The 144,179-nt window shown below is 42.0% G+C and overlaps 3 protein-coding genes and 2 pseudogenes across 4 annotated transcripts; 4 read left to right on the forward strand and 1 right to left on the reverse strand.

Annotated features, from left to right (window-relative positions):
• The first annotated feature begins 26,336 nt into the window (after positions 1–26,336).
• Positions 26,337–50,968, forward strand: LOC138995128 (UDP-glucuronosyltransferase 2B31-like). The gene is made up of 6 exons (XM_070395536.1): positions 26,337–27,079; positions 28,795–28,943; positions 36,558–36,689; positions 42,445–42,532; positions 43,489–43,708; positions 50,455–50,968. The coding sequence occupies exons 1-6, from the start codon at positions 26,359–26,361 to the stop codon at positions 50,732–50,734; spliced, it is 1,590 nt and encodes a 529-aa protein (XP_070251637.1). The 5' UTR covers positions 26,337–26,358; the 3' UTR covers positions 50,735–50,968.
• A 4,754-nt stretch (positions 50,969–55,722) lies between these two features.
• On the reverse strand, positions 55,723–56,748 carry LOC138995143 (5-azacytidine-induced protein 2 pseudogene; annotated as a pseudogene).
• A 21-nt stretch (positions 56,749–56,769) lies between these two features.
• Positions 56,770–82,146, forward strand: LOC138995135 (UDP-glucuronosyltransferase 2B31-like). Of its 2 annotated transcripts, XM_070395549.1 has the most exons (6): positions 56,800–57,755; positions 63,074–63,222; positions 73,952–74,083; positions 78,351–78,438; positions 79,294–79,513; positions 80,917–82,146. In XM_070395549.1, exons 1-6 carry the CDS (start codon positions 57,038–57,040, stop codon positions 81,194–81,196), a joined length of 1,587 nt encoding a protein of 528 aa, XP_070251650.1. In that variant the 5' UTR covers positions 56,800–57,037; the 3' UTR covers positions 81,197–82,146. The 2 variants fall into 2 exon arrangements, with proteins under 2 accessions (XP_070251660.1, XP_070251650.1); XM_070395559.1 differs by lacking the exons at positions 78,351–78,438; positions 80,917–82,146 and having other exon boundaries at positions 56,770–57,755; positions 79,294–79,409.
• A 1,924-nt stretch (positions 82,147–84,070) lies between these two features.
• On the forward strand, positions 84,071–92,272 carry LOC138994296 (UDP-glucuronosyltransferase 2B31-like; annotated as a pseudogene).
• A 1,702-nt stretch (positions 92,273–93,974) lies between these two features.
• UGT2A3 (UDP glucuronosyltransferase family 2 member A3) lies at positions 93,975–109,865 on the forward strand. Its single transcript, XM_070395582.1, has 6 exons — positions 93,975–94,698; positions 100,215–100,363; positions 105,189–105,320; positions 106,534–106,621; positions 107,029–107,248; positions 107,684–109,865. Exons 1-6 carry the CDS (start codon positions 93,975–93,977, stop codon positions 107,961–107,963), a joined length of 1,593 nt encoding a protein of 530 aa, XP_070251683.1. The 3' UTR covers positions 107,964–109,865.
• The last annotated feature ends 34,314 nt before the right edge of the window (positions 109,866–144,179 follow it).

Genomic DNA, 144,179 nt, shown 5'->3' on the forward strand with positions numbered 1-144,179 from the left:
GTCATGACCTAAATGACCATATGGATGACTGGTCACCAGGAAGTGCATGGAGCACCTCTCAGTACCTCCCCCGCAGCCCACAAGGCTGGCAGTAGGTGGGCGGGGTGAGTTGGAGGCCTAACAACCTTGCTGCTGCCACAGCAGCTGTAAATCAGGCCCAGAGAGAGGCTCAGAGAGAGAGACAGGTCCTGATCAGCAGCCACCGTGGCCGTTGGCGAGGCCTGGAGAAAGAGAGAGGTGAGGCCTAATCAGCAGCTGCCTCAGCTGCTGGTGAGGCCCAAAGAAAGAGAGAGGCAGCGCCTGATCCACAGATAGGCCCGGAGAGAGAGACAGCTGAAAGCAGAGCCATTCTGAATTTCCCAGAAGAGCCAATGGCTGCCTAGGAGGCGGAGCTTTTGATGCTGACTGGCATAGAAACTTACCAATTAGAACCAAATCTATGTGAACTGCCAAGGCAGAACCTAAGGTGGGGGCTGAGGCGGGGTTTTAAAGGCAACAGCTGTTTGGTGTAAGGTGTAAGAAAGCAGTTCAATTTTTTAATAACCAGTTTGGCAGTATAGTGCATATGGCTGTCAGTCCAGATATAGGGATTATGTATTTTTGTCTTAAAGAGCATCTCCTCCTGCTAAAAAAGGCTTTTTCCCCCCGCCCCCCCCATTTAAGCAATCCTATCCTATATAATCTATCTATACTAATAAAAGGATAATATACTAATTAGACCAGGTCAACCAGCCATCTTCTGGATGTCTGACTTTCTTCCGGACAAAGCCATGGTGGTGGGAGCCAAGGAAGAGGCAGTTAGGGGCAATCAGACCAGCAGGGGAGGGAAGTTGGGGGTGAACAGACTGTCAGGGGAGGGCAGTTGGGGGCAAGATCAGGCTGGCAGGGGAGGGCCATTGGGGCCAACCAGGCTGGCAGGGGAGGACCATTTAGGGCGACCAGGCCAGCAGGGAAGCAGTTAGGGGTGATCAGGCAGGCAGGCAGATGCAGTTAGGGGTGATCAGGCTGTCAGGCAGAGAGGTTAGGGGTGATCAGGCAGGCAGGCAGGTGAGCAGTTAGGAGCCAGCAGTCCCAGATTGCTAGAGGGATGTGCGACTGCCAGTTTAGGCACGATCCCATAGGGGTCCGCAATTGGAGAGGGTGCAGGCTGGGCTGAGGGCACCCCTCAGTGTATGAATTTCATGCACCGGGCCTCTAGTATATTATAAAATCAAGTGAAGGGCAGTCATGAGGAAATATAATATTCAAACCTGATTCTAGTAAAAAAAATATCTACTTTATATATAAGAAAGCATTATGCTTTATGGAATCTTTATGTTTACTTGCCTTTAAAATTAAACAATTCTATGAGATCACAGCTAAGGTTTCATTTGACTTTCTGAATAAAGTCTCTGAACTCTCTCTTCTAGTTTCAATTATTCTACTATTCTAATATCTCTATTATGTAATATCTCTGTTAAGAAGGAAATTGCTTATCTGTGAATGAGTTTTCTCTGGGAATTATTACTCCTTCCTTCTCAATGGATTAAAAGTCATTCATTAAATAAATCTAAAATTTTGGGTATTAACACGTTAAGCACCATGTCAGTCACCAGTGACTGACACTATACTCTCTGTTTGGACCTCGACAGTCTCTGGCCACCAGCATATCAGTGAAATCAGATATTGTGGGCTAAATGGGAAGGGAGAAAAAAACAGGCTTGAGTCTTAACATGTTCACATTAGAATTATCAATGTCTGTTTTCTGAAACATGAAGCAAAATGTGAAAGTCTAGTATGCTTTTCTGTTGGGGTCCAGCCCCAGCAGGTCCAGGGGTTCCCCAAGGTGTGGACGGAGTCTGCGAAGAAGGAATGACATGGAGGCCGAGTTCAGGTGATCATCATGGCGAGGTTCCTCTTAGCCAGGTTCCTCTCTTTATTGTCCTCTTACATTTGTATTTATACTATTTGATCTTAACCCTATCCATTCTATTCCAAAGGTCAGGGCGTTTCTTATCTCCATTCCAAGGTTACTCTATTGTTCTATTAAGCTACAAGGAAGTAACTGAAGGAGGTTATTCTAAGTAAAGATTATGTAGCTTAAGCGTGATTGTTCATAGTTAAAGTGATTAACTACCTGCCTGGCACTTAGTTAAGGGGTTTTACTGATAAAAATCCTCACCTGGGGAAACAACCTTTCTTGGGGAGGTTGTCCTGTTTAAAACACATAGAGTTAAGAGTGGAGCAAACATATTAAGAACAGTATGCCATATACGCCAGGTCCCTTGAAACATCCCTGTGTCAAGCAGCAAGGGTGGATCAGCTTCCAGCACTTTTCATATCTGAATGATTTCTAATCTTGATTTTGTAACCACCTCCTGTTTGCAGAAGGCAAAAGGAAATTAGTGAACATTTAGTGAAAATTTACTCTCTTTTAGAAAAGCTTCTAAGGCCTTTATATGTGTTAACTCACAGAAGACACACAGAAATCCTTTTTATAGTCATTATTATTATTATTTCTTCTTTAGAACTATGGAAACTGAAGTACAGGATGTTCAGGTCCTCTACCCAAGTGTTCATGGGGAGGAAGTAACGAAGGTGGGACTAAAACAGAGTAGTCTGGCACCTGGACCTAACTACTTTGCATATTGCATTAATTAAAAGAGAAGAGAAAGACACTGACTCCAAAACTCCACATATTACTTGAAGAGACACTGTGCTAACTACCAAGTGTACAACAATATAGAAGACCAAGAAAGTTAGTTTTTCTTGATCTGAGTGGTCTTTTCAACAGACACTTTCCATAGTCAGAATATATTGCTCAACTAGCCAAACTTATTTTAGCCAAGAGAGATGTTTACCATCTCTCTCAAATACATAAATATTTTTATGTCACTATTGTAAAAAAATTTTAAAACCTAAGAAAAACATCCCTTTCAAATGGAACCTAATCATCTTTAGTAGAAATGTCATCATTACTTTTAATAACTAATAGGGCTTATAATGTTAATTTAAGATTATAGGGGAGGACAGAGAAATGGCAGCTGAATAGGCAGCAGTGTCATACATCTCCTCCTAGGGCAGTGATGGAGAACCTTTTGAGCTCAGCGTGTCAGCATTTTGAAAAACCTTAACTTAACTCTGGTGCCGTGTCACATATAGACATTTTTTGATATTTGCAACCATAGTAAAACAAAGATTTATATTTTTGATATTTATTTTATATATTTAAATGCCACTTAACAAAGAAAAATCAACCAAAAAAATGAGTTAGTGTGTCACCTCTGACACGCGTGTCATAGTGTTACAGGAAAACTGGACAAGAACCAAACAGCGCTCTGAGAGTTTGGAGTTACACTTTATTCACTGCGGCAGGCTCAGGGAAATGAATCCAAATATAAGCAAAGCTACAAGCAGAACTTTCCTTTTTATAGAAGAGCCAGCCCTTTGTGTGCTTGCTGGTGGCGGCCTTGAAAACTATACAGTTCTATCCAATTAAAAAATGCACCTGGCATGGCATTGGGTGTATCTAGTCTCTGGCCTACAAGGTCAGACAGCTAAGTTTATCTCCCCCACTATTCAAGCAGGCTAGAAAGCAAAGTTACTTTTTCAGAATAAGAGGCCGTCCAAAGAATAGCAGAGAATTCCAAACAGTAGTTTTACAGAATAGGGGTTTTCCTTCACAATAGGTTCACCATCACTGTCCTAGGGACAGGCCAGAAAAGCAACTAAATCGGAGAACATCATCCTAAATGAACAAATTAGAAACAGCTGAGGAGACAATATTCAATAAGGAAGGGCAGAGGACACCTTGAGAACACCACTTGCCAGCCATAATTAGCATAGAACCACCATGATGACCTATAAGTGAATGGTGCAGTACCTCCCAACAGGCTCCCAGACATCTGCAGAGAGCGTGCACACCACCAGCATGAGCTCCCGCACCAGGCCTCCTGACCAGCCTGCTGGGATCCAGTGTTCTAGGATCTGGCTCCAAGATCCTGCAGAGAGTGCAAGCCAAGGGAAACCCAGTGCCCCACCCCCACCCAGAACCCAGAACCATGCTGCTAGCCTAACTCAAAGCCACCCAGCACCCACTCCACCCCAGAACTAGGACCTGGTGCCAGGGAAAGCGGGAGCAACCCATAGCATGCCACAGGGAAACTCTGACTGTGCAACCCAGAGAAACCCACACCCACTTCACTCTGGCCACCAGGAGAGTCCTGCCAGGGCCATCCAGAGAAACCCAACACACACCTCACTCCAGAAGACAGGAGAGTGCAGACTGAGTGACCCAGGGCAACATGCCCCCACTCCACACTGAGGAGGGGTGAACTGGAGTAACACAGCAAGCATCTCACTCCAGGCTACAAGAAAGGAGGGACTGTGTGACTCAGAGCAACCTGCACCTGCTTCTCCTCATCTGCTGGGACAGTCCTGCAGAGGCTACCTGGAGCAATGCAACACACCACTCACTCTGGGCCATATGAAAGCACTGCCAGGGTGACCCTGAGCAAGCCAGGGGCCACAGGACCACTCTGAAAATATGCTGCCAGAGAGACCTAGGGTGCCACCCTGCCATAGGTGCTGGGATGCACAGTGAACTGCATGCCAGAGGGCTCTGGGTCCTCACAGGGAGTCTCACATCAGAGAAACTGTACATGTGCACCCACCACCCTGAAGCAGACAACTGATAGTCCAGATCAGTGGGAGAAGGGGATACAACTCACAGCAGAGACAATAAAGGCAAAACAGACCTATCCTCTGGGCTAACAATTTCCAAAGTATTGCCCTGATAGGGTCTTCAACCTCTCAAATCCTAAGCAGGATGCCCAGGGCCAGAAAGAGACAGCAAAAATGGGGAAACAAAGCAACACCCATCCCCCCCCACCCCCCTCCAGTAAAGAAAAGGAGGTATCACCAGAAAATGAGCTAAATGAAGTGGAGGCATGCAATATCTCAGAAAAAGAATCCAGAGTAAGGGTCATACAGTTCATAAACTGAATGGATGAGAAAATCAACAACTTATGTAAAAATCAAGAGGGAAAAAAAATTATATAGCTACAATAAAAAACATGATGAAAGGTTTCAATAATAGTCTAGAAGAAGTGGAGGACCAAATTAGTGAGTTAGAAGATAAGGCACAGAAACACACCCAATCTGAACAGCTAAAGGAGAAAAAAATTAGAAAGCAGGAGGAGATCCTAAGGGAGACTTGGGACAATATGAAATGAAGTAACATACATATAATAGGATGTCAGAAGGACAAGAAGAAGAGCAAGGATTAGAAAACATATTTGAAGAAATAATGACAAAAAACTTCTCTAATTTGGGGAAGAAAAAACTCACACAAGCACAGAGTCCCAAACAAGATGAACCCAAAAAGGCCCACATTAAGACACGTCATAATTACAATGGCAATGTTAACAACAATGAGAAAATCTTAAAGACTGCAAGAGAGAGACAGAGAGTTAACTAAAATGGAGCTCCCATTAGGTTATCAAATGATTTCTCAACAGAAACACATCAGGCCAGAAGGGAATGGAATGAAGTATAGAAAGTGATGCAAAGCAAGGGACTGAATCCAAGAATACTCTATTCAGCAAGACTCTCATTAAAAATTTAAGGGGAAATCAGGAGCTTCATAGACCAAAAAAAAAAAAAAAAAAGGCTAAGGGAGTTTATGACTACCAAGCCAATGCAAGAAATGCTGCTGAAGGGACAGTTGTAAAAAGAAGAAATAGATAGGAAAGAAGGAACATATGCATAAAGAATAGAAATGGCTACAAACAAGTACCAATCAATAATAACCTTAAATGTAAATGGACTAAATACTCCAATAAAAAGACATTGAGTGGCTGAATGAATAAGAAAACATGACCCATACATATGCTGTCTACAAGGGACCCACCTAAGAACAAGGGACTCACACAGACTAAATGTGAACGAATAAAAAAATATCTTCCAGGAAAATGGAAATGAAAGAAAAGCGGGTGTAGCAATACCGATATCTGACAAAATAGACCTCAAAGTGAAGGCTATAACAGGAGATAAGGAAGACCATTTCATAACACTAAAGGGATCGATACAAGAAGAGATTATTACCCTGGTAAACATATATGCACCCAACACAGGAACACCCAAATACACAAAAAAATTTCTGGAAGATATCAAGGAAGAGATCTACAGCAAAGCACTCATATATGGGACTTTAATACCCCCATTCACATCACTGGATAAATCATCTATACAAAAAGTCAGCAAAGAAATAGCAATCCTAAATGACTCACTAGATCAGATGGACTTAATCAGCATCTTGAGAACATTTCATCACAAAGCTACAGAATATACATTCTTCTCAAGTGCACATGGGACATTTTTAAAGATAGACCACATATTCGGACACAGGCAAAGTCTCTTAAAATTCAAGAAGACTGAAATCATATCAAGCATCATGAAAAATCACAATGGTATAATAGAAATCAACTACAATAAAAACAATAAAAAAATTCAACCATTCGAAGGCTAAATAACAAGTTATTAAACAATGATTGGGTTACCAAAGAGATCAAAGAATATATAAACATCCTGGAAACAAATGACAATGAAAACACAACAATCCAAACTATGGGACACAGTGAAAGCAGTCCTGAAAGGGAAGTTCATAGCATTACAGGCCTACCTCAAAAAACAAGAAAAACTGGTAATAAATTATCTAACTCTACAACTTAAAGAATTAGAAAGACAGCAACAAGAAAAGCCCAGAGTGAGTACAAGGAATGAAATAACAAAAATCAGAGCAGAAAAAAATTACATAGAGACAAAAAAAATAATACAAAAGATGAATGAAACCAACAGCTGATTCTTTGAAAGGATTAACAAGATTGATGTACCTCTAGCCAGGCATACCCAGAAGCAAAGAGAGAGAACCCAAATAAACAACATCAGAAATGAAAGAGGTGCCAAAACCGGTTTGGCTCAGTGGATAGAGCGTCAGCCTGCGGACTGAGAGGTCCCAGGTTCAATTCCGGTCAAGGGCATGTACCTGGGTTGCGGGCACATCCCCGGTGGGGATGTGCAAGAGGCAGCTGATCGATGTTTCTCTTGCATCGATGTTTCTAACTCTCTCTATCTCTCTCCCTTCCTCTCTGTGAAAAATCAATAAAAATATATTAAAAAAAAAAAAAGGAAATGAAAGAGGTGAAATAACAACAGACCCCACAGAAATGCAAAGGATTGTAAAAAGATACTATGAACAACTCAATTCCAACAAAGTGGTCAACCTAGAAGAAATGAACACATTCCTAGAAAACTACCACCTTCTAAAACTCAATCAGGAAGAATAAAAAAATCTGAATAGGCTGATTACTATGCAGGAAATTGAAGCAGTGATCAAAAATCTTCCAGCAAACAAAAGCCCTGGCTTCACAGGGGAGTTCTACCAAACATTCAAAAAAGAAATAAAACCTATCCTCCTCAGACTATTCCAAATAATTCAAGAGGAAGGAACATTCCCAAGCTCCTTCTATGAAGCCAGCATTACCCTAATCCCCAAACCAGATAAAGACATTAAAAGAAAGAGAATTACAGGCCAATATCACTGAAGAACATTGATGCTAAAATCCTCAACAAAATACTAGCAAATCGGATCCAGCATTACATTAGAAAGATTATACACCATGACCAAGTGGGATTTAATCCAGGGATACAAGGATGGTACAATATCCACAAAGCAATAAACATAATATATCACATAAACAAATTGAGAGACAAAAATCACTTAATCATATCAATAGATTCAAATAAAGAATTTGACAAAATCAAACACCCTTTCTTGATAAAAACTCTCAGCAAAGTGGGAATATATCAACATAATAAAAGCCTTATATGACAAACCTACTGCCAACATCATACTCAATAGGTAAAAACTAAAACCATTTCCCCTAAGAACAGGAACAAGACAGGGGTGCCCACTCTCACCACTTCTGTTCGACATTTACTGGAAGTGCTAGCCATAGTGATCAAACAAGAAGAAGAAATAAAAGGCACCCAAATTGGAAAACAAGAAATAAAACTGTCATTATTTGCAGGCGACATGATATTGTACATAGAAAACCCTAAAGACTCCATCAAAAATGTACTAGATTTAATAAATGAATTTGGCAATGTAGCAATATACAAAATTAACACCCAGAAGTCTATGGCTTTTTTATACACCAATAATGACCTCACAGAAAGAGAAACAAAAACAAAACAAAACAATCCCATTTACCATTGCAACAAAAAAACATTAAGTTACCTAGAAATAAACTTAACTAAGGAAGTAAAAAACCTGTACTCAGAAAACTACAGCACATTGAAAAAAGAGAGAGGAAGATGTTATGCCCAGATTTCAAGATTCCCAAGAAGCCACCAGGGAGCCATCCAATCCGATGCAAAAGCAAAGAGTCTTTTATTTTAAGCCCGGGCTTAGCTCTTCTACCTTCCTTACTGACGCAGCAGCAGGTGGCAAAGAGAGAGCAGTCTGCTCGAACCAGGGGTTTCATAGAGGGTTGGAGTAGGGGCGGGAGAGGGGGCTGCGCCCCCCGCCGATTGGCCAGGTGCGAGCCGGTGACCCATTACACAGGATGTGGTCATAGCGATGGCGTGCACTTCCCTTGATTACCATTGGTTAGTCCAGAGAAATGGTGGGTGTGGCTAGCAGAGGCTCCTTCCGAGGGGGAAGGAGCCTTCACTGAGCACATGGTTCCATACAAAATGGAGGTCCCTTAATGGATGGGAAGCCAGCCACTCGGCTCCCATGCAAGGCCTGCCGCCGTGGGCGTCACCCGGGAGGCGGGCCGCCCACCACCCCACCTGGCCCTTGGGTCGCCCGCTGCTTGGCCCGAAAGTGACTCGGAGGCCGAGGAGGGCGGCCCGGGTCCTTCTGGGCGTCCGCGGGCCTGCGCCTATCTGGTCAGGCGCTGCCTCGGCCATGGCTGCCCGCCATCCTCCCTGTCGGATGCCTGCGGGGCCACGTGCCCCGCCGGCCCTTTCAGAAGACATAAACAAATGGAAGAATATACCATGTTCATGGATTGGTAGAATCAACATCATTAAAATGTCCAAAGCAATCTATAGATTTAATGCAATCCCTATTAAAATACCAAGTTTTTTTCACACACCTAGAAAAAAACTCTCCAAAAATTTATATGGAACAACAAAAAAGACTCTGAATAGCCACAGCAATCCTTAGAAAGAAGAACAAATTTGGAGGGATCACAACCAGACATCAAGCTATATTACAAAGCCACTGTTCTCAAAACTGCCTGTTACTGGCACAAAAACAGATATATAGACCAATGGAACAGAACAGAGAACCCATAAGTAGACCCAAGTCATTATACTCAATTAGTATTCCTGACAAAGGAAGCAAGAGCATACAATACAGGGTGTTGGGAAAACTGGACAAATACATGCAAAAAAAATGAAACTAGACCAGCAACTTATACCATACACAAAAATACACTCACAATGGATTAAGGACTTAAAAGTAAACCATAAAAACCTTATAAGCATCCATAGGCAGCAAAATAGCAGAAATTGGTCCTAGCAATATCTTTACTGATACAGCTCCTAGAGCAATGGAAACTAAAGAGAAAATAAACAAATGGGACTACATCAAAATAGAAAGCTTCTGCATAGCAAGAGAAACCATCAACAAAACAACAAGAAAGCCCACTGAATGGGAGAACATATTTGCCAATGTTATATCCGATAAGGGCCTAATCTCCAAAATTTATAGGGAACTCATACAACTTAACAAATGGAAGATAAACAATCAAAAAATGGGCAAAGAACTTAAATAGGAACCTTGTGAAAGTGGACATACAGAAAGCCAAGAGACATATGAAAACATGCTCAAAGTCACTAATTATCTGAGAGATGCAAATCAAAACAACAATGAGATCCTATCTCACACCTGTCAGAATGGCTATCATCAACAAATGGACAAAGGACAAATGCTGGCAAGGATGTGGAGAGAAAGGAACCCTCGTACACTGCTGGTAGTAATGCAGACTGATGCAGCCACTGTGGAGAACAGTATGGAGTTTCCTCAGAAAACTAAAAATGGAACTCCCATTTGACCTAGTAATCCCACTTCTAGGAATATATCCCAAGAAAACAGAAACACCAATCAGAAAGGACATATGCACCCTATGCTCATAGCAGCACAATTTACCATAGCTAAGATTTGGAAACAGCCTAAGTGCTCATCAGCAGATGAGTGGATTAAAAAACTGTGGTACATCTACAGAATGGAATACTATGCTGCAGTAAAAAGAAGGATTTTTACCATTTGCAACATCATGGATGGAACTGGAGAGCACTATGCTAAGCGAAATAAGCCAGTCGTAGAAAAATAAATATCACATGATCTCACTCATTTGTGGAATATAATAAACAACATAAACTGATGAACAAAAATAGATCCAGACACAGGGAAGCACCAAACAGACCATCAAACTACAGAGGGAAGGCAATGGGGAGGGGTCTAAGAGATCATCCAAAGGATTTATATGCATGCATATAAGCATAACCAATGCACACAAACACTAGAGAGATGAGGGCTTGTGGGGGGTGTTGGGGGGAGTGGCCGGGGAGAGGTCAATGGGGGGAAAAAAAGACATATGTAACATTTTAAACAATAAAGAACTTAAAAAAACAAGATTATAGGGGAAATAAATATTGGAGTTATGAAAGCATTAATCTTTATACATAGTTATATATAAATATCATTAATAATAAAAGTATGATATGCTAATAAGACTGAATAGCCAAAGAGCGGAACAACTGTCCAGACGACCTTCCAGGACCATGCTTTGACACCCACTCATGCCAGGCCAGCCAAGGCAGGTGGGATGCGATTGGTTGGGGGCTCAGCCATTGCCTAATGATCACCCGCAGAGGGAGGCCCTGGCCACCGGCTGGCAGGCTGTGGCAGGTGGGTGGGGCCTCCCTCTGCAAGGGAAGCCCAGGTCCTGGGTGCCAGCAGCCAGAGGGAAACCCAGGTCCCAGGTGCCAGAAGGAAGCCGGTGCCGGCAGCCGGGGTAAGGAAGGCCTACTCTTGCACAAATTTTGTGCATTGGGCCTCTAGTTATTATATAAAGATTATTATATAGAGACTAGAGGCCCAGTGCATGAAAATTCATGCACTGGACAGGGGGTCACTCAGCCTGGCCTGCCCCCTCTCACAGTCCAGGAGCCCTCAAGGGTAGGAGGTAACCCAGCGATCAGGGGAAGGCAATGCCCCATTACACCTCTGCTGCTCCCACTGCCAGCAGCGCAAGCCTCAGCCAACCCTGGTTACCTGAGCCTCAGGTGGCCCTGGGCGCTTGGGCAGCTGCCATCCAAGGCTTGCCTGCACCTTGGGATGGCCTTGGGCAGCTGGAGTGCTGAGGGAACTAGGGGTCTCTGGAAGCAGGCACACGGATCAGCTGGGCCCATCTGGGGCCTTGCTGCATGCCTGCCACCCGAGTCGGGCTGAGGGAACTGGGTGCCACCATCCTGTGGCTGTGGGTGCTGTCATCTTTGAGGGCATGGCAGTCAATTAGTATATTCCCTTCTTATTGGCTGTGGGCACAGCCATCTTTGAGGGCGGGGCAGTCAATTAGCATATTCCATCCTTATTGGCTGTGGACATTGCCATCTTTGATGGCAGGGCAGTCAATTAGCATATGTACTCCTTATTGGCTGTGGGTGCTGCCATCTTTGCAACAGCGTGAGGGTCAATTAGCATATTCCCTCTTTATTAGCTAGTATTTTATAGACAAATATATATAAAAACCCTGGGTAGTAACGACCAGTCACAACCAAGGCTCAACCAACTGGAAATCAGTCCGGCAGTCAGCGCTGGTTGCCGTGTCAACCCAGCGCTGACTGCTTCCACTGCAGACGTGGTGCCCCAGCACTGACTGCTGAGGGGGCTGCGAATCAGGGCCAGAGAGAGGCCTGAAGAGAGAAGCAGGGACTGATCTATTGCCTCTGTGGCAGCTTTTGATTATCACTTGCCTCTCTCTTTCTCACCCACTCTGGCCAGCAGCCACGCCTCCATTTCTCTCCAGGCCTCCACCAGGGCTGCTGATCAGCCCCACCTTTCTGATCAGGCCCTATTGATAGGGCTGATAACTATGAAATGAAAGAACCAACCAATCAGAACAGAATCTGGGTGCTATGAGGAGCGAAGGCTGCCTAGGAGGCAGAGCTTTTGATGTTGATTGACATAGGAACTGACCATTCAGAACAGATGTGGCTGCTGTGAAGAACCAATGGCTGTCTAGGAGGTGGAGCTTTTGACACTGACTGGCATAGGAAGCAACCAATCAGAACCAAATCTGGGTGCTGTGAGGAGCCAATGACTGCCTAGGAGGTGGAGCTTTTGAGTCTGACTGGAATAGAAACTGACCAATCAGAACCAAATTGGACAGCAGAGGAGGGCAGTTTGGGGCGAGATCAGGTTTGCAGGGGAGGGCAGTTGGGGCAACCAGGCCTGCAGGGGAGGGCAGTTGGGGGTGAGATCAGGCCAGCAGGGGAGGGCCATTGGGGGTGAGATCAGGCTGGCAGGGGAGGGCAGTTGGGGGCGAGATTAGGCCAGCAGGAGAGGGCAGTTAGGGGCAATCAGGCAGGCAGACAGGTGAGCAGTTAGGAGCCAGCAGTCCCAGATTGCAAGAGGGATGTCCGACTGCTGGTTTAGGCACAATCCCTGTAGGGATCGGACATCCCCCAAGGGGTCTCCAATTGGAGAGGGAGCATTGTGGGCTGAGGGAACCTTCCTCCTCCATGAACGAATTTCGTGCACCAGGCCACTAGTATCTACACTAATAAAAGAGAAACATGGTAATTAGCGTACGACCGCTACCCTTTCCTTTGGCTAATCAGTGAGTATATGCAAATTAACTGTCAGCCAAGATGGCGGCCGGCAGCCAGGCAGCTCGAAGCGAACATGAGGCTTGCTTGCTCCAGTGACTGCAGACTCCAACGTTGCCCGCCTGACTTGCTGGCCTCTGAGCTGGCAGTTTGAAACATTCTAACAAATATATAGAAGCTAAACAAAACCCCAGAAGATCTCAGAGCTAAAGTTATACATTGTTTCGATTATAGAACGCAAACAAACCAGCGGAAGCCTCAGAGGTAGAGCCAGAGTTAAAGCTGGCCCAGAATAAAAAAAAGAAAGAGAAAAAAAAGGAGAGGTTGGGAGCTTCAGTCAACAACCGTCAGCCTGAAAGCAGCCCTCAGCCCCTCACCCACACTGGCCAGGCACCCCAGTGGGGACCCCCACCCTGAAGGGTGTGTGACCAGCTGCAAACAGCCATCATCCCTCATCCAGGCTGGCCAGGCACCCCAGTGGGGACCCCACCCTGATCCAGGACACCCTTCAGGGCAAACCAGCCAGTCCCCAGGCCTCTATTCTATATAGTAAAAGTGTAATATGCCTCCCAGCACTGGGATTAGCGGAGCCACGAGGCCTCCTGGCACCGGATCAGCGTGACAGGGGGCAGCGCCCAAACCCCCTGATCACCCTGCGGCTCTGTGTGTGACAGGGTGTGGCACCCCAACACCCCCCCCCCCCCACAGGCCCTGCTCTGTGTGTGACAGGGAAGAGCCATAACCTCCCCATTGGCCCTGCCCTGAGTGTGACAGTGGCGGCGCCCCAACCCCCTGATCGGCCCTGCTCTGTGGGTGATAGAGGGCAGCGCCCCAACCCCCTGATCCGCCCTGCTGTGTGTGTGACAAGGGGCGGTGCCCTAACTCCCCTATCGGCCCTACTCTGTGCGTGACAGGGGGGAGCTCCCCACCCCTCTGATGGGCCCTGCTCTGTGCATGACAGGGGGCAGTGCCCAACCCCCTGGTTGGCCCTGCTCTGTGCGTGACAGGGGGTGGCGCCGCAACCTCCTCATCGACCCTGCTTTGAGTGTGACAGGGGGCGGTGCCCCAACCCCCCCAATCAGCCCCACCCTGAGCGTGACTGAGGGTGGCATCACAACCTCCCAATCCCCCCTGCTCTGTGCATGACAGGGGGCGGCGCCCCAACTCCCCAATCGGCCCTGCTCTGAGCCTGACCAGGGGCTGCACCTAGGAATTGGGCCTGCCCTCTGCCTCCCAGGAGCAGGCCTAAGCCAGCAGGTCGTTATCTCCCGAGGGGGTCCCAGACTGTGAGAGGGCACGGGCCCGGATGAGGGACCCCCCCCCCCCCCCCGCCCCCGCCGAGTGCACAAATTTTTGTGCACTGGGCCTCTAGTATATATATAAAGAGCCAGAGTCAGTAACATCCAAAATGACCGAAGGCTCAACCGGCCTGCCCCAAGCCCATAGCAGTCTGGTGAGCTATGGTGGGCCACAAGCAGCAGACGGCTATACTGGGCCAGCCCCTCCCCACCCCGCTCCATCAGCCCACAGTGCCCGTGCCAGGCAGTGGCAGGAGAGACGCATCCCGCACCCCACCAGGTTCTGAGACCCCCGCGCCAGCATCGAGGCCATGGATGCAAGTGCTTTGTAATCCGCCACAACTCTGTGGCTCTGGCGCTGCCAGGGCAGAAGTTTTGCACACATAACCTATCCGGCCCAGGGCCAGTTTCTCTGTCTACTCTTGCCACCTGCTGCCCACCTGCCACTCAGACACCCAAGTCAGGGACTTGTTGTGGGGCAGGCCCAGATGTTCCTTCCCACCCCCAAGGGTCCAGCGGCCTTGGCGGCGCATGAGCCCTGGGAGGGTGGCTCTGGGCTAGGGATCCACAGCCCTTCCTCTGCAACCTCCCACCCAGCAGTGGGGGAGGGGGCAGCCTCTCTCCTCTCCAGCTCCAACCCAGCGCAGAGGCTGGGGCACGTCTCCACCCCCAACACCCTCCAAAACCCTGGGAAGAAGTGCCCGCTGCCTAGCCGGGACTGGCACCTCAGGCTCCCCACCCTTGGGAGCCTGCACCCAGCCTCGCCAGAGGCTGCCGCTCCCCTCAGCCAACAGCCCTCCAGCATGCGAGGGAAGCTGTGGGTGCAACTCTGTCGGGTTCAGCTGGCCTGCCTGAAAGCTCTCCCCGTGTGCCTCCCTGCTCCTCCTCTGCCAAGGGGACCCCACTCCTGACGTGCATTTGTCCGGGTTGCCGCCATCTTGGGAAGGTCTACCCAAGGCCTCAGGCAGTAGATGCCCCACAGGTGCCATGACAAAGAGGTCATGGAGGGTCAAGACACTGCCTCTGGTTGAAGCAGGTGCTGTAGGAGCAAAGGGACCCAAAAAATGGTTATGTCCAACAGCCATCTAACGCCACACCTGGTGTGCAAATTAGTTATTGTTAGAGCTGAATTTAGTACTGGTTTGCTCCATTTTAAGCAGACCCCCAAATAGACTTACCATGTTGGTAATTCACTTTACTACAGAAAGAATGCATAAAGATTCTTGAAATATGAAAAATATTTTGCACCTCATAGTATGAAATATTAAACATCATTAAAAATAATCTCTATGAGTAAAGGGAGTTGATATTAGAAAAATCTAATATACCCAATTCAAAATGTCATTCAGAAATGCATCTACTACGTAAAATCAAAGTATGGGATCTAGGGTTTGGAAAAAGCAACTTTACTCTGCTCTACCTGCTCATCCCCTCAGTCTTATGCTTTGCACAAAAGTCTCAATAAAGAGATGGAGCAGAAGGAAAAGTAATGCCTCATGGCACTGAAATTTATCAGTTTCTTCAACAAATATTTATAAAAGTTGTATTAACTTTGTGCCCGTATTATAGAAACACAATACAGCCCTGTCCCTATCTTCAAAGGGCTTAATGTCTCTGTGAGTTCCCGGTAAGGTAAACCAGTAAACAGCCAAAGAAGGAGTAGGTTCCAATACAATTCTTACTATAAAAATTACTGAGTAAAAAAACTGTCCTCACTCTTCCTCTAGAACAAGAATTTAAAGGAGCAAATAAATACAATGAATGAATCTGAACTGCTTTGGGGACCCCAACCCTCAGAGACTAACACAGGTTTTGTGAGGCCTAACATTTACTGAAACTGAAGGACTAATTTTAAGGGGTAAATGAGGTTCAAAAATGACTTTATTTAGAATAAGAAAATAAATTACAAATAACTGTAGGCTTGGGAAATCTGTCCCTTTCTCTTTTAAATCATTTCAGGCAGGTTATCCAAAATGCTGCTGATTGCAACTTGCTTGCTCTCTCCCCCAGAAAAAATCCAGCCCTCACAGGGGCTCTGAAGCTTCCTTAGCTTTACCAAAACAACAACAAAAAAAACATTTCAACAACACTCCTTTCTGGACAAAATTCTTTCTTTTTAAATTTTTTAATTTTATCAAAGCAGTAAATACCTAGTTCATAATGTATCTTTTTTTTCCCTAATAGGTGTGTAGTGTAGTGGTATATCATTGTTGTTTTTATTCTATTGTTGACACTATTATAGATGTCTCCCATTTCCCCCCCCCCCCCCCTTTAACTTCCTCTACCCAGCGCCCCCACCTCTGGCCATCACCACAATATTATCTATGACCATCCCCCATCCCTCTGATCTTTGTCAGTCACTCCCATCCTATATAATAAAAGGCTAATATGCAAATAGACCAAATGGTGTAACAACCAGTTGCTATGACACACACTGATCACCAGGGGGCAGACTCTCAATGCAGGAGCTGCCCCCTGGTGATCAGTGTGCTTCCACAGGGGGAGTGCCGCTCAGAAGCCCTGAGCTGGGCTCACCGCTGGCAAGCGGAGCCTCTCTTGCCTCTCATCGCTGGCGGGAGCCTCTCCTGCCTCCATTGCAGAGCTATGGATATCTGACTGCTGGGTTAGGCTTGCATCCCCCCAAGGACTCCTAGACTGCAAGAGGGCACAGGCCAGGCTGAGGGACCCCAGCCACATGCATGTTGGGGGCAACCAGGCAGGCAGGCAGAGGTAGTTATGGGTTATCAGGCAGGCAGGAGAGCAGTTAGGGGCATTAGGCAGGCAGGCAGATGAGTGGGTAGGAGGAGCCAATGGTCCTGGATTGCGAGAGGGAAGTCCAACTGCTGAATTAGGCCCGATCCCACAGGGAGAGGGTGCAGGCTGGGCTGAGCGACCTCCACCCCATGCACGACTTTCATGCACTAGGCCTCTAATATATATATATATATATAAAGTATACAGGAGAAGTGGCTTGAATCAAGACCAAAGTCTCAAAAACAAATTTGCTAAAAATTAACCAGGAATTACAGGTCATAGAAAATAAGCTCTTAATTGAGGCATTCAAAGTAATGGGAAGAAAAAACCAAGCATCAAATGGCAAACAGTCAAAGCTGGTTGGTGAGTGAAGTGGGAGGGTGAGTAGGTCTGTACAGAATAAGATTAAACAAGTGACCCAAAGACCAAAGTTTCTAAGATAATAATGCTAATAATTAATCAGAAGTGATAGCTCATAGAGAATAAGCTCTTAGAAGAGATGCCGCAAAGGGCATGCAAGGTAACATGAAGAAAACTAGGCATCAACTGCCAAACAATCAAAGTAGAAAGCTGCAGAGCAAGAGTTGGAGGGTGGGTAGATATGTGGCAAATGAACGTCTAAGCAAATAATCCAAGAACAAAGTTATTAGTGGATCCGCTAAAATTAATCAGTAAACATAGGTCATAGAAAACAAGGTCTTAGATGAAATATCATAGTAAGCACATGCACTGTAATGTGGGAAAAAGGGGGCATCAAATGGCAAAGGAGTAGGTGGTTGGGCTAGCAGGTCTGTGGAAATAAAAAACTAAACAAATAATCCAAAGTAACAAAGAAGCTTAGAAAAAAATTTAGGTAAGTAATGCTACAAATAGACTTTTTGAACAGTCAGTTTTCCATCCTGACTTTCCACAAGTTACCCATCACAGAATAGCTCATTTATTCTAAGGGCAAACTGACAAAGGAGATCCCTTGATCCAGTTGTATTTAAGAGACAATTTTCAGCTTTTTGCTGGTAAGCCTCCCTTACCCCCTTTCTCACATGTTTGGCAATATTTATATTTAATTTTTCAAATATTGATAATTTTTTTGGAGACCAGTTACACAAATTTAGGTATGGATAAACACTTAATGGACTGAATCATGAGATAGTTCCTCAGGCTCCCATTCTTTCCAGGAAGTTATCACGCTGACTTCTGTCCCTTTCTCTATGTCTAAAATCAACAAAAACATAGTTAAAAAATAAAAATTAAATAAATAGATAAATTAATAAATAAATATTGCCCCAGTGACCTAGTATTCCTTGGGATTTCATCCCAATCAGAGGCGAAAATTTTACCCTGGCCAGTTTAGCTCATTGTTTGGAGCATCAGGCTGTGGACTGAAGGGTCACGGGTTCGATTCCCAGTAAAGAGCACATACCTTGGTTGCAGGTTCAATCCCTGGCCCTGGTTAGTGTGCATACGGGAGGTAACCAGTTGATGTGTCTCTCTCACTTTGATGTTTCTCTCTGTTTTTTTTTTCTAAGATGATATGGAAAAACACCACTCCTTTGTTTTGAACTTTCAGTGACTCACATTGCCTACAAAATGAATACATGCAATCCTATATAATAAAAGGCTAATATGCAAATCAACCGATTGGCGGAAATACCAGTCACTATGACGCGCACTGACTACCAGGTGGCAGACGCTCAATGCAGGAGCTGCCCTCCTGGTAGTCAGTGCACTCCCACAGGGGGAGCGCTGCTTAGCCAGAAGCCAGGCTCACAGCTGGTGAGTACAGCGGTAGTGGCAGAATGCGTGCACTGGTTGGGTCTTTCTACCTGACTGGCGACTGGGGCTGATCGGGGCCATCTTGCCCAGTCTGGGGGGAAGGACCATGGGAGGTTGGTCGACCAGGGGGAGGGATGGAGGGAGGTTGGCCAGCCATGGGAGGTTGGCTTTGATAGCACACTGACCACGAGGGGGTAGCTCCTGCATTGAGCATCTGACCCTGGTGGTCAGTGCACATCATAGCAACCGGTCGACTGGCCATTCAGTTGACTGGTCGTAATGGTCACTTAGGCTTTTATATATATAACTAGAGGCCCGGTGCACAAAAATTTGTGCACTCAGGAGGGGAGGAGGGTCCCCCAGCCCGGCCTGTGCCCTCTCGTAGTCTGGGACCCCTTGGGAGATAACGACCTGCTGGCTTAGGCCTGCTCCTGGGTGGCAGAGGGCAGGCCCAATCCCTAGGTGCAGCCCCTGGTGGGGCTCAGAGCAGGGCCGATTGGGGAGTTGGGGTGCCGCCCTGTCATGCACAGAGCACGGCGGATCGGGAGGTTGTGATGCCACCCTCAGTCACGCTCAGGGTGGGGCCGATTGGGGGGTTGGGCACCGCCTCCTGTCACACTCAAGGCAGGGTCGATGGGGAGGTTGCAGCGCCACCCGGTCACACACAGAGCAGGGTGGATCAGGGGGTTGGGGCACTGCCCCCTGTCACGCACAGAGCAGGGCCCATCAGGGGGGTTGGGGCTCCGTACCCTGTCACACACAGAGCAGGATTGATCAGGGGGTTGGGGAGCTCCCCCCTGTCATGCACAGAGCAGGGCCGATCAGGGGGTTGAGGAGCTCCCCCCTGTCACTCACAGAGTAGGGCCGATAAGAGAGTTGGGGCACTGCCCCCTGTCACACACAGAGCAGGGCGGATCAGGGGGTTGGGGCGCTGCACCCTGTCACACTCAGGGCAGGACCAATGGGAAGGTTATGGCTCTACCCTGTCACACACAGAGCAGGGCCCGTGGGGGGCGGGAAGGGGGATTGGGGCGCCACACCCTGTCACACACAGAGCAGGGCCGATCAGGGGGTTAGGGCGCCTTCCCCTGTCACGAACAGAGCAGGACATATAGGGAGGTTGTGGCCCCGCCCCATGTCACTCACAGAGCCTCAGGGCGATCAGGGGGTTGGGGAGCTCCCCCCTGTCACGCTGATCCTGGTGCCGGGAGCCTCGCTGCTCCGCTGATCCCGGTGCCGGAAAGCATATTACCCTTTTACTATATAGGATAGAGGCCTGGTGCATGGGTAGGGGCTGGCTGGATTGCCCTGAAGGGTGTCGTGGATCAGGGTGGGGGTCCCCACTGGGGTGCCTGGCCAGTCTGGCTGAGGGGCTGAGGGCTGTTTTCCGGCTGGCGAGTGACTGAAGCCCCCAACCGCTCCTTGTTTTCTTTTTTCTTTTTTATTCTGGGCCAGCTTTAGCTCTGAGGCCTCGCTGCTGAAAACATCGATACAACGTTGTGGTCCGGCTGGCTGAAGCCCGACTGACTGAAAGCCGGTTTCTGGGGTTTTGTTTAGCTTCTATATTTGCAACATAGTACATAGCTGCTTAGAGTTGCAGCTGAGAGGTCGGCAAGTCAGCCGGGGAACGTTGGAGTTCGCCGTCACTGGAACAATCAAGCCTCCCTGCTCGCTTCAGTGCATGGCTGCCAGCCGCCATCTTGGTTGACAGTTAATTTGCATAAGGATATGCTGATTAGCCAATGGGAAGGGTAGCGGTCGTACGTTAATTACCATGTTTCTCTTTTATTAGTGTAAATTAGGTGCAGAAGCCTTGGCTTGTGTGGCTACGTGGTTAGAATGTCAGCCAGCCCAAAGGTCCTGGATCAACTTCTGGTCAAGGGCACGTACCTCAGTTGTAGGATTAAACCCCACCAGTGGGGTCACATGTGGGAGGCAACCAATCGATGTGTCTCTCTCACATCAATGTTTCTCTCTCTGTTTCTTCCTCTTTCCCTCTCCCTCCATCCCTCCATCCCTCTCTCTCTCTCTCTCTCTCACTCTTTCTAAAAAGCAACAGAAAAAATTTCCTTGGGTAAGGATTAACAAAAAATAAAAATAAGGTGCAAAACTGACATTCTGTGGCATATCTTCTCAGTCCATTCAGATTTTGCACAACTAACAACATATACTCAAAGGTGAAATTTTGAAAGCCTTTCCTCTTGACAGGAACAAGACAAGAATGTCCACTTTGCCATTTCTTTTTCTTTAATTGTTCATTTATATTACCATATAATTGGTTTATTATTGTTATTTTTAAAGATGAAATATAGAAAATAGTTATCTATGGTTCCATCACTCATAATTAACTAATGCTTACATTTTAATGTATTCTTTCTTATCTCTTTTCTTTGTATCTTGAGTATGTAATTTTCTCTTCCCCTACATGTAAAATAATATTCTATAAACTCTTCTTAAACATAATGTTTAAATGGCTGCGTAATATAGCATCATATAGATACCATACTTTATAATTTAACAAATTTCTACTCTTATAAATAATACTCAGATGATTATTTTTGACATAAATCTGTGAGTACCACATATTTTCTTGATTTTACTTCTTAGACAGAATCATTAACTCAAATGGCATAAACATAATTAAGTTTTATAATACAAGGTGGGCAAAAGTAGGTTTACATTTGTATGCAAAAGAGTTTATTCTTATATTATTATTAATTATTGTATTATTTTCCATATGAACAACAGTACACCTACTTTTGCCCCACCCTGTATATACCACTTATTTCCCACAAAAAATATATGAAAAATGAGCAAGACTAATGAAAACCAAAGAAATAAAAATAATGAGATAACATTTAAAACTATAATATTGGCAAAGATTTAAAAGACTGACAATGCCCAAAGTTAATGAAGATGAGGGGATATGTGTTCTTTTATAGATATGTTAATATTTTATTCTCATCCCTGACTTCCACTTTAGAAACCATCAGTTGGTTCTCTATATCTATGGATCTGTTTCTGTTTTGTCTGTTCATTTGTTTTGTTTTTTTAGATTATATATATATAAGTGAAATCATACAGAATTTGTCTTTTAAACCCAACTTATTTCACTAAGGAATAATATCTTCTAGGTCCATTCATTTTGTCACAAATAGCAATCTTCCATTGTTTTGTTAGCAATATATTTTTTTAATTTGTCTTTATTGTTGAGAGTATTACAGATGTCCTCCTTTTTTCCCCATTGGCCCACTCCACTCTGCCCCTCCAATAGGCCTGACTGCGCTATTTTCTGTTCATGGGTTATTCATATCCTATATAATAAAAGCCCAATAAACAAAATGGTGGAACTACCAGAATGACCAGAGACCAGAACGACCACAGCCCCTTGCCCCGGCCAGCCCCGGCCCCCAACAAGAACCCCCACCCTCATCGGGGGTATGGCCAGCCAGCAAACCATCCACAGCCCCTCTCCCATGCTGGCCCTGCTTGCCAGCAGGGACTCCCCACCCCCATTGGGGAAGTGGCCGTCCTACAAACCGCTCATGGCCCCTCACCCCGGCCAGCCCCACCCCCTAGCAGGGACCCCCACCCTGATCAGGGTCATGGTTTGCCTGCAAACCTTCCACGGCCTCTCACCCCAGCTGGCTTCGCCCCCAAGCAGGGACCCCCACCCCCATCGGGGAAGTGGCAGGCCTGAAAACCACTCATTGCCCCTCGCCCTTGACAGCCCCACCACCCAGCGGGCACCCCCACCCTGATCCGGGGCCCCCATCAGGGCAGGCAGGACAGCTCCCACTGGTGCACTGGGCCTCTATCCTATATAATAAAAGGGTAATATGCAAATTGACCCTAACGGCGGAATGACCAGAAAGACTGCTTGAACAGTCACTATGAGGCACACTGACCACCTCTTAGTTCCTTTCCCTGGCCGGCAGGCTCTGATCGCCCGATGGCAAACGGAGAACTGAGGGTGGGTGGTGGGGAAAGCAGGTGACACCAGGCGAAGCCTCCCGCCCCACCAGTCACCCCACACACAGAGGGCTACCCACAGCAGGGGCAGGGCCGGCAAGTGGGTGGGAATGGCTGACCTTTCAGTTCCTCCCCCCAGCCAGCAGGCTCCAATTACCCAATGGTGAATGGGAACTAGGGGTGGGTGGCAGTGGGGGGCAGGGCTGGCTGCAGGCAGCCAGGGAAGATGGCCCTGATCACAGGCCAGGCCTAGGGACTGTACCCACTCACGAATTTCATGCACTGGGCCTCTAGTCTATGTATATAAAACCCTAATATGCAAATAGACCAAAAAGCAGAACAAAAGAACCAAACAATCAGTCACTATGACGTGCGCTGACCACCAGGGGGCGCATGCGAAACATGGTGAGCATCGGCAGCAGGTGGCAGAGCGTGGAACATGGCAGGTGTCGGCCACAGCAGGATGGTGGAGCAGGTGAGTGGGAGCACCAGACCAAGGTCGGCACTGGTCACTGTCATCAGGGTGAGTCTCTGGTGGTTACTGACAATTCCTTGCTCCCACACACCATGGTCCCACCCTGGGCTTGCACCTGCTGCCGGTGCTGGCCCCGCTCGCACCCACTGCCAGCACCGGAGCTGCCGCTTGCACCCACTGCTGGCACCCAGCGCTGGCACTGTTCGCTTGGCACTGTAAGCGGGTGAGAGTGGTGGCTGCCAGCCCCAATCACCCCTCAGGGCTTCTCGACCTACACCTACTCCTGAGGGGTGATCAGGGCCGGCAGCCACCTCTCACACCCGCAGCCAGCACCAGAGCTGCCACTCGCACCCACTGCCCGGCACCCGGCACCCGGCACCAGTCTCGATCTCTCGGCACCATCAGCGGGTGTGAGCGGCAGCTGCCGGCCCCAATCACCCCTGGGGGCTTCTCCACCTCTCCCTCTCCTGAAGGGCAATCAGAGCAGCAGCCACCACTCACACCTGCTGCTGGCACCGGCCCCATTGCTTCTCGCCACCAGCAGGTGTGAGTGGGCCAGCGCTGTCAGTGTGTGGGAGCCGCAGCAGCAGGAGCGGGGCTGCCGACAGAGAGGGAACCAGTGGCTGTGGTGGGTGGTGCTGGGCAGGGACTCTGAAGTTGGGCCAAGACCCACCCCTGTGCCCACTACAGCCTCGCAGCCCACAGTTCCTTTCAAGGTGCACGAACTCATGCACTGAGCGCCTAGTATGCAAATAAGTTCCTTTAAGAGAAACTTCCTGGATCTCCAGCAGCCTCCATGTCACTCAGCCACAATCCCTGCTGCTTTTTATAGCCTGAAGTTATGAGGACTTCTCTTCCCAGCTCAGGAACCCTGGGCTGGGGGTCCTGCATGGGTCTGGGATCTCTGCAGCTGAGATCCCTACTGCAGGAAAAAACACCACACCTGGATGTTGAACTAACCTGTTATGTGCCTCCACCCCTCCTACCAGTCTCAGTGTACTCTCATCTTTACTTCTCTAGCTGTAGGACTTCCATTCAGCCAGCTTTCAGGTGGTTCTGAATGATGGTTGCTCTATATTTTAGTTGTAATTTTGATGAGGTTGTGGGAGGCGGTGATACAGGTGTTTACTTATGCCACCATCTTGATACTTTCTGCTGTTTTAAGGCACTTTTCATTTCTTGTGTTATTTGCTCTTGATCCATTAGTTGTTTAGTAGCATGTTGTTTAGTCTCCACATACTTGTTTTCATTCCAGTTTTCTTCCTGTAGTTGATGTCTAGTTTTGCACCATTGTGACTGGAAAAGTTGCTTGATATAATCTTTATCTTCTGAAGTGTTTTGAGGCTGTCTTGTGGCCTAATAAGTGATCTATCCTAGAGAATGTTCTAGGCGCACTTGAAAAAAAATGTGTATTATGCAGTTTGGGGATGAAATGTTCCATAAATATCTATTAAGCCAATATCTTATGTGACATTTTAAGCCATTCATTCCTTTCAATTTTCTGTCTGGATGATCTATCCATTGATGTGAGTGTGGTATTAAAATCCCCTACTATTATTGTATTACTTTGGATTTCCCACTTTATGTCCATTAATAATTGCTTTATATATTCAGGTGCTCCTATGTTAGGTGTGCAGATATTTACACATGTTACTTTCTGTTCTTAGATTGATCTCTTTATCATTATGTAATGTCCTTGCCTTTCTTTACATTTTTTTTGTTTTAAAGCCTACTTTGTCTGATATAAGCATCACTATCTCAGCTTCCTTTTCATTTCTATTTGCATGGAATATCTTTTTTCATCCCTTCATTTTCTCTCTATATGTGTCTTTGAAGTGCCTCTTATAAGCAGAATATAGATAGAAAATAATTTGTAATCTTTTCAGCCACCCTATGTCTTTTTTTAAAATCTTCACATGAGGATGTTTATTGATTTTAGAGATAGAGGGAGGAGGAGAGGGAGGGGGAGGGAGAGAAAGAGAGGGAGAGGGAGAAGGAAAGACATATATGTGTGAGAGAACATAGATCATCTGTTGCCTCCCATATGGGCCCTAGTTAGGGATCAAACCTGCAACCTTTTCATGCACAGGACAACACTCTAACAAACTGAGCCACCTGGCCAAGGCCACCTTATGTCTTTCTATTGGAGCATTAAATCCATTTTCATTAAAGTAATTATGATAACTAGTTACCTATTACCATTTTGTTAATAGTTTTTTTGGTGTTCTTATACTTCTCCTCTGTTCCTTTCTTCTTCTCTTGATCTCTTCCCTAGTGGTTTGCTGTTTTTCTTTAGTGTTTGGTGTGTATTCCTTCCTCTTAGTTCTTTATATATCTTTTCTACGGTTTTAGTTTCTGGTCATCATAAGGTTTACGTATATCATTCTATATCTGTAGCAGTGTATTTTAAACTAATATGCATTTAAATTCAAGTATATTATATAAGAATTAAATTTTCACTCCCTCCTCCATGTTTTATATTATTGATGCCATGTTTTAGATATTTTTGTGTTGTGTATCCCCTAATTACTTATTGTATTTTGAGTTGAGTTACATACCTTTTTTCCTTTTTACCTTTGTAGTAGCTTTTTAAATGTCTAATGCAGTGATGGCAAACATTTTGAGCTCAGTGTGTCAGCATTTTGAAAAACCTTAACTCTGGTGCTGTGTCACATATAGAAATTTTTTTGATATTTGCAACCATAGTAAAACAAAGGCTTATATTTTTTATATTTATTTTATATATTTAAATGCCATTTAACAAAAAAATGAGTTCGCGTGTCACCTCTGACACGCGTGTCATAGGTTCGCCATCACTGGTCTAATGCAATGTCTTTTAATATTTGGCTTTACCTGTGGAGTTTTTATTCCTTTCTCATATTTTCTTATTTCTGGTTATGGCCTTTTCTTTTCTACTTAAAGGAGACCCTTTAAGTGGAAATAAAACAGAAGACTTGCAAAAACAAGGTCATTGAAAGTGCTTATAATCATAAAACAGATATTAAAGCCATTTGTTTACAAATAAGATCATCTATATTTACTTTTTCCACTTCCATCCAAATGGTCTGAATGTTAATCAAATGTATTTACTTTGGGAGTGTGGATTATATTTTAACTTTCTAATTGATTTCCCTTTGCACATAAGCATGAGCCAAGGTAAAAGGGATCAGCGATTTGAAAAGAAGCCTGTGTGCCACCAGGATGCCTATGAAATGGATTTCAGTTCTGCTGCTGCTACAGCTGAGTGGTCACTTCAGCCCTGGGAGTTGTGGAAAGGTGCTGGTGTGGCCCACAGAATACAGCCACTGGATCAACATGAAGACCATCCTGGATGCACTTGTCCAGAGAGGTCATGAAGTGACCGTTCTGACATCTTCAGCTTCAATTCTTGTTGATCCCAATAAACCATCTGCTATTCAATTTGAGGTTTTTCCTACATCTTTAACAAAAGATGATTTTGAGAATCTTTTTATGAGGCTGATCTCTAAGTGGTCATATATGCCTAAGGATACATTTTGGACTTATTTTTCACTAATGCAAGATATCTTTTGGGAATATTATGACTGTATTCAAACACTCTGTAAAGATGCTGTTTTGAACAAGAAACTTATGACAAAGCTACAGGAATCAAGGTTTGATGTCGTTCTTGCAGATGCCATTGGACCCTGTGGTGAGCTGCTGGCTGAGCTACTTAAAATACCTTTTGTGTACAGTCTCCGCTTCTCTCCTGGCTATAACATTGAAAAGTACAGTGGAGGACTTCCATTCCCTCCATCCTACGTACCTGTTGTCTTATCTGAATTAAGTGATCAAATGACATTCATGGAGCGAGTAAAAAATATGATGTATGTGCTTTATTTTGACTTCTGGTTCCAAACATATAATCGGAAGAAGTGGGATCAGTTTTATAGTGATGCACTAGGTAAGTCATGTTTTAATTGATAGCTTGAAACCCAAACTTTGCTAGTGCCATAGAAGGAGAGTTTGTACAAATATAAAGTCAGAGGAAATATCTTTTATAAGTAAAATGACTAAATAATAATATATAATGATATTTCAATCTCACGAATATTGTAGAAATGTTTAAATTATTAGGCCATTTTTAACCCTGTGAACCACTGTTAATACAGGAGATTTCAGGAAGTCAAAAACCACAAATTGAAGCACTGAGGAATTCTAGAAGCCATTATACCAATTCTTTGTCTGTTTGTAATATAATTTATTTTTTATTCTTTTTTTTCTGAGTAAAGTGTTTTATTCTTTGTTTTTTCTTAAATATAATGTCAAAATATTGCCCATCCTACACTTATTGTTAGAGAATTTTTAAGTTCATAGCAATATTGAATAAGATTTCCCATATAACCTCTGCCCCCACACATGTATAGACTCGCTCATTTTCAACATATCACACCTGAGGGATACATTTGCTACAATTGTTGAGCCTAGAGTGGCACATCGCTATGCTCCAAAGACCACAGTTCATGTTGGAGTTCACTCATGGTGTTACATATTCCATGGGTTTTAACAAATTTATAATGACATGTATTATATAGAGTGGTTTCACTATCCTAAAAATTCTCTGTGCTGTACTTATTTCCAAAATACCCATTACACTATAATTTTTCAACCTAAAAATAGGCATTAGAAATTTCACTAAATATCTTGATCAAAGCAGAAAAGTAGATTGAGATGTTACTTTACTTCTAGCACAGCTGTCTATTGAGCTTTGACATCATTGTTTCCACTTGTTCCTCCTCAGCTTCTTTATTTTAAAATTAACCTGATTTGCCATGTTACCTAAAAAACTCTTTCATGATAGAGAGATATAATAACTCCAACCTGACTCAAGAACCTACAAATCAAAGTTTCTAATTACATATTCATTCACTCAGTGCTTACACTGTTTTAAAGGTCAAAAATTGTGTTGAAGTGTGGACAATCAAGTTATTGCTCTGTATTTGTAAAAACTGTATCTTTTCATTACAGACAAATGATCCAAAACTAAAGGGAGCACATCTATTTTCCATATCTTATAAAAACTTTCCAGCTGTTATTTGCAAATATTATTATTAAATATATATAAATATTATTAAACTCCAAAAATAAACAAAAATGGTATTATAGGTGTTAGGAACTAAGATACACTTCAAAAACCTCATAGTTCTTAGAAAATCTAGTATTCAGGGAATAGCTTGCTAAATTGTAGAAACTAAGCTTAGTATTTATAAGGCAATGTGTTTCCATTGGTAAATTGATTAGGGAGCTCAAATAATTGTGTACATTTGCATCTGTTACTTTTGTAGTTTTAGAAAGAAAACAAATATGTTTAATTCTATAATGGCTTACATTTAATGGTTTATCATTGTGAATGTACTGATGTCACATCAGAGATATAAACAGTCTCTAGCACTTTGTCTTTGAACATAAACATAAAACCTACAAATTTTACTTATTTTATCACATATATGAGTATATATACATATATACCATATACGTAAATACTTATATTATCACAACACTGACACTTTAAAGCATTTTGGCTACCTTATCCCAAGCCCCTTTCAGAAAATGTCCTAGTATAGTGCTTACATTAAAATACCCTCATTTCCTCTACCTTCTGTTTGCTTTTCCCTCCAGGAAGACCCACTACATTATATGAGACAATGGAGAAAGCTGAAGTGTGGCTCATTCGAACCTATTGGGATTTTGAATTTCCTCGCCCAGTCTTACCACATTTCGATTTTGTTGGAGGACTCCACTGCAAGCCTGCCAAACCCCTGCCTAAGGTAAACCTATTCCTCTTTGTTTTCTGTTGAGGTTAATAACTAGTATTCTACCTTAGAAGGAAGACAATGCCTCAACAATATGAATTGTGTTCCACCAATATTGGCAGCAAAACCCAACATTTACTTGCTGTCACTCCAGCATTCAAAAAATTCCCCATTTTAGATCTGGTTTATCATCCTAGCATAAAAAGGGATCGCACAGCCTATTAAAGCAGGTGTTTTCTGACATTCACCAATTCTGCACAAAATCTCAGTAAAGATCTCTGGGGGAACATGGTTAGCGACATCACAGCTGACTGACAAAGTGAGCACAAATAAAATGTACACTGCACATATAATAAGAACCAAAAATCCTGCATATTTAATATACCAATTTCATCTGAAAATCACCCATAGTACAAAATTCCAAAATAACTGTCAGCATGTAGGATATTCCTTATGAAGGAAAGCAATAATCTAATATGCTTTAAATTGATATAATATCTTTAAGACATAATTACAAAACAACCATCCTTTACTGAATTATTTTATTATCTACTAAGACATCCTGTTTGTCTACCATTTGATTGGCAGCAACATAAAACATTTCTCTTATTCAAGAGTTAACCCAATTTCTATTTAGACTTAAAAATGTTTAGCTACATGCCAATAACTTTCACAAGGTCTAAAGCCTGAGGTAAAATTGGTAGAAGTTCTATTCAATTCAACCCTATTGTTTTTTTAGCTTTATTGAGGTGTAATTAACATATATTTTTATGAGGTATTTATAGGGTACACTAGAGGCCTGATGCACGAAATTCATGCAAGAGTAGGCCTTGCTTCCCCCGGCTGCCAGCACCGGCTTCTCTCCGGCACCCGGGACCCAGGCTTCCCTCCAGCTGCAGGCAGCACCTGGGTCGCAGCTCCAGCTTCGTCCTGAATGACATCTGCTCTAATTAGCATATTATGCTTTTATTATTATAGTGATTTGATATACATATACATTGTGAAGGTATTCTGCTCATGTAATTAACACATCCATCACCTCACGTATTTATCTTCTTCTGTTTGTGTGAGAACAAGTCCTGCTCTCAGCATATTTCAATTATACAATACTGTGTTATCAATTCTAGTCAACAGGTTATACATTAGGTCCTCAGACCTTTCATCTCATAGCTAGAAGTTTACAATCGCATATCAACATCTCCCTATTTCCTCCACCCTCAACCTCTGGCAACCACTTTCCTACTATTTTTCTATATTTACCTTTTTTTTAGACTCCCTATATAAGTAATAATATGCACTATTTGTCTTTATCTGTCTGGCTTATTTAGCTTAGCATACTGCCCTCATGGTCCATTTATAATGTAAGCAACAAACAATTTCCTTCTTTTTCATAGCTGAATAATATTCCTGTGTGTGTGTGTGTGTGTGTGTGTGTGTATCTTACTAATCTTTTGAGGGACACCAAGATGGTTTCCATATCTTGTTATTGTGAATAATGTGCAACAAACATGGAAGTACAGATATCTTTTCAATATCCTGTTTTAATTTCCTTTGGATATAGTATACCCAGAACTGGGATTGCTGGATCATGTGATAGTTCTATTTTTAATTTTTTTGAGGAAACTCCACACTTTCTTCCATAATGGCTGTAACAATTTAATTCTTACCAAAACTGTACATGTCTCCGTTTCCCCACATCCTTGCCAAATTTGTTATCTCTTGTCTTTTTGATGATAGGCATTCCACCGGATGTTAGGTGGTATCGCACTGTGGTTTCGATTTGCTTTTCCCTGATGATTAGTGATGCTGAACCCCTTTCCATGGACCTGTAGTCCTTTTGTATGTCTTTGGAAAATGTCTCTTCAGAGCTCTTCCCATTTTTAAAAAATATTTTATTGATTTTTACAGAGAGGAAGGGAGAGGGATAGAGAGTTAGAAACATCGATGAAAGAGAAACATCGATCAGCTGCCTCTTGCACACCCCCTTCTGGGGATGTGCCCACAACCAAGGTACATGCCCTTGACAGGAATTGAACCTGGGACCCTTCAGTCCGCAGGCTGACGCTCTATCCACTGAGCCAAACCGGTCAAGGCACTATTCCCATTTTTTATCTGAGATGTGTGATTTCTCTACATATTTTGGATATTAGCCCCTTATCAGATATATGATTTCCAAATATTTTATCCCATTCTGTACGCTGCATTTTAATTTTGCTGATGCTTTTCTTTATTGTGCAGAAGCTTTTAGTTTGAGGTACTCCCACCTGTTATTTTCAATTCTGCTTTTGGTGTGTACCCCCCAAAAATTATGGTCAAAACAAATATCAAGGATGTTTTCCTTTTTGGTAGCTTATTGTGAGTGTATAAACATACAATTGAGTTTTGAACATTGATTTTGAATCCTGGGACTTTACTTAATTTTTTTTATTAATTCTAAAAGCTTTTAATGGAGTCTTTAGTGTTTTCTATACATATATTATCATGACATTCGTAAATAGGGTCCATTTTACTTCTTTCTTTCCAATTTGGATAACTTTTATTTCGTTTTGTTGTCTAACTGCTCTGACTAGAGCTCCAGGTAATATTTTGAATAAAAGTATCAAGAGTGGGCATCCTTGTCTTTTTTACCGCTCTTAGTGGAAAAGCTTTCTGTTTTTCATCATAGAGTATTTTAGCTTTGGGCTTGTCATAGATGGCCTTTACTTGGTTGTAGTCTTTCCCTATATATACATGCTGTTGAAAGTTTCCATAATGATTGGATGTTGAATTTTTGTCAAATGCTATTTATCTCTCTTCAGGTCTGTTCATATTTGCTGTTCATTTAGGTGATCCTATGTTAGGTGTATAAGTATTTACAAATGCAATGTAATCTTGTTGGATTGACCTTTTAATCATTATATTTCACTTTGTCTGTTGTGATCATTAGCTTAAAGAGTATTTTACTGGTATAAGTATAGCTACCCCTGCTTTTGTTATTACCATTTTCATGAAATACCTTCGCCATCCCTTCACTTTCAATCTATGTGTGTCCTTAAATCAGAAGTGAGTCTCTTCTAGGTGGCATACATTTGGGTCATATTTTCTTTAATTGTTGTAGACTCAATCACCTATGTATTTGGATTGTAGAATCTAGCCATTTACATTTAAAGTAAAATCAATAGATAAGTATGGACTTACTTTCATTATTTTTAACCTTTTTCTTGCTGTTTTGTACTTTTTTGTTCCTTTCTTCTCTTACTCTTATCCTTTGTGATTTGATAATTTTTACGGTGGTACGCTTAAATTCTTATTCTCTTTCTTTCTGTGTATCTACTATAGGTTATTACTTTGTAGTTCCCATAAGGCTTACATAAAACTTCTTGTATTTATGAAAGTCTATTTTAAGCTAATAACAACTTAACTCTAAAGGCATGATAGAACTCTATATTTCTAATCTCTTCCACATATATTTTGGGGTTTTGTCACACTTTATATCCTTTCACCATTGTATCCATTAAAAATTTATTTTTAATACTTTTTTAAACCTAATAGTAGAATTATAAATAATTTATCCACCACCATTATATTAGAGTATTCCTAATTTAACTATGTATTTACCATTACCAGTAGAGTTGTATTTTCCTATGTTTTCCTGTTACTTATTAGCACCCTTTCATCTCAACTTGAAGAATTCTTTTAACACTTCCTTTGAGGCTGGTCATAGTGGTCCTTTAGCTTTTGCTTGTCTGGAAGTTTTTTCTCTCTCATTGAATTCCGAAGGACAAGTTTATTGGGTAGAATATTATTTGTTGGCAATCTTTTCTTTCAGTACTCTGAATATATCATGTCATTCATTCCCTTGCCCTCCAATGTTTCTGCTAAAAAAAAATCTGCTGATAGGCTTAGGTTGTTCCCTTGTTTATGACCAGTTGTTTTTCTTTTGCTGCTTTTAAGATTCTCTCCCTGTCTTTAACTTTTGACAATTATGGTGTGCCTTGGTGTAGCTTTCTTTGTATGCCTCTTATTTGGAACTCTCTGGGTTGTCTAGAAATGAATATCTGTTTCTTTCCTCAGGTTAGGTTTTCAGCCATCATTTCCTTAAATAACTCTTCTACCCCCTTTCTTTTCTCCTTCTAGGAACTCTATAATGCATATAGTGTTGCAACTGATAATAGTCCATATGTCCCTTAAGTGACCTTCACTTTCTAACATTCTTTTTTCTTCTTTTTTTTCATCTGAGTGGATGAATTCCACTGTCCTTTCTTTAAGTTTTATGATCCTTTTCCACTTGATCTATTCTATTTTGAACCCTTCTATTAAATGTTTTGGTGCATTTAATACATTCTTCAGCTCTGATTTCTGTCTGATACTTTCTAACTCTGTGAAATTCTCACTTTGTTCATACATTATTTTCCTGACTTTGGTTAGCATCTTTATGACCATTATTTTGAACTCTTTATCAGGTAAGTCACTTATCTCCATTTCATTAAGGTATGTTACTGAAGTTTTTTCTAGTTCTTGGGTTTGGAACATAAGATATCCCTGTTTCTTCATTTTCCTTGACTCTGCGGGTTGATTCCTGCACATTAGATGAAACAAGCACCTCTCCCAGTCTTGACAGAATGATCTCATGTGGGAGATGAACCTTATCCATCAGCCCAGCCAGACTCTTGGTTGTGTCTCAAAATCTTTGTGACTGTCCAATCTATCTTCTTTGTTCTTATGTAATGGAAGGAGTGCCAAAACCTGTCAGTGTCCCAAAGAAAATAACTGCAGTCATCACCTAGATCAGTGATGGTGAACCTCTGACACACGTGTCAGAGGTGACACGCGAACTCATTTTTTTGGTTGATTTTTCTTTGTTAAATGGCATTTAAATATATAAAATAAATATCAAAAATATAAGTCTTTGTTTTACTATGGTTGCAAATATCAAAAAATTTCTATATGTGACACGGCACCAGAGTTAAGTTAGGGTTTTTCAAAATCCTGACACGCCGAGCTCAAAAGGTTCGCCATCGCTGATCCTAGATCAAGCATTTCAAACTCACGGCCAGCAGGCCGAATCCCTAAAGGAGGCATGCAGCCTGCCAGCTGCAAGTTTGACATGCTTGACCTACATGTACGCTGATTAGAAGCTGGACCCTCAGGCAGCAACCAGGATAGGATGTAGTTAGGGTCCTTCCAGGAAGAAATGGGGAGATGTTTTGCCTGCTCCTCTGTACTGCTGTAGCCTCTGAGGGGCTCCTGCACCATTAATAAATTAGGTTGCTATGGTCTGTGGGACTCATGAATACAAGTCTCATTGGCTATCAAAGCCAGTAGATCTAGATATTCATTGGGTGACAGAGGCAAAAGTGGGCTGCCAGATGTCTATACAAGCTCCTTGAATGGAGACATTTGTAATTACGGGGTGAACTCAAGTGAGAAGCCTCATGAGGTGCCTGCTGGCCTCTCCTGACTCCAGGGAGATGTGATAAGTACCCGTGATGTACTTTCATGTTTGCACAATATGTAGGTGTCACTCTGCTAGTTCCTAGAATTCTCTCAGAGGAAACTGCTCTCTGTGTAGCTGCAGAGACTTTAAATGTTGCTACAGGTCAAAGGAACCCCACAGCTTAGCTAGATGCACCATGTGAATGATAGGAATGTTCAATGACCTTCATATTGAAACTAAACAGCATCATAGTAAAGTTATAATTTTAAAGAATGGTCTAAATATTGTATAGTCTGCATGGACAAAGTCTGAAAAGTTATATCCTATTTTCTTTTACCTGTAAAAGCACCATTTCAATAAAACCCTTTATGACAATGCCTTTTTTTGGAAAGTACTGTACAGTTTGATTTTGGAAAGTTTTAGTTATTATTTTTAAAGAATGAAAAAACAAATAATAAATTTGAAACACAAGGGACAAAAAAAGGTATGAGTATGCAGTTTTAGCAAAATATCCAGGAAACATTTGATCATCTACATTTCATTTTTTTTGAGAAGAGTACACTGAACAATGAGGAATTACACCAGTATTGAAAATAATGAAATTATAAATATTGGCAAGGATTAGAGTGTGGGGCGTGGCTATAGGATTAAGCCTCGGACTGACCTGTTGACAAAGCCACAAACAAGTCCCAGCCTAGAGGGCACAGTCCTCTTAGCATAATTAGGCTTGACCTTATGATGCTCCCTAGATCTTATCTGGGAAGCTAATGGGCTGAGGGAGATGTAGCAAGTGCTGCCAAAACAAGTAAAACTCACAAGAACACTGTAACTATGGTGACCACTACCTTGTTTACCTCTGGCTATAAAATAAAGGCTCAGCTTGCCTCTGGATCTCTCTCTGTGGCCTCAGCCAGGCACAGGAAGATCCACCTAGACCCAGCTTATTCTCTTTGTCATTTCTTTATCCTTCTCTGCCCTCCCTCAGGCTTGCAGAACCCTTGGCTGAGCTGGCTCAGCACATTAGGATCACATGTCAAAATTATTTTTAAACAAAAACTGACTTCAATAGAGACTTAAATAGGTGAAAATGAGCTATTCAAGAGGGTGTCAGCCCTGTTGTACCTTCTCACTGTAATTAATGTGCTCAGTGGAGAACTTGGTAAGGTGATAGTGGAGTCCCTCAGAGCAAATCACACATAGCACTTTCTAATGAGACATTAATTTTACAATATGATAAAGAATAAAAAGTGAATACGGAACTGCTATTTGGCTTCCTTCCAAGAATCCATATTAGTAATTAAAAACATTATAAATAGTCATATAAAATTGTCTAACTGCTGTGTACTGGCTCTATTTCATTTTTTGGTGATATATATATATATATATATCATATATTTCTCACAAAAATATACATGATAAAGGAAATCAATCTCATATAACATGCATCTTTCCATGGGAATTGAAATATTGAGTCTGTTAAAAAAAAAAAAAAAGCAAGTACTGAAAACAATGGAGATTTTCCCAAAAAAATAAGAGTAGGATTACCTTAAGGTCCAGCAACTCCAGTTTTTGGTACATATCCAAAAGAATTAAAATCATGATCTCAATAAAATATTTTCACATCCAAATTCATAGCAGCACTGTTCACAACTCAAAAGTGGAAGCAACCTAAGAGCCCACTGATGGAAGAATCAATAAACAAAATGCAGTATTTACATACAATGTAATTTTACTCAGCCTTAAATTGAAGGAAATTCTAACACATGCTATAACATGGATGGAGCCTGAGAATATTGTGTTAAATGAAGTGAGCCACTGACAAAATGCAAATACCATATGATTCCACTTATATTATGTATCCAGACTGGTTTAATAGAAACAGAAAATAAAATCATGGTTACCAGGGACCAGTGATGAGGGAATTATTACATAACAGGTACAGTTGCACTTTTGCAAGATGAAGAAGTTCTATAGCTTGGTTATACAATAATGTGAATATATGTATTACTGAATTGTGCACTTAGGAACTGTTAAGATGGTAAATATTATGTTATGTATATTTTAGCACAACTTGTAAAAAAAAAAGAAGTACTCATAACTCCAGATAATACTTGATTTCTCTCATTAGTTGTTTGAAAGCATTCCTTTCAATGGCATTTGCTATGCTATTACTCTTTTGTGATGGAGCAATTTTTTTTTTTTTTTTTTTACAGGAGATGGAAGAGTTTGTCCAGAGCTCTGGGAAACATGGTATTGTCGTGTTTACTTTGGGATCAATGGTCAGGAACATATCAGAAGAAAGAGCCAATGTGATTGCATCAGCCCTTGCCCAGATTCCGCAAAAGGTTAGAGTGACCCGTGGTTGGCAAACCGCGGCTCGTGAGCCACATGCAGCTCCTTAAGTGTGGCTCTTCCACAAAATACCATGTGCAGGCGCGCATGTACAGTGCAATTGAAACTTCGTGGCCCATGCGCAGAAGTTGGTATTTTGTGGAAGAGCCAGTATTTTGTGGAAGAGCCACACTCAAGGGGCCAAAGAGCCGCATGTGGCTCGTGAGCAGCGGTTTGCCGAGCCGCAGTTTGCTGACTACTGGAAGCACCTTAATAGTGCACAACTATCTAGGCGCTAATTACATAAATTTCCTGTGTGACACGTAAGCCATTATGATAGCTCCTATTTATCTCAGCTATGAATTCAAATCAAAATATACAAGGCAGGAGCTAAAATAGTAGTACAAATGTTGTGTTTAACAGTAACTTTGGCATTAACATTTAATCAGAATGAAATGTATTTAAGAGGTACAATGTAAAGTTTGGTATTATAGTGATACTAGTGACCCGTAGCATGAAATTGCGGGAGACCCGGGACCCCTCCTCACCCCCTCCCCCCCCCCCCCCCCCCCCCCCGCCCTCACCATGGGACCTTACCCAAACGCTCTGAGCACAAACCCCTGCACTTGCTACTGAGATCAGGTTCTTGCTGGTGGCCATCTTGGCTACGCCCCCCTTTACTCCCCCCTACGCCCCTCACACTGGTCACGTCATTTCGCTTATTCACATTCTGCTCACGACCACCCAGCAACGCCTTAAGCCATGCCCTGGCTGTGTCCCCTAAGGGCACGTCAGCTTTGCTCACAGCCTCTTTCACTGTCAAGCACCTGCCCTCCGCCTGGGTTCAAACAACCTTCTAGCAGGACTTTCCCTTGAGGGCAGCAAAGCTACGCCCTACGGACCAGGTGTGCCCTCACGTTCAGGGTACGTCATTGCATACACTACTCCGTGGCCCCTCCTCTCTATCAGTGTTCACCCTCATTCTGCTGACTCCACATCTGTCTCTTGTGCCCATGTCCCTGCTTTTAACTATAGTAATATCTGTGCCTGAGTTTACTCCTCCCGCAATCTCTGGGCTAGGCCAAGGCCACGCCCCTACCCACAGGGCCAGCGCCTGCACTCCTTCCCACTGTTCCAGGCTCTGGCCCTCCAGCCTGAGTCTCGGAGTCCCGCTCCACGTGACGGGCGTGCCGCAGGATGGCCCCGAGTCCTGGAGTGCCACCCCAATGCCCTGCCTCCGGGCACATGGGGCCACGAAAACCCCGGCAGAAGCAGTGCGAAGCAGATGCTGGCCCCACCTCCACTGCCCCACCTCCGCTGTGCGCGCTGCCATCTTGTGACAGCGTTACAGCATGAGGGTTAATTTGCATATTACCTCTTTATTATATAGAATTGCAGGAGGGTACCAAAATCACCAAACTCTGCCCTGTCATTTGCTCCATCTCATTGCAGAATTCCTGAAGACATGGTACAAACTACATGTCCTCGGAAATTCTAACAGTGATGTTAAGCAGGAATTGATGACAGTCTGAAAGAAGTCATGCCATTTTAGGTTTGCTAAGTAATCCAGGCCACTCTTACTTCCCAAATTTTCAAAATAGTCCTTTTCAGTGTGATTTCTGGGTGCTATTCAGAGAAAGAATAGCCAGGACTCACTAAGCTGGATCCAGGTACCCAAGCCAGCCACAGTGATCTAGAGAAAGAAAAGCTGTGATCATCTGGTTGATTGAGTCCTTTAAAAGTGGAGGAATAAATTAGAAAGGGGGGAGGTGGATCCACCCTTCAGGTGACGTGTGCTTTATAAAATACTAGAGGCCCAGTGCACCAATTCATGCACAGGTGGGGTCCGGCCTGCCTGGCCCCAATTGGGGCAGATCGGGCTGGGCCTGTCAGAGGAGGAAACAGCAGAAGGTTGACCGGCCCACCCGCCCTGATTGGGACCAATCAGGGCTAGGCCGGCTGGGGTGAGAAGCCATGGACAATTGCCTGGTGGGCTCTGACCCCAATTGGTGTGGGGGGTGGTGATCAGGGGCAGAGCTGGCTGGGGGTGGGGCCTTGGGCCAATCGAGTTGGGGCCGGGTGGAGGGACAGACTACAGAAGGTTGGCCAGTGGCCCCACCCTCTATTGGAGTACAGGGGGCAAGCAGGGGCAGGGAAGCTGGGGGGAGGGGCCGCGGGAGGTTGGCCAGCTGGCCCCACCACCAGATCAGGCCAGTTTGCTGGCTGCAGTGGGCATCATAGTGAATGGTCGTTTTGGTCATTACAGTGTTCCAGTTGCTGGCTTTTTATATATATAGACTAGAGGCCCGGTGCACAAAATTCATGCACTCGGTCGGGGGTGGTCCCTCAGCCCAGCCTGAGCCCTCTTGCAGTCCAGGAGCCCTTGGGGGGTGTTACATCTGACAGCTTAGCACTGCCACAGAGATGGGTGAGGCTCCCGCCACTGCCACTGCACTCGCCAGCTATAAGCTCGGTTTCTGGCTGAATGGCCCTCCCCTGTGGGAGCGCACTGACCACCAGGGGGCAGCTCCTGTATTGAGAGTATGCCCCCTGGTGGTCAGTGCACGTCATAGTGACCTGTCATTCTGCAGTTAATTTTATTTTTGCCTTTTATTATATAGGATGGCTGCCAAAAATCTCTGCTTCTAACCCATCAGAAAAAGAACTCCTCCTGGTTGAGGAAGGATTAGGGAATATAATGAGGAGTCCATTAGAAGTAAGCCCAGTATGGAAAAGTTCATATGCCCCCTTCTCAATAAAACAGAGTAGTAAGATATTTTCCAATATATTTATAGAATACACCTGCAGTCTTTCGGCATTTATGAACTACTTTTTAGTTTCCTAGCTGATGTAATTTCTGTTTATAGCCTGTGCTTATAATTGCTGAAAACCTGCTGCTACTTTAAAATTGGCATAACAGATAAATGTTAAGCACTAGTGAATTATAATCCAGCTTATGTGAACTGCTGATATTTATGAGAATTCCAAAATCAGAATCTATTTTGTTCCTGGCTATAAAAATAGCTTGGCTACAGGTCCCATAGTAATCAGTGCTGCCCATGTACATAGTGTGTCATTGAAGTGTCAACACTTAGTTGAAAAAACTTTAGCATCATCATAATTTTAGATTTTTTCAACAGCTATACTGTAATAAAGTGCTAACAGGCTCTTCTTCTTACATTTAAAAAATTTCCAACCCTAGACATAGTAATAAATCATTGGTTCATGGGGTTCAAAAAGCTGTGGTACATTTACACAGTGGAATACTACTCTGCCATAAAAAAGAAGAAAATCTTACCTTTGGGGACAGCAAGGATGGACCTAAAGAGTATTACGCTAAGTGCAGTAAGCCAGTAAGAAGAAGACAAATACCATATTATTTCACTCATATGTGGAATCTAAATACACAAACAAACAGAAAGGAGACAGACTCATAAATAGCAACTGACAGCTCTCAGGATAGGGGTAAGGAGGCTGGTGGGAAGAGGGGAGTGGCGGGATTAAGAAAAAAAGGGAAAATCTCATGGACACAGACAACAGTGTGATGATTTCAGAGGGTATGGGGATGAGGAGAGGTGGAGGAGGGTATAGCGTGGATAAATGGTGATGGGCAGAAACTTAATTTTGCTTGGTGAACACACAATACAGTGTACAGATGATGTGTTGTAGAATTACACACCTAAAACCTGTATAATTTTGTTAATCAGTGTCACCCAATAAATTCAATAAAAAAGAAAAAGTATAAAAGTAAAAAATAATTAGTGACTTTAAAAAGACAAATAAAGCAGAAAAAATGTGAAAATAAAGTTAAATCTTTGATTTAAAAAATAACCTATGAGACAAGTGGATAGAAGAAAACTCCCTTCTGTGACACTTAAAAATACAGGTTAATATTACATTGCAAAATGATAGAAATTATAAATAAACTAGAGGTTCGGTGCACGAAATTTGTGCACTAGAAGGGGGGGTCCCTCAGCCCGGCCTGCACACTCTTTCAGTCCCGGAGCCCTTGGAGGAACTGCCAGGTTAGGGCCACTCATCTCACAATCCAGGACCCCTCGCTCCTTACTGCCTGCCTGCGCACTGCTCCTTACTGCTCAGCTCGCTGCACCTTAGCATGGTCACATGGGTGAGAGTGGCTCTGCCACCACTGCTGCGCTCGCCAGCCATGATCCTGGCTTCTGGCTGAGCAGCGCTCCCCCTGTGGGAGCGCAGTGACCACCAAGTGGCAGTTCCTGCATTGAGTGTCGGCCCCATGGTGATCAGTGAGCATCATAGTGACCAGTCATTCCACCAGTTGTTCTGCCGTTCTGTCAATATGCATATTAGGGTTTTATTATCTAGTAGTAGAGGCCCGGTGCACAAAAATCTGTGCACTCGGGGAGATCACTCAGCCCTGCCTGTGCCCTCTCGCAGTCTGGGACCCCTCGGGGGATGTCCCCCTGCTGGCTTAGGCATGCTCCCCGGGGAATGGGCCTGAGCTGGCAGTCAGACATCCCTCTGGCAGCCCAGGAGCCCTCAGGGGATGTCCACTTGCTAGCAGGGACCAGGCCTAAGCTGCACTCGGACAACCTTAGTACTGCTGAGGAGGCAGGAGAAGCTCCTGCCATCACTGCTGTGCTGGCAGCCGTCAGCCTGGCTTGTGCTGAGCAGAGCTCCCCCTGTGGGAGCACACTGACCACCAGGGGGCAGCTGCTGCATTGAGCGTCTGCCCCCTGAGGGTCAGTGTGTGTCATAGTGACCAGTCATTCCCAGTGGTTCTGCTGTTAGGATCAATTTGCATATTACCCTTTTGTTATATGCCTGGTGCATGGGTGGGGGCTGGCTGGTTTTACCTGAAGGGTGTCCTGGATGAGGGTGGGGTCCCGCTGGAGTGCCTGGCCAGCCTGGGTGAGGGGCTGATGGCTGTTTGCAGACTGGCCACGGAACCCAGCCACCCAAGCTGCCAGTGGAGGCTGGCTGGAAGCAAGTATCTGGGATTTATTTATCTTCAATAATTGAAACTTTATTGCCTTTAGTGGAGGCCACAGCCTGCCAGAGCAGGTGGGAAGCTTGGCTTCCTCCATCGCCGGGGCAACCAAGCCTCCTGGTTGCTCCAGCTCCATGGCTGCCAGCCACCATCTTGGTTGGGTTAATTTGCATATAGTAGCTCTGATTGGCTTGTGGACAAGGCTTGTTGTGTAGTGAAGGTATGGTCAATTTGCATGTTTCTCTTTTGTTAGATTAGATATGTGCAGTAAATACCTAATTTTTTTGCACTAGAATTATGACTAGACCTAAATTTTATAAAATATATTTTTATTGATTTTAGAGAGGAAGGGAGAGGGAGAGAGAGATAGAAACATCAATGATGAGAGAAAATCATTGATCGGTTGCCTTCCACACACCCACAACCCCGACATATGCCCTGACTGGGAATTTAACCGTGACCTCCTAATTCATGAGTCGATGCTCAACCACTGTGCCATGCTGGCCAGGCCTAAAATTTTTAACTATTTTAATTTATCATTGATGATCTCATTTGTATATCTGCATGTGTTCCACATCATGATTGCATTCATACTTGATTGAATGTAAAAATTAAACACATAAAATGTGGGTATTTCTATCATACCAATGTTGTAATAGTTCTCATTTTTAATCTCTTGTCATTTTACTTATCTGTCTATGAAGGGCTTTAACTAGATTATCTCTTAATTTCTTTATAATCTGAACATGCTATACCTTTAGTTCCACTCGTGTAATAAAATATTTTCTTTATTTTAACAGGTTCTATGGAGATTTGACGGCAAGAAACCAGATACCTTAGGGCCAAATACTCGGCTCTATAAGTGGATCCCCCAGAATGACCTTCTTGGTGAGACTGAAAAACAAACACTAAAATAACAATAACTCCAAAGAGAGTGATAATACTTCAAAAAGAAACAAATTTATTGAGCCTTTATTTTACAAAAACTCAAAACAAACTTAATTTCCTTGTATTTGTTTGCCAGTCCTGGGGGAAAAGGATAACATATAAAAGCTAACATGTTATTATAGACCATCTCCTCCCTTATGTCTGAAATCAAGAATCTTTATTTCAGGTGTAATTACTTCTCATGAAGAATTTTTCAATAACTACCACTCTGCCTCCTACTTCTCCCTTCTTATTTCTATTTTTTCCCCTTCTGTATGGGTATTCATTCATTGCCATTAAAAAATAAGAGCACCTCATTTATTATCAGTGACTCCATTTTCAATAAAGAAATAGCCATAATCTTCTTCATGAAGTGATAAAGTGTAGTCTGTTCTTCCTCTGATTCCAGAGTCACCACACTCACATTTCCTGCTGCCTGGACACCCCACACATAATACCCCACATGTGGCGACACTATTTCTTTAAGAGAATATGTTCCAACACGCCACCTCCTTTTCTTTTTTCCTTTTTTTCTGCACATGCTATTTTTTAATCCATAATGTTCTCTTTCTTTTTTCCAAATTTATCTCTATTGTTGAAAGTATTACAGATGTCCCCCTTTTCCCCCATTGATCCGCTCCACCCAGCACCTGCCCCTCTCAGAACTTTCTCTTTCAACTTGTCTACCCAGCAATCTTGTATTCATTGTTCAAGTCACAATGCCATACCAGTATCTATTTACCTCTTCAGCAACTAAAGTTCTTCTTTCTCTGAGATCTAAAATACATTTCAGTGCAGTTTCATGTGTATAATAATCTGTCATCTAGAATACAGTGCCTGATTGCTTTTCTTGCCCAACTCTCATTTTATTTCTAAGACTTACAATTAATAATTTACTGAAATTCACCCAATCCTAGGTCATCCAAAAACCAAAGCCTTTATAACTCATGGTGGAACCAATGGCATCTATGAGGCGATCTACCATGGGATCCCTATGGTGGGCATCCCTATGTTTGCAGATCAACCTGATAACATTGCTCGCCTGAAGACCAAGGGAGCAGCTATCAGAATGGACTTCAACACCATGTCTAGTGCAGATTTGCTCAATGCATTGAAAATAGTCATTAATGACCCATCGTGAGTACGACAATTTTAATAGTATTTATAGATTCTTTTGTCAATGATGAGTACAAGTTTCACCCCATATTGAGAGATTAATTTTGAAATTATTAATATGATTTTACCAATCTTAAATTTACCAATTTTACCATTAATTTTAAAGTTTCATTTAACCTGATTGAACAGGGAACCAATTACTGCAACAATTTTCTACACAAGAATACACAAAGTTATACTAGTCAGTACAAGGACACGTTTTGAAAATATGGTAGAACCCATAGAATGACGCAATGAAGAATTCAAGAAGTTGCATAAAATATTTTAATTTGGTGCCAAACATTTCTGAAACTTTAAATCTTGTGGACAAAAAAGGGGTTTCCATGGAAAGTACCTCACAGGGTTATCTGATCATAAATTCTTAACTAGGCAGGTCATGATGAGTAGACATGCACCAGGCCTGTAACTTATTTACTGAAAGTTTTTACACCAGCCATGCCCATTGTTCTTGTGCATCTAGGTTAATACTACTTTAAAATACCTGAAATAATACCCCTCAAAAATGTCACTGCCCGGCTGGCATGGCTCTGTGGTTGAGCATTGAACTGTAAACCAGGAAGTCACAGTTTGATTCCCAGTCGGGGCATATGCCCGGGTTGCTGTTATGAGCTTGGTACCCAGTGGGGGTTGGGTGGGAGGGTGCGGGAGGCAGCTGATCAATGATTCTCTCTTGTCATTGATGCTTCTATCTCTCTCACTCGCCCTTCCTCTCTGAAATCAATAAAAAAATTTTTTAAAGGAGGGGGGACATTAACTCTCAAGAGAGCGCAAAATCTTAACTGTATCCTGTAATCCAATCCCTGCTTTGCTTTATCCAACTTCATGTAATGTTACTTTGTTTTCCACTTAATCTCAAATGCATAAAAGCAGCTACAAAACTGTTATTCTTAGGGGCATTTGATATCTTGCTCCCAGCATTAGTCATTAGTTTGGTTCAAATAAACTCATAAAAATTCTCTATAGGTTGGGATGTTCTTACATTGACAATAACTATCTACTTTAAAAAAATGATTTTTATTATCACTATTTTAACATATTTTACAATCTATATATATAAATGCCTAAGTGACCATTATGACCAGTCAACCAGTCGACTGGTCGTTATTATGCACACTGACCCCCAGGGGGCAGACACTCAATGCAGGAGCTGCCTCCGGGTGGTGAGTGCAATCCCACAGCCAACCTTCTGTGGCCAGCCAACCTCCTGCAGTCCGACCCCCAAGCTAGCCCTGCCCTGATCAGGACTGAGCGAGAGGGCCACCATTGGATCAACTCACCCATGCATGAATTCGTGCACTGGGCCTCTAGTAATATATATTTTACATATCATAAAATTCAATGTTTAATATAGAAACACCAAATATAAGTAGTATGTTATAGAGTTATGAAACTGTAAATATAATCTAAAATTAGGAAACTTTCACCAGACCAAAAAGAAATCTCAACAACCATTAATCTACTCTCTATTCTATAAATTACCATATTCTGGATATTTTCAGACAAATAGAATATGATATTTGCAAGTGGCTTCTTTCACTTAGCATATTTTTGAGTTTCATGCATGCGATAGCTTTCTATTGCTGAGTAATAGTGTCAACATAAGAAATGTTCAAACCCATAGAGAATTTTAAAGATTTATTTTTAAGAGAGAGAGGGAAAGAGGGAGAGACATCAATATGAGAGCAACATTGATCAGCTGCCTCCTGCTGATCCCTATGGGGATCAAGCCCACAACCTGGGCATGTGACCTGATGGGGAATTAAACCAGCAACACCCCCCCTCCCCAGTGCAGAGGATGATGGCCAACCAACTGAACCACAGCAACTAACCTCAATTTTTGTATGAGGTTATTTGAACAAAACAGTCAACATGCCAGGAAGCAAATGCTCCTGAGAATGGCTGTTTTGCAGTTTCTTTTATACATTTGGAATTAAGGAGGAAGCATAAGGAAGATTACACAATAGTTGATAAGATTATGTGCTCCCTTGAGGGTAGTTATGCCTCTGAGGAGTCTGAAAAAGAGGACTAATCTGACATTTTAAAGGTCTATTAACATAGATGCACAAAAACAACAGACAAAGATTGCTTAAGTCACAGGTAAACCTTTTTACAAGCATGAGGCATGACTACCCACCATGAACTTACCAGTTAAGAATTTTAGGATCAGATCATCCTGTGAGGTTATTTTTGGTTTGATTTATTACAGAGCCCCTTTGTTGTCCCCAACAGTCTATGTATGGATATACTTCATTTATTTGCTCATTGATCAGTTCATGAACATTTTGGTTGTTTCCACATTTTGCTATTATGAACATTGCCACACGTTTTGTGTGAACATGTTTTAATTTCTTTTCAAGCATAAGTCTAGAAATAGAATTGCTGAGTTATATGGTAACTCTATGAGGAACTGCAAACTGATATTCAGAGAAGTTGCACCATTTTACATCCCTATCAGCCATATATGAGAGATCCAAGTTCTCCACAACATTGCTAACACCTGTTATCATCTGTCGCTCTATTTATAATATTTTTTTATTGATTTCAGAGAGGATAGGAGAGGGAGAAATAAAAGCATCAATGCTGAGAGGGAATCATTGATCAGCTGCCTCCTGCATGCTCCCTACGGGGATCAAGCCCGCAACCCGGGCATGTGTCCTGACCAGGAATCAAACCATAACCTCCTGATTCACAGGTCAATGCTCATCCAGTGAGTCACACCTGCCAGGCTCATCTGTCTTTTTTATAGCCATCCTAGTAGGGATGACGGGGTCTCTCCTTGTCAACTTAATTTGCACTTCCCTTAGAGCCATAGCATATTTTTTATATTAGCCTATTTTCATATGCCATTAAGTATGCATATAGCTTGATTAGAGAAATGTGTATAGCAAAACTTTGACAACTTTGAAATTTGGTTATTTGTCTTATTATTGAACTAGAGGCCCAATGCACAAATTCGTGCATGGATGGGGTCTGGCCAGCCCAATCCCAATTGGGGTGGATCGGGGCTGGGCCTTTTGGGCAGAGGAGAATGCTGGAGGTTGGCTGGCCAGCCCGCCCTGATAGGGACCCAATCAGGGTCGGGCTGGGTGGGAGGAGGGGCCACAGGCGATTGGCTGGTGGGCCCCACTCCCAATTGGGGTGGGGAGCCGATTGGGGGTCAGTGGCCAGTGGAAGGACCATGCGAGTTTGGCCAGCCAGCCCCACCACTGATTGGTGTGGGGGTCCTTTCAGGGGCAGAGCTGGCTGGGGGGAGGGGCTGGGGGCTGATCGGGGTGCTGCGGGCTGATCAGGGGTGGGGCCAGTTGTGGGGAGGGGCTGTGGGTGGTGGGCCGGCCGATACCATCCCCGAAAAGGATGGGGAGACCCATCAGGGGCCAGCACCTTGGGTAGGGGCCATGGGTGGTTGGCCAGCCAGCCCTGCCCCTGATCAGAGATGGGGGGGCCGATGAGGGGCAGAGCTGGCTAGGGGGAGGAGCCGCAGACCAATCAGGTTGGTGGGAGCCCATCGGGGGCAGGGCTAGCCTGGGGTAGTTGCTGTAGGAAGATGTCTAGCTGGCCCTGCCCCTGATCGGTGTGTGGGGGCCAATCTGGTGTGGGGCCAGATGGAGGGAGGGGCTGCAGGAGGTTGGCTGGCCAGCCCTGACCCTATTGGGGTGGGGGGCAACCAGGGTTGGGGCAGGCCAGGGGGAGGGGCTGCGAGCCAATGGTGGTGGGGGGGGACCCATTGGGAGTGGGGTTGGCCCAGAGGAGTGGCTGCTGGAAGTTGGCCGGCCCTACCCCCTATTCAGGTGGGGGGGTGATCAGAGGTGGGGCTGGCTCAGGGGAGGGGCCACAGGCAGATGGCTGGGCGCCCCTGCCCCTGATCGGGGTGCAGGGACCGATCTGGGAAGGGGCCGGGCAGGGGGAAGGGGCTGCAGGAGGGTGGCTGGCCAGCCGGACCCTGTGATTGGGCCAGTTTGCTAGCCGCAGTGGGCATCCTAGCGACCAGTTGTTCCAGTCGTTACTGATTTCTGGTCGCTGGCTTTTTATATTTATAGATATAAAGAATTTTTAATGTATTATGGATACAAGTACATTATCAGATATATAATATGTTAATATTTTCTCCCATTCTGGATGGGTTGATTTTTCACCATCTTGACTATGTCCTTTGAAGCATAAAATTTTTCAAATATGATAAAAAAGATATTAAAATTTACCATATTAAAGAGGAAAATAGCCCTGACTTCTTTGGCTCAGTGGATAGAGCATTGGCCTGCAGACTGAAATGTCCCAAGTTCAATTCCAGTCAAGGGCATGTACCTTGTTTGCAGGCACATCCCCAGTAGGTGGTGTGCAGGAGGCAGCTGATCGATGTTTCTCTCCAATCAATGTTTCTAACCCTCTATCCCTCTCCTTTCCTCTCTGTAAAAAAATCAATAAAATATATTTAAAAAAATTAAAAATAAAGAGGAAAATAGTATAGTGCAATTTATAGTGCCTAGCATGGCAACCATCAATTCAGTATTTATTACTACTATTCTCATTATTATTATATTAATAGAGTATCACATAAAGGAATACTTCAAAAATGTATTATTAAGAATACAATGGTAGAACAATTGAGTGAGAAGAAAATACTTTAAAATATGACATAATAGGAAAAAAATATAAACAGGTTGGACAAATAGAAAAGAAAATCTATATATATAAAAGCCTAATATGCAAAGTGTCTCCTCGAGAGTTTGACTGACCAAAAGTTTGATCACTCACTATGATGTGCTACGACCAGCATGGGGCCGCATGGAATGAAGGAAGGCCCTGGACAGCAGCCGGCAGCAGCTAGGGACCCTACCCATGCATACATTTCATGCACTGGGCCTCTAGTATAGAATAAGATGGTAGATACAAATGTAAATATGCCAGTACTTACATCAAATCTAATCAAACTCAATGTTTAAAGACAAATATTGTTAGACTGCATTTTAAAAACTAACAGCCTTAACCCATTTGGCGCAGTGGATAGAGCATCGGCTTGCGGACTGAAGGGTCCCAGGTTTGGTTCTGGTCAAGGGCATGTACCTTGGTTGTGGGCACATCCCCAGTAGGGGGTGTGCAGGAGGCAGCTGATGGATGTTTCTCTCTCATTGATGTTTCTAACTCTCTATCCCTCTCCCTTCCTCTCTGTAACAAAAAATCAATAAAACATATAATAAAAAATAAAAAAGAAGTAAGCCGATGTTTCTATGAAAATTGAAGCGTTTGTTTAAAAACACAACAAAAAAACAGTAACCTAGAGAAATGTTTTACTTATGCTAATATCATACACAGTAGTCCAAAAGCCTGCTAAAAACAAATATCTCATAATCATTAATACATCAATTTTTGAAAACAATACCAATTATCAATTGGTAACACCTACTAATAAAAACTCAAAATAATCAAAGCAAAGTGGAGAAAGAAAAAATATATGCATATCTTGCTTGTGAGTTTGATCCCCAAAATAATGGATAAGTACTTAAAAGTTTTAAAGAACAAAATTTTAAATGTAACCTGTTTGATATTGTTTTGTGCTGGTCTCAGCCTCTCAATAACCAATGTGGTATCTGGATCAACCCTTGTGATTCCTATTATGATTGCAAGATGTCCTTCAGCAATAACCATAAAAAAACGTTTTAAAAATAAAAGTTTATTATTTTAAAAACCCGGAAATTACATATAACACCCGGGGCCAGAAAACAGTCACAGGTAAGAGAGAGAGAGAGAGAGAGAGAGAAAGAGAGAGAGAGAGCAAAGCACACACACACTGCTTTTATTGGAATGAAGGCCAAGAGTTTGGCAAACTCACTCTTTATTCATGAATTTAAAATATAAGAGCAGAACTTAAAACACAGGAATGAGAAGAAAAAAAAAATAGTCCAAATAGCCAGTGAACTAAATCTCTAAAACAAAGGAACCTCACTGGAGGGAGGCAGCCTAGCTCTTTATCTAGTCAAGTGGCTGACAAAGATAGTCCTCTTGAAAGTAAATGCCTCTTTGAAATGGATACCTCAGCAATGGAGGCTTAAGCAATGCACTTGCAATTAAAAACAAACAAACAAAAAACTGTCAGACAACTTCAAGGAACAGCTAGAAGGCCAGTGTGCCTACAACAAAGTGTGCATGAGACCAAGTGAAAGAAGAGGTTGCCAGGGGTATGAGGATGTGGAGTCCTTTAGTCCTAAAATCATTTGGACTTTATTCAAATGTGATGAGAAGCCAGATGGAAATTTTGAGCAGGGAAGTGTCATATCTGATATCTGTTTCAAAAACCATACTGGCTAACTGATGGCAATTAAAAAGTAGAGGGTCAAAGAGAAGAGTGGAGGTCCAGGGACTACTGGGGAGACATTTCACTCACAATGACACTACTCCCATTAAACACTTCATGAGCATCACTCTGCAAGTGAATTTCCACCATCTCATCTATAGCACTAACAATGGCTCCTACCATTTACTCTTCAAGAAAAGACTGAACTGTCCAACTTAACTTCCATCTTCACTTTTAAAACTACATGTCATCAGAAAATCCCAATTTGAAGGCCAAACTATCTATGAAGAAGTAAATTCAATGAATGATATTATTTTGAATCATATATTTATGACATTTTCAAAAACCTTTCATGGGCATGATATGCTTAGGTAAGTTAAATTTCATTCAATGTGTAATCTTTGTGTTTCTCCTTCAGATATAAAGAGAATGCAATGAGATTATCAAGAATTCATCATGACCAGCCTATGAAACCTCTAGATCGAGCGGTCTTCTGGATCGAGTTTGTCATGCGCCACAAAGGAGCCAAACACCTGCGGCCAGCCTCCCATGACCTCACCTGGGTCCAGTACCACTCTTTGGATGTGATTGGGTTCCTGCTGGCCTGTGTGGCAAGTGCTACATTTGTCATCACAAAATGTTGTCTGTTGTGTTACCATAAGTTTGCTAAACCAGGAAAGAAGAAGAAAAGGGAGTAGTTGTTTCAGAGGCCTAAAGCTGATATGCCTCCTTCGGTTTATTCAGCACAATGAAGTTGGAGCATAAGGATCCCTTCTTCCTGTGACAAAATGACTTTTTACAATTTAGCTTCTCAAATCAATATTTGTTTTCAAGTGATTTACTGTCTGTTTAAGAGTTAAAAATATTCATGCCAAAGAGAAAATAACTGGGCAAAAATAAAATAACAATAAAACAATGTGGGTATTTATTGAATTTTATTATATTAATTCCAAAGTTATACCAAAAAATGATTAAGCTTAATTATGTTTCCAACTCTGGACATAAGTACAAGAACATTAAATAGTTTATTCACAATATTAGTACTGCTGTGCAAATACTCAGAATATTTTAACTTTATTCTGGTGCAAAATTCTGTGGTTTTATCTTTTGCTAAAGAAACCATTCAATAGTTAGAATTGTGTGAAATGATTCATCCTTCCATTTCATTTTGGGAGACCACTAATGCTTCTTTTCGGGGGAAGGCTGTTTTATATATGTTTTATCTTTGTTGTTGAAAGTATTACAGATGTCCCCCCTTTTAACCCTCACTTACCTCCTTCTCCCCGCTCCTGCCCCAGCCTGCTCCTTGGTTTTACTGTATATCCAGCCTCAGCATCATTTCTTACCTAAAAATATGGCAAGTCATTTGCCCTCATCCAGGTTCAGTCATTGCTGATTAAAGTGTATGTGGAGCCATAGCCGGGGCTCAGTGGTTAGAGTGTCGCCCAGCAGACTGAAGGGTTGTGGGTTCGATTCAAGTCAAGGGCACGTACCTTGGTTGTAGGTTCTTTCCCCACCCCAGCTGGGGCTTGTGCTAAAGGCAACCAGTCTATGTGTCTCTGTCTCCCTCTCTCTCTCCCTCCCACTCTCTCCAAAAATATCAATGGAAAAAATATCCTTGGGTGAGGATTTACAACAAAAAATAAATGAAATGTATGTTAATTTAGGAATATAACAGCTAGTTGCTTCCTAATATAAAATTGAGCTGTTTATGATAGACTTTGGTTTCAGTAACTAATTCTCTTTACCTCACAGCCCCTTAAAAAGACTCACCTGGCTGCTTTCACTCTTCTTGCAGCCTTTGATAATGGGTATATGGTCTCAATTGTAGGTTGGATAATGTAGAACCCATACTCTAAAGGGACTATTGAATTTTCTTATAGCGTGTGTACATATATACACCCACTTCCTGCCAAACAAGGCACAGCATCACTTACCTATTTACAGACACATTTATGCCCAAGGAAAACTTGTTCACTCATAACTGGCACATGAAAATTAAAAAAACATTATTCATAGTGGCCAAAATTGGGGGCGGGGGATGTCTATCAACTAATGCATGAATAAAAAGAATGTGGTATGTCTGTATTATGAAATATTATCTGGCAGTAAAAAGGATGCATGCTGTAATATGAATGAATCTTTAAATTATTATGCTAAGTAAAAGAAGCCAATCACAAAAGGCCACATATCACATTGTTCTGTTTACAAGAAATCCTCTGCTTCCATAGAGACACAAACCAGATTGATGGTCAGATAGGGTTTAGGGAGGAAGACATAAAGGAGTTCCTTGTAAAGGATAAAGGTTTCACGGGGGCAGAAAATGCTCTTCATATGATCACCATGGTGGTAGCACAATTCTGTGAATACAGTATGAACTATTGAAATGTACATTTTAAATTAATCAATTGAATGATGGGTAAATTACATGTTCACAAAGTTTTATTTAAAAATTAAAATCTCAGAGGAGGAAGTGGCAGCCAAATAGCAGCCAAATAGACAACGTGTCCTGCACCTTATCCCAGGCCCAGACTGGAAATACAACTAAATTGGAGAACATTCACCTGGAATTACCAACTGAGGTCCAGCTAAGGAAGAGACTTACATCAAAGAAGAACAGAAAGCACCTGGAAACTGGTAGGAAGGGCCAGGTCAGGAGAGGAGCTGACCCAGCTCCCAGGGGCAGCAGGCCCAGAGAGGAGGGAGTTCTGGGCCACAGGAGGGACTGTTCCCTCTGAAGACAGAGGCCCAGAACCCAGGCTCGACACCGGAGCCGAGACCTGCAGCCCACGTAACATACATCTGTGAAAGGTGGCAGACGTACTGGCCACTGTGGAGTCTGGCAGACTGGAGCCGGTTGGAGAGAAACCCAGAGCATATGAGTTTTCATTTGCAACTACTCACCTGAGGCTTTGGTGCAGGGAGGGAGGCACAGACTGAGGTGCCTACAGAGAGGCTGGCGTGGGAAGCAGTGCAGGGAGACATGGGAAAGCAGTAGTCAGGAATCCTATATTTGGTCGTTCGGATGCATCCAAACTGAAACTGCCATTTTTCTAGAGAGGAGCTACCTGCTCCCAGCAGCCACAGGGCAACAAACAAGTGCTAGTGAGGATGCAGAGAAAAGTGGACCCTAGTACACCACTGGTGGGAATGTAGGCTGGTGCAGCCATTATGGAACACAGTATGGATTTTCCTCAAAAATATATGGAACTGCCATTTGACCCAGCGATTCCATTTTGAGGAATATATCCTAACAAACCCGAAACACCAATCAGAAAGAATGTATGCATGCCTATGTTCACAGCAGCACAATTTACAATACCTAAGATCTGGAAACAACCCAAGTACACATCAGCAGATGAGTGGATGTGATACATTTACACAATTGAATACTATGCAGCAGTAAAAAAAAAAAAAAGGAATCCTTTACCCTTTGAGACAGCATGGAGGGACCTGGAGAGTATCATGCAAAGTGAAATAAGTCAGTCAGAGAAAGACAAGTATCACATGATCTCACTCATATGTGGAATCTAAGTAACAAAATAAACTAATCAATGGAGTGGACCCAGAGACATGGAAACATGGAACAGAGAGTGGAATATCAGAGGGAAGGTGAGAGAGTGTGGGTGGGTGGAAGGTAATTAAACAAGGACCTTATATGCATACTAGAGGCCCGGTGCACGAATTCGTGCACGGGTGGGGTCCCTCTGGTTGGCCTGTAGGGATCAGGCTGAAACCCGCAGTCCAACACCACTTGTAGCTCCTACCTGCCACTCCAGCTCATCCCAGCCCCACTGTGTCTGCTGAAGGCTCCCACCCAATCAGTCCTGATTGGGAGAGGCTCGCCAGCCATGAGCCCTGCCTCTGGCTCCCTCCCAAGGGGAGAGGCCTGGGGGATCAGGCTGAAAACTGCTCTCTGACATCCCCTGAGGGATTCCAGATTGCGAGAGGGTGCAGGCCAAGCTGAAGGACCCCACTGGTGCAACAATCGGGCCAGGGAAGGACCACAGGAGGGCTACAGGGCGTGTCCAGCCTATCTCACTCATTTCCAATTGGCTGGACCGGTAGGCAAGCTAACCTACCGGTCAGAGCATCTACCCTCTGGTGGTCAGTGCACATCATAGTGACTGTTTTACCAGTTGTCTGTCTGCCCCCTGGTGGTCAGTGCATGTCATAGTGAGCAGTTGAGCATCTTTAGCATATCATTAGCATATTATGCTTTGATTGGTTGTTTGGTTCTGCATTTTGATCTATTTGCATATTACCCTTTTATTATATAGGATATGAATGGCCCCTGGACCTAGACAATGGGGTGGTGAGAGCCTTGGGCGAAAGCAGGGGGCGGGCTAGTGGGTGTTAAGGGGTGGGGGGGGAGGGGACATATGTAATACTTTCAACAATAACAAATTATTTAAATATATATATATTAGCATGTTAAAAAATGGGCAAAGGACCTAAATAGACACGTCTCCAAAGTGGACATACAGAAGGCCAAGAGATACATGAAAAAATGCTCAAAGTCACTAATCATCAGAGAGATGCAAATTGAAACAACAATTAGGTATCACCTCACACCTGTCAGAATGGCTGTCATCAACAAATCAATAAATGACGTGTTGGTGAGAATGTGGAGAAAAGGGAAACATAGTACACTGCTGGTGGGAATGCGACTGGTGGGTGCAGCCACTGTGTAAAACATTATGGAGATTCCTCAAAAAATTAAAAATGGAACTCCCGTTTGACCCAGTGATCCCACTTCTAGGAATATATCCTAAGAAATCAGAAACACCAATCAGAAAGGATATATATATGCACCCCTATATTCATAGCAGCACAATTTACAATAGTTAAGATTTGGAAACAGCCCAAGTGCCCATTAGCTGATGAGTGGATAACAAAAACTGTGGTACATTTAAACAATGGAATACTACACGGCAGTAAAAATGAAGGAACTCTTTCCATTTGCAACAGTATGGATGGAGCTGGAGAGTACTATGCTAAGCAAAATAAGCCAGTCAGAAAAAGATAAGTATCACATGACCTACTCATATGTAGAATCTAATGAACAAAATAAACTGACAAACAAAATAGATTCAGAGACAAAACCATGAACAGACTGATGAATTTCAGAGGAACGGTGGGGGTGAATAGTGTGTGGGGGGGAGACGGGTAGAGGTTAATCTGGGAATTTATATGCATATATGCATAGCCCATGTACACAGACACTAGCGTGGTAAAGACTTGGGAGGGGCGGATATGGGGAGGAGGTGGTCAATGGGGAAAAAATACACAAAGCAGACACCTGTAATACTTTCAGCAATAAAGATAAATTTTAAAAATAAATAAAAATTAAAATAAAATCTCAGGAACTGTCCTCCAGGTAATTCTTTGTCAGCTGTATAATAGCTTTATCTCCCATTCTTCATAAAAAGTCATTATAGACACAATTACCTCTAACTTCCTATAATTATCATTCATCTATAATAAATTACAAACCACAGGAAAACTGCAAAGTTGACTCAGCTGAATGATAGCACTTTTAGATATTACACAGATTTGTATTAAAAAAACAGCCATTACTTTATCATTTTTTGACTTGCCATAAAATGCTCTGACTATTCATCAAATGTATTTACTTTGGGTGTAGAGTTATATTTTATTTATTTATTTTTATTTTTTTGAAAGAATAGCTTTAATACATTAATAAATAATAAGCTTTATAAAAGTTAGTTTTTATACAACAAAATTATATAATTCTGGGTATATGCTAAAAGTATAAAGTATATCAGATTTTAGCACAAACGGGAGGATAAAGGTGAATTTTTCAGAGAATGTAACTTTGAGTAGTTAGAATTTAACTCTGTGATTCTATCCCTAGTTAAGTCATTCATACAATGCACACAGAATCTGAATTTCTCAATTTAACTCTGCAGTACCGTTTGTTTGGCTTTCTGTAGCTCTATTATGAGATTGTTACATTCTTTCTTCATCAGTTTTAGTTCTTGTTCCAAGCCATGGATCTTCAGGTCGCAACTCAACTTTTCCACCTCCCAGTTTGATGAAGGTGGATTTAAATTCCTTATCACCTGCTGAGTTTCCACCTCTGTTCTTAGCTGGAGGAGTTCTACTTCTTTAGACTGCAGCTGTTCATTCAATACTTTCAAAGATCCAGAGATGTCTTTATTCATTTTATCCAATTTGCTCTTTAAATTATCTCTATCAATGCAAACCTCTCGATATGCATGATAGGCCTTATTTACTCGTTCTCGTCCCACAGAACTTGTTTCTTCATCTAATAAAGATCCTGTAAGCTTTTCTTCCAAAAAATCTTATTCTTTTCTTTAGGAAAGAGTTCTCTTTCTCTGAATCCTTGAGTCGTTTTTTGATGTCTTCATATGCAGTGACAAGGGCAAAATGTGAAGCAACAGACTCATCTGAATATATTGAGACCGGAGTCACTGTATCTCTCCCGTGGGCTTTTTCATGATTTAGAATGCAGATATCATCTCCTACCAGTGGATCCATGACAGCCCCGAGTCAGGCTACTTAAGGCCACGGAGTTTCGATTCCCCAGCGTTCGGAAACGGGTCGCCAGGGGTCGCCATGGGCTTCCGGTTTCCTGGACGACACCCCCGCTACCCCGGCAAGGCCGCCGCTCCGGGTACACTGCGGAGGGATTCGCCTTGCTTTGGCCTCGGCTTCACCAGGACCGACCGGTGGGCTGGGGCTGGGAGGATGGGGGAGGAGTGGCAAGCCCCAGGACCGCTGGCGCCGGCGCCCTCAGCGCCCACTCAGGCCGCCCCGCGGCAGGGAAACGCGGGCGGGAGGGGCTGGTGGCGAGCAGCAACCTGCAGAAGGAGGCTGCCGCGGTCCGCGCGCTCAGCGCTGGGGCCACGCCCAGAAGTTATATTTTAACTTCCTGGTTGATTTCCCTTCGCACATAAGCATGAGCCACGATAAAAGGGATCGGCCATTTGAAAAGAAGCCTGTGTGCCACCAGGATGCCTATGAAGTGGATTTCAGTTCTGCTGCTGCTACAGCTGAGTGGTCACTTCAGCCCTGGGAGTTGTGGAAAGGTGCTGGTGTGGCCCACAGAATACAGCCACTGGATCAACATGAAGACCATCCTGGATGCACTTGTCCAGAGAGGTCATGAAGTGACCGTTCTGACATCTTCAGCTTCAATTCTTGTTGATCCCAATAAACCATCTGCTATTCAATTTGAGATTTTTCCTACATCTTTGACAAAAGATGATTTTGAGGATATTCTCATGCGGCTGACCTCTAAGTGGACCTATACGCCAAAATATACATTTTGGACTTATTTTTCACTAATTCAAGATGACATTTTGGAATATTTTGATTGTATTCAAAAGCTCTGTAAAGATGCTGTTTTGAACCAGAACCTTATGAGAAAACTACAGGAATCAAGGTTTGATGTCGTTCTTGCAGATCCCTCTGGACCCTGTGGTGAGCTGCTGGCTGAGCTACTTAAAATACCTTTTGCGTACAGTCTCCGCTTCTCTTTTGGCTATACAATTGAAAAGTACAGTGGAGGACTTCCATTCCCTCCATCCTATGTACCTGTTGTCTTATCAGAATTAAGTGATCAAATGACATTCATGGAGCGAGTAAAAAATATGATGTATGTGCTTTATTTTGATTTCTGGTTCCAAGCATTTAGTGAGAAGTGGGATCAGCTTTACAGCGAAGCACTAGGTAAGTCATGTCCTTACTTGGTAGCATGAAATCCTAACTTTGTTAGTGCTCTAAAAGGTGAATTTTTACAAATATTAATTGAGACAAATTTGTCTTTTATAGGTAAAATGATAAAATAACATTATAAAGTGATGTTTCATTCTCACAAATATTATGGAAATGCTTAACTTATAAGGTCCTTCAGGAACTGCTTCCTCTTGTGTAGTTTAGTTTGATTTAAAAACTGAACTACTTTGCCATATTACCTGAAGGATTCTTTCATACTGGAGTGCTCTGTCCCAGACTCAGGAACCTATAATTTGAGGTTTCTAATGACTTCACATTCCTTCATTAAGCACTTACAACTTATCTGCTTAAACACTAAACTTTTGTTGATGGGCGGACATGGAAGTTAGTAAACTATATTTTGTGAAAACTCTTTCTTCATTAAAGACAAATGAGTTAAAATGAAGAGTGAGCATATCTATTACCCAATGTTATGACAATATTCCAGCTGTTATTTGTAAATGTTTTTTATTGATGCACAAGTATTATTAGGCTCCTAAATTGAACCACATGTAATTATAGTACCAGGAAATGAGCCATACTCTCAAAACCTCCATTTTGGGGAAATCTAGGATAAAGTGAATAGCTTCCTAAATTGCAGAAACTAGACTAATAATCTAGGGAAAAGTGTTTCCATGGATATGGTATATTTAATTGATTGAGGAATTGAAATCATTGTTTACATTTGCATCTATTACATCTGCAGCTTTACAGAGCAGCAAATGCATGTTTAATTCTGTAGTGGCTTAGGTTTAACCATTTTCTATGATTGTGAATGTCCTGATGTGATGTTAGAGAAGAAAAACTGTTAAATTTTATATGTATTGTTAATATATATAAACATCATAATATAAAAAATGTATATTATATAAATCCTAGAGGCCTGGTGCACAAATTCGTGCATGGGTGGGGTCCCTCAGTCTGGCCAGAGATTGGACCTGATCTGGGCTAGCTGGCGGGGGGAGGGACCATGGGAGGTTGCTGTGGAAGCGGACTGACAACCCGGCCAGCTGAGGGGATGGACCATAGTAGGTTGGCCGATAATGGGAGGTTGACTGTGGGAGTGCACTGATCATTAGGCAGCAGCTCCTTTGGTGAGTGTCTGCCCCCTGGTGGTCAGTGTGCATCATAGCGACCGATCAACCATTTTTTCGGTCTACCAATAGGTCCTAATGGTCACTTACACTTTTATATATATACTAGTAGCCCAGTGCATGAAATTCGTGCACTGGGGTAGCGGGGGAAGAGGCCCCTCAGTCTGGCCTTCACCCTCTCCAATCTGAGACCCCTCAGGGAATGTCCAACTACCTGTTTGTGCCCACACTTTTAACAGATAACAGCTCCATTGTTGTTTCTTTCTTATGCTTAAAACCATTGGATTTAGTAGGTATTCAAAGTGTGTATACATTTTGGGGGGACACCCTGTATATCTCTAGTCAGTGATGAAAGAAACCCAACAGCAGATTTGGAACCCCCAGAGAGGGAACCTCGCTCACTCCCCACATGTCTCCCCACTTCACTTTCCACCTTCGTGGGCAGCAGAAGAATCAATGTTTTCTCTCATTAATTCGGAAAAGCACGTCCTGTCACCCGCTGCCCGGCAGGAGTGCACTAGGCCCCAAGCAAGCAAGGCTCAGTCAGGGCAGCCTTCACTCATGGGTGCTGGCACCCAAAGTGCACATTCCTCCTCTATAGTCGCCCCGACTATCCCACTGTTTCACTGAGAGGACGGAATTCCTCTCCGCCTCTGGGTTCTTGATCTTGAACGCTGACCGGAGGCACCTCAGCGAGGGCTGCCCGTGCCCACCAGGTGTGTCTATCTGCACCTGCTCCTGCCTCAGCACCTGCATTAACCCCCCAGAGGTGATCTCATAGCTGCACTGGCCTCCGTGGGAACAGGGCATCACCACTCCGCCCTCTCACTGTCATCTCACAGGCGCCCACCCTCAGCACCCAGAACACCCAGACACTCTCCAAAAGACGTGAGCGCATCAGAGGGGATGTGTGCACATCCTGTGGGGGTGTTAGGCATGCCGGGTTGATGGAAGTGCAGTGGAGAGGCAGGGGGAACTTGTGCATGCCTTTGTTTGCAACTGTTGCAGGCATGGGAGGGTGACAGTGTGCTGGGGGATGTTCACACATCGGGGGGATGTGCACACCAGAGGCCTCTGGCTTTGCAGATCCGCAAACCCCCGTGGTGCGGCCAGGAGGACGGCAGTCTGGCTCGCCATGGTGGCTGTCCCTGCGATTCTGCACCTTCTGGGCCAGGAGGCGGATCTTGCGCAGTCACTCCTGGGCACTGATGGCCTGCAGGCGCTACTTCAGCTCAGCCTGCAGGCTCCACTTGGCGCGCTCACAGCTGTCACCACCGCCATGTGGGGAGTACAGGCCGCCCTCCGCTGGCCTGCCTCCCCTGTCCAGAGGTTCTCTGCGCTGCTCACCTGCCCAGAGTGACTGGGGCTGGGCGGAAGCCAGGCATCCTGCTCTGCCCAACCCTGGCCGATCCACCCCTGTGCAAGCTGCCGCCCCACCGGGAAGGGTCACGGATCCAGGTCCTGGGACCACGGACAGCCTCAAGCACTGCCCCCCGCCCAGCAGGGTCACAGATCTGGGTCCCCGGACCGTGGACAGCCTCAAGCACTGCCCCCCCGCCCGGCAGGGTCACAAATCCGGGTCCCCGGACCTCGGACAGCCTCAAGCACTGCCCCCCGCCTGGCAGGGTCACAAAAATCCGGGTCCCGGGACCACGGAAAGTGTCAGGCGCTGCCCCCCACCTGCCAGATCACGGATCCGGGTCCCAGACCGCCGACAGCCTCAAGCACTGCCCCCTGCCTGGCAGAGTCACAGATCTGGTCCCAGACCACAGACAGCTTCAAGCACTGCCCCCCGCCTGGCAGGGTCACAGATCCTGGTCCCGGGACTGTGGACAGCCTTGCCCACTGCCGCCCGACTTCAGTATGCAAATTAGCCGCCATCTTGTTGCTTCAGGGTGAGTGTCCCCACTGGGGTGCTTGGCCAGTCTGGATGAGGGGATGATGGCTGTTTGCAGCTGGTCACACCCCCTTCACGGAGGGGGTCCCCACTGGGGGTGCCTGGCCAGTCTGGGTGAGGGGCTGAGGGCCGTTTTCAGGCTGGCGGGCGACTGAAGCTCCCAACCTCTCCTTTTTTTCTTTTTTCTTTTATTCTGGGATTTATTTACCTTCTATGGCTGTCACTGGAGCTGAGAGCTGGCTTTAGCTCTGAGGCTCGGCTCCAGCTCTGAGACCTCGGCTACAGCTCTGAGACCACGGCTGTATTAACAGGGCATCACCACGCCCTCTCACTGTCATCTCACAGGTGCCCACCCTCAGCACCCAGAACACCCAGAACACCAAGACGTGAGTGCATCAGAGGGGATGTGTGCACATCCTGTGGGGATGTTAGGCATGCCGGGTTGATGGAAGTGCAGTGGAGAGGCGGGGGGAACTTGTGCACGCCTTGGTTTGCAACTGTGGCCATGAGGGTGTGGCCATCCTGGATGAGGGGCTGATTGCTGTTGGCAGGCTGGCCCCGGCCCCCAGCCACCCAAGCTCCCAGTGGAGGCTGGCTGGAAGCAGGTATCTGGGATTTATTTGTCTTCTAAACACTGTTGCGGTACTGCTGGCTGAAGCCCTGCTGGCTGAAAGCAGGTTTCTGGAGTTTGTTTAGCTTCTATACTTGCAACATTATTTCTTAGAGTGCAAGCTCAGAGGCCGGCAGCGGCAGGCGGGGAACCTTAGCTTCCTCCATCACTGGAGCAAGCAAGCCTCCTGTTTGCTTCAGTGCCTGGCTGCCGGCTGCCATCTTGGTTGGCACTTAATTTGCATAAGGATATGCTGATTAGCCAATGGGAAGGTTGTCGGGGTTATGGTCAATTTGCATGTTTCTCGTTTATTAGATAGGACTAGAGGCCCAGTGCACAAAAATTTCTGCACTGGGAGGGGTCCCTCAGCCCGGCCTGTGCCCTCTCGCAGTCTGGGACCCCTCGAGGGATGACCACCTGCTGTATTAAGCCCACTCCCCCGGGGGAGCAGGCTTAAGCTGGCAGTCAGACATCACTCTGGCAGCCTGGGAGCCGTTGGGGGATGCCCACTTGCCAGCAGGGAGCAGGCCTAAACTACAATCGGACATCCTTAGCGCTGCTGAGAAGGCGCGAAAGGCTCCCACCACCACAACTGTACAGGCAGCTGTAGCCTGGCTTGTGGCTGAGCAGAGCTCCCCGTGTGGGAGTGCACTGACCACCAGGGTTAGCTCCTGCATTGAGCGTCTGCCCCTAGTGGTCAGTGTGTGTCATAGTGACCAGTCGTTCCCAGTGGTTCTGCTGTTAAGGTCAATTTGCATATAACCCTTTTATTATATAGGATAGAGACCTGGTGCATGGGTGGGAGCCGGCTGGTTTGCCTTGAAGGGTGTCCCAGATCAGGGTGGGGGTCCCACTGGGGTGCCTGGCCAACCTAGGTGAGAGGCTGAGGGCCAATTTCAGGATAGCCACACCTCCTTCAGGGAGGGGGGTCCTGCTGTGGTGCCTGGCCAGCCTGGGTGAGTATTTGATGGTTGTTTGCAGGCTGGCCACAACCCCTTCAGGGTGGGGGACCCCACTGGGGTGACTGGCCAGCCTGGGTGAGGGGCATAGGGCCGTTTTCAGGCTGGCCACACCTGCTTCAGGGTGGGGGGTCCTGCTGGGATGCCAGGCCAATCTGGGTGAGGGGCTGATGGCTGTCTGCAGGCTGGCAAAGCCCCCCAGCGGAAACCCTCACCCCATGAGGGTGTGGCCATCCTGGATGAGGGGCTGATTGCTGTTGGCAGGCTGGCCACGGCCCCCAGCCACCCAAGCTCCCAGTGGAGGCTGGCTGGAAGCAGGTATCTGGGATTTATTTCTCTTCTAAAATTGAAACTTTGTTGCCTTGAACCAAGGCCACAGCCAACCAGGGAAGGTGGGGAGCTTGACTTCCTCCATCGCCGGGGCAACCAAGCCTCCTGCTTGCTCCAGCTCTGAGGCTGTCGGCTGCCATCTTGGTTGGGTTAATTTGCATATAGTCGCTCTGATTGGCTGGGGGCGTAGCGGAGGTGCGGTCAATTTGCATGTTTCGCTTTATTAGATTAGATCGATGTTTGCACTATCAAATCACAGACACTTTAAATATCTTTGGCTACATTATTCCAAGCTTTTCTTTTTTTTTCTTTAAGAAAACAAAAATGGTATATTCACATTACAATACTCTTATTTTCTCTACTTTTTTTTTTTTCCCTTTCAGGAAGACCCACTACATTATTCGAGTTAATGAGAAAAGCAGATATATGGTTTATTCGAACCTATTGGGATTTTGAGTTTCCTCGCCCACTCTTGCCACATTTTCAATTTGTTGGAGGCCTCCACTGCAAACCTGCTAAGCCTCTGCCTAAGGTAAAACTATTCCTGTTTGTTCTACTTTGCATTTTCAATAGGAATCATTATGTATTCTTCATTCAGAAGGTCTGATCACACTGAGAGAGATATGGGAATCTGGGTAATGTGACCTGCCAATTAGAAACTCATACTATTTCAAGAATTTGAATGTCACTATCATTACAAAATAAAGAAGTATACTTCAGAGACTTTGGAAATAGGGTCAGTTAAATTAAGGCCTTCATTATTCAACACATAAAAAAAGTATCAGCCATTAATTCAAAAACTAATTTTAAAGTGACTAGTATGGTACAAGGGGGGATATACAGAGCAGCAATGTAGACACAGTTTTTACTCCCCCACGCCAGATATTTTACTTGGAAAGAGATCATATAAGCAAGTAATAAAAATGGTGTGAAAAGTATTATAATAAAGAAAAAGCATAATGCTACAATAATGCTAGAGAACATCCCAGGGGAGTGGATCAGAATACCTCAGGAGTGACAATAGCCATCTGGTGTAAGTGAGCATGAGATATCCCTTGTTATTTTCCTCCTTCAACAACAAAATTCATTATCTATCCACGAACAAAAGTGCCAATGCAAACGGACCTGGAAAGAGTCTTTCCCACCTACGCATCAGGCAATAGGCAGAGAGACTCCAGTACTGGCTGTGACACCTACAGGATATTGTGAATTGTTCCAGCCCCTCTTACCTGCAGTCCAGGAGCACCTACAGCCCTGACTTGGGCAGTCACCTATGGAGTAGAGAACGTTTGTGGAAGTCCAGATTTCCAAAGGAGAAGTTCCAGCACTCTGTAGGAGCACAAAATAGATGAATTTGAATGCATTGGTGTGGGCGAGAGGAAAGTTTGATTTCGCCAGCATCATTCCTCTTCCAAGGGAGCTCAGTGTGAGGCTGAAAGAAGGCCCGCCTGTGCTTGTGTTTTCTCTCACAGGGATAGAGAGCCGGTGAGTGGATGCCGAGCTTCCCCTGGTTTGCAGGGTGCTTCCAAAGAGCTCATTTCTCTCTCACAGCATCCAGAATGTTGAATTAGGAGCTCAGTGACTGGTGAGAGGGAGCAGATCTGACAAAGAAGATTAGTAGAGAGCATGTTAAAGAGACAGGGTTCCTCCTCACTGCATTTTGTACTCCATCAGGAAGCCTGACCACAAACCATGAAGAAAACCTTTCTTACAGATCCCCCATACTGGCATGTGGGCAACAACAGTGACCCGCTTTCCAACCCATATCTCCTCCCCTCTGTGGCCAGCTCCATGTAGAAGCTGCCAAGGGCAGCAGCAAGAGCAAAATTTGATGAAAGGCTAGGAAGCAAGAGCAGAATACAGTCAAGGGTTTGCAGACAAGAGAGAACCAGAAACTTGAGCTGTAGCACCACCTTCAGGAAAAGAAAAAGGAGGCGATCAGCATCTGGCCTGGTGCTTTATATGGAGGGAGGACAAACAGGACAAACAGAATCCTCCCACAAGACGGAGCATGAAGCACAAAGCAGGCATATTCATACAAGAACTGAAAAAGCCTTATCTATAGAAGACTGACGAAAGGTATTTCTACCCTGAGAGTAGTAAACATAAGTGGGTGACTGCTAATTCAAATGCAAAAACAGCAATGCAAAATTCCAAAGAACATGAAAAATCAAGGAAACATTAGGTCACCAAATTCTACAACAATCCTCCAGCAAACAAATACAGACATGGAGATATATGATCCACCCAATCGAAAGTCAAAATAGCTATGCTAAGGAAACTTGGTGATCTACAAGATAACACTGAATCTTGTACACTGTTGGTGGGAATGTAAAACCGGTGCAACCACTATGAAAAACAGTATGGAGGTTTTCTAAGAAGTTAAACAGAGCTGCCATTTGATCGACAAATCCACTTCTGGGTATACTTCTAAAAGTAAGAAAAATAGGATATCAAAAATATATCCATAATCCCACATTTATTGCACCATTATAAACAAGAGCCAATAAATGGAAACAACTTAAGAGATGTGAAATACACACACACACACACACACACACACACACTACAATATCATTCAGCCATAAGAAAGGAGGAAATACTACCATTTGGGACAACATAGATGGACCACAAAGGTATTATGTTAAGTGACATAAGGTACACTGAAAAAGATAAATAATAGAGGATATCACTTATATGTGGAATCTAAAATTGGCAAACCCATTAGAAACAGAAGTATAATGTTGATTACCATGGACTGGTGAAAGAAAGATTAGTGGGTAAGAAGAAGTTGGTCAAGGGTACAGACTTACAACTCGACGATGATTAAGTTTGGGATCTGTAGTGATTATAGCCAACAATACTCTTTATATACTTGAAAGTTTCTAGAGACTAGATCTTAAATGTTCTCACCACACACATAAAAAGATAATTATGTGACCTAATAGAGGTGTTCACTAATGTTAGGTAGTAATCTATATGTATAAAATCCTAATGTGCAAATAGACCTAGTGGTGGAACAACCGAACAACCAAATAACCAGTCGCTATGACGTGCACTGATCACCAGGGGGCTAGCGTGGAACATGGTGGGCATTGGCTGCAGGCAGCAGAGTGCAGAACATTGCAGGCATTGGCAGTGGCGGGGTGATGGATCCAGTGAGCGGGGGCGCCAGACCAAGGAGGGGTGCTGGTCGCTGTCATCAGGGCGAGACTCTGGTGGTTACCGAAAATTCTGTACTCCCGCACACCACAGTACCACTGGGTGCTCACACCTGCTGCCGGCATAGGCCCTGCTCTCACCCACTGCCAGCTCCAGGGCTGCTGCTTGCACCCACTGCCAGCACCCAGTGCCGGTCCGATTGCTCAGCGCCATTAGTGGTTGCGAGAGGCGGCTGCCAGCCCAACCACCCCTCAGGGCTTCTCCACCTCCCCCTGCTCTTGAGGAGCGATCCAGTCCAGCAGCCACCTCTTGCACCTGCTGCCAACAATGGCCCTGCTCATACCCACGGCCAGCACTGGAGCTGCTGCTCACACACTTCCAGAGCCAGCCCCGCTCACACCCACAGCCAGAGCCAGAGCCACCAGTCACATGCGCTGCTGGCGTCCGACACAAGTTCCAATCGTCCCTGAGGGCTTCTCCCCCTCCTCCTGCTTCTGAGGGGCAATTGGGCCAGCAGCCGCCACTCACACCCCCGATGATGCCAGCCCCATTCACTAAAGCTGCTGGCACCATAAGCACGTGGGAGCGGTGGTGGTGGAAGCCGGGCTGCCAGCAGACAGGGGACCGGGGCCGTGGTGGGAGGGGGCCAAGTGTGGATGCGGAGGATGGGCCGAGACCCACCCCTGTGCCCACAGCAGCCTCACAGCCCACATTTCCTTTCAAGGTGCATGAATTCATGCACTGGGCCCATAGTTATATCTATAGTAATAATAGAGGAATATACAAATTGTCTGGGATGCCATCACAGTAGAAGTAACGACCAAACAGCACACTGTAGGGGGCGACCAGGCTGGCAGGGGGGTTAGTGAGAGATGACTAAACTACTAAACTACTAAACGGCAGGCTGCGTGGGGCTACCAGGCTGGCAGGGGGAGCAGTTAGGGGAAATCAGGCCATCAGGTGGAGGCAGTTAGGGGTGAACAGGCTGGCGGGGGGGTCAGTTAGGGGTGATCAGGCAGGCAGGCAGGTGAGCAGATAGGAACCAGCAGTCCCGGATTGTGAGAGGGATGTCCGACTACCGGTTTAGGCCAATCTCAGGGATCGGGCCTAAACTGGCAGTCGGACATCCCCCGAGGGGTCCTGGGTTGGAGAGGGTGCAGGTTGGGCTGAGGGGCCCCCCCCCCCCCCACACCGCACGAATTTCATTCACCGGGCCTCTAGTTATAATATAATATATAAATGAATCAATTTAACACAGTATAAACTTACAGAATGTTATATTTCAATTATATGTTAATTGTTTTAAACAAAAGCTTGTAGCAATTATTAGAATGAGAAAGTAAACTTTTTTATGTTGGAAGGGTTAGGTATTTATTTTTCAGAGAAAAAACACAAGTAAACAATTTAAAACAGAAAAATCAGCAGAGTGGGGAGCGGGGCAGAGGGGATAGATGAATATGAAGTTTGGACCAGATATCCATAAAATGTTGTCTCCTTACACATTTGGGGGTAGGGAGCTAGAAAGTGCATTGAGCAATAAGGAATTTTTCTAACACTGAAAGTAATAAAATTTGAAAACTGATAAAAAATCAGGGACCGCAATCAGAATAATTCTGAAACAATTCCAGGTGAACATGACTTCACCAGCAACTTTAAATACATCAAACTGAGCTACTCAAGAGGGTGACCAGATCTTTGCTGCAGAGAGCCCAGTTGTACTTCTCCCACTGTAGGGCAGGTGCTCCCTGGGAGAGTCAGCGAGGTGATGATGAGGGCCCCTCACAGCCGGTTACACATAGCATATTCTACAAGAAAGTACAATATGATTTCAGAGCAAAAGGTGTCATACACATACATGTCATAAACATGGACACTCAGATAAATAATTATAAAAGGACTAGAGGCCCGGTGCACAAAAATTTGTGCACTTGGGGGGGAGGGGGGTCCCCCAGCCCGGCCTGTGCCCTCTAACAGTCTGGGACCCCTCAGGAGATAACGACCTGCTGGCTTAGGCCTGCTCTCGGGTGGCAGAGGGCACGCCCAATCCCTGGGTGCAGCCCCTGGTAAGGCTCAGAGCAGGGCCAATTGGGGAGTTGGGGCACTGCCCCCTGTCATGCACAGAGCAGGGTGGATCGGGAGGTTGCGATGCCACCCTCAGTCAAGCTCAGAGTAGGGTTGATTGAGGGGTTGGGGCACCGCCCCCTGTCACATTCAAGGCAGGGTCGATGGGGAGGTTGCGGCGCCACCCCCTGTCACGCACAGAGCAGGGCCGATCAGGGGGGTTGGGGCGCTGCCCCCTGTCACTCACAGAGCAGGGCCAATCGGGGTTGGGGCGCCGCCACTGTCACGCTCAGCGCAGGGCATATGGAGAGGTTATGGCTCTACCCTGTCACACACAGAGCAGGACCCGTGGGGTGGGGGGGGGGGGGGGGTTGGGGTGCCGCACCCTGTCACACACAGAGCAGGGCCGATCAGGGGGTTGGTGCGCCGCACCCTGTCAAACAAAGAGCCGCAGGGCGATCAGGGGATTGGGGAGCTCCCCCCCTATCAGGCACAGAGCAGGGCTGATCAGGGGGTTGGTGAGCTCCCCCCTGTCACACACAGAGCCACAGGGATGATCAGGGGGTTGGTGAGCTCCCCCCTGTCACACACAGAGCCGCAGGGCAATCAGGGGGTTGGGGAGCTCCCCCCTATCAGGCACAGAGCAGGGCTGATCAGGGGGTTGGGGTGGCTTCCCCTGTCACAAACAGAGCAGGGTGGATAGGGAGGTTGTGGCCTCACCCCCTGTCACACACAGAGCCGCAGGGCGATCAGGGGTTTGGGCGCTGCCCCCTGTCACGCTGATCCCGGTGCTGGGAGGCATATTACCCTTTTACTATATAGAATAGAGGCCTGGTGCACGGGTTGGGAGCCGGCTGGTTTGCCCTGAAGGGTGTCCTGGATCAGGGTGGGGGTCCCCACTGGGGTGCCTGGCCAGCCTGGCTGAGGGGCTGAAGGCCGTTTTCAGGTTGGCGGGTGACTAAAGCTCCCAACCGTTCCTTTTTTTCTTTTTTTTTTCTATTCTGGGCCAGCTTTAGCTCTGAGGCCTCGCTGCTGAAAGCAGGTTTCTGGCCTTTACCTTCTATATTTGATACAATGTTGCCGTCCGGCTGGCTGAAGCCCAGCTTTTGACTGAAAGCCGGTTTCTGGGGTTTTCTTTAGCTTCTATATTTGTTACATAGTTGCTTAGAGTAGCAGCTGAGAGGCCGGCAGGTCAGGCAGGGAACGTTGGAGTTCGCCTTCACTGGAGCAAGCAAGCTTCCCTGTTCACTTCAGTGCATGGCTGTCGGCCGCCATCTTGGCTGATAGTTAATTTGCATAAGGATATGCTGATTAGCCAATGGGAAGGGTAGCGGTCGTACGCTAATTACCATGTTTCTCTTTTATTAGTGTAGATAATTCTGGATTATAAATAGGAATTGTAAGGCTATTTCATAGATATTCTGGACAATAAAACCAGACTCAGGAATTCTATCAATCCTCCAGCCTGAAAGACGTGATTTAGGGAGAGAGGTCCAAGATTTCAGCATAGGAAGACCCTGAACTGACACCTTCCCATGAACACTCAGAATATACACCTACATGAAGAGCATTTCCTCCTAAAAAACATCTGAGCGTTGACTGAACAGCTTCTGCACAATAAATGAGAGAGAGACTGTGACAGAGACTGCATAGAGAAGGTTGAGAAACTGTGAGAACTCTTCAGGCTCTGTGGAAACTCTTTGTGATTGGAGGTGCCTGTGAGTGCCAATGTTTACATTCTCTTCCACTGAAAGCATGGGCAAGAATTCAATTCAAGTGCTGTAGCTCACCTGCAAGGCCACCATAGCGTGCCCTAGGCCACTCACCCCACACCCACCCCAGGCTCAGACAGACAAACTGCCAGGGCAATGCTGCAGCCATATGCCACTGGCTGCTCCAAACCCAGCCATCCAGCCTACCAGGGTGCCCACGGAGCTGGGCACACTGGGAAAATTGGTCGTGTTTGCCTCAACTGTGGCTAGCCTGCATGTCAGGGAACCCCTGGTACCTCATACAACCACTTCAATTCCAGCCAGGCTGCTGAAGCCACACAGCACACACAGACTACACAGAAATCATTCCTACACATAGCCACTCCATTAAGTTCAGGAGAGGTGACCATTTCATCTAATTCTTAGAAATAAACACAGAAAGTAAAATAAATGAGGGAATACAGAAGACTCGGAGTAAAAGCAAATTGATCTAATACAGAGAAACATACACGAAGAGACAGAAAATATAGGCAGACAAAGGAACAGGTCCTAAATGAAAGAATAGAAGAAATCTCCAGAAAAAGAGCTATATAAGAAACATACAACCTTCAATGAATGAACCAGGAAGAAGCATAAAAACTGAACATATCCGTTACAAGCAAAAAAATTGAAATAGTAATTAAAAAAAAAAAAACTCCCAACAAACAAAAGTTCAAGACGAGATAATTTCACAAGTAAATTCTACTGAACATTTAATTCTGCTGAACAATTAATAGCTATCCTTCTGAAAATATTCCAGAGATATTGAAAAGGAAATAACACTCACAAACTCATTCTATGAAAGCTGTCAGCAGTACCCTGATAGCAAAACCAGACAAAAACAATACAAAAAAAAAATTTATATCTCTGATAAAAATAGATGTGAATATTTTCAACAAAATATTATCAAACTGAATTCAACAATATGGTAAAGGATTATACATCATGCTCAAGTGCAATGTTTTCTAGCAATGGAAGGTTGGTTCTATATCCCCACACCAAAAAAAATCAATGTGATAGACAACATCAACAAAACCAAAGATAAAAATCATATGATCATCTTAATAGATACAGACAAAAGTAATTGACAAGTCCAACATCCATTCATGATAAAAACTCTCAAAAAAGTGGGTACAGAGAGAATATACATCAACATGATAAAGACCATATATGACCAATAAAACCCACAGCTAATATCGTATTTATGGTGAAAATGTAAAAGCTTTTCTTCTACGATAAAAAAAACAACCACACACACAGTGATGCCCACTATTGCCACCTTTATTCAATATAGTATTTGAAGTCCTAGCTACAGCAATCACAAAAGAAATAGAAATAAAGGGCATTTATATTGGATATGAAGAAGAAAAACTGTCACCATTTGCAGATGACATGATACTGTATCTAGAGGATCCTAAAGTTTCCACACAGAAACTACTAGAACTGATAAATGAATTAAGTAAAGTAGCAGGATACAAAATAAATATCCATAAATCAGTCAACAAGTAAAAAGTGTTTTCAAGAAGGTAGAGAAAAGGGAACTCCTGTACATGGAGTAAGTTTGTAAATTGGTGGAAAACAGTATGGAGGTTCCTCAAAAAATTAAAAATAGCATACAATCCAGCAATTCCACTTCTGGGTATTTATCAGAGGTAAACAAAAACACTAATTTGAAAAGATATATACACCCCCATGTTCATTACTGCATTTACTATAATAACCAAGATATGGAAGCAACCTTGGTGTCCATCAATAGATAAATGGGTAAAATCCATGAGGTCTATGCATACCATGGAAAATTACTCACCAATATCAAAGGATTACCTCTTGCTAAATGCAACAACATGGAAGGACCTAGAGGGTATCATGTTAAGTTAAATAATTCAGGCAGAAAAAGACAAATATTATATGATTTTACCTATATGTATAATCTAAAAAACAAACAAACAACAAAAAAACAGAAATAGACGTATAGATACAAATTATATTCTAACTAGTGGCCCACTGCACAAATTCATGCACATTGAATGGAAATCAATTAGAAGAAATATTTTAATATTGCTATTCGCCCTTTCTCTATATTAGAAGTGTCAACCAAATTCACAATCGACAATGACATCTAGAAACACATGCATGTGATTGGCACTAGCATATACTGCACATGCATTAGTCAACTTAGCCTTTTATGTATATAGAATAAACTTGCTTAATTAGACCTGCTTTCTGATGTAGCTAAACTTCTTCCAGCCCAGTGAAGCACCTCAACTTCTCTTTCAGGTAATTGTCAGCAACACAGCAGTAAATATCAACATGAAGCAGATTATTATTGTAGATCACACAGGGAGAAGAAAGGGTAAAATATTTAACTGCAGCAATGTTTGACTATATTCAGTGCAGTGAGAAAACCTGAAGTCATTTCCAAGTTTCACCATTTCTTACTTCTTTTCAGTCGGGTTAACTTTCTAAACTTTCTAAATCTATGTTTTTCGGCTAATGAAAAGGAAATAGGATGTTACCAAGTCTCCTATCTACCTACTCCAGGACTTCTGTGAAGGTCAAATGAGATTAGACAAGGGTGAAATATTTGCACCTGGCTATGAAGCAAGTCGTGATCCCAGGCAGAAGAAACTTCAAGGTGGCTAGTCGCTAGGGAGAGGAAGCCAGGCATTGCTACATGACCTCATTACCCATACAGTTGGACACTTAGCATATAGACTTTTGTCTATATAGATGATTGCCAGAAGGGGAGGGGTTGGTAAAGGAGGAAAAGAAGAAGAGGAATAAGAGGTACAAACTTCTAGTTATAAAATAAATGAATAACAGGAGTTCCATGTACAGCATAAGGAATATTGTCAATAACACTTAACATAACTTTGTGCAGTGAGATGTTTACTAGACCTACCACATAGTAAAGTATATAAATGTCAAATTACTACATTGCACACCTGATACAAATATAATATAGTATGCCAAATATACTTCAATAAATTATATTAATGATTTAAGGGGAAAGTTTGGGAGAATCTGACAAAAGTTAAGATGAGATATAAATTATTATAGAGATGATAAAAAAGATATAGAGTCATTCTAATCATAATGAACTTTTTCTTAGTATTCATAGTCAAAGAAATAAAATACTAATGAATATACTACAATAATTCTCCAGAAAACCTGACAAGCTTAAATGCAAGTAATTTAGTAGAACTACAATCTATATATATAAAAGTCTAATATGCAAAGTGTCCCCTTGGAAGTTTGACCTGGAGTTCGATTGCTCACTATGACCACCAGCGGATGGCGCAGAATGAAGGCAGGCCCTGGCTGCTAGCCAGAAGGAATGCCTCAACCAGCAGCTGAAAGACTGATCAGCCCTGATCACTGGCCAGGTCTAGGGACCCTACCCATGCATGACTTTCAAGCACCAGGCCTCTAGTTGATAGATAAATCAATAAACAATCAATACACACAATGGTATAATATGTGTTATGTGCTGTGTGTCAGCTCTGACTCCTGAGGACCTTATGAATGAGTGATGTCCACAAAATCCTAGTTTTAACAGCCCTCTCAACTCTTTTAGACTCATGCTTATGGCTTCTTTTATGGTGTGAATCCATCTCATATTTGATCATCCTCTCTCCTCCTACCTTCTATTTTTCCCAGCATTATCTTTTTCAATGAATCCTGCCTTCTCATGATGTCCCTGAAAAATGAAAGTATCAGTTTAGTGATTTTTACCTCCTGCAATATTTCAGGATTAATTTGCTCTAGGACCTACTTGTCTTTCTGGTGGCTCAGGATATCTGTAGATGAACATTACCAAGCCTTAAAATTGAAGGAAATTCTAACACCTGCTATAACATAGATGAATCTTAAGGACATTTTGCTAAGTGAAATAGGCCACAGACAAAAACACAAATACTGCATGATTCCACTTATGTAAGGGATTTAGACTAGTCAAATTCATAGAAACAGAAAGAATGATAGTTGTCAGGGACTGTTAAAATGGGAAGTGGAGAATTATAGTTTAAGAAAAATACAGTAAAAATTTACAAGATGAAAAAGTTCTGGAGATGAATTATACAATAATAAGAATATATACACCACTGCACTGTACACTTAGAAATGGATAAGATGGTAAGTATATTATTTAACACAATTTAAAATAACAAGAACTATACTAATAATTCCTATGATACTTAATTTTCTCTTTGGCTGTTTGTAGCAATCCCTTTAATAGTGTTCACTATGCTATTGTCTTTTGTAATGGAAAAAATTCTTCCTTCACAGGAAATGGAAGAGTTTGTCCAGAGCTCTGGAGAAAATGGTATCGTGGTGTTTTCCCTGGGGTCGATGGTCACTAACATGACAGAAGAAAGAGCCAATGTGATTGCATCAGCCCTTGCCCAGGTTCCTCAAAAGGTTAGATAAACTACCTTAGAGCAGAAAACTAATGAGTGTGTTAAACTCTGTAAAATGTCTGGTTAAGAAATTTCTACATGAAAGGTAAACTATTAGGGTAGCTCCAATTAACTCAGATAACAATTTGAAAAACAAAATACACATGGCAGGTGCTAAAGTAGTACAGAGGGTGTTTTTGATGGACAGTAACTTTGGCATTAACATTCTGGTCACAAAGAAGTATATTCAAAAATACAGTGTGAATTTTTGTTTGATAATAGTATTATAGGGCAGGAACAGATAGCATCAAATCCTATCCTGTCATTTGCTTCATTTCCTTGCAGGATTCCTAGAGTACTGAACACACTACCAGTGTTCTCAGAATAGAGTTAAATTTTAACATTAACCAGGGAATAACAATCTGAAAGGCATCATACAGTTTAGACTTGCCAGGTAATCCAGTAGGACATTTTGCTAAGTGAAATAGGCCACAGACTAAAACACAAATACTGCATGATTCCACTTACGTAAGGGATTTAGACTAGTCAAATTCATAGAAACAGAAAGAAGAATGATAGTTGTCAGGGACTGTTAAAATGGCAAGTGGAGAATTATACTCCTACTTTCCCTGGATTTTGGATTAGGCCTATTCAGTTGCAAGGTGATATTCAGAGTAAGGATGTCTAGGGCTCACCAAGCTGCATCCAGGTACCTAATACAGAAATAATGATTTAGAGAAAGAGAAAAAATGGCCTGTAAAAAGAAAAGAGAACCTCCCTGGTGGACTGGGTCCTGCTAAATTCTGAAGCAGGAAGACATAAAAGAAAGGGTGTAGGTGGGTCCAGCCCTCAAGGTGACCCAGTGTTTTATAAAATATGGCCCCAAAACAACCCATCAGAATAATAATTTTGATAGAGGAGGAGGAGGAGGAATATGAGGAGATAAAAAAGAGTCAACCAGAAGCAAGCCTAGCTTACAGTTTCAGCTGCTCCTCCCTCTCCATGAATTATGGTAGTGTATTATTCTAATACATAAAATACACTTGAAGTCTCTGGATAATTGTGAACTACTTTTAGTTTCCTAACTAATGTAGCTTCCTCCTTATCACCTATGCAAAGTTGCTGAGAACTTAAAGTAACTTTAACACTCACATAGCAAAAAGATGTTAACCACTTATAAACTAGAATCCAGCTTACTGGTGGACTTATAAATTGCTTGGCTATTTATAACTAACTAGTGGCTCTGTGCACGAAATTCATGCACTGGTGGTGTCCTTCAGCTGACCTGCACCATCTCAATCTGGGACCCCTCGGGGGATGTCCGACTGCTGGTTTAGGCCTGATCCTACCTAAACCAGCAGTCGGACATCACTCTTGCAATCCGGGACTGCTGGCTCCTAACCACTCACCTGCCTCCTGCCTGATCTCCCCTAACCACTCTGCCTGCCAGCCTGATCACCCCAAACTGTGCCCCACTGCCGGCCTGATCGCCCCCAACTGCCCCCCGCCCCCCACCGGCTGGCTTGCCCCAACTGCCCTCCCCTCCTGGCCTGATTGCCCCGCCACCATGGCTTTGTCCAGAAGGTCTCCCAGAAGGTCTCCCAGTCTATTTAGCATATTACCCTTTTATCAGTACATATATATATATATATATATATTTTTTTTTTTTTTTTTCAGAGGGGAGGGAGAGGGGGAGAGAGAAACATCAATGATAGAGAATCATGGATCGGCTGCTTCTTGCACACCCCCTACTGGGGATAGAGCCTGTAACCCAACATGTGCACTTGACCAGAATTGAACTCGGGACCCTGCAGTCTGCAGGCTGATGCTCTATCCACTGAGCCAAACCAGCCAGGGCACCACCAGTCACTTTTAGAACGTTGTATTGCTTCTAGAAGAAACCCCGTGCCACCTTCCCCATCTAGCTGCCTGCCTTAGCCAGCCATCGGCACACTGCTGTTTCAGACATTTCATGGGAATGGGACCATACACAATGGGAGTTTTGTGACCGGCTGCCTCCCTCGGGTGTATACCTCGGAGTGGCGGGTTACAGGGTCCTATGTGACTGATATTGATCATTTGAGGAGCGGCTGCACCATTTCCATTCCGACAGCAGGGTGTGAGGACCTGGATTTGTCCACATCCTCGCCAACACTTGCTATCATGTAACTTTTGGTTCTAGCCTCCAAGGTAACCTCAGGTCCCACCGAAGCATTGCTCTCTAGAGCAACAATCTATGCTTTTCAATTCAGTTTTAAAAGTGGAAGTTGTTTGAAATGTCTGCACAAACATCCCTATTGGTAAGTTCTCGCTGCTCAGGAGCCGCTGTGACACAGCTTGCAGGGGCTAAGTCTGTCCCAGGCCAACCTCACCCCCCTGCTGCCTGGTCCTGTCTGGTACTGGGGAGGGCCCTGGGGAGGGCGCTGAGGGCACCAGCCAACCCTCTTTGGGGCCGGCACAGGCTGTGTTGGGCTTTGGAGCCGAAGGAGGAAAAGCGAGGTTCAGGAGCAGCTTTGGGGCCATGCCTGTAGCGGTGACTGTGCTGCTCCCTGCAGGTCGAAGTGTGCGGTGCACTGGGGGGCGGGGAGGGGGGAGGGGGTGCCTTCTCTGAAGGAAGCCGTGGGAGCCCAGGAGCTCCCGAGTGCCTGTCTGCAGGCTCCACTGCGCCCAGCGTCCTGGCTTCTACACCTCAGAAGGCAAAGGTCCGATCAGCAAAAATGAAAACTTTAGAGAGGTGACATGGGCTCCACCTCAGAGGGGCTCAGACATGGTTCACGGTCCCACATGGGACTGCAGACACCAGTGGGTGTGGGCAGCGGCCATGTGGCCCTGGCATGGCCCTCTGGCAGGGCCTGAGTGCAGGGAGGAGCTGGAGCTTCTTTGGAAGAGAAAGTACACGGGGCTGAAGGCTCCCTCTTCAAACACTGATCTCTGGTCACGGTCTGGACCACAACTCCCATCCACCGGGCCCTCCTCACGGAGTAAAGGGCGCCAGGCGAGGCCTCTTCCTGGCCGTCCCCATGGACCCGTTGGCTCTCCTGAGTCTGTGGGGACACATTGTGGGGCTCCCCACTGGGCAGTGCAGTCACAGCTGCAGCCCTGAGGCCAGGCTCTGAGCTCGGAGCTGGGGTCCCCAGTGCCGCAGCCCCCTGATCTGTAGCCTCCCCATCCACACCCCCCCAACCACAGCCCCCCGATCTGCAGCCCCCTGATATGTAACTCCCTCCAATCTGCAGTCCCCCGATCCACAGCCCTCCTGATCTGCACCCCCCTGTGCAGTAACTCTGGGCTCATTGTGAATGCGTCCTTATTCCAGGCCCAAGGGTGTGCTGGTGCTCCGGGGCTGGCGAGGCTGGGAGCCTGTGGCTGCTCTGGTCCCTGCTGTTTGGTCTTCCCCTTACAGCATCCAGGCTAATTTGCATATTTCTCTATTATATATATATAGATTAATCATATTAATCAATGCTGTCAGTGAACTGTATAATGTTTTGAAATATTAACAGTCAGATGAATTAAATTTACCATCATCATCATATTTGATCTTTTCAACAGGCAAACTATTATTTATAAAGTGTCAATGGCTTTTCTTTTCTATATTTTAAGAAAATTTTCAATCCTAGCTAGAGTAATAACACAGGATTTGGGTAAAACTTACCACTTGGAAGTGGTGATTAATAAGTAGAAAACTAAAAGAAGCTAAACATACTCATTAAGCACACATTATTTATTATTATTAATAAACTTATATATCAGAATGATTTAATTCTCATAAATAGCTGATTACATTGATTTTTTAAAGCAAATGATGTAAAACTCTAAGATACTTTATGTAATTAGTGAATATAAGTAAACCACTTCCCCATCATTCAAAAAGAAATAAACAGGTTAACATTAAATCTAGATGGTGAGAGCTAGAATAATAAATAATTAAAATAAATGTCTAAACCATTAATTTACTGTGTTTTGCACTACAATTATATGACTACCTAAAAATTTTTATATGCTTGAATTGGTCATTGATAATCCCATTTGTCTAAACCCAAAGTGTGAAACATCATGATTGCACTCATACCTGACTGAATATAAAAATAAGTAACCCACAATACGAGTACCTATGCCCCTTACAGCAGTGTTTTATTGGTTCTCATTATCAACATGTCTTGTCCTCATTCCCTTACCTGTAATATGTCAGGGGTTTAACTGGATGTCTCCTAACCTATTTACAATTCTAACATGATATAACTCTGCAGTTTGACTCACGTAATACATTACCTTCTTTACCCTAACAGGTTATATGGAGATATGATGGCAAAAAACCAGATACCTTAGGGCCAAATACCCAGCTCTATAAATGGATCCCCCAGAATGACCTTCTTGGTAAGATTCTGGAAAACCCTGAAATCAGAATCAAGTCAACCAGAATGATAAGCAGTTCACTAGGATAAAAGTGCATTGAACATTTGTTACTGAAAACCTCAAAAATAAAAATGAACTTCCCAATATTTATTTCCTAGTCCTAGGGGGAAAGGATAAGCTGTAACAGTTGACATCTTATGTTACATAGTCACGTTCCTTATGGCCACAGACAAAAGATCTTTAGTTCATGTGTAATTCCTCTCAGAGAGAATAGCTCAATTGTCACTCTGCCTCCTAATTCTCTCCTTACACCAGCAGTTTAATCCACGGTAAGGGTGTACAGGTGCCCCTGAAATATATCAGCTCCTCTTTTATTACTAGTAACTCTCCATTATCCATTGGGGAAAAAATTAATATCTCTTTCTGAAGTAAGAACATATTTCATTATAATGTGTAGATTTTCCTTCCTCTGATTCTGGTGCCAACACCATCCCATTTTCTGTTGCCTTGACATCTACATATCACACTCTGACTTCTCTATTTTATTAAGAGAATATATTTCAACATGCACCACCACTTTTTTTTTTAGCATACACTTTTTAAAATCCAGAATATTCTCTTTCCATTTGTCCACTGTCAACTTGTATTCATTTCAAGTCAAAAGAAACACACTAATCTTCTATGTAAGCCTTCACTGTCCCTCCAGCAGACTTATGTTTCTCTTCCTATGAGTTCTGAAAAATATTTCAATACAGTCTGAAGTGTAGACCAATCTGTTACTAAATATATTGTCTTTGTCAGTGCCTTTATTGCCCAACTCAAATTTTATTTCCAAGACTTATAATTCATAATTTGCTGAAATTCACCCAATCCTAGGTCATCCAAAAACCAAAGCCTTTATAACTCATGGTGGAACCAATGGCATCTATGAGGCGATCTACCATGGGATCCCTATGGTGGGCCTTCCTTTGTTTGCGGATCAACCTCATAACATTGTTCACATGAAGACCAAGGGAGCAGCTATCAGTTTGGACTTCAACACTATTTCAAGTACAGATTTGCTCAATGCATTGAAGACTGTCATTAATGACCCTTCGTAAGTATCACATATTTTTTATAGATAGTATTTATACATAGATTATTTTGTCAATAGTGCATCTTAATTTCATCCCAATTTTAACAAGCTAATTTTGACATTATTAACATGAGTTAACCCATCCTAATCTACTTTTATTTTCCACCACACATTTACTTCAAAGTTGTGTTTTAATCTCATGTATTTAATGGGGAGCCATCTAGTGCAACAATTTTCTCCTCCAATAATATAAAGTTATGTAGGTAATTATAAGGACACATTTTTTAAAAAATATGATAAAATACATATTAGGGAGAGTAATAACTAGAAGAAAAAATCATAAATTCTTTACCTAAATAAATTCAATACCTAAAATTTCTGAAGCTATAAATATCTTTACACTCAAAAACTTATTTTACTGTAATCACTTAAACAGATTTTATGAAATATTATTTACATACCATAAAATTCTCATGTTAAAATTATATAATTCAAATATACATAGTATGCTTACAAAGCTATGAAACTATCACCATAATATAAACTTAGGGCATTTTTGTCATCCCAAAAAGACATATCATATGTCTTAGAAGTCACTTCCCATCTCCCTCACCCAAACAACCATTGATCAACTTTCTGTCTCTACAGATTAGTCCTTCTGGACATTTCATAATAACAGAATCATATAATATATGATTTTTTGGAACTGGCTTCTTTCACATGGCATAATGTTTTTTTGTGTATATTGTTTAAATATATTTTTATTGATTTCAGAAAGGAAGGGAGAGGGAGATAGAGATAGAAACATCCTATATAATAAGAGGCTAATATGCAAATCAACCAAACGGCAGAACAACCAGTCGCTATGATGTGCACTAACCACCAGGGACAGACACTCAACGCAGGAACTGCCCTCTGGTGGTCAGTGTGCTCCCCCTGTGGGCCAACCTTACGGTTGGTGAGCGCAGCGGCAGTGGTGAGAGCTTCTCCCACTTCTGCAGCAGCACTATGGATGTCTGACTGCTAGCTTAGGCCCGCTCCACGTGGGGAGTGGGTCTAAGCCAGCAGTCGGACATCCCCCAAGGGCTCCCAGACTGAGAGAGGGTGCAGGCCGGGGTGAGGGACCCTGCCCAACTGCACAAATTTTGTGCACTGGGCCTCTAGTCAATAATGAGAGAGAATCATTGATCAGCTGCCTCTTGCACCCCCCACACTGGGGATCGAGCCAGCAACCTGGGCATGTGCCCTGACTCAGAATCAAATGGTGACCTCTTTGTTCATGGGTCAAGGCTCAACCAGTTAGCTATGCTGACCAGTCAATAAAAATATTTTTTTAATTAAAAAAATACTACTTTGAATGGGAATGATTGGCTTAAGGAAATTAACTTTCTTTCAATGTTGATATCTTTGTGTTTCTCCTTTAGATATAAGGAGAACACTATGAAGTTATCAAGAATTCATCATGACCAGCCTATGAAACCTCTAGATCGAACAGTCTTCTGGATAGAGTTTGTCATGCGCCACAAAGGAGCCAAACATCTTCGGCCAGCCGCCCTTGACCTCACCTGGGTCCAGTACCACTCTTTGGATGTGATTGGGTTCCTGCTGGCCTGTGTGGCAACTGCTACATTTGTCATCACAAAATGTGTTCTGTTTTGTTGCCGGAAGTTTTTTAAAACAGGAAAGAAGAAAAAAAGAGAGTAGTTGTTATGGAGGCCTAAAGCTGATATGCCTTGTAGATAGGACTCCTTCACTTTATTCCACCAAGAAGTTGTGACGTAAGGGTCACTATCTCCTGTGACAACCTTACTTTTCACAATTTAGCTTCTCAGATCCAAATTTGTTTTCAAGTGACTACCTGGTTAAGAGTTATAAATATGTCATGCCAAACATAAAGACTTATAAAAAGTAAACCAAAAATAAAGCCATATGAATATATTTTTAAATTTGTTATTCTAATTGCAAAGTTATACCAAAACATTAGCTTAACTGTCTTTCAAACATTACACATGAACACAAGAACATTAAGTAGTCTATTCCAATATTAATATTATTTTGCAAATATTCAGAATATTTTAAAATTATTTTGGTGCAAAATTCTGTAGTTTTATCTTTTGCTAAAGAAACTATTCAAAAGTTAGAATTGTGCAAAATAATTCATCCTTCTATTTCATTTTGGGAGACCACCAATGCTCCTTTGTTTTATGGTACATCCAGCCTCAGCATCACTTCTTACCTACAGACATGGAAGTCATTTGCTTTCATCCAGTTTAAGTTAATTTATCATCAAAACTTAAATGGATTGAGAAATATAACAATAACTAATTGCTTCCTATTGTACACTGAGCTATTTATGAAAGACTTTGGTTTCAGTAGCTAATTTTGTTTGCCTCACAGCCCCCTAAAAAGATTCACTGGGTTTTTTCACTTTCCTTTTAGTCTTTGATAATGGGTATATGGTTCCAATTATAAGTTTGATAATGTAGAATCCATACTCTAAAGCATTGATTCTCAAAGTGGGCTCTACCGCCCCCTGGTCGGCGCTGCAGCGATCCAGGGGGGTGGTGATGGCCACAGGTGCATTTGTTTTAATTTTTTTTGTATTACCTTTCTATTCTGAGTTCAATAAATAGTTTCATAATTTCAAACTTCAATGTGTCTAATTTACACCTTTCTTTCCTATATTTTATGAAAAAGGTAGAAACATTAATACATATATCTTTCTGTTTAATTGCTATTAAAATTTTTAAAAAAATTAATTTCCAGGGGGCTCTGAGTAATATTTTTTCTGGAAAGGGGGCGGTAGGCCAAATAAGTTTGAGGAACCACTGCTCTAAAGGGACTTATTGAATTTTCATTCTCTCCAAATATACGTGTACATATATATGCCCACTTCTTGTAAAACAAGGCACAGAATCACTTAGCTACTTACAGACATAGGAACAATTCAATGTGTTTGTTGAAGGCAGTTGAAATAGTGATTATTTCATACTAGGGACCTAGTGCACAAATTCCTGCACCTTGAAAGGAGCTGTGGGCTCTAAGGCTGCAGTGGGCACAGAGGCGAGTCTTGGCCCATCCTCCATGCCCCAGCCTGGTCCCTCCAGCCACAGCCCCCAGTCTGCTCTCTGCCAGTATCCCCGCTCTCACCACCCCGCTTCCAAGTGCAGACAGCGTGGAGTGATCGGGGCCAGCGCCAGGTGCCACCAGCAGGTGTAAGTACCAGACAGGACCAGCACATGGGAGCAAAGAATTTTCAGTAACCACCAGAGGCTCACTCCAATGACAGCAACCAGTGCCCCGCCTTAGTCTTGTGCCCCCACTAAGCTGCTACACCATCCCGCAGTGGCCAACGCCCTTTTGATCTATTTGGATATTAGCCTTTTATTATATAGGATAACTCATACTATATCAGTGTGTCATTACTTCTTTCTTTCCTCACAAGTCTGTTGTTCCATCCCTCCCATTAACCTTATATAAAAGCATTACAACCTTCAGCATGACAAAATAAATATACAATCATCTCTTTCTTTTAAATCTAAGCACACTATGACTGACCATTATAAATAGCAATGCAAAGAATACAAAAATCATGAAAATTTTATGGAAATAGGAAAATCAAGTCACAAGAATTCTCAAGGCTGTCCTAAAACATACACACCAGGATTGCAGGGGTCCAGATAAGAAAATCATTCCTGACTTTGTTGGTCAAGAAGACAATCGTCAGAGTCTCATAGTAAATATTGTCCAGCCTAAGGCATGAATTCATTTTACAAACAAATGAAAACTTTATTGCTGGGGGAATTACAGAGCACATTTCTTACTGAATTTCCATAGAACTCTTCTAAATATTTGAAATAATTTCAAAGGAAAAACAGAAATAACACATGGTCATTGTAGGTAATAATGTTAAATCATGCATTTAAGCTGAATTTTCCTCAGATCTACTCGGTAACACGTATAACTGATAAAGGTTGGTAATTATTGTAGAGTGAGAAACCTTACAAAACAAAAACAGAAAAAGACAAACATTCCGGGATGGAAATACATGGAGGATATGAACAGGCACTTCACAGAAGTAGAAATGGCCAATAACATATCAAGGATGGCAAAGGCCCTGATTTCAGGTAAAGGTAAACTGAGCCAGTAATTGTTACCCACGAAATATTTACCAAGCATAGGAATCTATCCGGAAAGAGGCCGCCTTGGCTGTCAGAAAGTACTCACTTGAGGGCCCAAGCTGCCCAGGGGGAGGAGGCGCTAAGTACCTGGACACAGAGACTGGCAGCGGCCTTCCAGCTCAGCAGGAGCCAGAGCAGCTATTTCCTGGGCCGCCTGGCGCCCAAGCCTCCAGGCCCCGAGGTGAGACTCCCTGCTCAGCAGGCTGTAGTGCTTCTGAGCTGGGCAAGCACCCACAGCTGCAGCCCACAATGGCGTCCTTGTTAGTCCTTGGCTGCAGTGGGCTCCACTGCCCATTGTTCTGCACCTGGCAGCAGCCTGTGCAGGCGGCCTTGGCCTTGTGGACTTCGACACAGTAGAAAGCTGCTAATTGGTCCGCTAGGCACTGCTAGACCCAGCATGAGTCCTCCAGGCCAGGGTCTTAATAGAGGGGTGAGTAGGGATGGGGGGGGTGCACCTCCCAGCACCTGCACCTGTGCCTGCTCGGTTCGGCCTGGAGCTCGGGCCCCACCTTCCCCCCTGACGTCAGCCGCGCGTTCCAGACTCAGGTTGCTCCCTGGCCAGCTACCTGTGGCTCAGACAACGTGCCCATTTGCTACCTGGTCAAGATGCCTCCCTCAGGGCTGGTGCTGGCCCACCAGCCTCTCGTGTTGGCCAGCGTCACATGTTTCAAGGGCCAAAACGCAATCTACCACTATGACACTGGGTCTTGCCATGGCTGGGTCTTAGCTCTGCTCCCTCCAGCTGCGCGGATGGCAGGGTGCTGGGTCCTACCCGGGGTCCAGGCTGCCTGCAGAGGCCGAAAGTGTTGAGATCACTGCAGGGCTGGGCCTCTCGGACACTGGCAGCCTGTTGCCCTTGGAAGCCTTCAGACTTGCAAAACTTGGAGCAATGGCTTCCCTGGCTTCTCAGCCACCTTAAGCGGCACTTCCTGCAGTTACTGAGCACAGGAGAGCAAGTGTTTGTCACCGACTAAACCACAATAAGCGATTTCCGGATTCTTGGTCACCCCACCCCGAGAGGCCTCAAGTGGAGGTGGGCATGTGTTGTGTGCCTCATGCCCTACACATCCCTTTGAAACGTTTGGAACTAAGAGATGCAGAGAGCACAAAACCCTTAGGACAGGAAATCCCAGAAAGCTGTGAAGATACTGCTGTCTTTGTCAGCAGCCCAAGAGTTAGACTCTTTAACGGTCCAGCATGTTATGGGGCCTCGTGGCACATTAGCAGTGGCTGCCTGCAGTCTTCCCCGAGTGGCTCAGCCTCTGCAGAAGAGTTCCCTTCACCGCATCCATCGCCTACCAAACTGAAGGCGTCTGCAGGACACGGAGCTACCTGCCATCCAGACGGGATGAGTGGGTTTGGAGGCTTTGCAGCTCTTTCCTTGTTCATCTCCCCCACCAAGGAAGGCAGGACCCATTTGGCCAAGGGCCGTCTGCATCTTCCCTTCTAAGGAATTGGATTTTTTGTCTCTGGTGCACATAAGGTACAATCTTCCTGACACCACTAGGTGGATTTTTAGCCTGTAAGTCTGAAAGGACCACAAGCTCTTCTGCAGCTCTTTACTAGCATTTGCCAACCCCCATGGACTGATTTGAATACTTATTTTCCCTGAGCCATTTTCCAACCCACCTCACTTTCCTGCCTTCCACCACTCTTGGATGAATGGATGTTGTAATTCTAGCTAATTTGTGTCCCTGTTATTTTTGTGTTTTCTGTGAGGCACATATATTGGATGTGGGAAGTAAAGAAGCACCTCAGTTTTTCCTGGTCACTGCCTTTATAGCCATTACTATCTTGGTTCTTGTCACTCAGGTTAGGTTTTGGTCTCTTGCTCCACTGCAAAAAAATAACACAAAATAAATCCTGAAGACATGGAACAGGAGGAAAGACCACACAGCCATATCTGCAGGGTTTTGAGGAGTGATTTTTCTTCCCCTTGAAGGGAAAAAGCTTTTCAACTGGTACATTTGAAGTTCCCAACTACAAGAGGTACCATTTGGGATGAGTGCTACTGCAATACAGAATGCTCAGCTGAAACTTATTGGTCTGCAACTTACTGTTGGCCACCATCAAATCTGTCTGGGGTTTCAAGGGAATATTGGGTGCTGCAAATAGGAACCAAAGGGGTAAATTTATTAAATCCATTAAACCTGTGATTGGTTACTGTTTTCTTGCAACTTTAAAGAAACTAAAAATGGGGGAAGGGGCAGATGTCAAAACACTTGTCCAATTTTATATTTTGAAATATATTTTTATTTATTTCAGAGAGGAAGGGAAAGAGAGAGATAGAAACGACATTGGTCAGCAGCCTCCTACACATCCCTTACTGGGGATCGAGCCTATATCCCAGGCATGTGCCTTTGACCTGAAGTAAACTTGATACCTTTAGTCCATAAGCTAATGCTCTATCCATGGAGACAAACCAGCTAGGGCACTTGTTCAATTTTAAAATGTCACAATTAAACATGAGCTAGTTTCAATCAATCTATCTATCAATCAATAAATATTGTGTGTGTATCTTCATGTGGAGTCTAATAATTATGACAAGAACAGTATGACATGTCTTTGTGTCATCATCATTGCCTAATTAGTCATCTACCTTTTTCTTTTTCCACTTGTGCTCCAAATGCTATGACTTTTTCCTTTCAGGTGGAGGATTTATATTTTAGCTTTCTGACTGATTTCTCTTTGGACATAAGCATGAGCTATGGTAAAAGAGATCAGCCATTTGAAAAGAAAAGGACATACAGAAAGCCAAGAGACATATGAAAACATGCTCAAAGTCACTAATCATCTGAGAGATGCAAATCAAAACAACAATGAGGTATCATCTCACACCTGTCAGAATGGCTATCATCAACAAATCAACAAACGACAAGTGCTAGAGAGGATGCGGAGAAAAAGGAATGCTGTGGAAACAATATGGTTTTTCCTCAAAAAAATAAAAAATGGAACTGCCATTTGACCCAGAAACAACAATCAGAAAGAATATATGCATCCCTATGATCATAGCAGCACAACTTACCATAGCTAAGATTTGGAAACAGCCTAAATGCCCATCAGCAGATGAGTGGATTAGAAAACCGTGGTACATCTACACAATGGATTACTACACCGCTGTAAAAAAAAGAAGAAATTCTCACCATTTTCAACAGCATGGATGGAACTAGAGAGCATTATGCTAAGTGAAATAAGCCAATCAGTGAAAGATAAATACACATGATCTTACTCATTTGTGGAATACAAAGAATATTATAAACCGATGAACAAAAATAGATACAGAGGCAAAGAAGCATCGAACAGACTGTCAAACTACAGCGGGAAGGCAGGGGAGGGTGGGGGGGGTAAGAGATCAACTTGTATGCATACATATAAGCATAACCAATGGACGGAAGACACTAGGTGTGGGGGGTGAGGACATGTGCCGGGCTGTAGGGGAGGCCGGGAGGAGATAAATGGCGGGGGGGGGGGGGGGGGGGGGAGGAGACATATGCACTACTATTTGTAATACTTTAAACAATAAAATTAAATTTTAAAAAAGATAAAAGAATCATGTTCCCACCAGGATGCCTATGAAGTGATTTCAGTTCTGCTGCTGCTACAGCTGAGTGGTCACTTCAGCCCTGGGAGTTGTGGAAAGGTGCTGGTGTGGCCCACAGAATACAGCCATTGGATCAACATGAAGACCATCCTGGATGCACTTGTCCAGAGAGGTCATGAAGTGACTGTTCTGACATGTGCAGCTTCAATTCTTGTTGATCCCAATAAACCATCTGCTAGTCGATTTGAGGTTTTTCCTACATCTTTAACAAAAAATGCTATGGTTTCTTTTTTCATGAGGCTGATCAATAAATGGACATATGATCTGCCAAAAGATACGTTTTGGACACATTTTTCACTAATGCAAGAAATGTTTTGGGAAGGTTCTGACTTTGTTGAAAAGCTCTGTAAAGATGCTGTTTTTAATAAGAAACTTATGACAAAACTACAGGAATCAAGGTTTGATGTCGTTCTTGCAGATGCCGTTGGAGCATGTGGTGAGCTGCTGGCTGAGCTACTTAAAATACCTTTTGTGTACAGTCCGTGCTTCTCTCCTGGCTATAAAATTGAAAAGTACAGTGGAGGACTTCCATTCCCTCCATCCCACGTACCTGTTGTCTTTTCAGAATTAAGTGATCAAATGACATTCATGGAGAGGGTAAAAAATATGGTCTATGTGCTCTATTTTGACTTTTGCCTGCAATTGGTCCCAGAAGAAGTGGGACCAATTTCTGAACGAAGTACTAAGTAAGCTATGTTTTTCCTTGGTAGCATGAATTCCTAATTTTCCCAGTGCTTTGGAAGATGAGTTGGTATAAATATTGAGAGGAATTTGTCTTTTATAAGTGAAATGATTAAATATTCTCTAATAATAAAGGCATAATATGCTAATTAGACCGGACAGCCAAATGACCTTCTGGATGTCCTTCCAGACGACCTTCCAAACAAAGTCAGGGCTGCGAGGGCCAAGCCCCTTGCACAAATTTCATGCATCGGGCCTCTAGTAATATATAATGACCTTTTAATCTCACAAACACAGAGAGGGTGTTCCCCCCAAAAATGTATACAAACTTTTTTCTGATAGTTCAATTGATGTTTCTTTCTTTTCAGATTTATCCCATTGGAGTTAATAATGATTCAAAGTGTGTCTATATTTGTGGGACACCCTATATTACAGAAATGCTTTAATTATAAGGTTAGTTTCAACCCTGTTTACACTAGTATGTGATACTCCAGGAAGATAGAGACCCCAAATTAAAACACTGAGGAGTTCCATCAGCAATCACATACCCATTCTTCTTTGTTTTTTTGTAATAGGCTTCATTTTTTTAGAAGAGTGTTAGGTCCACAGCAATATTAAGTAGAGATTCCCCATATATGCCCTGCCTCCTTATTGTCAACATTCCCCAGCAGAGAAGTATATTTGTTACAATTGATGAAAATATACTGAATTATTATTATTATGTAAAGTCCATAGTTTATAATATGGTTCACTCTTGGCATTGTGTATTCTGTGATTTTTGGACAAATTTATAATGTATGTGTCCACCATTATAGTATTGTAAAGATTAGTTTAACTGCCCTAAAAATCCTCTGGGCAGTGGTTCTGTCCATTTATCCTACATATCAATATTACTATAATTTTTTTCTTCAATAAATGCATTAGAAATCTCACTAAATATTTTCATCAAAGCACAAATGTAAATTGAGGAGTTACATATTTTTAGCACAATGTCTATAGACCATTGGGAAAATTGTTTCCATTTGTTTCTCTTCAGTTTTCTTATTTAAAATTAAACTGATTTGCCATACTACCTGAAGGAGTCTTTGACAATGGAGAAATATGAGTCTGTCTCAGATAGGAACCCATAACTCGAAGTTTTTAATGATTACATTGCTTCACTAAGGGCTTATAAATCATCTGTTTTAAAGGCCTAAAATCTGTTGAAGGGTAGATAATCAAATTAAAAGTCTATATTTTTTGAAAACTATATTTCTCCATTACAGACAAAATTAAGGGTGAGCACATCTATTTCCATACTTTATGAAAGCTTTCCAGTTTTTTGGCAAATATTTTTATCTCACATACAAATATTGTTAAGCTCTGAACATGAACCAAATGCAATAGTTTCCATACTCTCATAGATCTCACAATTTACTTGTAAAATCTGGAAATAAGAGAAAAGCTTGCTAAATTGTAGAATCTAGACTGAATATTCTAGGGAAAGGCATTTCTGTGTGTATGGTAGGGTTGCTTGACTTAGGAGTTGAAATCACTGTTTACATTTGCATTCATTAATTTTGAAGCTTTACAGAATAAACAAATGCATACTTAATTCTTCAGTGCTTAAATAAATGTTTATGATTCAGAATGTACTGATGTGATATTAGAGATAAAAGTCTATATAAATAATGTGTATGTGCATATACTGTATTTTCAAGCCAATCACTTTTATTTGTATTTTTTATTTTTATTTATTCGTATTTATTTTTTAAATATGTTTTTATTCATTTCAAAGAGAGAGGAGGGACAGGGAGAGAGAAAAATATTGATATGAGCGAGAAACATTGATCAGTTGCCTCTTGTGCAGGGACATGTGTTCTCACCGGGAATCTAATAGGAACCTTTCAGAGCACAGTACGATCCTCAACCAACTGAGCCACACTGGCCAGGGCTAAGACAATCACTTTTTTAAAAATAATTTTTCTTTAATTTTGTTAACATAAATATCGTGCAAGCATATATGGTACAGGGGGTCATAAGAAAATTTTCTTTTTTTTAATTCTTTATTGTTTAAAGTATTACATATGTCTCCTTTTTCCTGCATTAACCTCTCCCCGGCCACCCCAATCCTCAAAACATGCCCTCACCCCTCCTAGTGTCTGTGTCCATTGGTTATGCTTATATGCATACAAACAAATCCTTTGGTTGATCTCTACTTTCCCCCACCTCCCACCCCCCACATTCCCTTCTGAAGTTTGATGGTCTGTTCGAAGCTTCTCTGCCTCTGGATCTATTTTTGTTCATCAGTTTATGTTGTTCATTATATTCCACAAATGAGTGAAATCATGTGATATTTATCTTTCTCCAACTGACTTATTTCACTTGGCATAATGCTCTGCAGATCCATCCATGATGTTGCAAATGGTAAGAGTTCTTTCTTTTTTACAGCAGCGTAGTATTCCATTGTGTAGATGTACCACCATTTTTAAATTCACTCATCTGCTGATGGGCACTTAGGCTGTTTCCAAATCTTAGCTATTATAAAATGAACATAGGGGTGCATATGTCCTTTCTGATTGGTGTTGTTGATTTCTTGGGATATAATCCTAGAAGTGGTATTACTGGGTCAAATGGGAGTGCCATTTTAATTTTTTGAGGCAATGCCATGCTGTTTTCCACAGTGATTGCACCAGTCTGCATTCCCACCAGCAGTGCATGAGGGTTCCTTTTTCTCCACATCCTTGCCAGCACTTGTCGTTTGTGGATTTGTTGATGATAGCCATCGTGACAGGTGTGAGATGGTATCTCATTGTTTTGATTTGCATCTCTTGGATGATTGGTGACTTTGAGCATGTTTTCATATATCTCCTGGCCTTCTTTATGTCCTCTTTCAAAAAGTGTCTATTTAAGTCCTTTGCCTATTATATGATTGGATTGTTTATCTTCCTTTTGTTAAGATATATGAGTTCCATATAAATTTTGGAGATTGGCCCTTATAGGATATGACATTGGCAAATATGTTCTTCCATGCAGTGGGCTTTCTTGTTGTTTTGTTGATGGTTTCTTTTGCTGTGCAGAAGCTTTTTATTTTGTTTGTTTTCTTCCTGGTTTTCATTGCCATAGGAGCTGTATTGGTAAAGATATTGCTATGACCTGTCTGATATTTTGCTGCCTATGTATTCTTCTAAAATTTTTATGGTTTCATGTGTTTTTTTCTCTTTTTGCTTTTTCCCCTTCAGGAAGACCCACTACATTATTAGAGTTAATGAAAAGCAGAAATATGGTTTATTCAAACCTATTGGGATTTTGAATTCCCTCGCCCACTCTTGCCACATTTTGAATTTGTTGGAGGCCTCCACTGCAAACCTGCTAAGCCTCTGCTGAAGGTAAACCTATTCATGTTTTTTCTACTTTGATTATTTTGCACTTTCAGTAGCAATGATTCTGTGTTCTTCATTCCGAATTTCTGATCACACGGTGAGAGATGTGGGAATCTGGGTCAAGTGACAATTAGAAACTCATACATTTTATACTATTTCAAGAATCTGAATGCCATTATCATTACCAGATAAATAATTATACTTGGGAGACTTTGGAAATAGGGTCCGTTAAATTAAGTTCTTTGCTGTTGAATATATAACAAAGTGTCAATCATTCATTCAAAGAACATTCTTAGAGTGACTAGCATAGTCCAGAGATAAGTGCTGGATAAGAGAGAAATAGTGAAAACACAATTTCTGTGCATAAATGCCTGACATTCTACTTGGAAAGATAGAATATAAGTAATAAAAATCGTGTGAAGAGTAGTATAATAGGGAAGATCACAATGCTCAACAATATCCAGCAGGGATTATAGAAAATATTTCATATCTTTGATAATTAAGTGGGACCTGAAAGCTGTATACTAATAGCAGAAGGAGTGGGAAGAAAGGAAGACACAAAAGGTAATGCCAGAAAAATAATAATGACAATTCCCAAGAAGTCCAAGTTTAGTGTATCAGGAAGAGGCTGAATAAAGAAGCAGATGATGCTGGAGAAGTAAATTAGAGATAACTAATTATAAGAATTTTGAAGAATCTAATGAAAGTATTCAGGAGCCAATGAAAAGGGGGAAAGGGAGTAAAATGGCAGAGATATGATCAGATTCTCTTTTTCACAAAGCCCTCAAACTGCAATCTCTGGATTGAATTGCATAGGGACAAGAGTGGAAAGACAGACAAAGAGGAGGCTGTTGTGAGAATTCCAGCAACAAATACTGAAAAACTACACATTAAAGATGTGAAGAAATCTACTCTTATAGTTATAATATCAACCTCATATTTCTATTCAGTATAAAACATACTTTATATGTATAATAGAGGTCAAGTGCATGAATTCATGCACCAGTGGTGTCCCTTGGCCTGGCCTGAGGGATAGGTCCAAAACCTGCTCTCCGACATCCCCCGAGGTGTCCTGGATTGCGAGAGGGTGCCAGCAAGGCTGAGGGACCCCACCAGTGCACAATCAGGGCCGGGGAGGGACACAGGAGGTTGGCCAGCTGGGGAGGGTCCACAGGAGGTCTCCAGGGCACATCCAGCCTGTTTCACTCAGTCTGAATGGGCCAGATCGCAGCAGCAAGCTAACCTACCACTTGGAGCATCTGCCTCCTGGTGGTCAGTGAACGTCATAGCGATGGATGACCAGTAAACTATCTGCCCTCTGGGGGTCAGTGCATGAGCAGCTTTACCATATCATTAGCATATTACACTTTGATTGGCTGAACAGATAACCAGATGAGCGGACACTTAGCATATTAGGCTTTTATTATATAGGACTAGAGGCCCAGTGAGCAGATTTGTGCACCGGTGGGGTCCCTCAGCCTGCCTACACCCTCTTGCAATCTGGAACCCCTCGGGGGATATCAGGTGGCCGTTTTTGGCCCGATCCCCACAGGTCCAATTGAGACAGGAGGGAACCCAATCCTGTGCATTGAGCGTCTGTCCGCTGGTGGTCAATGCACATCATAGACACCAGTTGACTGGTCATTTGGTCGTTTAGGCTTTTACATATATAACTCATATTTACTGTTTTTAATCCATGTTTCAGGCTATAATAGTATCATGTTTAATTTATCAATACACATTTTAATCAGTTTCCCTTCTTTTAAACTCTTGCTTTTGTATGTATTCTATGTTTAGCTGCCAGAATTATTTGATAAAGGAAAAATTTGATCTTGTGATTTCCCTTCTTTAAAATTTGAGTAAATAACTTTTGCCTATAAATTAAAATTGAAACCATTCTACACTACCTATTGTCTCCTTTTTCAATCTAACTTTTTTCTATAACATACTTCCCAAAACTTTCTCTGTGATCATACACACTGGAATATTTCCAAATACACATGAACTTTTCTCATTCCTCTATCCATTGTGAAATTTGTCCTTTGCCACACTCTGCCTAGATCCTACCAAGGCTTTCATTTCACCTCATATGTTACATATTTTACTACAGTTGTTTCCAATTATTCCATAAAGGATTATGTTTTTTCTCTGGAATTCTGAACACCCTGTACTAGTCATAAGACTCTTAACAAAATATTCCCCATAGGTGTCCAAGCAAATTATTTGCTATTTCACATAGGGAAAATGATATAGAATATGTTTTCACCTAAACCACTTGCCACCTTCAAACTCAGAGTGGAATGGATGTTGGGGTGTGTGTGTGTGTGGGTGGGTATGTGTATGTGTCTGTGTGTGTGTGTGTGTGAGAGAGAGAGAGAGAGAGAGAGAGAGAGAGAGAGAGAGAGAGAGATTAACTTTAGGCAGTTCCTATTTGTTATTTTCCTTATTTCCAATCTGGAATTTGAAATAATCTTTCCCTGATATCTTTTTTATTTCTGTTTTATTCCCCCAATAAACATTAACCTTGCATATAATGCAAAAACGTTTCCTTTAAAAGTTAATTTTTAACTTGTTATGTTTTTATTGCCATTTGATCTCTGCACTAGGCAGAAACACCCTAAAACCTCTGCAGAGCAGTGTGTGACAGAGCTGCTGACATGTTACCCAAGAAGTGGGCTTTGGCAGTTCTGCTGCTGCAGCTCTGTAGTGCTGGCTGTGGATTCTGTGGAAAGGTTCTGGTATGGCCCGTTGACATGAGCCATTGGCTTAATATAAAGACCATTCTAGAGGAACTTACAAAGAAAGGACATGAGGTAACCGTGTTGACTTTTCCACATACTAAGCTCATTGACTACAGGAAACCTTCCTCATGGAACTTCGAGGTATTACATTCAGAATATCCGAAAGAATTAGCAGAGAAAGCACAAGACAAATTTCTGGATGTAATTTTGAATGACTTGCCAAACTTAACACCCTGGCAATCCACAATAAGATTGAATGATGTTTTCATTGAAGTAACTGAAAATTTAAAAACCCTGTGTGAGAATGCAGTCTACAATCAGACACTCATGAAGAAGCTCCAGGAAACCAACTACGATGTAATGCTCATAGACCCTGTGTTGCCCTGTGGAGAGCTGGTGGCTGAATTGCTTGCAGTCCCTTTTGTGCTCACATTAAGAGTGTCTATGGGAGGCATGAAGGAGAAACACTGTGGGAAACTTCCCACTCCACCTTCCTATGTTCCTGTTCAGATGGTGGGACTTACCGACCGAATGACCTTTCTGGAAAGAGTAAAAAATACAATGCTCTCCGTTTTCTTTGACTTATGGATCCGGGATTATGACATTCATTTTTGGGACCAGTTTTACAGTGAGGCATTAGGTAAGACATTTTGCTTTTTATTTTAAACTTGTTATCAAAAGAAATTTAGAAATCTAAGTGAATGAAAGGAATACATTTTAAAATATCTGTCTTCCATTTAAAACTCTACCAGTAACAGTAATCAACTGGTTATCAAAAACTAAGTGGGAATGGGAACAAAAAATCTCTTGCCATGGTTACTCTGTCTTTATAGTCATCAAACCACTTCTCATAAGACAACTTGATACTTGTTAGGAATGTTTGTCATATTTGGATATTACATAAATACAGTACATTGAGTTTCCATATTAGAGGAAGTTATAGCTATTCTTGGTGAAGACAATATAATGTTTATCCTAAGAGCAAGATAACCTACATATCTGATAGCAGTAATGAGTTAAAATATTGTTATTAACAAATATATTCTATTTAATCCATCTATATCCACTCCAAACATTTTTTATAATTAGTGATGATTACACTCAATCTTATACCATTTTTACTAGAACAGGGTGTCAACCACTCTTTTTGACTTTATTGTTGAGTGTATTACAAATGTTGTCTCCTTTATTCCTTCTATGCTCCCAACTGCCCAGTTCCTTCCATGCCTAGGCCTTCACCATCCCAATTTCTGTGTTCATGGATAATGCATATCCTATATAATAAAAGGCTAATATGTAAATTGTCCCCTTGGGAGTTCAACCGACCTGGAATTCGTCGCACACTATGACATGGGCTGACCACCACGGGGTGGCGCGGAACAAAGGCAGACCCTGGCCAGCAACCAGAAGGCCCCAATCGACCCTGAGTGCTGGCCAGGGATAGGAACCCTACCCGTGCACAAATATACATAAATTCTTTGGTTAAACTCTTCCCACCACCCCATTCCCCCCTTCCCTTTAAGATTCATCAGTCTGGTTCATGTTTCCATACATCTTCTTGTATTTTATTCATAAATGTATTGCATCCATTAGTTTCCACATATAAGTGATACCATGTGATATTTGTCTTTCTTTGACTGGCTTATTTTGCTTAGCATAATCACCTCCAGGTTCCTCTATGCTGTCTCAAATGGTTATAGATCCTCCTTTTCTACAGCTGCATGATATTCCACTGTGTAAATGTACCACAGCATTTTTATCCATTTCTCTACTGATGTGCACTTGGGCTGTTTTCATATCTTACCTATTGTTAATAACAATGCTATGAACATAGGGGTGCATACATTTTTTCTGATTGGTGTTTTGGTATTCTTAGGATATATTTTAAGAAGTGGGATCACTAGATCAAATAGCAGTTCTACTTTTAATTTTTTGAGGAAATTCTATACTTATCTGTTGATTTATTGATAGTAGGCATTGTGGCAGGTATGAGATGATAGTTCATTGTCATTTTTATTTGTATTTCTCTGATGATTAATGATGTTGAGCATTTTTTCATGTATCTTGGCCATTTATGTGTCTTCTTTAGAAAAGTATCTATTCATGTCCTCTGCCCAATTTTTTAATTGGTTACTTGTCTTCTTTTTTTTGAGTTGTATGAGTACTTTATACATTTTGGAAATTAACCCCTTATCTTGTATATCACAGACAAATATGTGCTCCCATACAATGGGCTCCCTTTACTTTTTTATACTGGTTCCTTTTGCTGCGCAAAAGCTTTTAATTTGATGTAGGTTCATTTGTTTGTTTGTTTTTTCTGTTTTTTGTGCCCTAGGAGATGTATTCGTAAACGTATTGTTACATGAGATGTCTGATATTTTTTGCCTATGTTGTCTTCTAGGATTTTTACAGTTTCATGAATTACATAAAAACCTTGTATTCATTTTGAGTTTACTCTTGTGTATGATATAAGTTGGTGGTCTAGTTTTTACTGTTCGGCATGTACCTGTATAATTTTCTCAACACCATTTATGAAGACACTGTCTTGACTCCACTGTATGCCCTTGCCTCCTTTGTCAAATATTCATTGAGCATAATGGCTTGGGGCGATTTCTGGGTTCTCTTTCTGTTCCATTGATCTATATGTCTGTACTTGTGCCAGAACAAGGCTGTTTTGATTTGCTTTGTAATATAACTTGATATCTGGTATTGAGATCCCTCCAACTTTGTTCTTCTTTCTCAAGATTACTGCAGCTATTTGGCATCATTTTTTATTTCATACAAATTTTTGGAGTATTGATTGTAGATCTGTGAAATATGTCATTGGTATATTAATAGAAATTGAATTGAATCTATAGACTGCTTTAGGTAGTATGGACATTTTAATTATGTTAATTGTACCAAACCATGAACATGGTATGTTCTTCCACTTGTTTATATCTTCTTCTATCTCTTTTATCAATGTCTTATAGTTTCCTGAGTACAGGTGTTTTACCTTTTGGGTTAAGTTTATTCCTAAGTATCTGAAATTTTTTCTTGCAATGATAAATGGAATTTTTTTTTAGTTTCTCTTTCTGATAGATCATTATTGGTGTATAAAAATACCATTGAACCTGGCCAGTGTGGCTCACTGGTTGAGCGTTAACCTATAAAGCAGGAGTTCACAGTTCCATACCCAGTCAGAGCACAAGCCCAGGTTGCAGGCTACATCCATAGTAGGGGGTGAGCCGGAGGCAGTAGATCAAGGATTCTCATCATTGATGTTTCTTTCTCTCTCAATCCCTCTTCCTTCTTCTATGAAATCAATATATATTGAAGAAGAGTAGTTAAAGAAGACATCCCTGTCTTATACTTGTTCTTAAGGGAAATGGTTTTAGTTTTTGCCAACTGAGTATGGTGCCAGCTGCACATTTGTCTTATATGGCCTTTATTATGTCAAGGTGTGATTCCTCTATTCCCACTTTGCTGGGAGTTTTTATCTAAAATGGTGTCAGATTTTCTTCAAACACTTTTCTGCATCTATTGATATAATCATGTGCTTTTTGTATTTCAATTTGTTTATGTATTGTATCTTGTTTGTTGATTTGTGAATATTGTACAGCCTTGCATCCCTGGAATAAATCCCACTTGGTCATGGTGTATGATCTTTTTAATATGTTGCTGAGTCTTATTTGCTAATATATGTTGAGTATTTGGACAGGTTCATCATGGCTGGTCATGAAAAAGATTCCTAGGATACTTTATATTTCTTGGGGGAATGCTACACAAAAACCTAAAAAAGTAATTAGAAAATCCTAAAAGACTTTGTGTCTTGAGCAGTTAAAGAGAACCACTAATTAATAGGTTGATATACACCTAATCAACCTATTTTTAATCTTTGCCTTTTCTGCTTAAAATGCTTTTATTTGCAATTTCATACACTTAGCTGAGAGCTGAATCAATCAACTCAGAAAGGCTTCTACTTCAACTATCTTTGAAAAGCACAAACAAGAACAAACAAAAGATCATATGATCTAATTTAATTCACTGAATATCAAATTGTTTCACAGAACTAATGTTCAAAGAAATCAACTTAAAAAAACCTTTGGGCCTGGCTAGTGTGGTCAATCTATGAACCTGGATGTCACGGTTAGATTCCGGGTCACGGCACATGCCTGGGTTGCAGGCTAGATCCCCAGTGTGGGGCATGCAGGGGGCAGCAAATCAATGATTCTTTCTTATCATTGATGTTTCTTCTCTCTTGCTCACTCTCTCTCTTTGAAATCAATAAAAATATATATTTTAAATCCTTTTATATACCCATGATTTAAACTCAAATGTAATGATTTGCTGTAATTAATTAACTCTATAATCATTATGCATGCTGGGAGCACACTACTTACTAGGCTCTATAGATATAGGAAAAAATTGCAAGAATCTTGGCTCAAATCTACCCTCAGTAGCAACAGAAAACTATAATATATCTTGCCACATTTTGGCATGGTAGGATTATGAGTAAAGACCTCTGAAAAGCCTTAACTTGAGAAAAAGGACAGAAGCATTATATAAGGAGGAGAAAAAGAGCTTCTTCTATTAAACAAAAATTGTACTAATAATGTTTTCAGGCAAGAAGTCTTTAAAATTAAAAAACACCCCCACTTAACTCACTTAAACTAACAGATTCATTTGATAATAATATCTACTTGGTAGCTAAAATTTAACTCATTAATTAACTTAACACACATATATTTAGAATTATCCATTTTGATTATATAATTCAATTTTATGTAAATTATATAACTAAAAGAAATTGGGTATTTGTCTATTTAATTTCAGTTTTATGTCCATAATTCTTCTTATGTAACATTTCAAATACAATTTATGAAATTATTTACAGTTTGTTTTATATTAAATTCATTTTCATTCTCTTTCCATTTATCCCTTCTATACCCATTATTGTGAAGCATTACTTTAAATGTAGAATTTTCCTAATTGCTTTAAGTTGTCTTTCTAAAATGAGGCTAAGGTCATATAAACTAAATCACTTAGGCAGGAAAATGATTAATTTAAATAAGATAATGACTAATAAAAATATCACCTTGAGTTTGGAATCAAGGAAGGATTTAAGTCTCAAAAAAAGTAGACATCCAGAGGGCAAAACACATTAATTCAGAAGCTAAGGGATGGAGTTGTAATCTAATCTCTGGCAATTTCAAACTGAGTGTCCTTGGTCAAAATTTCATTATCAAATTATAGCCTTCGGACTAAATGACTTTACATTAAAAAGTAATGAATATAAAATGAAGCTTTCCTCCCTGGGTTTATATCACCATCAACTTTAATTAGAATCTTAAAGTGAAAAGGATTCTCACCTGTTTTTCTCCCTTCCTCTCAGTTATAAAACATGTATTTTTTTATAAACAGAAATTAAAGACTTGGTTATTTGCAATTATTTATTCTTCTGCATAAATACCTAAAATTAATACCCTAAATACCCTTCAAAACACATCAGTGAGGCAGCAATAAAGTAAGACAGCAGTAAAAAGTTGTGTGATAACTGTAGTATGTATTTGTGAACCACACATCCCAAAAAAGGGTCGTCATGAGTATGAATTATTCATGGAGTTCTTACTAATAAAATAGTGCCCCATGAATTGAAGTGACGAGATATAACACAGAAGGATGAGGTCGACTGATATTGATGGGATTCTATAACAATATGAGTAATCCTGAAATTAAAACATGCTGGAGAGGTCATGGACATATTCTTGACTAGAAGACTAGAAACCATTGTGGGGTAATTTGGTGCAGATATTGTGGAGCTAATCTATCATCTGCCATTCAATTGGAGAGAAAAAACTAGCAATAAATTAATTAGAAGTTTGGAGTTGTGTTTAAATGTTTGGTTCCTTTTATCTTGTAAAAAGAAACTTACAAATAATCTATTTTCTTTTTTTAACTTTCATTTTTATTTCTTTCATCTTTATTTATTTTTCTCTTTCTTTTTTTTATTCCATTTGATTATATTAATGCCTCATTTCATTTGACATCTAAAAGCATATCATTCTAGAAGACCTAAACTTAATTTTCCCTTGAGAGCTAATCATAAAGTTAGTGGTGCAATTTTCCCATTTAACTTATAGTCTATTTCCTTTTACCCAACTTCTTTTTTTCCAGGAAGACCCACTACATTATGTGAGACTCTGGGGAAAGCTGAAATTTGGTTAATTAGAACATATTGGGATTTTGAATTTCCTCGTCCATATCTACCTAATTTTGAATTTGTTGGAGGATTGCACTGCAAACCTGCCAAACCATTACCTAAGGTAAGACTACAGCATTGATGGATTTTATGTACCTTATGATGTGATACCTGATTTCCTTTTAAAGCTTACAGTCTTGGTAACAGTAACATGATGTTGAATATCATTGGATGGCCAACTCTATTTCCATGCCAAAGGATTCTTGTGAGTTATTAATAGGTACTTTAGGTATTATATTGGGAAATCCGGCTAAAAAAACTGGCGTGATTGAAGCACATCTTAAAATATCTTTTTTTTAACAATATGGATAATTGATAGGAGCAACTGGAAACGGAAGCCATGAAAATCACTAAGGAGACTGCTGTAGTATTCTTCATAAGCATGATAAAGTTATGAAAATGGGCATATACTATGAAGGATGAGAGATAAACATGCTTTCATGAGACACTGGGATAAGTTCCACACTATTTACTGGGTGAGAGGGGAAGTAAGAGTTAAAGGAAGAAAAGGAAATAAAGATGACTCTTTGATTTTCATTTTGAATGTTTATTTGATAGTGATGGCTTCTACTGAAATAGAAAACAGAGGATAAAATTTTTTTGAGACTAATTCAATGAGTCCTACATTGTGACTATTTACTTAAAGGAACAAGCGGAATTTTCAGGTAGAATTTTCTATAAGTCATTTGGGTAATATGACACAGCAACATACAGCAAAGGAAATAGGGGAGGTCACCAGCATAGAGTTCAGGAAAATGAGAGACCCAAACTTGGCTTCATTCTTTACCAACCTGATGACAGGTTTCTTTTGGAATAAAAAAGATGATTGTATACCACATTCTTAAGTCTTCAAATAAAAAAAATGTGGAGTGTCAGGGATCTTAAAAGAAAACAGTATTGAGAAACAAATGACTAATAGATAAGCGTTACATACATACTGTGTTGAACTATCAATAGTGAGTGAAGAGGAAACCCTCATTTACTTATACTGCGAGAAGATTTTAAAAATCCCTTTAGGAAGTTTTCAGGGTACATGATGTTCGTAGGAGATTCTTGATTTATTTTACAGAAGGCTCTAAGAAATTGAAGGCTCCAGCATGAATTGCTATCCAGAAACTGTGACTTGCAGTGTCTGACATGGAGCCAGAGCAAATGCTGAAAGACAGGCACCAGTTTCAGAAAATCCTCATTCTGAGTGTAGTCCCACAGAAACGTTGAGAGGATAGTAAAACTGAGAATATTAATGCAGAAAAATCATCAAAGCAGAAAGTGGACCTATAGTCTTTGCCAACTGTACCTACCTGCATCAGATTGCTGTACTTGCAAAGGAAAGACTACTAAATCATTCTGAATTTCTAGCATCATATCTATTAAAAAAACAAGTCACAGTTGGAAGATGGAAACTAACTTATTGGGAAGAAAAGAAAAATTTGGTTTCTGTGATTAAGAGGAAGCTTTAATTGTCGTAATCCCCTGCGCCCCCTTTTTGTAAGTATAAGAAACTTCAGAATAACAACTTATTACTGGAGTTGCAGAAGAAAACATATTTCACTTATTTTTATTTAATCAAAATACTTATTTAATGAGTGTATTATGTACATTTTTTTCTCTGATTGTCCTTAAATTTTTTTAAATCACCTTCAAAATAAACTGTTAAAACATCAAAAAAAGCAAAAACGATGATGACAGGTCCTCCAATCAAGAAGACACACACACACACACACACACACACAAACACACACACACACAAACACACACACATTTTATTCAAACTCCATGTGTTTGGGAAGGTGAATCAAAATAATAACAAAATAATTTCTGTGGTGCCAAATATGTCCTCCTAATATTAATGAAGCCGACATCATCTCTTTTCTGGTCATTTAATAGCCTTTAATTGGGGAATATGTGACTCCAGAGTTGCCACAAAAGCAGTCACAAGAAATACATGATGCATGTCTAGAGGATGTCATTCTCATAGAATATGATCTGACTGGGCCCAAACCCAGAGTTTCCCATGGCCAACTTGTACAACTCTAAATGGTGAGGCAGTTTAATTTACAGAAGTAGCTATGTATCAACTCTGTGCTAAGGCTGAAATTAAGAACATTGGAGCTAATGTTCACTGAGTTGGGAGTTTTATACATCAAAAAGACAGGCAATCACTATCTCCTAAAAGTAATTTATAACTATAGAGCTGTTTAAATATGTTATATCTCTTTTTCCAAAACATTACTATTACTATTCTAGAGGCCCAATACCCCTGGCTGTCGGCACTGGCTTCCCTTTGGCACCGGGGACCCAGGCTTGCTTCCCTCTAGCTGCCAGCAGTCACCAGGGACCCGGGCTGGCTTCCCTCCAGGAATGCGTCGGCACCCAGGACCCTGGCTGGCTTTGCTCCAGCTGCTGGCAGGCATCCGGGACCCTGGCTTCGTTACAGCCTGGGCTTTGTCTGGAAGAATGTCTGGTCTAATTAGCATATTACCCTTTTATTATTATAGACTAGTAGCCCAGTGCACAAAATTCATGCACATTAAACGGGATAAATTGCCCTAACCGGTTTGGCTCAGTGGTTAGAGTATCGGCCTGTGGACTCAAGGGTCCCAAGTTCGATTATGGTCAAGGACATGTACCTTGGTTGCAGGCACATCCCCAGTGGGGAGTATGCAGGAGACAGCTGATTGATGTTTCTCTCTCATCGATGTTTCTATCTCTCTATCCCTTTTCCTTCCTCTCTGTAAAAAATCAATAAAATATATTTTTTTAAAAAGGGAATTAATTAGCGGAGATATTTTAATATTGCTATTTGCCCTTTTTCTATAATAGAAGTGTTAGAGATGAAAGGAAATTAGTAAAATGTATATGAAAATAATATATAAATTTATTAATAAATAAACAGTAACAAAAGGATATAACAACAACAGAGGCATGTTATAAAAACAACAAAAACATGATATGAAAACAACAAAAACATGATATGAAAACAACAGTGATGCAAACAATGACTGATAAAGTGATTAAACTTATTCTAATATCTCCCTCCCTGTATGCCACATTAAGAGTGAAAACACTTTCAGAGTGCTTGACTAATTTCCCTTGTGATGAAGTACTTAGAATTTTAACTGTAACATCACATGCTCTTCAAACTCGAGAGAAAGCAACATATAACTGACCATGTGCCAAAACGGGTTCAGGTAGGAACATGCCTACTCTGTCTAGAGTTTGTCCTTGTGATTTATTAATAGTCATCACAAATGCTGGCATCACGGGAAACAGTCATCGAATCAATTTAAATGGGAGGCCAGTGTCAGATGGGGAGAAATTAATTCTTGGAATCAGAACAGCCTCTCCCTCTGCAGATCCTGTTAATACTACAGCTTTGATAATGTTAGGTCATAATCTTTTGATAATAAATCTGGTACCATTACAAAGACCCCATTTACTGTTGAGATTTCTCAATAACATGGTGATTGCACCCACTTTCAATTTTTATTTATGACACGGCATTCCCAAAGGAGTAATACTATTAAGAAATTCAATGGTAAAATTTTCTTTTTCAGCACCATCTGTGGAATCAAAGGAATCATCACTCAAATATGTGTGAAAATCTCCATGGAGTATATCCAAAATTTCTTCATTTAATTTTTGAACATGCTCATTGTTTGGACAAAGAATTGCACGTTTAGATATATGTTTAATATTATCTATAGCAGTGGTTCTCAACCTTGGCTGCACATTAGAATCACCTGGGAATCTGTTTAAAATCCTGATTCCTGGGCCTCATCCTCCGGAAATTGTTTCTTTGTTATGGGTGGGGCCACAACATTAGTAACAAAGAAACAGAATTAAAACTTTATTGTGTGGAGCCGCTACAGAGTTTTGGACAGGTTCAAGCCTTGGACTCATGAGAGGGCACAGTCATCTCATTGCCACGTGCAAGTCCTATCTTGGAGGGAAGGGCCCTTCCAGCACAATGATAGCCAACAGCTGTAGTTGTAAGCTTGAACCTATGGTCCGAACACTTGGCCCCACGTGCCTGAGTGATGTAGGCTTGATAGAGTTCAGGTGCATGTAGTTGAGTAGGATTGAAACCCAGGAGAATGTTGTAAACATCTTGGTCATGCCCTTACTTTGCCTCCTAGCATCTGCTATAAAATAAAGGCATGGCTGTGGGAGTGGTCGCTGTCTCTCAGAGAAGCAGCATCCCACCAAGACCTGGCTTTCATTCTCTTGTCTGTCTTTTCTAAACCTTTCAGCTGTCCCCACTCTGGTTCACCCCTGGCTGTGCTGGCGCATGGCACACTTTAGAAAGATCTGCCTCCACGCTCTGAGGGCGGGTTCCTGCCTCAAACCCCGCCCTTACAGGAAACAGCTCTGGGAAACAGCTTGGGGGAGGATGCAGCCTCTGACAAGAAAACCCCTGCAGGACTGACTTCCTTCCACTTGGTTGCAGCGGATCTTCTGGACGTGATGAACACCACCCATGGTTTTTATATAAGTAGATACCACAATTCTAACAAATATCTGCTTAGGCATAAAGGAAGACTTGAACGTGAAAAATTACTAATGAAGCCATAGGCAGATCAACACATTAATGATATATTAGATGTAAACTGTAACTTTATTGGGGTGACATTGGTTAATAAATTTATATAGTTTCAAGTGTACAAATCTATGATACATTATCCGTATCTTGTATTATATATTTTCTCCTAAAGAGCTTAGGTGGTTAATGTTAAGCACCATTTTTCTTGAAAAGTGTCAATGATTTTTTAAAAATCTAACCAGGCCTCTGACAATTCCCTTGAATATTTATTTTAGAAATATAAGAGAACTTTATTTTATTCCCTAAGATACAGTATATCTATGATACAAAGAATTTTTCTCTACAGGAAATAGAAGAATTTGTCCAGAGCTCAGGCAATGATGGTATTGTGGTGTTTTCTCTGGGTTCAATCATCCAAAATCTCACAGAAGAAAAGGGCAATCTTATTGCCTCAGCCCTTGCCCAGATTCCACAGAAGGTTAGTACAACCTTTAATCCTGCTGGGCTGGTGTCTTTCCCACTGAAAGTTGAATCTCATTTTACACTTAACATATCAGGTACCAGTATTTAGTAAACATTTGTAAAACATTACAATAGTGAGTGTAGGCATATTTGCACCTTGCTTGCTGAGCTTTCTGTTACAATCATTTGTTTTCAATGAAATAGAGATAAAAACATTAAGCACCATTTTTCATGAAATCTTAAGGCCTGCTCTAACAACTCCCAAATAGTTCTGAAGTGCCTTTACTCCAAGACCAGGAAAAAGGAGAAATGAAATGGCAAACATAGATATGAAAGCTGCATAAGAATATCCTCCATGTCTTTGTTTGTATTAGGACTTGATTCATCATAGTTAAGCACAGAAGTAGAAGCCTAGATTCACTTAGCATTTTAATTAACATTTTCTAGAATTAAAAGGCCATGGGAATGTTAATATAGTCTAACACTTTGCATGTCCTAATTTATAATATTCAGTTCATTTTAATGTTATCACCACCATCCTAGATTACTGCTCTTTTTATATTGCTATTTATAAAACATCCAACAGCTGTTTGTTTGTTTTTTTGTATATTTGGTTAAATTCCATAAAATTCTATAAAAATTATATATAAATGCAAATATGATAATTGAAGAAATGAAACCAAACAATATACTTCACCAAACTTTGGAATATAAGCAAAAGCACTACCTTATTTTTACTTTAAAATAAAGAAGTTGTGGGAGAAAAAAGAAATAGAAAGAAATGGAGGATGAAATGATAACCAGTCATCCAAAAAATAAGTAGTTAAAATCTAAAGCAATGTTTGTAAGAAACACTAATATGAAGATAAAGCTACGAGCACCAGTGATAAAAATTATATGGAGGTCCTGGGCCATAAAAATTTTAACTCCCAAACTCTGACTCATTAGGCTATCATGGCATTATTTTCTAAGTCTTCACTTATAATCTCACTCCTGGAAGTTCTTAGTGATAATAGACAAAATGATATCTGGCAATTACCACAAACTCGTTTAAAAAGGTTGTTATAAAGAGCCCCACTACTTCTTTGTGTTTATAGAGTACACTTCTATACTCCCTTCTCAACTATCACCTAAAGTAGAGTAGATGCATGGTGTATACAAACTCTACAACCTTAAAACGTCATTATCCTGTGGTATTACTTGTGAAGTATATTCACTGTCTTCCACAGGTTTTATGGAGATACACAGGAAAGAAACCAGCCACATTAGGAGCCAATACTCAGCTCTATGACTGGCTACCCCAGAATGATCTTCTTGGTAAGACTAAGGAGAAGAAAGGCTATATAGTAGTTGATGGACAAGTTGATCAATTCTTTAACAGCTAATAATAACATAAAAACTAATATCAACAAACAGTTAACAATAGTAAATATTTTTCATTTTACCTCTAATTCAAAAAGATATAATTAAATATTTGACCATTAATTTTATAGATTCATACTTGCTATGAATTTAGATAAGAGTTTCAGGAACACAGAGGGAATTAATGCCTCCTTTTCCTAGGATAACAATTTTCTGTGGTAGCAGTGCCCCACAGGAAATACTGTAGAAAATAATGCCTTCTTCAATAACTTATCCCATAGATCTTCCTCTTCTGTCTCTGCTTTTCTGTTCATGCATTATAATAAAATTTTCACCCACTTCTCATCCTATCCCCACACTAGGTCATCCAAAAACCAAAGCTTTTATCACTCATGGTGGAATAAATGGGATCTATGAAGGTATCTATCATGGGATCCCTATGGTGGGAGTTCCCATGTTTGCTGATCAGCATGATAACATTGCTCACATGAAGGCCAAAGGAGCAGCTGTGGAGGTGAACATGCACACAATGACAAGTGCTGACTTGCTCAAGGCCTTGAGAACAGTCATTAATGATCCTTCGTAAGTACTACTTCTTTCTAAAGGATTACCATTGATTGTATGAAGCACCATACAAGAACATGTTAGGGATCATGCTTACCTTGCAATGGAACTTTTCCCATAATCTTGGAACATTCACAATCTTGGTCTTGGAAATCTTCTGGAAAGTACAATTCATACAATGTCACACTTCCAACTCAGAAAAATTGGGCTTCAATTAACAACTGTTTTATTCTTATTGTTTTTTTTATGCCTGCATTTAACTGCATTCAGTTAATAATATATTTATTTCACCATCTCCCTACTATGTGTGTTAAAATTCTATACAATGAGCAGTGTTCATGTAACAATTCTGTGGCCCTTAGTTTAACTTTTATAACATGTGTCATGTCACAAACAAAAAAAAAATTTCATTCATTTCTTTCTTTTTTGCCTTGTTCCTTATTTGCTTTCCAGCTATAAAGAGAATGTGATGAGATTATCAAGGATTCACCATGATCAACCTGTAAAGCCCTTGGATCGAGCGGTCTTCTGGATCGAGTATGTCATGCGCCACAAAGGAGCCAAACATCTGCGGCCAGTTGTCCACAACCTCACCTGGTTCCAGTACCACTCTTTGGATGTCATTGGGTTCCTGCTGGCCTGTGCAGCATCTGCTATATTCTTGATCACAAAATGTTGTTTATTTTCTTGCCGAAAATTTGGTAAAACTGGAAAGAGGAAAAAGAGAGAATAGATCTTTCCAACTTAGGCAAAGTTCTGAGTGGACAAACCTGTTTCTTCCTGCACATGCTTCTTGTTTTCAATTTTCAAGTTCCTCTTTTTCAGCCTAAAGAAACAGCCTAGAATTCCCCAAGATCATTCACTGGTGATCATGTCCCATTCTTCCTTTATAGGGTATGTTTACCCTCTTCCTCTTTATCCACTTTCTGGCACAGGGACATTAATAACTCTAAAAATTCTATTCATGATATCACTATTTTAATTGCATAACCTTCAGTGATATGACGATTGCTGGAGATAACAAAATATGAGCCCAATTTCATGAATGTGGGGATCTGAGAATAATACAACCAATCATATAAACAGGGAAATGTCTTCAAATGTTAGTTTGCTATGAAAATAAGATTTCTGTTTTAAATAAAAATAAGCCTCTCTACTTACCCAATGTTATTAGGATTAGGCCAAAATTGAAAATAATGATGATAAGACATCCTGCTTTGGAATGTTTACAAAGTTTCTATAAAGCTCAGCATTGGTCTGCTCAGGTGCCATAACAAAATACTACAGACTCAGCGGCATAAGCAACAGAAATTATTTTTTCACAATTCTGGAGGCTAGATATACAAGATCAAGATGCCAGCAGGGCCTGGCTGCAGTGGCTCCGTGGTTGAGCATGGTGGACCTATGAACTAGGAGGTCACTGTTCCATTTCTGTCAGGGCACATGCCTGGGTTGCAAGCTCCATACCTGGTAAGGGGCGTGCAGGAGGCAGTCAATCAATGATTCTCACATCATTGATGTTTCTATCTCTCTCTCCCTCTCCCTCTCTGAAATCAACAAATATGCATGTGTATATGTATATATATATATATATATATATATAAAAGAGATGCCAACAGAGTTGGTTTCTGGTGAGGCCTCCTTGCTGACTGTAGAGAGCAATCTTCACCCTTTGTCCTCTCATGGCCTTTCCTCTGTATGCCCCTGGTAAGAAAAAGACGCCTTATGTCTCTTCCTCTTCTTACAAGGATACAAGTCTTCTGGGATTAGAGTCCACCTTCATAAGCTAATTTGTTTGTAAATATCTTGTTAAAGGTCTTATCTCCAACTATAGACACATTGGGAGTTAAGGCTTCAATATATAAATTTGAGAGGGGTACACACTTTAGTCCATAACAAACTCTACCAAAAAATTATGACTGTTTTTACTTTAATCAATAAATATTTCTGTGTGCCTTTTATGTACTAGGGAAAGTTCTGAGCATTTCTTTAGACTATAAAGATAACCAATGGAATGATTTTTTCCCCCAACAAGTGAAAATGACAGTAATGTTTTAAAAGTAAAGAGATTATTTTCGAAGAAATAAATTAAAGAATTATAGAAGAATTGTTTTATTAATTTTAATGAGATTTTTAAAGACCAGTACAATTGATAATCTGAAAGTTAAATGTCAATTCATTATATTTAAAAATCACTGGTATTCATAATGTAAGTAATCCTATATAATAAAGAGGTAATAAGCAAATTTATCCTCACTCCATCACGCCACAACAAGATGGCTATGCCCACAATGGAGGCAGGGTTCCTGTAACACAATATGGCTGTGCCCACAGCAGAGGCGGGGTTCCCATAATGAGCCATAAGGAAAATCAGCAGGGACCTGAGACTGCGTGGCACCGGGCCAGGTCGGGGGACCTGAGGATGCGCCACCCAAGCGGTGGGGCTTGACAGGGAACCTCAGGCCGTGCCCTCAGCCCAGCAGGGCTTGATGGGGAATCTCAGGCCACATCCCCATCCAGCAGGGCTTGAAGGGGCACCTCCGGCCATGCACCCCATCTGGCAGGGCTTGACGGGATACCCTTGCACAGATTTCGTGCTCCAGGCCTCTAGTTCTGTCATAAAGAAATAGGTGTTCCTCTTACTATCAAATAAAAATGATTATCAAAAATATTTTCGTATTTTTATATTAAGAAAAATCATTTGATCAATTTTCTTTCAATGAATATTATATTCTTTTAAAAGCAATCTTTATATAGAATCCAGCACTTTGAAAAGAGTGTGAAAAAATATTTTCAGAAAAGAAGATGTTATCTTCCATGCTATACTCAATTGTGGAACATTGCTCCTCACAATAAGATTTTTAAGTGTTCAGTAAAGTAACCAATAATTCTATCTTGGAAATAGGTGAAGAACAGAGCTCTTTCTATAAATTATAAAGCTAGAGACAACATTGCATGGAAGACAGAAATCTAGAAGTCCTATCTGTCTTTAACCTCTTCTCACCCTCCTGATGCAGAAGCACATAAGTAAAATATTATGTTCATAATATTATTTACTTTTCTAATCAAGTGATATGCTGATTCCTGGGGAGTGCACAAAATATGGGCTAAATTCAATGGATGTAAGGAACTCAGAATAGAAAAATTAACAACTTGCAATAGATGACAAAAATCAGGAAAATTTAGTATCCTAGGAGGTTAGTTGTCAGGATAAACAATGATTTCCTTTTATCAATAAAAATGAGCCCTTCTACATGCTAATGTTACTGGGATTAAAGTATGAACTGATATAACAAGGATAGGGCCAGACTCTAGGAAAGGTTTACTATATTTTCATATTGCTCTTCTAGATAATTCTGGCCTACATGCTGCTTTAAGATGACCAATATTTTGTGTATTACCTCCACCTGTTACTGCCTTAAAAAATTAAGAAAATTAGAATTTTCCCAGATTTAAAAAAATAGTCAACAATATGTTAAAGTTAAGCAGATTATTTTAGAAGTAATTATAAAAAAATATAGAAAAATTACTAATTTTGTGAAACTTGTAGTTAACAGTAACTGATTTCCTCTAGTGCCGTGGTCGGCAAACCGTGGCTTGTGAGCCACATGTGCCTCTTTGGTCGCTTGAGTGTGGCTCTTCCTAAGCCTTAGGAGTACCCTAATTAAGTTAATAACAATGTACCTACCTATATAGTTTAAGTTTTAAAAATTTGGCTCTCAAAAGAAATTTCAATTGTTGTACTGTTGATATTTGGCTCTGTTGAATAATGAGTATGCCGACCACTGCTCTAGAGTAATTTTCAGTTAAAAAATTAACTTTTGGGGGGTTGGTTTTATTACTGGTTATTTTTTTGTTTTTGTTTATATTTTAAAATCTTTATTGTTGAGAGTTTTAGAGATGTCCCTTTTTTCCCCCCCATTGCCTCCTATCTGGTCTGCAAAGGTTCTGATGAGAAATAAGCCAATAGTCATATGGGCACTACCTTGTAGGTAATTATCTGCATTACTTTTGCTGCTTTTAAGATTATCTCTTTGACTTTAACTCTTGGAATTTTAGTTATGATGTGTCTTGCTATGGACCTCTTTGGTTATCTCTTATTTGGGACTTTCTGTGCTTTCTGAACTTTTAAGTCTATTTCTTTGACTAGGTAGGGGAAGTTTTCAGTCATTATTTCTTCATATAGGTTTTCAGTATCTTGCTCACTCTCTTCTCCTTCTGGCACATCCATAATGTGAATGTTGGTATTCTTGAAGTTGTCCTAGAAGTTCCTTAAACTACATTCACATTTTTAGATTCTTTTTTCTTTTTGCTCTTCTGGTTGGGTGTTTTTTCTTCCTCATATTCCAAATTGTTGATTTGATTCTCAGAATCTTCTACTCTACTGTTTAATCCCTGTAAATTATTCTCTATTTCAGTTAGTATATGCTTAATTTCTGACTGGTCCTTTTTCAAGTCCTCATAAGTCTCACTAAGTCCCTTGTATCTCATATTTAGTCCCTTGATGCTCTCATTAATATCCTTGATCAACCTTAAAATCACTGTTTTGAACCCTGTATCCAGTAGTTAGCTTGTTTTCACTTCATATCATTTATTTTCTGGAGATTTCTTCAGTCCTTTTATTGCTGATATGTTTCTTTGTCTCCACATTTTGGCTTCTTCTCTATGTTTGTTTCTATGTATTAGGCAGAGCTTCTATGTCTCTTGGATTGGTAGAGTGGCCTTGTGTAGTAGGTGTCCTGAAGGGCCCAGTGGCTCAGACTCCCTAGTCACCTGAGATGGCCACTCTAGGTGTGCCCCTGTGTGGGTTATGTGCAAAGTCTTGTTGTAGTTGAGCCTTAATTGCTGTTGGTGTCACTGGGAGGAGCTGACCTCCAGGTTAGCTACAACTACAGTGGAAGAGCTGCTCTGCAGTGGACACCACTTTGGAGCAAGACTTGCTTCACTGGGGCTTTGGTGCTCACTGAGTCTGTTCCTTGAGTGTGTTCTTTGTGGATGTGTAGAGTTTGATGTGGTCTAAAGCTGTCCTTCAGGTTCACTAGCTCTGGGACCTCCTTGAAAGTACAAAGTCAGCCACTTCCTGTGGCCACCAGACAGGAGCTATAGGGTGATTTGTTGATGACTGCTACTTGTATTGGACTTGGAACTGCCCAGATGAAGTCAAGCTGTGAAGAAAGGCAGGATGATGCTAGTGTCAGGTCTTGGGCCTCTTATTGATAGGTATGTGGCACATTAGTGACAGTTGCTTGTTCGAGAGATTTTAGAAGAGTCTGAAGCCTGAGCCAGAACAGTCCATTCATATGGAAAAGCCACAGCAAACAGCTTGTGGGGCTGCAACTAGGATTGGGCAGGGTCTCATGAAATCAACCAGGCAGAGCGAATAATTTTAGCCATACTGATGGAAACTCAGATATGGCTGCCAGTCGGTCAACTCTGGGAAAGGAGGAAGGGGGGACTGTCCCAACACAGGAACAATGACCCTGCCGAGCACATCCTTCTGAGAAAAAGCCACTATAAATTCTTACCCTGATGGTAGACAATCAAGTCCCTGATTCCCCAAATGCTACCATCCAGGACTCGATCTCAAAGGGAGAAAGACTACGTAAGTTCATATTCTGGCCCTTTAAGAGGAACTGCTTGGGACTGCAGCCTCTGAGTTAGTCAGCCACAGTCCTTGCTGTTTTTTACAGTCCAAAGATATGGGACTTCTCTTCACAACTCTGGAGTCCTGAGTTAGGACTGGTGTGCGGCTGGGACACCTGGCATCTCATAGGAGGCCTGCATAGTGGAGATATTCCTCCTGATTACAAAAACACCACACATGGGTATCAGAACAGCCTGTCCGTTCCTGTGCCCCTCCTACAAGTCTCAATGTACTTTCTTCTTTACTTCACTAGTTGTAGGATTTCCATTTAGCCAGATTTCAGACAGTTATAAATGATGGTTGTTCTGTATTTTAGTTGTAATTTTAATGTGGTTGTGTGAGGCAGCAAGTACTGGTGCTTATATGTGCTGCCATTTTGGTTCTCCTTTATTTTCATTTAATATATTTATAAAATCAAGTGAAGGTCAGTAATAGGAAATATAATTTTCAAATCCAATTCTAGTAAAAAAATATCTATTTTATGTATAAGAAACTATTATGTTTTGTGAAATCTTTTTGTTTACTTGCCTTTAAAACTAAACAATTCTATGAGATTACAGCTAAGGTTTCATTTGACTTTCCGAATCAAAGTCTCTGATCTCTCTCTTCTAGTTTCAAATATTCTACTATTCTAATATTTCTATTATGTAATATCTCTGTTAAGAAGGACAAATGTTTATCTGTGAATGAGTTTTCTCTGGGAATTATTACCCTTCCTTCTAAATGGATTAAAAATAATTCATTAAGCAGATCTAAAATTTTGGGAGTTAACATTAGAATTATCAATGTCTGTTTTCTGAAACATGAAGCAAAATGTGAAAGTCTCCTATGCTTTTCCTATCTGAATGATTTCTGATATTGATTTTATAACAACCTCCTTTTTGCAGGAGGCAACAGGAAATTAGTGAACACTTAGTAAAAATTTACTCTGTTTTAGAAAAGTTCTAAGTCCTTTATATGTATTAACTCACAGAAGACACACAGAAATCCTTTTTTTAGGCATTATTATTCTTTCTTTTTTAGGACTATGTAAACTGAAGTACAGGAAGTTCAGGTCCTCTACCCAAGTTTTCATGGGGAGGAAGTAACGAAGGTGGGACTAAAACAGAGTAGTCTGGCACCTGGACCTAACTACTTTGCATATTGCATTAATTAAAAAAGAAGAGAAAGACACTGACTCCAAAACTCCACATATTACTTGAAGAGACACTGTGCTAAGTACCAAGTGTACAACAATATAGAAGACCAAGAAAGTTTTTCTTGATCTGAGTGGTCTTTTCAACTGACAATTTCCATAGTCAGAGTATATTGCTCAACTAGCCAAACTTATTTTAGCCAAGAAAAATGCTTCCTTATCACAATCTCTCATGTATAAAACATTTTTGTTATGTCACTATTGTAAAAAAATTTTAAAACCTAAGAAAAACATCCCTTTCAAATGGAACCTAGTCATCTCTAGTAGAAATGTCATAATTACTTTTATTAACTAATAGGGCTTATAAGTTTAAGATTATACGGGAGGAGAGAAAAATAGCGGCCGAATAGGCAGCAGTGTCATGCACCACCTGCTAGGGCCAGGCCAGAAAAGCAAATAAATCAGAGAACATCCTCCCTTAATTAACAAATTAGATACAGCTGAGGAGACAATTTTCAATAAGGAAGGTAAGAGGACACCTAGAGAACGCCACTTGCCAGCCTTTATTCGCATGGAACCACCACCATGCCCTGGCAGTGAATGGTGCAGTACCTCCCAGCAGGCTCCCAGACATCTGCAGGGACCATGCACACCGCCTGAGTGAGCATCCACAACAGACCTCCTCACCAGCCCACTGGGACCCAGTATTCTAGGATCTGGCTCCAAGACCCTGCAGTGAGTGCAAGCCAGAGGGAACCCTGTACCCCACCTCCACCTTGGAACCCAGAACCATGCTGCTAGCCTGAATCGAAGCCTCCCAGCATGCACTCCAGCCTCAGCAATGGAACCTGCTGCCAGGGAAACCCGGAGAAACACAGAGGATGCCACTGGGCAGCTATGACAGTGCGACAGCAACCCCACCGGCTCCACCCCGGCTACCAGGACAGTCCTGCTGGGGCCATCCAGAGCAACCCAACACACACCTCACTCCAGGAAAGGGGAGAGTGCAGACTGAGCAGCCCAGGGCAACATGCCCCCACTCCACACTAAGGAGGGGTCAATTGGAGTAACACAGAAAGCATCGCACTCTGGGCTACAAGAAATGAGGGACTGTGTGACTCAGAGCAACCTGCACCTGCTTCTCCCCCAGCCCTGGGACAGTCCTACAAGGGCTACCTGGAGCAATCCAATACACCCCTCACTCTGCGCCATATGAAAGCACTGCTAAGGTGACCCTGAGCAAGCCGATATTCCCAGGCAGGGGCCACAGGACCGCTATGCAAATGCCCTGCCAGAGGGACCTACGGTACCACCCTGCCACAGGTGCTGGGCTGCACAGTGAACTACATGCCAGAGGGCTCTGGATCCTCACAGGGAGTTGCACATCAGAGGAATTGTGCATGTGCACCCACCACCCTGAAGTAGACAATTGATAGACCAGGTCTGTGGGAGAAGGGGATACAACTCAGAGCAGAGACAATAAAGGCATGAAACTCAAGACATTCTCAGCCTCTGAGCTAAAAATTTCCAGACCATTGTCCTGATAGGGTCTTCAACCTCTGAAATCCAAAGCAGTGTGCCCAGGGCCAGAAAGAGATAGCAAAAATGAGGAGACAAAGAAATAATCCCCCAAGGAAAGAAAAGGGGGAATAGCCAGAAAAGGAGCTAAATGAAACTGAGGCATGTTGTCAGAAAAGCAATTGAGAGTAAGGATCTTACAGTTCATAAACTGGATGGATGAGAAAATCAACAACTTATGTAAGAATCAAGAGGAAATAAAAAATTTTATAGCTACAATAAATAACATGATGGAAGGTTTCAACAATACCCTAGAACTGTGGTCAGCAAACTGTGTCTCACGAGCCACATGAGGCTCTTTGGCCCCTTGAGTGTGGCTCTTCCACAAAATACCACGTGCGGGCACACACATACAGTGCAATTAAAACATCGTGGACCGTGCGTAGAAGTCGGTATTTTGTGGAAAAGCCACACTCAAGGGGCCGAAGAGCTGCATGTGGCTCACGAGCCGCAGTTTGCCGACCACTGGCCTAGAAGAAGCAGAGGACCAAATTAGTGAGTTAGAAGATAAGGCACAAAAACACACACGACCTGAACAGTTATTGGAGAAAAAAATAAGAAAGAAGAAGGAGAGCCTAAGGGAGCTTTGGGACAACATGAAATGAAGTAAAATATGTATAACAGGGGTGTCAGAAGGACAAGAGGAGGAGCCAGGATTAGAAAACCTATTTGAAGAAATAGTGGCAGAAAACTTCCCTAATTTGGGGAAGAAAAAACTCACACAAGCACAGAGAGTCCCAAGCAAGATGAACCCAAAAAGGCCCACACCAAGACACGTGGTAATTACAATGGCAATATTATGTACAAAGAGAAAATCTTAAAGGCTTAAGAGAGAGACAGATAGTTACCTACAAAGGAGCTCCCATTAGATTATTAAATGATTTCTCAACAAACCACATCAGTACAGAAGGGAATGGAATGAAGTATACAAAGTGATGCAAAGCAAGGGACTGAATGCAAGAACACTCTCTTCAGCAAGACCATCATAAAAAATTAAAGGGGAAATCAGGAGCTTCATAGGGAAAAAAAGGCTAAGGGAGTTTATGACTACCAAGCCAGCAATGCAAGAAATGCTAAAGGGACTATTGTAAAAAGAAGAAATAAAAAGGAAAGAAGGAACATGGGCATAAAGAATAGAAATGGCTACAAACAAGTACCAATCAACTATAAGCTTAAACGTAAATGGACTGAATACTCCAATAAAAAGATATCAAGAGGATTGATGAACCTATATCCAGACATACTAAGAAGCAGAGAGAGAGAACTCAAATAAACAAAATCAGAAACGAAAGAGGTGAAATAACATACCTCACAGAAATACAAAAAATTGTAAAAAGATACTAGGAACAACTCAATTCCAACAAAGTGGTCAACCTAGAAGAAATGGACACATTCCTAGAAAAATACCACCTTCTAAAACTCAATCAAGAAGAATGAAAAATTCTAAATAGGCTGAAAACTATGGAGGAAATTGAAACAGTGATCAAAAATCTTTCAGCAAACAAAAGCCCTGGCTTCACAGGGGAGTTTTAATAAACATTCAAAAAAGAAATAAAACCTATCCTCCTCAGACTATTCCACATAATTCAAGAGGAAGGAACACTTCCAAACTCCTTCTATGAAGGCAGCTTTACCCTAATCCCAAAACCAGATAAAGACACTATAAAGAAAGAGAATTACAGGCCAATATATCTGATGAACCAAGATGCTAAAATCCTCAACAAAATCCTAGCAAATCAGATCCAGCATTACATTAGAAAATCATACACCATGACCAAGTGGGATTTATTCCAGGGATGCAAGGATGGTACAATATCTGCAAATCAATAAACATGATATATCACATAAACAAATTGAGAGACAAAAATCACATAATCATATCAATACATGGAAAAAAATCATTTGACAAAATCCAACACCCTTTCTTGATAAAATCTCTCAGCAAAGTGGGAAAAGCCTTATATGAAATACCTACAGCCAACATCATACTCAATGGGCAAAAAATAAAACCATTTCCCCTAAGGACAGGAACAAGACAGGGATGCCCACTCTCACCACTTCTGTTCGACATTTACTGGAAGTGCTAGCCATGGTGATCAAACAAGATGAAGAAATAAAAGGCATCCAAATTGGAAAACAAAACATAAAACTGTCATTATTTGTGACAACATGATATTGTACATAGAAAACCCTAAAGACTCCATAAAAGAAGTACTAGATTTAATAAATGAATTCAGCAATGTAGCAGGATACAACATTAACACCCAGAATTCTATGGCTTTTTTATACACCAATAATGAACTCACAGAAAGAGAAACAAAAACAAAACAATCCCATTTACCATTGCAACAAAAAACATTAAATTACCTAGGAATAAACTTAACTAAGGAGGTAAAACACCTTTACTCAGAACACTACAGCACATTGACAACAGAGAGAGGAAGACATAAACAAATGGAAGAATATGCCGTGTTCATGGATTGGTAGAATAACAGCATTAAAATGTCCATACTACCCAAAGCACTCTATTGATTTAATGCAATCCCTATTAAAATACCAAGTTTTTTTCACAGACCTAAAAAAAAAACTCCCCAAAAATTCATATGGAACATAAATAAATAAATAAATAAATAAATAAATAAGAATACCCGGAATAGCCACAGCAATCCTGAGAAAGAAGAACAAAGTTGGAGGGATCACAATACCAGACATCAAGCTATATTGCCAAGCCACTGTTCTCAAAACTACCTGGTCCTGACACAAAAACAGACCTATAGACCAATGGAACAAAACAGAGAACCCAGAAATTGACCAAGGTCATTATGCTCAATTAGTGTTTGACAAAGGAAGCAGAGTATACAATACACGGTGTTAGGAAAACTGGACAGATACATGCAAAAAAAAATGAAACTAGGCCACCAACTTACACCATACACAAAAATAAACTCAAAATGCATTAAGGACTTAAACATAAGATGGGAAACCATAAAAATCTTAGAAGCATCCATAGGCAGCAAAATAGCAGAATTTTGTCCTAGCAATATCTTTACCAGTACAGCTCCTAGGGCAATTGAAACTAAGGAGAAAATAAACAAAGGGGACTACATCAAAATAAAAGGCTTCTTCACAGCAAAAGAAACCATCAACAAAACAACAAGAAAGCTCACTGCATGAGAGATCATATTTGCCAATGTTATATCCTACCAGGGCCTAATCTCCAAAATTTATGGGAAACTCATACATCTTAACAAAAGGAAGATAAACAAAAAAAAATGGGCAAAGGACTTACTACTAAATAGACACCTTTTGAAAGCGGACATACAGAAGACCAAGAAACATTTGAAAACATACTCAAAGTCACTAATCATTTAAGAGATGCAAATCAAAACGACAATGAGATACCATCTCACACATGTCAGAAGGCCTATCATCAACAAATGGACAAACAACAAATGCTGGTGAGGATGTGGAGAAAAAGGAACCCTTGTGCAGCCACTGTGAAGAACAGTATGGAGTTTCCTCAAAAAATTAAAAATGGAACTCCCATTTGGCCCAGTGATCCCACTTCTAGGAATATATCCCAAGAACTCAGAAACACCAATCAGAAAGGACATATGTACCCTTATGTTCACAGCAGCACAATTTGTAATAGCTAAGATTTGGAAACAACCTAAGTGCTCATCAGCAGATGAGTAGATTGAAAATCTGTTGTACATTTATATAATGGAATACTACACTGCTGTAAAAAAGAAAGAACTCTTACCATTTGCAACATCATGGATGGAACTGGAGAGCATAATGCTAAGCAAAATAAGCCAGTCAGAGAAAAATAAATATCACATGATCTCACTCATTTGTGGAATATAATAAAAAGCATAAACTGATTAACAAAAATAGATCCAGAGTAAGGGAAGCACCAAACAGGCCATCCAACTTCAAAGGGAAGGCAATGAGGAGGGGTGTAAGAGATCAACCAAAGGACTTGTATGTATGCATATGAGCACAACCAATGGACACAGACACTATGAGGTTGAAGGCTTGTGAGGTGGGGGGTGGGGGGGGGGGTGACCGGGGAGAGGCCAATGGGGGAAAAAGGAGATATATGTAATACTTTAAATAATAAAGAATTAAAAAAAGAAGATTAAAGGGGAAATAAATATTGGAGTTATAAAAGCATTAATCTTTATAAATATCTACACTAATAAAAGAGAAAGATGGTAATTAGCGTACGACCGCTACCCTTTTCATTGGCTAATCAGTGAGTATATGCAAATTAACTGTCAGCCAAGATGGCGCCGGCAGCCAGGCAGCTGGAAGCGAACATGCTGCTGACTCCAACGTTCCCCACCTCACTTGCCGGCCTCTGAGCTACAACTCTAAGCAACTATGTACTATGTTGCAAATAAGATAAACAAAACTCCAGAAACCAGCTGGACTGAAAGCCAGGTGGACCGAAACTTTGTATCGATGTTTTCAGCAGCGAGGCCTCAGAGCTAAAGCTGGCCCAGAATTAAAAAAAAAAAAAGAAGAAAACAAGGAGCGGTTGGAAGCTTCAGTCACTCGCTTCAGGAAAACAGCCCTCAGCCCCTCACCCAGACTGGCCAGGCACTCCAGTGGGGACCCCCACCCTGATCCAGGACACCCTTCAGGGCAAACCAGCCAGCCCCCACCCGTGCACAAGGACTCTATTTTATATAGTAAAAGGGTAATATGCCTCCCAGCACCGGGTTCAGTGGAGCAGTGAGGCCTCCTGGCACCGGGATCAGCGTGACAGGGGGCAGCGACCAAACCCCCTGATCACCCTGCGGCTCTGTGTGTGACAGGGGGCGGGGCCACAACCTCCCTATCCGCCCTGCTCTGTTCGTGACAGGGGAAGGCACCCCAACGCCCTGATCAGCCCTGCTCTGTGCCTGATAGGGGGGAGCTCCCCAATCCCGTGATTGCCCTGGGGCTCTGTGTTTGACAGGGTGTGGCGCCCCAACCCCCCTCCACGGGCCTTGCTCTGTGTGTGACAGGGTAGAGCCATAACCTCCCCATTGGTCCTGCCCTGAGTGTGACAGGGTGCAGTGCCCCAACCCCCTTATCCGCCCTGCTCTGTGTGTGACAGGGGGCGGTGCCCCAACTCCCCTATCAGCCCTACTCTGTGCGTGACAGGGGGCAGCGCCCCAACCCCCTGATCGGCCCTGCTCTGTGCGTGACAGGGGGTGGCGCCACAACCTCCCCATAGACCCTGCCTTGAGTGTGACAGGGGGCGGTGCCCCAACCCCCAATCGGCCCTACCCTGAGCTTGACTGAGGGTGGCATCACAACCTCCCGATCCGCCCTGCTCAGTGCATGACGGGGCGGCGCCCCAACTCCCCCATCGGCCCTGCTCTGAGCGGACCAGGAGCTGCACCTAGGGATTGGGCCTGCCCTCTGCCACCCGGAAGCAGGCCTAAGCCAGCAGGTCGTTATCTCCCAAGGGGTCCCAGACTGCGAGAGGGCACAGGCCGGGCTGCCCCCTCCCGCCCCCCCCCCCCCCCCCCCCAGTGCACAAATTTATTTACACCAGGCCTCTAGTATATATATATAGAGTCTGGGACCCCTCGGGAGATAACGACCTGCTGGCTTAGGCCTGCTTCCGGGTGGCAGAGGGCAGGTCCAATCCCTAGGTGCAGCCCCTGGTGGGCTCAGAGCAGGGCCGATTGGGGAGTTTGGGCGCCACCCTGTCATGCACAGAGCAGGGCGGATCGGGAGGTTGCAATGCCACCCTCAGTCATGCTCAGGGTAGGGCCGATTGGGGGGTTGGGGCACCACCCCCTGTCACACTCAAGGCAGGGTCGATGGGGAGGTTACGGCGCCACCCCCTGTGATGCACAAAGCAGGGCCGATCAGGGGGTTGGGGCGCTGCCCCCTGCACAGAGCAGGGCCCATCAGGGGGGTTTGGGCGCTGCCCCCTGTCACGCACAGAGCAGGGCCCATCAGGGGGGTTGGGGCTCCGTACCCTGTCACGCACTAGCAGGGCCAATCAGGGGGTTGGGGAGCTCCCCCCTGTCATGCACAGAGCAGGGCCCATCAGGGGGTTGAGGAGCTCCTCCCATCACTCACAGAGTAGGGCCAAAAGGGGGAATTAGGGCACTGTCCCCTGTCACACACACAGCAGGGCGGGTCAGGGGGTTGGGGCGCCGCCACTGTCACACTCAGGGCAGGGCCGATGGGGAGGTTATGGCTCTACCCCCGTCACACACAAAGCAGGGCCTGTGGGGTTGGGGGAGGGTTGGGGCGCCGCACCCTGTCACACAAAGAGCCACAGGGCAATCAGGGGGTTTGGGCGCTGCCCCCTGTCACGCTGATCCGGTGCCAGGAGGCCTCGCTACTCCACTGATCCCGGTGCTGGGAGGCATATTACCCTTTTACTATATAGGATAGAGGCCTAGGAGCTGGCTGGTTTGCCCTGAAGGGTGTTCTGGATCAGGGTGGGGGTCCCCACTGGGGTGCCTGGCCAGTCTGGGTGAGGAGCTGAGGGCTGCTTTCAGGCTGGCAATTGACTGAAGCTCCCAACCACTCCTTTTTTTCTTTTTCTTTCTTTTTTTTTTATTCTGGGCCAGCTTTAGCTCTGGCTCTAGCTCTGAGGCTTCCGCTGCTATAATCGAAACAATGTATATTTGCAACATAGTTTCTTAGAGTTGTAGCTCAGAGGATGGCAAGTCAGGTGGGGAACGTTGCAGTCTGCAGTTCCTGGAGCAAGCAAGCCTCATGCTCGCTTCCAGCTGCCTGGCTGCCAGCCGCCATCTTGGCTGACAGTTAATTTGCATAAGGATATGCTTATTAGCCAATGGGAAGGGTAGCGGTCGTATGCTAATTACCATGTTTCTCTTTTATTAGGGTATATATATATATATATATATATATATATATATATACATACATACACACACTAGTGGCCCGGTGCACAAAATTCGTGCATGGGAGGAGGGTGTCCCTCAGCCCAGCCTGCACCCTCTCCAATCTCGGACCCTTTGGGGGATGTTGACTGCTGGTTTAGGCCTGATCCCAGGATGTCTGACAGGCCTGATACCAGGATGTCCCTGGATGTCCGGCAGGCCTCATCCCAGGATGTCCGACTGCTGGGATCGGGCCTAAACCGGCAGTTGGACATCCCTCTCACAATCCTGGACTGCTGTCTCCTAACCGCTCGCCTGCATGCCTGCCTGATTGCCCCTAACTGCTTCAGCGTGCCAGCCTGATCACCCCCTAACAGCTCCCCTGAGGCCTGATTGATGCCTAACTACTCCCCTGCCAGCCTGATCATCTCCAACTGCCCTCCCCTGCTGGTCAGATCACCCTGAAGGCTTTTATTAGTATAGATATGACCCTTCACAGAAAATTTCATAAGCCTGCTTTACAATAAGGGCTTGATGATTGAATCATTGGGCCAGGCAGAAACATTTCCTTTCTTTGAATAGTGGAGGGAATAATGATCTTGTCTTTAAGTTGCCCTGAACATCAAATGAGATAATGACTTAGAAAAGCATAAAAGCACCATATAAAGACAACTGTCTTTTTCATGTACTGAAAAGACAATAAAGTGGTAAAATGAAAAACACTATTTTTATTCTTCCCCTTCCTTCCTTTACAGCCTTTTTTAAACTTTGAAATTTAGAAAAATTTCACTTCTATTTTCATTTATTTACATTCAATATTATTTTGTATTAGTTTCAGGTTTATTAGTTACAGAATAGTGGTTAGGCAATCATATACTTTACAAAGTGTTCCCTGATATTTCCAGTACCCACCTGGCTTCATATCGCCATTACAACACTATTAACTCTATTCCATATTTATGTGACAATAGGTTTACAGGTTCCTTCCAATCTTTATTTTGTGTTGCCTGCCCTTTCTTTTCTTTCTCATGTCTTCCCTCATTTTCTTTATATAGTATCTCAATTGGCCCTCAAAGCTCAGTGAAGGCACAGGAGTCCCAGCTGTTGTTGGGGCTTAGGCGGCATGTTCACTCCACCAAACCCCCACCCCCCAGGGTCCCATACAGGGGTCCCAGCTGGCATTGGGCCTCAGGGGGCAATCGGGGCTAGATGGCAGCTCACGCTGGCCCTCCCTGCCTGCAGTATGCAAATTAGCTGCCATTTTGTTGGCGGTTAATTTGCATATCGCTCTGATTATCCAAGGGGAGGCGTAGCAAAGTTATGGTCAATTTCAATCTTTATCTATTATTAGATAAGATATATTATATAAAGATTGTTATGTAGAGATTATATAGAAATAGATGATAGATAGATAGATAGATAGATAGATAGATAGATAGATGATAGATAGATAGATAGATAGAATACAGATACAGGAGAAGTGGCTTGAATCAAGACCAAAGTCAAAAAATAAATTTGCTAAAAATTAACCAGGAATTACAGGTCAGAGAAAATAAGCTCTTAATTGAGGCATTCAAAGCAATGAGGAGGGAAAACCAGGCATCAAATGGCAAACAGTCAAAGTTGAAAGCTGGTTGGTGAGTGAAGTGAGAGGGTGACTAGGTCTGTCCAGAATAAGATTAAACAAATGACCCAAAGACCAAAGTTTCTAAGATAATAATCTAATAATTAAAGAGAAGTGATAGCCCTAGCTGCTTTGGCTCAATGGATAGAGCGTCAGCTTGTGGAATTAAGGGTCCCAGGTTTGATTCCAGTCAAGGGCATGTACCTTAGTTGCAGGCACATTCCCAGTAGGAGGTGTGCAGGAGGCGGCTGATCAATGTTTCTCTCTCATCGATGTTTCTGACTCTCTATCCCTCTCTCTTCCTCTCTGTAAAAAATCAATAAAATATGTTTAAAAAAGAAGTGATAGCTCATAGAGAATAAGCTCTTAGAAGAGATGCCATAGCAAAGGGCATGCAAGGTAACATGAAGAAAACTAGGCATCAACTGCCAAACAATCAAAGTAGAAAGCTGCAGAGCAAGAGTTGGAGGGTGGGTAGCTATGTGGCAAATGAACGTCTAAGCAAATAATCCAAGAACAAAGTTATTAGTGGATCTGCTAAAATTAGTCAGTAATCATAGGTCATAGAAAACAAGGTCTTAGATGAGATATCATAGTAAGCACATGCACTGTAATGTGGGGAAAAGGGGGCATCAAATGGCAAAGGAGTAGGTGGCTGAGCTAGCAGGTCTGTGGAAATAAAAAACTAAACAAATAATCCAAAGTAACAAAGAAGCTTAGAAAACATTTTAGGTAAATAATGCTACAAATAGACTCTTTGAACAGTCAGTTTTCCATCTGACTTTCTACAAGTTACCCATCACAGAATAGCTCATTTATTCTAAGGACAAACTGACAAAGAAGATCTCTTGATCTAGTTACATTTAGGAGACAATTTTCAGCTTTTTGCTGGTAAGCCTCCCTTACCCCCCCCCCCCCACCTTTCCCACATGTTTGGCAATATTTATATTTAGTTTTTCAAATATTGATAATTTTTTTGGAGACCAGATACACAAATTTAGGTATGGATAAACACTTAATGGACTGAATCATGAGATAGTTCCTCGGGCTCCCATTCTTTCCAGGAAGCTATCACGCTGCCTCCTGTCCTTTTCTCTATGTCTAAAAATCAATAAAAACATAGTTAAAAAATAAAAATTAAATAAATAGATAAATAAATAAATATTGCCCCAGTGACCTAGGATTCTTTGGGATTTTATCCATTCAGAAGTGAAAATTTCACCCTGGCCAATTTAGCTCATTGTTTGGAGTGTCAACCTGTGACCTGAAAGGTCACGGGTTTGATTCCCAGTACAGGGCACATACCTCAGTTGCAGGTTCAATCTTGGCCTGGTCGGGGCACATATGGGAGGCAACTAGTTGATGTGTCTCTATCACCTCAATGTTTCTCTCTTTTTTCTAAGATGATATGGAAAAATACCACTCCTTTGCTTTGAACTTTCAGTGACTCACATTGCCAAAAAATAAATACATGCAATCCTATATAATAAAAGGCTAATATGCAAATTGACCAAATGGAGGAACGACCGGTCGCTATGACGTGCACTGCCCACCTGGTGGCAGATGCTAAACGCAGAAGCTGCCCCGTGATGGTCAGTGTGCTCCCACAGGGGTGGCGGTGCTCAGCCAGAAGCCGGGCTCACAGCAGGCGAGCACAGTGATGGGAACCTCTCCCATCTCCACAGAAGTACTAAGGATGTCTGACTGCCGGTTTGGGCCCACTTCCCACACAGGGAGGGGCCTAAACCGGCAGTCGGGCATCCCCCAAGGGTTTCTGGACTGCAAGAGGGTGCAGGCTGGGCTGAGGACACCCCCATACATACACACACACACACACACACACACACACACACACACGACTGTATGAATTTTGTGCACATGGCCTCTAGTAGACTATAAAACACTTTGTGCTCAACACATCTGTCATTTGTCCTTTATTTCCAAAACCCCATGAGATACTGCATTTATTACCAGAGTGAATCATTCTCTATACTATTAAGAGAGAATGTTTTTTTATCTCCATGATTTTGAACACGGTGTTGTTACAATCTTGATTCACTCCCACTCTTGTTTACTGGACAAAACAACTCTACCCTAATCTCACCTCTTATGTAATTCTTCCTCTCATTTCCTCAAACAGACTTCCTTTTAAAAGTCATAAACACTCATATGATCCCGTGAGCACAGTAATCCTATGTAGAAAATATTCCCTTCTTTATTGGCTTATTCTGTCTATTTCTAACTATGAACTCAGGATTCATTGTTTTCATTAATCTCCTTTTTAGATCACACCCATACCAAACCTTTTATCACTTATGGTGGTGTCATTGTACACATGGAGGCCAAAGGACCAGGAGTTGGATTGGGCTTGAACACAATGTCAAGTACAGATTTGCTGAATGCATTGAAGACTGTCATTAATGACCCTTCACGACTATAAAATTTTTTTTACTAGGTAGTAATCCTATATAATAAAAGTCTAATGTGCAAATTGTCCCCTTGACTGGGAGTTCAACTGGGAGTGCGACCAGGAAACAGGGCCAGCGGCAGCAGAGGCAAGTGGCTGGTGGAAGGGAGCCCCCCTCCCAGCCAGTGGCAGCAGTGGAAAGGAGGTGCCCCAGCCGGCAGTCAGCAGCTGCTAGGAACCCTACCTGTGCACAAATTTCATGCACTTTGCCTCTAGTTATACATAGTTGCTCTTTTCAACAGTGATTATGACTTTTGTCCTATTATAAAGAAGCTAAAGTTGAAATAATAAAAATGATATTCAATTTGAAATTTACTTTAACATTCAACCAGACAGTTATTTCAAATTTGCATTTTAAACCTATAGATTTAATGGGTAACAAATTAGTACAACAATTTTCTATTGAAAAAAATTTGAAGGTTACAAACAGCTTTTAGTAAGAAGCACAAACTTTTTGAAGTGTGATTAAATCCACAGAAACACTGATAAACATGAAAACAATACCAGAAAATATTTCAATTCAATACTTGAAATTTTTGAAATTATAAAAATATTTTTGTTAAAAAATTATTTTTGATGAATGTCATTATTTTAATAGAGTATATAGTGGAACATGATCTACTTAACATAAAATTCATCTCTGGCATATTTTCTCAATCCATTCAGATTTTGCACAACTAACAACACATACTCAAAAGTGAAATTTTAAAAATCTTTCCTCTTATCAGGAACAAGACAGAATGCCCACTTATCCCATTTCCTTTTTTTAATTATTCATTTATGTTACCATATAATTGGTTTATTATTATTATTTTAAAAGATGAAATATAGAAAATAGTTATCCATGGTTCCATCACTCATAAATAACTAATGCTTACATTTTAATGTATTCTTTCTTATGTCATTTCTTTCTTTCTTGGGTATGTAATTTTCTCTCCCCCTACTTATAAAATAATATTCTATAAACTCTTCTTAAACATAGCATTTAAATGGCTGTGTAATACAGCATCATATAGATACGATACTTTATAATTAATTTAACCAATCTCTACTCTTATAATACTGTGATGATCATTTTTGACATAAATCTGTGAGTACCACATATTTTCTTGATTTTACTTCTTAAACAGAATCATTAACTCAAATGACATAAACATAATTAAGTTTTATAATACAAGGTGGGCAAAAGTAGGTTTACAGTTGTATGCAAAAGAGCTCATTCATGTATTATTATTAATTATTGTATTATTTTCCATATAAACAACAGTACACCTACTTTTGCCCTACCCTGTATATACCACATATTTCCCACAAAAATATAATGAAAATGAGCAAGATTAATGAAAATCAAAGAAATACAAATAATGAGATAACATTTAAACCCGTAATATTGGCAAAGACTTAAAAGACTGACAATGCCCAAAGTGAATGAAGATGAGGGGATATGTGCTCTTTCATAGATATGTTAATAAGTGAGCAAATTGGCTACTTTTTCTTCATTTTATTCTCATGCCCCAACTTCCACTTTAGAAACCATCAGCTGCTTCTCTATATCTAAGGATCTGTTTCTGTTTTGTCTGTTCATTTGTTTTGTTTTTTTCGATTGTACATAGAAGTGAAATCATACAAAATTTATCTTTTCTACCTGATTATTTCACTCAGCAATGACACCCTCTAGTTCCACTCATTTTGTCACAAATAACAATCTTTCATTGTTTTGTTAGCAATATATTTTTAATTTGTCTTTATTGTTGAGAACATTACAGATGTCCTCCTTTTCTCCCCATTGGCCCCCTCCACTCTGCATCTCCCCCCTCCCCAGGCCTGACTGCACTACTGTCTGGCCATGGGGTATGAATATCCTATATAATAAAAGTCCAGCAAACAAAATGGCTGAACGACCAGAGATCAGAATGACCACAGCCACTCACCCCAGCTGGCCTCACTCCCCAGCAGTTATTCCCAACCTGATCGGGGCAGGAGTCAGCCTGCAAACCACCTGAGGTCCCTCGCTCCAGCCGGCCATGCCCCCCAGCAGGCAGCCCCACCCCAATTGGGGGCATGTCTGGCCTTCAAAGTGCCTACGGCCCCTCGCCACAGCTAGCACCACCCCCTAGCGGAGATCCCTACCCCAATCAGGGGAGTGGCCAGCATGCAAACTGCCCACAGCCCTTTACCCAAGCTGGCCCTACCCCCCAGCAAGGCCCCCAGCAGGGCCCCCAGCAGGGCAGGCTTGCCAGCCCCCACCCATGCACCGGACCTCTATCCTCTATAATAAAAGGGTAATATGGAAATTGACATTGGCAGTGTGAGGCAGTAGAGCATGAAACATGGCAGGCATCAGCTGCAGCTGGATGGTGAAATAGGTGAGCAGAAGCACCAGACCAAGGCGTGGCACTGGTCACTGTCATCAGCGAAAGTCTCTGGTGGTTCCTGAAATTTCCTTGCTCCTGCACACCATGGTCCTGCCCTGTGTTTGCACTTGCTTCTGGTGCTGGCCCTGCTTGCACCCGCAGCCAGCACCAGAGCTGCCGTTCGCAACCGCTGCTGGCACCCGGCACCAATCCAGATCGCTCAGCGCCATCAGCAGGTGCGAGTGGCAGCTGCTGGTTCCAATTCCCCCTGAGGGCTTCTCCACCTCTCCCTGCTCCTGAGGGGCGATCAGAGCAGCAGCTGCCACCCACACCAGCTGCTGGCACCAGCTCCAATCACTCTACATCATCAGCACCATCAATGCTTGGGAACGGCGGCAGCGGGAGCGGGGCTTCCAGCAGAGAGGGGACCAGGGCACAGAGTGGGGAGTGCTAGGCAGAGGCGCAGAGGATGGGCCAAGACCCACCCCTGTGCCCACTGCAGCATCGTGGCCCACAGTTTCTTTCAAGGTGCACGAATTCATGCACTGGGCTAGTATGCATTTAAGTTCCTTTAAGGGGCGCTCCGCCATATTGTCCGCTGAAGCCACAGCCACTGCCACCACCAAGTAGGAGTGAGTGGAGCTGCAATGGAGTTTCTGATGAGAAATCAGGTGTCAGTGCCTGCCCCAGTTCAAGGAGTAGCAGCTGCGAGAGTAGCCCACCCCCATCCAAGGAACAGCAGCCTCGAGATCAGCACACCCTCTGTCTGAGGAACAGCAGCTCCATGAGAAGCCTTCCCCCACCAGCCAGAGGAGCCACCATGGCTGTGAATAGCACCCACCAGAGGAGCTGCTGCCAACTGAGGAGCAACTGCTACCACAACCACCAGAGGAGCAACCGCAGCCCGAAGAGCCACAGCCACCCAAGGAGGAGCCCCTGAATGACTCAACATCTAGATCTGTCGGTGAGATCAAACATGGGTAGACAAAGAAACCCCCAAAGGAACGAAGAAGAGGACTTGCCAGAAAAGCAGTTAAGTGAAACAGAGGCATGCAACATGTCAGAAAAAGAATTCAGATTAAGGGTCATAGAGTGCATAAACCGGATGGAGGAAAAAATCAACAACTTATGCAAGAAGCAAGAAGAAACAGATGAAAAAAATCAACAACTTATGTAAGAATAAAAAAGAAATGGATGAAAAAATCAATAACTTATGAAAGAACCAAGAAGAAATGAAGAGTGATATAGCTGCAATAAAAAATACCATTGAAAGTTTCAACAGTAGACTAGGAGAAGCGGAGGACTGAATTAACGAATTAGAAGACAGGGAAACAAAACACACCCAAACTGAACCACAATTGGAGAAAAAACTTAAAAGACAGGAGGAGAGCCTAAGAGAGCTATGGGACAACATGAAATGAAACAACATATGAATAAAAGGGGTGCCAGGACATCAGAAAGAGGAACAAGGGTTAGGAAACCTATTCGAAGAAATAATATCAGAAAACTTCCCTGAGGTGGGGAAGAAAAAAGTCACACAAGCACAGAGTCCCAATCAAGATGAATCTGAAAAGACCCCTGCCAAGAGACATCATAATTACCATGGCAAATGTTCAGGACAAAGAGAGAATCTTAAAGGCTGCAAGAGAGAGACGGAAAGTTACATACAAGGGATCTCCCATTAGATTATCAAATAATTTCTCAACAGAAACACATCAGGCCAGAAAAGAATGGATGGAAATTTACAAAGTGATGCAAAGCAAAAGACTGAATCCAAGAATACTCTATCCAGCCAGGCTATCATTCAAAATTGAAGGGGAAATAAGAAGCTTCATAGACAAAAAAAGGTTAAGGGAGTTTATCACCACCAAGCCAGCAATGCAAGAAATGCTAAAGAGACTGGTGTAAAAAGAAGAAATAAAAAGCTCAGAAAGAAAGCAGCCACAAAAAATAGAAATGGCTACAAACAAGTACCTTTCAATAATAACTTTAAATGTAAATGGACTAAATGCTCCAATCAAAAGACATCGAGTTAGCTGAATGGATAAAACAGCATGACCCATATATTTGCTATCTATAAGAGACCCACCTCAGAATAAGGGACTCACACAGACTGAAAGTGAAGGGATGGAAAAATATCTTTCAGGCAAATGGAAATGAAAAAAAGCTGGGGTAGCAATACTTATATCGGACAAAATAAACATCAAAGTGAAGGCCATAACAAGAGATAAGGAAGGCCACTTCATAATACTAAAGGGATCGATACAACAAGAAGATATAACCCTGATAAACATATATGCACCCAAAGCAGGAGCACCCAAATACATAAAAAAAACTCCTAGAAGATATCAAGGGAGAGATCGATAACAATACAATCATAGTAGGCGACTTTAATACACCACTGACATCACTGGATAAATCCTCTAGACAAAAAATCAGCAAAGAAATAGCAATCCTAAATGACTCACTAGATCAGATGGACTTAATTGACATCTTCAGAACATTTCACCCCAAAGCCAGGGAATATATGTTTTTCTCAAGTGCAGGTGGGACATTTTCAAAAATAGACCACATATTGGGTCACAAGCAAAGTCTCCCCAAATTCAAGAAGATTGAAATCATACCAAGCATCTTCTCAGATCACAATGGCATAATATTGGAAATAAACTACAATAAAAACAACCCAGAACACAGAGCGGGGTAATGATTAAGGAACCAGCTCAGGGCAGTGGACTTCCCTAAACCAGTTTTAAGTGCAATAGAGAAAATAAACCTTAACTACTGGACAGAGAGGCCGTATAGCCTCAGAGGCCAATCCAGAAACACTGCCACCCAGAGTCAGAGCCACAAACTGACCCTTAGGTAAAGACAAATTAAGGCAGTCTGGGACAGAAATAGGGCCTGCTTTAAAATCAGGACTGTGGTTTACAACATGAAGGAACAGTGTATCGCAGGGGAATTCAACACTCTCCTGAATACCTGGCAGGACTAAGGCGTGCCAGACTGAAGAGTAGAAGAACTGAAGGACCTTCACTACTGCAAATTTTTATCTATTTTTTTATTCTTTTTTCACCTTTTAACAAAGAAACCAATTTTTTTTCTTTTTCCATCACCTGATTTTACCCTTTTAATTACTACATTTTTATTTTTAACCAGTATTATTACTGCTACAATTTTACCATTTTTTTTAAAGTGCCATTATATTTTCTCTTTATTTTATTTTGGGATTAGTGTTCTCCATTCTATTTTCATCATTCCTTTAGCATCATTTTTCTCTACCTCAATTTTACCTCTATGCTAGAACCCTCTTCCTCACTTTCCCCCTTTTGTTGTCCTGTTTCTCTTACCCTATTTCTGCTTTAGATTATCTCTATTCCTTCTTTTTACCCCCTGTAAAAATTTTACCCTACTTATATATCCTATTCCAATCCACTGCTCTAAATCTTTATACACCTCTCCCTTATCTTTCTTCACTATCCAAATTTTTTTTCTTTTATCTTTCTATTGTTTTGTTGCTGTTTGCTTGATTGTTGAGTATATTTGTGTGTGTGTGTGTGTGTGTGTGTGTGTGTGTGTGTTGTTTTTTTTAGGATTGGTTGTGAGGTTGTTTTTCTTTTTCTTTTTCTTTTTCTGCTGGTTTTCCCCCCACACCCTGGTTATTTTTGTGCTTCTGTTTTCCCTTGCCTCACTTGATATTATAGGTTGTTTGTAGTTTGCATTCATCTCCAGAGATCTGTTGCTGGAATTTGTTGGGATTAGTGGCGGTTCTATCGGGGTTTTCTCTTCATAGAAATAGTCTCTTCCCCTCTTCTACTACATTCTCTCTTTTCGCTCTTTTTTTTCTTTATTTTCCCTCCTTTTTCCCTAATTTCATTTTTGCACTCCTTTTATTTCTTATTTTTTTCTTTTCTTTTTTCTCTTTTATCTTTTTCTCTTCTTTCTTCCTTATCCCCTAACTCTCTTAACTCAGGTGGTCACCTTTATTTGGGGTTATTAATATCGTGAATACATTTGTGTTCAGTGCCTGGTACGTTGTGCATTGTTGTGTTGTATTTTGTGCCTTTAAATCAACACAGCAGATCCAAGCAACAGCAGCCTCCTGATCATACCCTCTGTCTGAGGAACAGCAGCTATACGTGAAGCCTCCCCCCACCAGCCAGAAGAGCCACCACAGCTGTGAAAAGCACCCACCAGAGGAGCTGCTGCCAACTTAAGAGCAGCTGCTACAGCAACCACAGCCCGAGGAGCCACTGCAACGCAGGGAGCAGCCACTGAAAGACTCAACATCTAGATATGTTGGTGAGATCAAACATGAGTAGGCAAAAAAACCCCAAAGGAAAGAAAAGGAGGGCTCACCAGAAAAGCAGCTAAGCGATACAGAGGCATGAAACATGACAGAAAAAGAATTCAGAATAAGGGTCCTAGAGTGCATAAACCGGATGGAGGAAAAAATCAACAACTTATGCAAGAAGCAAGAAGAAAAAGATGAAAAATGAATAACTTATATAAGATCCAAGAAGAAATGAAGAGTGATATAGCTGCAATAAAAAACACCATTGAAAGCATCAACAGTAGACTAGGAAAAGCAGAGGACCGAATTAGTGAATTAGAAGACAAGGAAGCAAAACACACCCAAACTGAACTGCAATTGGAGAAAAGAATTAAAAGACAGGAGAAGAGTCTAAGGGAGCTTTGGGACAACATACGAATAAAAGGGGTGCCAGAACAACAGAAAGAGGAACAAGGATTCGAAAACCTATTCGAAGAAATAATATCAGAAAACTTCCCTGAGGTGGGGAAGAAAAAAGTCACACAAGCCCAGAGAGTCCCAAACAAGGTGAACCCGAAAAGACCCACACCAAGACACATCATAATTACCATGGCAAATGTTCAGGACAAAGAGAGAATCTTAAAGGCTGCAAGAGAGAGACGGAAAGTTACATACAAGGGATCTCCCATTAGATTATCAAATGATTTCTCAACAGAAACACATCAGGCCAGAAAAGAATGGACGGAAATTTACAAAGTGATGCAAAGCAAAGGACTGAATCCAAGAATACTCTATCCAGCCAGGCTATCATTCAAAATTGAAGGGGAAATAAGAAGCTTCACAGACAAAAAAAGGTTAAGGGAGTTTATCACCACCAAGCCAGCAATGCAAGAAATGCTAAAGAGACTGGTGTAAAAAGAAGAAATAAAAAGCTCAGAAAGAAAGCAGCCACACACACACACAAAAAAATGGCTACAAACAAGTACCTTTCAATAATAACTTTAAATGTAAATGGACTAAATGCTCCAACCAAAAGACATCGAGTGGCTGAACGGATAAAAAATCCTGACCCATACATTTGCTGTCTACAAGAGACCCACCTCATTAGAAGGGACTCACACAGACTAAAAGTGAAAGGATGGAAAAATATCTGTCAGGCAAATAGAAATGAAAAGAAAGATGGGGTAGCAATACTTATATCGGACAAAATAGACCTCAAAGTGAAGGCCATAACAAGAGATAAGGAAGACCACTTCATAATACTAAAGGGATCAATACAACAAGAAGATATAATCCTGGTAAACATATATGCACCCAATGCAGGAGCACCCAAATACGTAAAAAATACTCCTGGAAGATATCGAAGGAGAGATCGACAACAATACAATCATAGTAGGGGACTTTAATACACCACTGACATCACTGGATAAATCCTCTAGACAAAAAATCAGCAAAGAAACAGCAATCCTAAATGACTCACTAGATCAGATGGACTTAATTGACATCTTCAGAACACTTCACCCCAAAACCACAGAATATACATTCTACTCAAGTGCTCATAGGACACATTCAAAAATAGACCACATATTATGTCACAAACAAAGTTTCCCCAAATTCAAGAAGATTGAAATCATACCAAGCATTTTCTCAGACCACGATGGCATAATATTAGAAATAAACTTCAATAAAAACAACCCAGAATACTCAAACACTTGGAAGCTGAATAGCATATTATTAAATATTGATTGGGTTACCAATGAGATCAAAGAAGAAATTAAAAACTTCCTGGAAACTAATGACAATGGAAACACAACAATCCAAAACCTATGGGACACAATGAAAGCAGTCCTGAGAGGGAAGTTTATAGCTCTACAGGCCTATCTCAAAAAACAAGAAAAAATGGTAGTTAATCATCTAACTCTACAACTCAAAGAATTAGAAAGAGAGCAACAAGAAAACCCCAGAGTGAGCAGAAGAAAGGAGATAATAAAAATCAGAGCAGAAATAAATGACATAGAGACCAAAAAAACAATACATAAAATCAATGAAACAAAGAGCTTGTTCTTTGAAAGGATAAACAAGATTGATGGACCTCTAGCCAGGCTCACCAAGAAGCAAAGAGAGAGGACCCAAATAAACAAAATCAGAAATGATAAAGGCGAAATAACAACAGGCCCCACAGAAATACAAGTGATTGTTAAAAAATACTATGAAAAACTCTACTTGTTGAGGGATGTTTAATGAACCGTAGACGTAGATGCAAGATGAGCACACAGGCAATTGATGCCAGGTAGAGGGCTACAGCTCGCTCAGGCATGTGGCAAACTCTGTACCCTCAACCATTGCTTTTATTGGGGTTTCGCATGAGGTTAGTGCGTCAGCAGTTAATCAACAAAATCTTGTTTTGTTCTATATTATTACAATAGCACATTGAAGACAACTTGCAGCTGTGCACTTCCTTTTCTGCTCTACCCACAACTTTTTAATCTTATCCTTTCTTAGGGAGGTAAATGTTCTGGGAAATCAAGATTGTGTGCAATCTTGACCCAGCGTGACTTGCTTGCAAGTCACGTGGTTGTTCCTGATAGAACATTCACCTCCTCTTGGCAGGACTTCAGATCCTTGTTTACAAATGTCCAGCTACACTACTCCAACAAACTAGACAACCTGAAGGAAATGGACATATTCCTAGAAAAATACAACATTCCAAAACTCAATCAGGAAGAATCTAAAAATCTCAATAGGCCAATAAATATGGAAGAAATTGAAGCAGTCATCAAAAAGCTTCCAGCAAACAAAAGCCCAGGGCCAGACGGCTTCACAGGGGAGTTTTACCAAACATTCTAGGAAGAACTAAAACCTATCCTCCTCAGACTACTACAAAAAATTCAAGAGGAATGAACACTTCCAAGCTCATTCTATAAAGCCAGCATCACCCTAATACCAAAACCAGGGAAAGACAACACAATGAAAGAAAATTACAGGCCAATATCCTTCATGAACATAGATGCCAAAATCCTCAACAAAATATTAGCAAATCAGATCCAGCAGTACATCAGAAAGATCATACACCATGACCAAGTAGGATTTATCCCAGGGATGCAAGGATGGTACAATATCCGCAAATCAATAAACATGATACATCACATAAACAAATTGAAAGAAAAAACCCACATGGTCATATCAATTGATGCAGAAAAAGCATTTGATAAAATCCAACACCCATTTCTGATAAAAACTCTTAGCAAGGTGGGAAAGAAGGATCATACCTCAACATAATAAAAGCCATATATGACAAACCCACAGCCAACATCATACTCAATGGACAAAAACTAAAACCATTTCCTCTAAGAACAGGAACAAGACAGGGATGCCAACTCTCACCACTCCTGTTTGACATAGTACTGGAAGTATTAGCCATTGCAATTAGACAAGAAGAAGAAATAAAGGGCATCCAAATTGGAAAAGAAGAAGTAAAACTGTCCTTATTCGCAGATGACATGATATTATACATAGAAAACCCTAAAGACTCCATCAAAAAACTTTTAGACTTAATAAATGAATTCGGCAATGTAGCAGGATACAAAATTAATGCCAAGAAATCTATGGCATTTCTATACACCAATAGTGAACTTGCAGAAAGAGAGATTATAAAAACAATCCCATTTACCATTGCACCAAAAAAACTAAGATACCTAGGAATAAACTTAACTAAAGAGGTAAAAGACCTCTACTCAGAAAACAACAGGACGTTGAAAAAAGAGATAGAGGAAGACATAAACAGATGGGAGAACATACCATGTTCTTGGATAGGTAGAATTAACATCATTAAAATGTCCATACTACCCAAAGCAATCTATAAATTTAACGCACTTTCCATTAAAATACCAATGCCATATTTCACAGACCTAGAACGAACTCTCCAAAAATTCATCTGGAATAAAAAAAGACCCCGAATAGCTGCAGCAATCCTGAGAATGAAGAACAAAGTAGGTGGGATCTCAATACCAGATATCAAGCTGTATTACAAAGCCACTGTTCTCAAAACTGCCTGGTACTGGTATAAGATCTATATGTCTATAGATCATATAGATCAATGGAATAGAATAGAGAGCCCAGAAATTGACCCGAACCAATATGCTCAATTAATATTTGACAAAGGAGGCAAGGACATACAATGGAGTCAAGACAGTCTCTTCAATAAATGGTGTTGGGAAAATTGGACAGATACATGCAAAAAAATGAAACTAGACCACCAACTTACACCATACACAAAAATAAACTCAAAATGGATAAAGGACTTACATGTAAGACGGGAAACCATAAGAATACTAGAGGAATCCAAAGGCAACAAAATCTCAGACATATGCCGAAGCAATTTCTTCACTGATACAGCTCCTAGGGCATTGAAAACTAAAGAGAAAATAAACAAATGGGACTACATCAAAATAAAAAGTTTCTGCACAGCAAAAGAAACCATCAAGAAAACAACAAGAAAGCCCACTGCATGGGAGAACATATTTGCCAATGTCATCACCTATAAGGGTTTAATCTCCAACATTTATAGGGAACTCATACAACTTAACAAAAGGAAGATAAACAATCCAATCAAAAAATGGGCAAAGGACCTAAATAGATACTTTTCAAAAGAGGACATTCAGAAAGCCAAGAGACATATGAAAACATGCTCAAAGTCACTAATCATCCGAGAAATGCAAATCAAAACAACAATGAGGTACCATCTCACACCTGTCAGAATGGCTATCATCAAAACATCAACAAACGACAAGTGCTGGAGAGGATGTGGAGAAAAAGGAACACTCGTGCACTGCTGGTGGGAATGCAGACTGGTGCAGCCACTATGGAAGATGGTATGGAGTTTCCTCAAAAAGTTAAAAATGGAACTCCCATTTGACCCAGTGATTCCACTTCTAGGAATATATCCCAAGAAATCAGAAACCAATCAGAAAGGATATATGCACCCCTATGTTCATAGCAGCACAATTCACCATAGCTAAGATCTGGAATCAGCCTAAGTGTCCATTAGCAGATAAATGGATTAGAAAACTGTGGTACATTTACAAGATGGAATACTATGCTGCTGTAAAAAAGAAGGAATTCTTACTATTTGCGACAGCATGGATGGAACTGAAGAGCATTATGCTAAGTGAAATAAGCCAGTCAATGAAAGAAAAATACCACATGATCTCACTCATTTATGGATAATTAAGATCATTATAAACTGATGAGCAAAAATAGATACAGAGGCAGAGCAACATCGAACAGACTGTCAAACTACAATGGGAAGGCTGGGGAGGGTTGGGGAGTGGGGAGGGGGGCGGGTAAGAGATCAACCAAAGGACTTGTATGCATGCATACGAGCATAACCAATGGACACAAGACACTGGAGGGCATGGGAGGCTAGGGGAGGGTCAAGGGGAGAAAAAAAAGGAGACATATATAATACTCTTTGTAATACTTTAAGCAATAAAACAATTGAAAAAATAAATACTGTAAAGGGCCAGAAGTTTGAGAACTACTGCTTTATAGTATCAAATCTTGCTGAATTAAATTTTCCCAAATAGACAAACACTAAGGCCCCTGATGATGGTATTTTTTCATTAAATGTTCTATAAAGAAAAAAAAAATGTTCTATAAAGAAAGTAATACTAAAATTATAAAGTAAAAGAGTTGCTGTTAGTGTCTGTGGCTATCCTGGAGTTAGGATGCCAGGGGACACCTCACCAGTCCTTCCCAATCCATGCTGCACCCAAGGCCGCGACCTTATCCAGCACACCTGCTGCTTCAGCCGCTCCCCAAAGCCCACAGCACGAACACACCTGACATCATGCAACTGACCTAGTGCCCAACACTTTCTTGGCATAAAAATCACAGATTACTTTGGCCCTGCCAATGGAGGCTTCTTGTTACCTTTGGATAATTGCAACTTTGGGGAGGCAGAGATAGTTCTTTCCCCACTGAAGCATTTTTTTTAAAGGAAGGAAAAGAAATGACTATGCTATGTAAGTAATTACAGTAACAAACCTAAAGCAGATCAGTACACACTGATGTAAAATTATCCTCAAGTGGTGCTTGTATGTGCTTGTGTTCTCTGGGAAAATACAGAGAGCCTAGAAACAGTTGGCCCCTGGGAGGGAAACTTGGGGAAGGAAGACGGACTTTTCACTTTAAACTATTTTGGAACGGTTTTTAATTTTTACCAATTGCATGCTTTACTTATTTTTTTTAATGCACAAAAATGGTTTGATAAATGGTGTCCAGGTATCACCTGCCCTATGAGGGGTGAGTTTTTAAAACTAGAAAAAAATAGAATAATCTATAATTCCACCACCCAGAGAATTGCTAATGTTCTAGTACATTTCCTTCTCATCAAGTTTCTGGTGTTTTGTAAGCAAAAGGGTCTTCTGTTTTCTAATTTGCCACATTGTCTCTCCCTATCATTTTTCTAAAAGTGAAAACAAATTTTTTATTAAAAAATTTACATGTACTTTAATTATTTTATACTTAAATGTACACTTAAAATTATTTTGTAAGCCTTTCCCAAATCTTTATTTTTTTAAAACATTTTAAATGGCTATATAGTACTTTATCATATCCAATCATTCTCCTATTATTAGACATTTGGGTTTTTAGAAAATATTTTTTTTGCCAAGTATCTATAGTATGCTCTATTTGGAGTAAGAAAGGAGAGGAAACAATAGTGTATCTGTTTAGCTGTACAAAAATAGCATAGGATAAATAAACTAGAAACTAGCACAGCCTGTGTGGCTTAGTGGTTGAGTGTTGATCTGTGAATCAGGAGGTCTGGGTTCGATTCCCAGTCAGGGCACATGCCCAGGTTGTGGGCTTGATCCCCAGGGGGGGGCGGGGGGGCGGCGTGTGTGAGAGACAGCCAATCAATGATTATCTCTCATCACTGATGCTTCTATCTCTTTTTCCCTCTCACTTCCTCTCTGAAATCAATAAAAATTATACTAATAAAAGAAAAAAGAAATTGGCTCCTTTAAGAAATGGGTGATTCCAGGGCAGAGGCAGGCACAGTAGAAAAGGAACAAAGAACATTTTGTTATGTCAGAAATTAAAGAACGTGCTCAAAGCATGATGCAAACATGTCAGAAGGACCAGCAGCCAATTTGGAGGGATGCCCACTGGCTACCAAATTAAACTGAGCATCAAGCCCTGGCCAGTGTGGCTCAGTTGGTTGGGCATCATCTGGTGCACCGAAGGGTTGCCAGGTCCATTCCTGGTCAGGACACATGCCCAGGTTGTGGGCCCAATCCCCAATAGAGGAGGCAGCTGATCGATCGATCGATATTTCACTCGCACATCCATATTTCTCTCTCTCTCCCTCCCTCTTCCTCTTTCTCTAAAAATCAATAAAAATATTTTTTAAATAATAAATAAAATAAAGTGAGAAAAAAAAAAGTTCCTTTAAGGGGAACTTCCTGGATCTCCAGCAGCCTCCATGTCACTCAGCCACAATGCCTGCTGCTTTTTACAGCCTAACATTATGAGACTTCTCTTCCCAGCTCTAGATCCCTGGGCTGGGGGTCTGCTATGGGTCTGGGACCTCTTGTTATTCATGGGGGGGTCTCTTCAGCTGAGGAAAAAACACCACACCTGGATGTTGGACCATCCTGTTATGTGCCTCTGACCCTCCTACCAGTCTCAATATACTTGCAGACCAATCAGGGTGGTGGGGGCCCACTGTGGGTAGGGCCAGCCCATGGGAATGGCTGCAGGAAGATGTCCAGTAGCCCTGAGCCTGATCGGTGTGTGGGGGCCAATCTGGTGTTGGGCGATGGAGGGAGGGGCTGCAGGGGGTTGGCTGGCCAGCCCTGTCCTTATTGGGGTTCGGGGGCGATCAGCATTGGGGCAGGCCAGGGGGAGGGGCTACGGGCTGATGGTGGTGGTGGGGGCCCATTGGGGGTGGGGTTGGCCCAGGGGAGTGGCTGCTGGAAGTTGGCCAGCCCTGCCCCCTATTCGGGTGGGGGGGGGGTGACCAGGGGCAGGGCCAGCTCAGGGGAGGGACCACAGGCAGATGGCTGGGCACCCCTGCCCCTGATCGGGGTGCAGGGGACAATCTGGGATGGGGGGAAGGGGCTGCAGGAGGTTGGCTGGCCAGCCCCACCCCGTGATTGGTGATTGGGCCAGTTTGCTAGCTGCAGTGGGCATCCTAACAACCAGTTGTTCCAGTCATTACTGATTTCTGGTTGCTGGCTTTTTATATTTATAGATATAAAGAATTTTTAATGTATTATGGATACAAGTACATTATCAGATATATAATATATATATGTTAATATTTTCTCCCATTCTGGATGGGTTGATTTTTTACTATCTTGATTATGTCCTTTGAAGCATAAAATTTTTTAAATATGATAAGAAAGATATTGAAATTTTCCATATTAAAGAGGAAAATAGTATAGTACAATTTATAGTGCCTAGCATGGCAACCATCAATTCAGTATTTATTACTACTATTCTCATTATTATTATATTAATAGAGTATCACATAAAGGAATACTTCCAAAATGTATTATTAAGAATAAAATGGTAGAACAATTGAATGAGAAGAAAATACTTTAAAATATGACATAATAGGAAAAAAATATAAACAGGTTGGACAAATAGAAAAGAAAATCTATATATATAAAATCCTAATATGCAAAGTGTCCCCTCAGGAGTTGGACTGACCAAAAGTTTGATCACTCATTATGACGAGTGACCACCATGGGGCTGCATGGAACTAAGGGAGGCCCTGGCTGGTAGCCAGCAGCAGCTAAGGACCCTACCCATGCATATATTTCGTGCACTGGGCCTCTAGTATAGAATAAGATGGTAGATACAAATGTAAATATGCTAGTACTTACATCAAATCTAAACAAACTCAATGTTTAAAGAGAAAGATTGTTAGACTGCATTTTAAAAACTAACAGCCCTAACCGGTTTGGCTCAGTGGATAGAGCATTGGCCTCTGGACTCAAGGGACCCTGGTTAGATTCGAGTCAAGGGCATGTACCTTGGTTGCGGGCACATACCCAGTAGGGAGTGTGCAGGAGGCAGTTGATCGATGTTTCTCTCTCATCGATATTTCTAACTCTCTATCCCCCTCCATTGCTCTCTGTAAAAAATCAATAAAATATATTTTAAAAGAAAAACAAAATGAACTAGCATACTTTTTACAAGAAATGTTTAAATAGTAGTACACAAGAAGACTGTAAGTAAAAAGATAGGAAAAGTTCTATATAAACAGTAACCTAGAGAGCCCTAACTGGTTTGGCTCAGTGGATAGAGCATCGGTCTGTGGACTGCAGGGTCCCAGGTTTGATTCTGGTCCAGGGCATGTACCTTGCTTGTGGGCACATCCCCAGTAGGGGGTGTGCAGGAGGCAGCTGATGGATTTTTCTCTTTCATAGATGTTTCTAACTCTCTATCCCTCTCCCTTCTGTAAAAAAAAATCAATAAAACGTATAATAAAAACTAAAAAATAAATAAACCGATGTTTCTATGAAAATTGAAGCGTTTGTTTAAAAAAACAACAGTAACCTAGAGAAATGTTTTACTTATGCTAATATCAGACACAGTAGTCCAAAAGCCTGCTAAAAACAAATAATTAATACATCAATTTTTGAAAACAATACCAATTATCAATTGGTAACACCTACTAATAAAAACTCAAAATAATCAAAGCAAAGTGGAGAAAGAAAAAATATATGCATATCTTGCTTGTGAGTTTGATCCCCAAAATAATGGATAAGTACCTAAAAGTTTTAAAGAACAAAATTTTAAATGTAACCTGTTTGATATTGTTTTGTGCTGGTCTCAGCCTCTCAATAACCAATGTGGTGTCTGAATCAGCCCTTGTGGTTCCTATTATGATTGCAAGATGTCCTTCAGCAATAACCATAAGAAAAGTTTGAAAAATAAAAGTTTACTATTTTAAAAACCCAGAAATTACATAGAACACCTGGGGCCAGAAAACAGTCACAGGTAGAGAGAGAGAGAGAGAAAGAGAGAGAGAGAGAGAGAGAGAGAGAGCAAAGCACACACACACTGCTTTTATTAGAATGAAAGCCAAGAGTTTGGCAAACTCACTCTTTATTCATGAATTTAAAATATAAGAGCAGAACTTAAAGTGAAGGAATGAGAAGAAAAAAAAAGTAGTCAAAAAAGCCAGTGAACTAAATCTCTAAAACAAAGGAACCTCACTGGAGGGAGGCAGCCAGCTCTTTATCTAGTCAAGTGGCTGACAAAGATAGTCCTCTTGAAAGTAAATGCCTCTTTGAAATGGATACCTCAGCAATGGAGGCTTAAGCAATGCACTTGCAATTAAAAACAAACAAAAAAAACTGTCAGACAACTTCAAGGAACAGCTAGAAGGCCAGTGTGCCTACAACACAGTGTGCATGAGACCAAGTGAAAGAAGAGGTTGCCAGGGGTATGAGGAAGTGGAGTCCTTTAGTCCTAAAATCATTTGGACTTTATTCAAATGTGATGAGAAGCCAGATGGAAATTTTGAGCAGGGAAGTGTCATATCTGATATCTGTTTCAAAAACCATACTGGCTAACTGATGGCAATTAAAAAGTAGAGGGTCAAAGAGAAAAGTGGAGGTCCAGGGACTTCTGGGGAGACATTTCACTCACAATGACACTACTCCCATTAAACACTTCATGAGCATCACTCTGCAAGTGAATTTCCACCATCTCATCTATAGCACTAACAATGGCTCCTACCATTTACTCTTCAAGAAAAGACTGAACTGTCCAACTTAACTTCCATCTTCACTTTTAAAACTACATGTCATCAGAAAATCCCAATTTAAAGGCCAAACTATGAAGAAGTAAATTCAATGAATGATATTATTTTGAATCATATTTATGACATTTTCAAAAACCTTTCATGGGCATGATATGCTTAGGTAAGTTAACTTTCATTCAATGTGTAATCTTTGTGTTTCTCCTTCAGATATAAAGAGAATGCAATGAGATT

Source organism: Myotis yumanensis, unplaced genomic scaffold (assembly GCF_028538775.1).
Source record: "Myotis yumanensis isolate MYYU_CA2020_CCGP unplaced genomic scaffold, mMyoYum1.0.hap1 SCAF_1, whole genome shotgun sequence".
NCBI lineage: Eukaryota > Metazoa > Chordata > Mammalia > Chiroptera > Vespertilionidae > Myotis > Myotis yumanensis.

Coding starts and splice junctions, on each gene's coding strand:
- LOC138995128 (XM_070395536.1), top strand. CDS start 26,359: ATGCCTATGAAATGGATTTCAGTTCTGCTGCTGCTACAGCTGAGTGGT. Junction 27,080..28,794: donor GTTTTATAGTGATGCACTAG/GTAAGTCATGTT, acceptor TTTTCCCTCCAG/GAAGACCCACTACATTATAT. Junction 36,690..42,444: donor TTGCCCAGATTCCGCAAAAG/GTTAGAGTGACC, acceptor TTATTTTAACAG/GTTCTATGGAGATTTGACGG.
- LOC138995135 (XM_070395549.1), top strand. CDS start 57,038: ATGCCTATGAAGTGGATTTCAGTTCTGCTGCTGCTACAGCTGAGTGGT. Junction 57,756..63,073: donor GCTTTACAGCGAAGCACTAG/GTAAGTCATGTC, acceptor TTTCCCTTTCAG/GAAGACCCACTACATTATTC. Junction 78,439..79,293: donor CCCCCAGAATGACCTTCTTG/GTAAGATTCTGG, acceptor ACCCAATCCTAG/GTCATCCAAAAACCAAAGCC.
- UGT2A3 (XM_070395582.1), top strand. CDS start 93,975: ATGTTACCCAAGAAGTGGGCTTTGGCAGTTCTGCTGCTGCAGCTCTGT. Junction 94,699..100,214: donor GTTTTACAGTGAGGCATTAG/GTAAGACATTTT, acceptor CTTTTTTTCCAG/GAAGACCCACTACATTATGT. Junction 107,249..107,683: donor ACAGTCATTAATGATCCTTC/GTAAGTACTACT, acceptor TTTGCTTTCCAG/CTATAAAGAGAATGTGATGA.